The sequence below is a fragment of the Crocodylus siamensis genome, chromosome 4 (genome assembly GCF_052110815.1).
Source record: "Crocodylus siamensis isolate JL-2025a chromosome 4, ASM5211081v1, whole genome shotgun sequence".
Taxonomy (NCBI): Eukaryota; Metazoa; Chordata; order Crocodylia; family Crocodylidae; genus Crocodylus; species Crocodylus siamensis.
In genome coordinates this window covers 213,522,435-213,639,442 of record NC_143398.1, presented here as the reverse complement: position 1 = coordinate 213,639,442, position 117,008 = coordinate 213,522,435, and the positions used below count along the sequence as shown (strand labels likewise).

General features: G+C 43.1%; 1 protein-coding gene across 1 annotated transcript; it reads right to left on the bottom strand.

Moving 5' to 3' along the window:
• Window positions 1-29,005: 29,005 nt before the first annotated feature.
• On the bottom strand, window positions 29,006-116,534 carry PLA2R1 (phospholipase A2 receptor 1). Its single transcript, XM_090045631.1, has 30 exons — window positions 116,237-116,534; window positions 107,448-107,831; window positions 103,215-103,382; window positions 96,247-96,420; window positions 94,645-94,758; window positions 93,807-93,950; window positions 91,847-92,035; window positions 89,410-89,567; window positions 87,897-88,004; window positions 81,329-81,441; window positions 76,128-76,297; window positions 72,471-72,673; window positions 71,986-72,131; window positions 67,584-67,668; window positions 65,389-65,521; window positions 64,353-64,388; window positions 63,520-63,677; window positions 55,822-55,889; window positions 54,859-54,962; window positions 52,691-52,833; window positions 50,985-51,102; window positions 48,598-48,728; window positions 47,877-48,018; window positions 42,555-42,793; window positions 41,510-41,678; window positions 39,697-39,837; window positions 38,743-38,859; window positions 37,475-37,651; window positions 34,168-34,197; window positions 29,006-34,044 (listed from the first exon to the last, which is right to left on the bottom strand). Exons 1-30 carry the CDS (start codon window positions 116,349-116,351, stop codon window positions 33,836-33,838), a joined length of 4,386 nt encoding a protein of 1,461 aa, XP_089901757.1. The 5' UTR covers window positions 116,352-116,534; the 3' UTR covers window positions 29,006-33,835.
• Window positions 116,535-117,008: the final 474 nt, after the last annotated feature.

Sequence of the window (117,008 nt, the reverse complement as noted above, 5' to 3'; positions counted from 1 at the left end):
GTGTTACGTGGTTTAAGATCAAAGCAAAACCTGCTTTAAGATTAAAGCCATCTGACTGAAGTGGCATGTGCTGGATGGTATATTACCTTTAAAAAAAAAGACAATGCACAAGCAAGGCAAAAACATCAGGAGATACTGTTTCAGTAGTCCTGTAGCCATTATATCTCAGGGCATGTCTCATTCAAATTCATAATGCAAGATCTAGCTCTCAGGCCAGGCAGTAGGCAGCCAGGTCTGGGGGTCACCTCAGGATAGGGAGAAGTCACTAAGGTCCAGGGGGAGTATACTGAGTCAGAGCCTTAGGAAGCCAGAAACCAAGAGATCTGTCTGAGGAACCAGAGGGTCAGACAGAGCGCAAGGACAGGAGACTAACTGCATCAGGCATCCAGAAAACCAGAATCAGGTCAGGTATCCAAAGCATCGGGCAAAACTCAGGGTCTGTGGGCAAGGTATCCAGAGGTCAGGTATCCAGAGGGCACATCTACTGGTTGTTACCATGCAGTCATTCAGTACTTGCTGAAGCCTGTGCAGTAAAAATTGCATGTGTTGCTAAAGCAAGTGCTAAATGACTGTGTAGTAACCGCCAGTACAGTGCAGTCCTAGCACTGCACAGGTTGTTTCCAACCCTACTGTGTAGTAGCAATGAGTTACTGGGCAGTAGCTCCGGTGTCATGGTTTGTGAAGAACAAAGGGTAGCTTGTTTAATCAAGGCGGCTAAAAAGGAGAGAGGGTTGTTAATATTTGTGAAGTGGAGCAAGATTAGCAGGAATCAGGTAGTGTCATGAGGTCAACTGACCCCCTTAACATTGCCTGGGTAGAAATGCTACTGCCTCTCCCAGGCACTTGGTTTTAAAGTGTGGGTGCAGCAGGAGTCAAGGGGAGGGAGTACTCCCTGAATCTGCCCCTACCTAGGTCTGAGTCTTGTGCCCGGAGCCCAGCATGTTTACCAGATTTATGCCAATGCTGGGCCAAATTCTTTGCTGCCATAAATCTGTTTCACAGCATTTAAGGGCATGGAACTGTAGTAACTTCTGCAGGGGTACAGTAACTTCTGCTGCTGATGCACTTCATATACAAAGTGAATAACCAGTATGCAAGAACCACACAGAAAAGAGTCCTGTATGTGGGAGTGTAGACATCCAATGTGACAATCCCAAATTCTTAGCTGTTCTGCAACATACCTGTACTGCTTCTGTTTCATCAAGGCTCTTTGCATATGCTGGGAGGAAGCAGACTCAGTAGTATAAGGTTACTAATAAAGTAGACTGAAGAAGAAAGAATTCACAAAATGTGGTAGCCAGTACGCACAAGAATAGGCAGATTCCTTCCTTCCGCACAGTGGTGATGATGGAATTTTAGCTAATGAGAAAGATTACTTCATTAAAGGACTGCTCGAGGAGTTACTATTACAAGGTTATAAATATAGACCTAAAAAGGGGCGGATTCAGGAGGGATGCAGTGGTTTGGTTATACCTCCCTCCCCCCACATCTCACCTTGATTCCTACTCTACCCAGACTTTAAAACCAATGGCTGGGAGAAGTGGCATTTCCATTTAGGCAGTGCTGCGAAAGACAATGGTTTATAACCATCTCCCTGATTCCTGCTAATCTCTCTCTACTCCACAGATGTTGAAGTCCTTCTCTCCTTTTCAATGGTCTTGATGTTCCACTGTGCAAACTATCCTTTCTTCTGCAATTTTGCTGTCTGTTACCCATTCCTGGAAATGCCTCTCTTACTTCACAGCACTGAAGACTCTTTTTACTCTAGCTAAAAGCCTAACTCCAATGTCGGCACATTAACTCAGGTGTAGACATGACAAACAGTGAAGTATAAGATTCACTTTCAAGACACTCGAAGATAGATTTTGTTTTATGAATCTTCATAAGAGACATTCATTCAACAATAATGATTTCTGGAATAATGACATAACATCTTTTGTCTATTTTTACCTAGTGTGTTGTGTTTTTTTTAAACTTTATATAGAATCTAGCAAATCAGTGCACTGTCCAATAATTACATTTATTTTTGCTCTAATTTTAAATTGAATAATATAGTGTTAGCCTCCTAGCACATTAGTAATGCTTCTAGCTTTTCTTTAACTGAAGAAAAATGTGTGTTTTATGTGATGTGCCACACCATCTGCAGCTCCCTTCATAAAGTCCTAGATCTGCCCATGGGCATCTATCTGGTCTGTTTGGATTAGAAATGACTGCACCTAAGAACATTAAGAATATTAAGATATTGAATAAATAAATCACACATACAAAAAAGGACTTACTGGCTTTTCAAAAGAAGATGCTTGTAAAATAAAATGGAAAAGAACTGTTTATGGAGATCAAAATTTAACTCAGGAGCTCTAAATAGGTGAGGTCCCAGTTGGGAAAGAAAAGCCTTTCTTCAAAAATTTCAGAAAAAAAAAATCTGAGGAATATCCTTGAATTAAATGTTGAGGACAAACCTCAAAAATTAGAAAAAAAAATGCCAGCTTTTCACTAAGGGAGTGCAATTTGTTTTATGCATTTTTAATTCACCCATCAATGTCATAACCTGGACTCCAACCTGGGAATGGAAGCACACTGAATAGAACCCTGGCAGATCTGCGGGCTTTGGAGAGGAGCGGGATCCAAGCAAAAAAACTGCTGTAAGGTAGCAGAAATTCTGTTTTTTCTGAAGCAGTGAGACCTGAGCCCGGAAACAGATGTTTCCAGTAATCAAAAAACAGATTGAGACACAGGCAGCATTTACTACCTGCAAGTTTAAGCAAAGTTAAGACTACTTTACAAGGACAGGATGTTTATTTTCTGAGGTGATAAACCTCTAAACTACTAACACAAAGAACAGCAGAGCACCTGCTGGGTACTCTGAAAAAGAAGCAGAAGAATAAACGTACAACATATATTGGTTCATTCATATATTAATGAAATACCATAACAAGAATGCAGTTCAGACACCTGAACAAAGATTAATCTAACTGAGTGCAAGTTTTAAAGATGTTTTCCTCTGGTTTTATGAGTGGTTCTTTCTGGTTTGGGTGAGAAAGAAATAAAAAAATTAACTTCTAATTCAGTAGTGTGTAATGTATAGTCACTGCACTTGTGCCAACAGTTATAGATATATATATTAAATTAGGAAAAGTCTCATTAATGAAATCTAAAACCCTATACAAAGAATAACCCCCTAAAATTAACTTATAACTTGAGATTCCTTCTCATTATCTGTCTGCTTATTCAATATGCATGTCTGCACCAAATCATAGGCCTGATCCTGCATGTCTCAATATGCAAGAATACCTAAAGATGCTCAAGATAACTGTTTTTACAGCTGTTTGTTTTAACAATGGAGCTTGTTTTAACTTAGTATTCTGAACTCATTTAAGTGAGTTGCCTGCATCTGAGGTGCCTGCAGATTCATTGCTTGCAGCTGTTGAGTTGCTATTCAGACACATTTTATTCTGTTCCCCAATCCAAACAGCTGAAAACGTAAAGTCAGATGAAAATACTTAACTCACACCTGCTTTCAGTTACACAGTTAAACGGTTTTATTGCTCCATGTGTGAACCTGAGAGTTAGAGTATAGACATTTGTTTTCTTGGGGACAACTTATGCCGCTGCTACTTGTCCCTGGGGAATGCCTGTGCCACACACCCCCTGTAGGTGGAAGTTATCCCAGGTGGAGTAGGGGAGGCTGGGGTCAGTATTGGGCTGGTCCCAGCAACCTTACCAGGGGTCTCGGGGGCCTCTCCCCTACAGCAGAGGCAATCCTGCCGCGTGGAGCCTGGCCAGCTACAAGAACATGGCATCAGCTGTCCAGGCTCCAGTTTTGGGCGGCGAGTGCTGTCCCTGCATGCAGTGCCCTGCTTTTTTCTCTTTGAGCGGGTCAGAAAACCCCGCAGTGGTTCTACCTTGCAGCGCAGAAAACTCCTGAACATGCAGTATGTGGCACAGCAGACGTGTCTGCGGTGTGACATATCGCACAGCCACACTCATCTGGATGTGGTCAATGAGTCTATTCCACAGTAAAGCACATGGCCATGTGGCATCCACTATGGCCAGGTCCAGTGGTGACGTATAGAGGGTGCACAGGGGTGCAAGTGCACTCCCTGAGAGTGCCAGTGCACCCCCTGACAGGCTGCACTCCCCACTCAGGGGCAGGAGGTGGCAGGCAGAAGCACTGGTGTCCCCCCCTCTGAGCGCCGCAGCCACTTCCGGGAGCGCTGTGGCCGCTTCCCAGCTGTCATGATCATTCGCGGAAGGACCTCCTCCCCGCTGGCATGATCAGCTGTAGGGGAAGTGCCCCCTCCCCCCCCCCGTTGCTGACTGGTTGCTGGAGGGGCATGTGCCCCCCTGACTAAGGCAGCACCAGTCTCCCATGGCCATGTCGACACATACACTTAACTGCAGAGTAGACTAATTAACTGTGGAGTAAAGCATCGCCATCCTTATGTGCAATGCTATTAGGCTGCAGTAAACTAATTAATGCCCGCATAAGATAGGCCTGTTCTTACGGCAGAGTAATAAACTGCAATTAAATGTATGTGTACATGCTGACTGCAGGCATACATACAATATACCCAGTCAGTCCAGGCAGCAGGGGGCCTGGCTCCTGCCTGCTGCTTAGCCACACAGCTCTGCACTTTCAGCACCCTTGTGCCCCAGCCATCCTCTCCTCTGCCTGATGCCAGCATCTGGAGCCCAGGGTTGACCCCCATGCTCCTTGCCAGCCTGGGCCTGCTCTGCCTGGGCTGCTGTCCCAGACACAAGTGTAGATGCTGCACCTGGTAGTAGTTTACTCTGGTTCAAACTGGTCCTGGAGTTTATTGTTTTGAATTAATCGCACGTGTAGATACACCTAGTATGTTGCATCACTGTTTAAATGCTGGAGCACATTCAGGTTTTCCCTTTTTGTACTGGGAGTGTCCAAGAATCAGCAACTTGGTAGCTTACCTGATTTTTTGTTCCTGTTAACCCTACAAAAACCCTGCTTATTGCACTTATAGCTGTATTTATACTATGGTCTTGAACCTTCTAACACTGTAAGGCGAGACCAAGCTGCAGAAAGCCCTTATTCTCTGCAACTGCAATTAGATGTACAAAAACCATTGCCAAGGAAATGACAGTGCAGCCCACATTGTGCTCCACTAAAGCAAAGGACTTGAACCTGGCCTAAAAGAAGACACAGATCCTCTGACCCCATTTGGTGAGGTGCCCAAGCAAGAAAAGGCTGAGCAGGATTTTGGCATGAGAGGTCAGCCACACACTGTGGCAGACACAGGAAACTGAATAACAAAAGACAGCATGGCAGAAGAATCCTTCCAGTATATTGTGACCATCAGCCAAGGAGTCTAAACAGGAGCCTCTACAGCCTGGCTTGGACATCAGTCCCCTGACCTTGTTGCTAACTAGCCTGTCTACTACCCTTAGCAATACCCAACTCTCAACAGCACATCTGAGGAGAACAGAAAGGTACTTTCAGTTGCAAAAACTGTTAGTACATGCCAAGGCTTATACAAGTGGCATTTGTTTTTACTATAGGCACTGGGTGCTGCCATCATGGCTAGATGTGAGCAAATACCTTGTCTCCAAGTTTGGTTCTCCCTGCTTTTGAGTACCCCCTCTGCATACTTAAAATGGTGACTACTGACTGACTGGGGAAAATGTCACTCTTGGTCCTGTTAATTTTTCCTTTCTTTTTGACTGAGTTATTTCCTCCAGCTGTATCACAAGCACTGGAATCCCACTATTAGCTTTCTCCAGGGCTGCCCCTCCTGTGACACTTACTCTTTCAACCGATCATTAGGCTCTGGCCACACCAGATGTGCAAACTGATCCAAAATATTTCCTTAATGTAGGTATGTCCTTCCACCTCCTACCTCAACCAACAGCAGGTACAGTAGTCAGAAGATCTGCCAGCTCTGGTCTTGCAACCACAGAAGCACTCTACGTTACAGGGATCAAGCATTTACTAGTAGGAACCCCAATCTCAGAGGCTTCCTGGCTAACAGAACAGCTGTCTTTGCAGCTCCTTCAACTTCTCCAACCCACACACCAGCCTGTCGCTGTAGCACTCCAGATCCCAAGGCTCTTGCCCCATTACAAGGAGAAAAAAACTAATTACCACTGTGGCTTTATCCACAGACCTCTTGATTCTTTTAGAGTTAGGTTTACTTTCCAATTCAATCCCCACCCTCCCCATGGTTTGCACTGCTTTAGTCTGAGAGGTTGCACTTCAACAACACACAAGGTCTGGGTTTGTTTTGTTTGTAAGAAAGGTGTATTTTCTCCTGTCATCCAGGCAACTTTTGTTTGGAGAATGCATAACAGACCCCTCATATAGAAAATGCATGACAAGGAATTTACATTGAAAGTGATCTTTAGGATAAAAGTATCATATCTGAAATTAAAGCAAAAACTTAGGCAAGACAGCCCTATAAGCTGAAGGCACACCATGCTTAAAATTCATAGTATAACTGAAAACATGTACAGTAAAAAGAAGAATGAACTATTTAGGCCTCAGCATCTCCCTAACGGGTGAACTGAGAATTGAAATGACTGGAAGATAGCTAACGTGGTCCCCATCTTCAAAAAAGGGAAGAAGAGAGGACCCGGGCAACTATAGGCCCGTCAGTCTTACCTCTATCCTTGGGAAACTCTTTGAGAAGATCCTCAAGGAGCACATCTGCGATGGGCCGGCTTCAGGGATGATGCTCAAGGGCAACCAGCACTGTTTCATTAGGGGCAGGTCATGTCAGACCAACCTGATTGCCTTTTATGATCAGGTCACAAAGGCAATGGATGCAGGTGTCGCTGTGGACGCAGTCTTTCTAGAATTCAGCAAGGCCTTTGACACTGTCTCCCACCCATCCTCATTAAAAAACTAGGCGACTGTGGCATTGATGCCTACACAGTCAGATGGATTGCAGATTGGCTCAAGGGTCGTACTCAGAGGGTGGTGGTGGACGGGTCGTATTCGACGTGGGGGGAAGTGGGCAGCGGAGTCCCCCAGGGCTCGGTCCTGGGGCCTGTGTTGTTCAAGTTCTTCATCAGCAATTTGGACGACGGGGTGAAAAGCAACCTGTTTGAATTCACTGATGATACCAAAATTTGGGGTGAGGTGAGCACGCTAGTAGGGAGGGAAAGATTGCAGCTAGATCTGGATAGGTTACAAGAATGGGTTGACATAAACAGGATGCGTTTCAATACTGACAAGTGCAGGGTGCTGCACTTAGGCAGTAGAAACCAGCAGCACACTTATAGACTGAGAAACTCCCTTCTTGAGAGCACGGAGGCAGAAAGGGATCTTGGAGTCATTATTGACTCCAAGATGAACATGGGCCGACAATGCGAGGTCACGGTTGGCAAGGCTAACCGGACCTTGTCATGCACAGGTGCATCTCAAGTAGAGCCAGGGAGGTGATTCTCCCGCTCTGTGCGACGCTGGTCAGGCCACAGCTGGAGTACTGCGTCCAGTTCTGTGCGCCCCACTTCAGGAGGGATGTGGACAACACTGAAAGGGTCCAGAGGAGGGCCATCCGCATGATCCGGGGATAACAGGGCAGACCCTACACTGAAAGACTGCGGGACCTAAACCTGTTCAGCCTTCACAAGAGAAGGCTGAGGGGGGACCTGGTGACTGTCTATAAACTCACTAGGGGGGACCAGAAGGGTTTAGGGGAGACACTGTTTCCCCTAGCGCCCCCTGGCATGACAAGGAACAATGGACACAAATTATTAGAGAGTAGGTTTAGATTAGACATCCGCAAAAACTAGTTCACAGTTAGGGCGGCTAGGAGCTGGAACAAACTTCCAAGGGAAGTGGTGCTGGCTCCTACCCTGGGGGTCTTTAAGAGGAGGCTTGATGACTACCTGGCTGGACTCATTTGAGTCCAGTCTTTTCTCCCGCCCAGGCTGGGGGTCGGACTTGAAGATCTACAAGGTCCTTTCCGACCCTACTTCTATGATTCTATGAAATGTGCAATGTTTAAAATCTAGGAAACACACAAAGTCTGCAAAGCAAACTCCACAGGTCCATCACACACAATAGTAATTGTAATGCAGTATTCTACTGAAAAAGTTAATAAAGTGGAAAAAAAAACGGCCTGTGGCCAGGAACCCAAAAACACCATATCAAACCTTTAGGCCCTTTCCCCTGGAGCAGATACACAAGGCACCCCTGATTAGGTGTCTTTGATGGTTGTCATTAGGGACTGCATAGGTTCCTCAAAGCATCCTGACACTCAGTAAATGTCGGCCTCCCACCCTTTGGCACGGTTCTCTCCCGTTTTCACAGTTGTTCTGCAGGACCCTGCATGCCATTATAATGTGAGGCAGGCATAACTTGGCTGCCTCAAGCCTTCCACTAAACTTCCAGCATCTACCTTTCAGTCTCTCAGAGACCCACTTCACTCTTATCCTGGGGCTGCCCAGGCTGTGACTAAATTGTTTTTTTCCTGCAATTCAGATGTCCAAGGAAAGGCTTCATTAGTAGAAGGGTGTAAGGTCCCCAAAGATAAGAGGGATGCTTACACCATTCACAACAATGGTATTTGTCATTACAGCTAATCCCCACTTTTTTCATTAAGGGAAACAGGTTAAAGTTCCCCAAAATTCTAGCATCATGAACTTTTTCAAAGCAACCCACATTTTTTACAGGAACCTGGCAGAATAGTCATCTAGCCCCCTGAGCACAACAGAGAATTAATCCTTTCTGTTTATGAAGTCTGAGGCTTGGAACCGGCGGGGGTTGCCTGTATGCATTCTATTAATCACACCCATGCAACTAGGTATCCTTATGCATGCAAACCACCAGAAATCTCTTTAAATGTTATAACATGTGGTGACAGTACCATTTTTAAATGCCTGTGTATAATTAGGGGTAGAGGGTGAATTTCCAGGTGGGGACAGCCATGGACTTTTGAAGGAACAAGATAGTTTTCATACTGGAGTCCTGCCTCTACAACTCTGGTGGCATATTCCATTGACCTGCCTAGAAAGATCCCATTTGTTATCCTGAAGTTCACAGCTACTGCTGACAGTTTGCAGTTTGTGCTTGTTTCTCAGGCCTAGAAGCTGCACGACACAGAATGATGCTATCTTAAAACTTTCCTGTACCATTTTCTTGATCACGTGAACCACCTCTTCAGCATCAGTATTCTCATCTATTTTTTTCTGCTGCTTTGTTTCTTCGGGTGCTATCTGGGAAGGAAACCTGTAACAGAAACTGTAACTGCTGTGGCCTACCACAAAGTCCTAGAGAACTGCTTGTTAGTTCAGCAGTGGGCTTGCAAAGCAGCACTTAGCTGATAGCAGCATGCTGTACACATATGTATAAACCAGCGCATATTCAAAGGGAAGGAAAATGCTTGAAAATGGCACTAACTACCAGAAAAGAGGCAGCTCTTGTAATAGAGAAAGTAGAATGATGGGAATTTTAGCAACTGACTCAAGATTTGGAGTGCAGAGACTTCCAACTACTTTCTCGTACTAATTCCAGCACAACCCATAGGAACAATCCCACAGTGCATGGCAGAAGTACAGAAGATCATGGGATGTCTGCTGATAATGCTGCACGCTTACTTTTTAGAAACAGAAAGTAGGACCCATCTGTGTATTTAGACACATTTCCATGGAATCAATTACAGTGAAATTGTTGCTTCCATGCTGCTCCTTTTGAGTGAAATCTGTGTGTGTGTAGGTAAGACCCAGCAAAGATTTTGTGGTGCCAGAAACCACACGTGCCTGCACGTCTGGATCGAGCCTACAAATCCATACCAATTTGACCATTGGGTAAAATTCCTTACTGATCTCAAATATGACGACTGGTTTGACCTTTGGCAAGAACCTCTACCCAGGAACTAGCACACTACAGCGAAAATCCTCACACTGTGGTCCACGCTCAGTGCTTCTGAGAAAGACAACCCCTCTGCACCCAACCTGTAGCAACAGAAGGGGACAAAATTAATTCTCTGGCCCATGTGACAACCAGCAAAACATGGAAATATGGCAGGGCTAAACCAAACACCCATCACTGCTCTGCAACCTAGGAACAGCAAGCATGACTCCACATATCACACCCTCTAAGTGGAGAGCCAGAGCCCCCCTCTGTATTCCTTCTATAAACTTGTTTCAGCTGCTGTAATCTTCTTTCATAACCACGGGTCCTGGTTTCCCATGATAAAAAATTTGCAAATTCTCTGATACGCCCCCCCCCCCCCAAATCCATGATTAAAATTAAAGGCCCCTCACTGTGCTCCCCCACCTCCCCCAACCCCTGTTGGTGGCCCTCCCTCCCCACCCAAAGCTGCCTGGTGGCCCTGCAGGTTCCCCTCACTCCCCTCCCACAGCCCCATGGCCCCGCTCATGCCATTCACTCCCCCCACAGCCCTGCCAGAGGGGTCCTCAGCTGCCAGAGCTAAGGGGCAGGGACTCGGGAGCTCAGCCCCCCGGCCCTGGCAGGAGGCGCTGGCTGCTGCAGTGGACTGGAGCCTGGCTTCCCCACTGCCTGCCCACTGCAGGCTTGCGTGGGGGGCTGGCTCCCCGCAGCTGTGCCCTGGGGGGCAGGGGTGGCCTGTGTCCCCCCGATCTGTGCATGGAGCAGGGGAGGCTCCCATCCTGCTGCCCTCTCCCAGGGCCTCTACCGGGAGGCAGGCACCTGCTCTGGACTCTTTAGAAATGTTTGGATGCTTACCTTGCTGAGATCCTTTGACCCTAGCTGAGTGCCTGCCCCCGGGGGGGGGGGGGGGGGGGGGGGGGCTGGACTTGATGATCTTTGAGATCCCAGCCAGCCCTAATGTCTATGAAATCTATGAAACTAAGTCAGTTTGGTTGGCCATTTTTAACATGATCTAAACCCCCTGAATGTTTGTATGCAGCGTGTAAGAACTCTTTGGTCATATACGAACTATAACCTTAACTCTGGCATGAATACTGACGGTAATTTTAACCCTACCTTAAAACAGAGATCCTTTTAAGCTGCCTTGGCCTGCCTTCTGTCTGGATATAGGCAACATTTTACCACTAACTCCACCCACAAATGAGGTCCTTGTGAAACAATAAGCACTATTGTAAAAGAAACATTTATCTCTAACCTTTACTCCTACATGCTTTCTGGCCCTGAACACCATCAAGGTAGGGCATGACTCAACATTGTAGGGAAGAAATAAACTAGCATGAAGTCAAGAGTCCTGCTTGGCTTTAAAAGTCAAAGTGTGAACAGAACCTCAGAGTCATCAGAGTTTATTATATTCATTTGCCAGTAGAATGATACTGGTATAAAGTGAAACCACAGTCAGGACTTCTTTTTTGTTATTTGTTTTGGGCAGTGCCTACCAGGGTTTCAGTTACTAATTGCTTGTAAATTACCAAAACAGCAAAAGAAAGAAAGAAAGAAAATAAAAATCTGAAGCATCAGAAGACATTTCAAAATGCCCCGTCCTGTGGAGTTTGATGAGCATTCTAAGAGAATGAACAGAAGTGTAGAAAAAGTCACCGGTCTCCCAGCTTTCAGTTATCTGGCAGTGCCAACATTTCTTACTGTGTTGTTACTCCTGCAACAGGAAATCTAAAGACGTGGCCAAGCCCAAACACTGGATTTAAAAAGAAAGCTTGGAAGAAAAATATATTTAGTGTTAGAGATTAGTTTAAGTGGAAGTTACCTGTTCTCATAGCTTTTTATATAACATTATAGTTTCAGACAACTAGTTTCCTGCAACACTTATATTATATCCTTAACAAAGTTCTTGTAGGTAATGCTGTACCCTTTTAATGCAAAATATAAATGAAAAGGTTAATTATTTTATTCATATCTTTATAATGTAATTATCCCCTACACTGTTTTTAGCACAAAGTTGGCTACAGCCTACTTCAGGGTTCAGCAACCTCTGGCAAGTGTGCTGATTGCGGCATGTGAGGCCATTTTTCTTGGTACACCACTGCTGGCCTGGGCTCTAGGCAGCAGCTGCTGCTACCCAAAAAGCCTGTGCTGCTCCCAGCAGGTGGCTGAGCAGCTGGAAGCCCTGCTGCTAGCAGACTGGGCTCCATGGTTGGCAGCAGCTACCCAGAGCCTGAGCCAGTTGCAGCCAGGAGGCTGCAAACATCTGCTCTGGGCTCCAGCATCAGCTCCATAATGGTGGGTGCATGCATGCCTTGGAGTGGATGGTGGGGGGAGGGACCTGTGGCTTAGTTGTGTGTGGTAGGTGGGTGGGTGGTTGGACCGATGGGCAGGCTCCGGGCCAGGGCCTTGGCCAGCTGCGCTGTAGCCCAGGGGCTGGCTCCCCAGGGAGGCACAGCGGCTCTGGCAGGACCAGGGCATTGTTGGTTTGGACTTTGTCCAGTGGCCAATGAGCTTGGCTCCATGCACCTGCACATCTGGTTCTGTGTCTTTGTCTGCCTCTGTCTGGTTTTGTGTGTCTGTGTGCACACGTGTGTGTCTGGTTTTGTGTGCATGTGCCTGGCTCTCTCCTCTCCCTCTCCCTCTCCCGTTGCAACATGCTCAACAAAAAAGGAATACACAACAACAAAGGCAACATTTATGATTATTAAATATACTAATATGCAGTGTATCCTGCCATGTACCCATGTACACCCCCCCACCCCAGCCCTCATTTTGTTTTTCTGGCATGCCGGCATTCTAGCACCTTCCAAGGTAGACATTGTGTGTTTTTTGGCACTCCAGCCAAGAAACATTGTCTACCCCGGCCTACTTTTTGCAACTGAAGGATTAAAAACAGTCGGCCCTACAGTCTAAGAGAACTTCTATATTTTGTGGCACCTTCACCTACTCAATATAAGAGTTGGCCCCCTTCTTTGCATTCTTTCCCCTTCAGAAATGTGGGATCATGTTAGGAGATTCACATTATTCATCTCTGCCAGGTGTATTATGAACATTTACTATACCTTGTCTGTAATCCAACTTCTTGGCCCAACGAGGGATGGAGTCATTCCGGTGATGGCTCAGACTGTAATTGCTTTAGTTCATCATTACTAATAGCTGTCAGTATGCGCTACACATATGCACTATCAAGACAACTAGAAAGTTGTAAATAAATAGAGGAAGAGAAGAGTGGTAAGAAGTTACACCAATGTACATCCAAAGATTATTGTATTCATTACACAATAGTAGTTTTTCACTTTAAGCAGAATTATAATTCCATCTACATTTTTTAAACCAAAATATCCAACAGTCCGATATTAATTTCATGGTCAAGCAATTCAGTTTCAAAGAGTTTGCCAAACAGTAATGAGTTTTTGTCTAACAATCTGATACTTAAACTCACTAGGCCCTAAATTATGGGATTTAAAAAAATCAATTCAGCATCACAGGCAATTTATACATTTAAAACAATAGTTCATTCAGTTAAATCAGGGCTGGCACTTGCTAACAGCAGATATCTCTGTGTTGCAACTGATGTATCAAACAGCAAAATAACTAGCCTCTTAAGTAAATAATATAATCATTTATATATTCTGAATGTATTAATTTTCTATATCTTAAAATTAAATTATTTCATTCTTATGAACCCTTTTCCCGTAACCATTCTAGGTTTTAGTTATAGCTAAGCCTACCTTTTCTCCAAACACTGACATTTGCTACAAAGCCCATCTCTATACAATCCCTTCCATCCCCTATTTCTAAATATCACAAATAGGAGAATAAATAGCTGTATATTACACAAAGCCAACTACCTGGGCTGCAGGGGAAAGGTTAGGTCTTTTAGGTGGAGTGGAATGACAGTATGTCACTGGTCACTAGCAACAATTTTATAGATGCCCAACCTGGACTGAAAGTTGGCAGCTAATTCCCAGCTGCACTTTTGTAATCTTTTATTTATTTTTTTGTCAGGAGGTAGAGTATGTATAGAGGCATTCTTATCTATTTATTTTATATCATCATAATGAAACCATATACAGGCATACCTCGGAGATATTGCGGGTTCGGTTCCAGACCACCGCAATAAAGCGAATATCTCAATAAAGCGAGTCACATGAATTTTTTGGTTTCCCAGTGCATATAAAAGTTATGTTTACACTATACTGTAGTCTATTAAGTGTGCAATAGCCTTATGTCTAAAAAAACCAATGTACATACCTTAATTAAAAAATACTTTATTGCTAAAAAATGCTAACCTTCATCTGAGCCTTCAGCGAGTCATAATCTTTTTGCTGGTGGAGGGTCTTGCCTCGATGTTGATGGCTGCTGACTGATCAGGGTGGTGTTTGCTGAAGGTTGGGGTGGCTGTGGCAATTTCTTAAAATAAGACAGCAATGAAGTTGGCGCATCGATTGACTCTTCCTTTCACGAAAGATTTCTCTGTAGCATGTGATGCTGTTTGATAGCATTTTACCCACAGTAGAACTTCTTTCAAAATTGGAGTCAATCCTCTCAAAGATCACAGATCACCATAGCAAATATAATAATAATGAAAAAGTTTGAAATATTGCAAGAATTACCGAAATGTGACACAGAGACACAAAGTGAGCAAATGCTGTTGGAAAAATGGTGCCGATGGAAAAATGGCGCCAATAGACTTGCTTGACACAGGTTTGCCACAAACCTTCAATTTGTAAAAAACGCAATATCTGCGAAGCGCAATAAAGCGAAACGCAATAAAACGAGGTATGCCTGTAACTTCAATTCATTCCTTAGAACCCTCCAGGAACAACAGTCCTTGTTTCAGTTGTAAAACTGCTGAAGAGCACAACTAAATTTTGTGAAGAAAATGAATCTAAGACTGATTTTTCCCCCATGTTCATTCAGAGAACCGATTAACGCACACTGCATGTTTTTTCCTTACATTATCAAGGAATGTATAAACCCAAGTTTAAGTGTTACTTTTCAGAAGTAGCACTTCTGAAACTCAGTTTGAAATTTCAAATACTTTTGATGCCTTCCTGGGATGTTTTGTTTAAGCACTTCAAATTCAATGATTTCCACAAGTAACAAACTGGATCCCCCAACTGCCTTTAGTCTACATGCCGTCATCCTCCTGAATTCAATCAACATCTATCAGAACAAAGACGTTAAACATCAGATTACGCTACAGGATTCTTGTGTGAATTTCTGATCTGTCCTCAACAAATTCTTTTTTCTATGCAAGCTTTATTTTCCATTTTACATGCAGTAGTTTCACATGACTCAAGAATACCTTTACTTTCAAAGCTCAGTAATAAAATAAATGCTAATGCTAACACTTATATAACACTTTACATCATCAAAATACTTAAACATTAAATTATTAATTAACCATCATATTGACCCTTTCCTTTATCCTCAAGGTGGTTAATACCCGTGAGGCATTTACATCTGTACTCTGGGAGGCAGTGGGGGAGGGGGTGCTTTAATTAGAGCGGCTCCGAGAGCTGCTCTAATTAAAGTGTCCAGAGCATTGTGTGCATCAGGAACACTTTAATTAAGGTTCGTTGAATCAGCTTTAGTCAAAGCGCCACCCCCCACACCATTTTTCAGCATGGGGATGCTGACACATGTGATGCTGGAGTCTCCTAGAACACAGTAATTACAAAGCTCCAGCAGACTGAATTAACTGAGCCTGCTCCAATGCTCTGTAATTAAAGCATGCCAGAGCAGGGTCAATGCACATGTATAGGCATGTCATATTACATAGTTTTGGCCCTTGGTGGTTGCAGTTTTACCCTTTTTGAGATCTTTACAATTGTTTTAATTCCCATGGTACAGGTTGGATAATCGAGGCAGCAATATTGAAAGACATGCCTAAGTCACAGAAGGAATAGGTGTTAGGACTGGCGTTTGGGACTTTTTAGCCTGTTACTAGGGACTTGAAATATTGCTATGCTTGTTTCAACTTGAATGTTCTTTTAGTTGGGTATTCTCTTATGGTAAAGACATGTGGGAGGCCCTCACAGTCACCATCCAAGCCTGCCTAGTGAACAGAATGGGAGGCCTTTATTGGCTGGGAGGCCTTTAGATTAAGGAAAGATCCTGGGGAATCCATAGGTTTGGAAAAAAGACATTTGGATCCATCGGGACTCAGGGCTACCACATTTCAATGAAAGGGCGAACAACAACTGGACAGCCAAAAAGGAAAGAGGTTGGAATGGGAACTGTTCTCCCAAATGACCCCCCAATAACGATATTCTATATATGGAAAATTTAGAAATTTGTTATAATTATCCAGGTACAGAATCTAATTGTTGGAAGTTTGCCTTGAATTTTTCCATCTCCCCCTGCTACAGCAGGGAAAATAAAACTAGGGAGTCAGGTGGCTCCCTTGCCCTCTGCTCCCCCCCAAGCTTCTTCCCCCCTTTCCTTACTGTCAGACCCTGCTCTCCCTGAGCACATGAAAGTGAGAAACAAATCTGTAAACACTGACCTTGAAATAAATATATCTGTAGTAATTTGCATTTAGTACCCATAGAGTTAGTTAATCCAGAATTGATAGAGTTTATCTTTTTTCTGAAACTGCTGCAAGTTTTAGCACAGGTACTCAATAAACACTCTTTTAAACAACACTTTTGTACCTACTTATTATGTACAGTCTAAACTATGCACAATTAGTCCAAAGTCAAAAGGTGCATGATTTACTATATAGTTCACTGGGCTGGGTCTCAGTGGTGTCAACAGCATTTCAAGCCATGGTGACCTCATAGGTCAATACTACTCTCAGTATGTGTGTGTAACTCTAGATACACCCCCAAAAATGTGCTAATTTGCCCCCCACTCATGACTGGAACTAGGTGCTCTTGTCACTGAGTCCTGGGATCATCCAAAATTTATATGCAGATGAGGTGCAGGGCAACCTGGTATGGCTGCACCTTATGGAGGGCAGGGCCATGCTAATCATCATATACAACAGAATGAGACAGGAGGCAACAGAGGGATTCTGGATGAATTGTTTGGGCCCTGTTTGGTGATGTTTGCCAGCTATCTAAGACAGGTGAAGAAACAGAAATTGGAAATGGGAAAGAAAGGTGCAGCTCAGCAGTGAGAGCAAAGAGGAAGTTGAAATGTATTTAATGTAGTGACTCGCTATGACATGAAAGAGAACCACTCAGGCAGTGAGGAGCACAGCATGGAGAGCTACCTCCCGCTGGTCAGTCCATTGTGGTGGAAGGGGATGGGAGGGGCAGATCAATGTCCTCTGTGGTGAGGCAACGGCAGAGGCAGGTGCTACCTGGGCTGGGCAGTCATGGGGGAGGGGGGGCTTCTGCTGCTGCTTGCACTTCAGGAGGGCATGTTGCGGGGGGCATGTGCCTCCCAGATATGTGCGGGGCAGAGCAGGCTACAGTCGGGGCTGTGCAGGGCTCTTCTCGGTGGGGGCTGGCATTGGAATGGGTACCAGTAGTGCTTGGAGGATACTGCATCCACCCCAGATTTCGCCACCACTCTGCTCCCAGCTCCCTGGCACATCCCTGGCTCTTCCTAGCGCATGGGTGGAAGCGTGGCATTGAGCCGGAGCAGCACCAGGCAGCGGCAGCACTGGGAGTGGAGCAGTGGCAAAATTTGGGGTGGGTGCATGTAACAAGAAGTCTATGGGGCAACGAGAGGCAAAGCGCTGCTCGATCTGGTACTGGCTATGGGGGACGACCTAATCGGCGACCTAGTGATCGATGGGAAGCTGCGTGACAGCGACCACGAGCTGATCACCTTCACCATCTGCCGTAAAGCTGGCAAGTCAGTCAGCAACACAGAAGTCCTTGACTTCAGAAAAGCCAACTTTGACATGCTCAAGAGGCTTGTCGGTCAGGCCCTCAGGGACCATGACCCCAGGGAGAGGGGAGTTCAAGAAGAGTGGTTGCTTCTCAAGGAAGTAATCCTCAATGCACAAGCTAAATCTATTCCAACATGGAGGAAAGGCAGCAAGAAGGCACAGCAGCCCTCCTGGCTCTTCAGGGACCTAGCGGACCTCCTGCGGCTAAAAAGGAAAGCCTACAAAAGATGAAGGATGGGATTCACCTCCAAGGAGGATTATTCTGCACTAGTCCGGTCCTGCAGGGAGCAAACCAGGAAAGCCAAGGCTGCAACTCAACTCCAACTAGCTTCGTGCATCAAGGACAACAAAAAGTCCTTTTTCAGATATGTGGGGAGCCGGAGGAAAAGCAAGGGCAACGTTAGACCCCTGCTAAACCAGATGGGGCAACTGACAACTGACGCCCAGGAAAAAGCCAACCTATTAAATAGGTACTTTGCGTCAGTCTTTCATCAGTCCCATTGGACGCCCATGCCTGCTATGGGACAGGGAGATCCGGGTGATGGGGATCCCCTACCCTCCATCAATGCTGACCTCGTGAAGGAACATCTTGAGAAGCTGGATACCTTCAAGTCAGCCGGCCCTGACAATCTGCACCCCAGGGTACTCAAGGAGCTGGCGAGCGTCATAGCCCAGCCCCTGGCACGGATCTTTGAAAACTCCTGGTGCTCTGGTGTAGTGCCCAAAGACTGTAAGAAGGCCAATGTGGTGCCGATCTTCAAGAAAGGGAGGAGAGTGGATCCGGCTACCTACAGGCCCATTAGCCTGACTTCTGTCCTGGGGAAGATCTTAGAAAAGTTTATTAAGGAGGCCATCCTTGATGGACTGGCCCAGGCTGACATCCTAAGGGATAGCCAGCACGGGTTTGTTGTGGGTAGGTCTTGTTTGACCAATCTCATTTCCTTCTATGACCAGGTGACCTATCACCTGGACGAGAGAGAAGAGATTGATGTCATATATCTTGACTTCAAAAAAGCTTTTGATCTGGTATCCCATGATCACCTCTTGGCCAAACTGGCCGGTTGTGGCCTTGGCTCCAGCACGATCCGCTGGCTGGGAAACTGGCTCTGTGGTCAGACCCAGAGGGTTGTAATTGATGGCAGTCACTCATCGTGGTGCCCTGTGACCAGTGGGGTCCCTCAAGGCTCTGTCCTGGGACCCATACTGTTCTACATCTTCATTAATGATGTGGACATTGGAGTCAGGAGTGGACTGGCCAAGTTCGCCGATGACACCAAACTTTGGGGCAAAACATCCATGCCAGAAGATAGGCAGGTGATCCAGGCTGACCTGGACAAGCTGAGCAAATGGGCAGACGAGAACCTGATGGTGTTTAACACCAAAAAATGCAAGGTCCTCCACCTTGGGAGGAAAAACCTGCAGCACCCTTATAGGCTCGGCAGTGCTACGTTGGATAGCACTACAGAAGAAAGAGACTTGGGGGTCATCATTGACCAGAAGATGAACATGAGCCTGCAATGCAATGCTGTGGCTAGTAAAGTGACCAAAATGCTGGCTTGCATCCATAGATGCTTCTCGAGCAAATCCCGGGACGTCATTCTCCCCTTGTACTCGGCCTTGGTGAGGCTGCAGCTGGAGTACTGCGTCCAGTTTTGGGCTCCACAATTCAAAAAGGATGTGGAGAAGCTTGAGAGAGTCCAGAGGAGAGCCACGCGCATGATCAGAGGTCAGGAAAACAGATCTTACGATGACAGGCTGAGAGCCACGGGACTCTTTAGCCTGGAAAAGCGCAGGCTCAGGGGTGATCTGATGGCCACCTATAAGTTTATCAGGGGTGACCACCAGGATCTGGGGGAACATTTGTTCACCAGAGCACCCCAAGGAATGACTAGGTCGAACGGTCACAAACTCCTGCAAGACCGTTTCAGGCTGAACATAAGGAAGAATTTCTTTACTGTCTGAGCTCCCAAGGTCTGGAACAGTGTGCCAGCAGAGGTGGTTCAAGCACCTACATTGAACACCTTCAAGAGTAAATTGGATGCTTATCTTGCTGGGATCCTATGACCCCAGCTGACTTCCTGCCCTTTGGGCAGGGGGCTGGACTCGATGATCTCCTGAGGTCCCTTCCAGCCCTGATGTCTATGAAATCTATGAAACAGGACGGCCATCCTAGGGTTGCCGTGCTCTCCCCTAGTTACCCTCTGTACCGTGCCAAGCTGCCTAAAAGCACCCTCGAATCTCTCCTGCCATGTCTTGGTCATATATATACATATATATATATATATATATATATATATATATATATATATATATATATATATATATATATATATATATATATATATATATATATATTTTAAAGAGAGGCTGACTTTTGTCCTCATGGTCACGGTTCTCCTGCTATTACTTGTCCTGTCTCTGTACTGGGTGTTCCATGCACCCCAGCCTTATGATTGATGTGTGGCTACAGCCACCCCTGTACCACGCCCCAAGCCTCGCTGATGTACTGGACATTCTTCGGTCTCACTCGACACTTCTCTATCACTTGGGCTTCCCGCAGCCCCTGTCTCTCTCTGCCTTACTAGGCGCTTGGAGTTGGCATATGCCCGATACTGTGCCCTTTTGGCATTTGGGGATGACACACACCCTATGTTGCCTTTCCTCGATCCTTGCCCCCTTCCCTAGGGCTGGGATCTCCACGTTGCTGTGGGTCCTTTATGAGGCCTCCTCCAACCCCTAATAGCCTCACCCAAACCTCCAGTTTAACAGCAAACAAAACACAAGCCCCTAGGCTATAACCTAAGCTCCAACCACCTGGCCATAACCACATTCTTCCTGCCACACCAGGGTTGCTTCATCTTTCCCCAGTCATGGGCCGTACCTACAGTCTGGCCTCTCCTCTTTGCTCAGTCCAGCAGAGTTCTTTCCCCCTTGGCTTCCAGCAGGGAACTGCGTGCCTGGCCTCCACCTTGGGGTTTAAATTGGAGCCAGGCCTTGCCCCTTCCGGTCACCTGATCGCTAGCAGGTGTGGGCCACTTGCTCCCTCTAGTTGCCCCAGCAGCCGGCACCTGAGGGGTTATCTTAGCTCTCCAAGTAGCAGGCATCTTAGTGCCCTGCTACAATGCAGCATCCTCCCAGTGCCACCAGTGCCTGCTCCAAGCCCAGCCCCTGCCAATAAGAGCCCCACGCAACCCTGGCTCCAGCCTGCCCTGCACAGATCCAGGGGTCGTACCCCCCCCCATCTCAGGGTGCCCACAGCAGCAAGAGCTGCCTCCCCCCTGGGCAACACACAGGCCCCTCACCTTGGGGGCCATTGATCTGCCCCCTCCACACACCCCTTCCCTCCACTCTCTCCTTCCACCACACCAGACTTTCCAGCTGGAGGCAGCTGTATTGGAAATTGGATCAGTATTGGCTGATGTGCCTTCTTAAATATTGGCTGTTGGTATCAACCCCCAAAATCTTTATTGGTGCACCCCTAGTATTAATGATGTTTCCTTGTATGCAAAAGTAAGATGAGAGGCTTTTTTCTCCATGATGATTGAGGAAAAAAACCCTTGTGTATTTGAGTAAATATGGTAATTTGTGAACTGGGGAGGTAATGGTATAAGTGATCTGGCAGATAGAATGCTTAGCTTAATCTGCCTGTATCCTAAGTGGAGCACTGAGTATTTCAAAGCTATCCATCACAGCACTGGCTGGTACTGTGCCAATGACAGCCCACAAAACTGCTTTGAGATGCCACATTTCTGTTTATGCAATTACTAGGATGAGGGTGAAAGAGGACAGGCCAGAATGGTGCTTCCTCAGCTGGGTAGGAAGACTAAGAACATAATTTCTTTTAAAAATAAAGATTGCAATTCCGTTTACAGGATCAGCTGGAAAGGGCATCCAGTAGGGTTTCTAATCCATTCTTCTGCAGTGCTGGTGGATTTGATTATTGTTAAACCATGGTCATATAACCTAACAGTGCATCTTTCTACTGAAAGTAATTCTATGACCTAAATTGGTAGCTTGTCTTGCTGTTTGGCTGTTCCTATGGCTTTAAAATTTTCCCTGCTGCAGTTCCAGTCAATTACATCTTGTCCCAGTCTTCCTAATGAAAATAATTGATCCCTGTTGTCTTTGTAACATTGCTTTTGATAGTGATTATAGCTCCCCTTGATCTTTGCTTTTATAGTCTTGACATCTGTTACTTAGAAACTGGTAGCTGAAGACCCCATAAGGACAACACAAATCTATTCAACTTCTCTGTATATTGTTTATATCAGGCAAAAATAAAGCAACCTAGTAACTGACCATAGTGTAGTGTGACGAATGTCAAAGCTTGTGTGTAGAAAGCAACAGTTAATATCCAGACTATGAACTTGGTATACTTACTGGGCTTAGATTCTTTCAGCTCATGTGTGGATGAGGGCGGAGTGGGGAGAGGATACATGACATCTTGTAGGTTAGAGGCGGGCAATTATTTCAGCTGGAAAGCCATTTAACAACTTTTGGCAAGTTGTCGAGGGCCACAAGGGTAGTGACAGGTGCCCCACCCCCTGGTCACCATCTTAAGACTGGATGTCCTGCCCCCTAATCCCTGATCTTTCCCACCAGAAGTTCCTCCCCTCACCCTGGAAGTACTCCATTTGGGAAGCGGGGTTTCCCACCTTGGAACTGGAAAAAAAACTACTAAAAATCACCCTATCACAATAACATGGATGTTAAAAAATAACATTTAAAAAAAAATTGCCCTGATACGTGTGTGTTTGTGCCATGTATAAAGAAGTGATTGCATAATAGCTCAAAATGAAGTCTTACCCTTATATAGTGCAGGGGTGTTATGGGGTATGGGTGTGTACGTATGGGGCTTGTGGGGGGCTGTATTTGTGGAGGGTGTGTTTGTTGGGATGTGTGGATGGGTATGAGGTTTGTGGGGTGAGTGTGGGAAGTGTGGATGTGGTATCTGTGGGGAATGTGGGAGCATGTGGGTGGTACGGAAGGATCATTAACGGGGTCACAGCATGTGGTGCCGGATCGGCATGTGTGTGGTGGGGTGTGTGCACGTAGCAGTGGATGGGGCTCCCCCAGTGATGTGTGATGGTGTGTGGTGGGGTGCATGTGGGGAAGGGTGTGGAGTTTTTGGGGGGTGTAGGGGAGGGTGCAGGTGGGTATGGTGTTTGTGGGGTATGTGATTGTGTGTGTGGGAGGGTTTGTGGGTGTGGTGAGGTATGCATGGGAACCCCCTCACACGTGCCCCCCTCAGCTGGTCAGCACCGGCCCCTGCCCTACAACAGCCTGGAGCCCATGTGCCCTGTGGTGCCTCCCCGCCACCGCCACCAGCATGCAGCCCCAGCGTGCCCCGCGCCTGCTCTGGATTCACCCTGGTGGGAGCAGCAGCAGTGCCGGCTGGGCAGAAACTGTTGCTCAGCATGGGGGGAAAAGTGACTCTTCCCCCTCACTCCTGCCACTCCTTACTACAGCTGCCTGGAGCCTGTGCTGGGCTACCCTGTGACTTCTCTGTGCTGTCCCTGCTGTCCCATGGGACAGCCTGGAGGTGGCAATGACAGCAGCGGAGCTGCAGGGCAATTCAGATAGCCTGAAACCGCATCTTAATTACCCTGATTAAGCCATTAATCCACGCATTATTAAGCATGGATTAATGACTTCCCTGGACTTAATCAGGGTAATTAAGCTGTGGTTTCAGGCCATCCACAAGGGATGGCTTGCTGCAACCCCCTCCTCACAAAGCCCAAACAAATTTTATTGGTAAGCAGAGAAGCCCTGCAGTCTTGGAGCAGGGGGAGCCAGGAGGGGGGTGTGGGCCAAGACTGCTTGCGGCAGTGAGTGGGGCAAGCGGCCCCGCCCCAGGACCACAGACCATGTACAGAGCATTCACTATGTCTAAAACACATCAGTAGTGAACCTAGTAAAGTTATGAGCCATTGGCAGTAGGCATGTCATGCCTGACTTACTGTTCTCCTCCCCTTTCCTCCCCCCCCGGTGATAATGGCCTCTTGTCCTGTGGCAGGTTTGAGTCAACTATGTGCTGTGGGTTCACCATAGTGGACACTCTATATGTGGTCTGTGGCCACATGATGGGGCTGCTTCCCTTACTTGCTGCCTCCCCCCCCCTTGCCCCTTCTGCCCCTGCCCTCCCCACTTTGCCTTCCCCACAGGCTGCAGGGCTGCTCTGCTTGCTCGTAAGGTTTTTTTTTTTTTTTTTCAAAAAAGCAAGATAGTATTTTTTCACAGAGCCCACCTGAAATCATATTTTTTGCAAAAATTGCACAATTGTGATTTTGATAGGTCCCTATCTATAAGCATTGTATTTACCTCTATTCTTTACAGGCAGAAAGCTCCCAGAAGCCACTGCTGGATGTATTTCACCTCTACTCACTTCCAGCATCTCTGGCATTTACAGTCATAGTGTATTCCCCTGTGTAGACTCAACCCTTGAAAATACATTTGATTTTAACGCAAAGATTTGAGTTTTGGAAGCTTAGAAAATACAGGATGTTTTTATACATGCTCCAGGAGTGGAGGGCTCTTTAATCAGAGTAGCTCCAAGAGCCACTCTAATTAAAGCACCTGCAGCATCTCATGTAATTACATCCCTGTGCTTCAAAATGGTGGCGGGAGCACTTTAACTAAAGCTCACCATTTTGAAGCATGGGAACACTGATGCATGAGATGCAGAGGCTGGCTGGAGCTTAATTGAGTCTGCTCCAAAGAGCAGCCTCCCTGCATGTGTACAGGCACCCACAGTGATTGAGTACTTTGATTATAGTCTACAGATAAATACTAGGTTAAGTGCATTGGAGAGAGTGAGAGAACTTCCAGAAGAGGACAGTATAAACACTGCTAGTAGAGCAATGCATGAGAGTAATAGATGTGGGTTTGGGCCCCTAAGTTTTACAGTGTTCTTAGAACACAGATACTCTTTACAGGTACATTAACTAACAACCAATGAAGTCTAGCAGCTGTGGCTAAAATATATTGTGCAGGGCCAACAAAATAGACATCATCTTTAAAAAGTTTCTGTTTTCTGTCCAGTTTGCAGCATGCTTGATCAAGCCTTAAAGCATCAAGCCTTCCACTGCAGTACTGAAACTAGTATCATCAACTATCAACAAATATCAGTGAAGCCTTCCCTGCCTGAATCTGCTGACTAAATTGAGTCCACTTTTAGTTTATATCAGTCTTTCATTATGACATTATGTCATTATGTCAGCTTGTTTCCTGTGCATGTGCTGCCAAGAGGAAGCTATACTTGTGCTTCTCTCCTGCTTTTGAGTAGGTGAGGTAGGGAATCCCCCATGAAGTTCAGCAGAGATTCTAGCAACTACCAGCTCAAAGAGTGAACAGTACCATGCCCACTTTTACTTTAACCTTTCCAAGTTGCTCTGTTAGTGCTGTGGCCAGAATAAATTTGAAAATGGGAATTTCTATTAGTCATAAAAAATTCAACAGCAGATGTGTTTTTCAGTGTCATGCAGTAATTTTCCCCAAATCATCGGATTAATATATTTATATAAAAAGGAGCCAGATTACAGAAGAGAACTTTTTTTAAAGACAACTTCTATTTGGTTGGCATTGTATAATATATTTTAGTCACAGTTGCTAGACTTCATTGGATGTCCCCATCAGCATGGCTGAGTTTAAAGTGTGGCTGGACAAATTAATTGCATTCTGGCTTATCCTGCAGTTATTAGTTATAGCTTTACTGGGTTTGACTTTCTTCCATTTACACTGGTGTAAATCACTAAAGTTAAAGGAACTGAACTTGAACAAGAGTAAGAAGAATCAGATCTACACTGGTTCTTTATATGCTTACACTGAAACACTAGTGTAAATCCCAGAACCGTAGCTGTAATCTTTGGCACCATGGGATTAGTGCCAGGTGCATGAAAAGAAAAAGCCCTAGCTCCAGTCTGTCCATGCCATCCACCTAATTACACACACAGGTGGACGAGGGGAATATCATGTATACCTTTGCTCTTTTCCAGCATGCTCCAAACCAGGGACTATTTTCATGATTACCTGTAAGGTGGTCTGGAGAAGGGACTATATTCCTCCTCTCTTTCCTGTGTAACTGTGTTAAAGCAGAACTGAGTCTATTCATAAGTCATTTTAAGATTTGTAGCATGTCCAGTTCAGTTTTGTGCCAATAGGGATCTGTGTTGAAGCTTGTGTTTGCTAAAATTGTGTTGAAGCTTTTGTTTGCTTAAAAATAAAGAAAACAAGGCTTTATCCAGAGGAATACAGAAAAACAGTAGTGGGTCAATATTTATTTCTAACGGTATTGCCCTTGGATATGCATATAATATGTAAGATATATTGCAGAACACTAATACATTAACATATTATCACTTGTATTAGGCCAAGCTCCTGGCTTACTTCTTTTTCCTTAATCATTGTTGCTAATTGATCAAGAACATATAGAAAAGTTAAGGCATAATAAAACCCAAGAATATCAAAAGTGAACCTTCCCCTCTAGCTTAAAGTTATATAATGTTGTAGTGTTGTACAAAACCACTTAGTAAGAATTTAGGATCTGAATCTTAATTAATGTTAGTTTCTGTTTAAAATCAATGGAAACTGATGCAGTCATCTCCAAGGCTCAGCTCCTTACTGCAAAAGCCACAAGAAAGGGGAAAAAAATTGCTCTCACCAGCAAAACTGAGAACTGAAACTGAATAAAAAAAATCACTAGATTAACAAACTGCTTTTGTATTTTTCCACATACAGGTTTGCTAAATAAAATTATACTGAACACGTCAACAAATAAAGAGAAATATATAAGGTTTTTAAAGCAAATGTACATTCCACCTGTCCAGAGCAAGCTGAAATATTTATCATGAAATAACTTTTTCAAGGCCAAAGGATTCTGTGAGGAAAATATTTATTTGATGGAGTTTTTGTCAGGAAGGTTTCTGAAGGCCCAGGTGTATTCTTCAGTCACTTCCAGCGAAAACGGGACCTGAACTGCAAATGTGACTTCTTAAGTCCTAATCAGGCACTTCAACAACATTGTATTTTGTGAAAACATTAGAATGGTTCTGTTTCCATTCCAATACGGTATGCAAAGAAATTTTGAAACCACCAAACTTATTTTGAAACAAAATTGTTGGCTCTCCAGGCAGCTGCAATAATAAATTGCATTAGTAATGTGCAAGTAACATCCTCAGGGTTCAGTCCTGCAATCACTGAAGTTAGTAGCTTCAAAGGAAACAGGCAGGTTTTATAGGGTTCCTTCCCAAATTGTGTTTTATCAGTTTACTTCTCAGGGCAGTTAACTTTAAACAATGCATCAGCTGGGTGCTATCACTGCCATCTACTGGATAGAACAAGACCTATTTGGTATTGATCAAGGGCTTGACTCTAATTACAGGGGTATAGGTTGTAATCGTGCTGGTCTAAGGCAGGCTTGTCCAACATACGGCCTGCAGGCCGCCGTGTGGCCTGCCAAGCCATTTTCTGTGGCCTGCGGTGCTGTGACAGGAAACGGTGTTTACTTTTGTTCCCACCCCTTGTTCCTCCCCTAGCCGCTCAGCAGCTTCCTAATGGCTGCTGAAGGGCTGAAGAAGGGACAAGGTTCCCACATGCACTGCGTCAGCTTGACGTTGCCGACGTGGTGCGGCTCCTCCCCTCTTCCCTCATTTCACAGTGTCCCTTCTTCACCCCACCCCTCCCTTCCTCATTTGCATGCCAGCTCTTCCCCTCTCCCACATTGCAGGGTTTCTGTTCCTAGCCCCGCCCCTCCCTTCCTCATCTGTATACTAGCCCCGCTCTGTGCTGGTCCCCACTGGCTGTGTGGGCTGGAGTAGGTTGCAGTGCAGTGGGCAGGCAGGCGCAGGGGGCATGGATGCCGGCACGGAGGGATGCTGCAGCCGGGCCTGTGGGAGATGCTGCTGCCGCTGCTGCTGTGGCTGTCGGGGCGGGAAGCTGGTGCTGCTTCCACCTCCCCGCATCCCCCCACACCCACCATCATGCTGGGGGTGATGAGTCGTGGGCCCCAGGGAGGGAGGGACCCCTGCTTTTTGGGTTCAGGCTCCCCTGGGGGAGAGGGAGCAGAGGGGTGTCCCTGCCCATCTAGCACCCCCCTGTCGAGTCCCCACATGTCCCCCTGGCTGCTGAGCCTACGTGTGCAGGTGTGGGAACATCCTCGAAATTGCTCACGTGGCAGGGAGGACATGGCGGGTTCAGGCGGCACTCCTTGACCCCTGTGCCCCCAGGCTGCGGCTGGACTGGACAGGCCACACGAGTGCCTGCTCCTGCCATTCCACAGGGTGATAAAAATTTCATGATCCGGCCCCACATTCAAAAAGGCTGGACACCCCTGGTCTAAGGACATAGGTAGACAAGGTTCTTTGGGTAAATCTGTTATCTTTTATTGGACAAACTGAAATAGCTGGAAAGATTCTTCTTAGCAAGCTTTTGAGTATAAATACCCTTCATCAGGCTGAGGAAGCATTTACAGTTGGTGTGTGCTCTTCCTGGATGGAATTAGATAGAATTAGACACTTTTACAATAGTGTTATTCTAGAGAAATCTCTGCTGAGTTTATTGGTAGAAGAGAGGTCATAATTAAGAGGCACTGGAATACAAAGTTACACAATCTTTAATACCAATGACATCTAACTCAAGAAGAGGCTTGCACTACTCATGCAGAAGACTGATGGTCCTTTAAAACTTAGTTGTATGACGGGATAGATATAGATTTAATTATAAGGACTTTATTATAAAAGGCTAAGAATGCTTGTTGTTAGGCTAAGAGGAGGAAATGAAGAAGGAAGAACACCTTTAGACCTAAACTCAGCTAAGATTTGCACTGCTATTGCTTTAGAGGTGAAAATCCATGGGAAGGAAGTGAAATGCAAGTGATAATTAAACACGGCTGTTCCTCTGACTGGAGGCCAACTAAGGAACTGTACATCCTAAAACGAGGATGTAGCCCCAGCAGTGACACTGAGCAAAAGGTGCATGGAATCCAGGAGCACAAAGCAGCAAGCAATTCAACCTTCAAATCCCCAAAATGGGTGGGGGCACATAATCACTTGCCCTTGCTCCCTTTCTTCTTTGGGGTCAGTTTGCCAGAGGCTGGACTGGAAGAGAAAAAGTGCAGTATCTATTTTCCTTCTTCTCTAATGAATCCAGTCCTTAACCACAAAAAAACATTTCATTACTTGTATAAATGATGCAATTCCATCACAGGTAATGTTTTTCACTGTTTGTACTGTGGCAAATTTGTTAAACAAGTAATACAAAATATTAATTTAAAAACAAGGTTTAATAAATGGGTTAAGTGAAAGATTTAAAAAGCAAAACACAACACATAACATTATTTATTCTTTAATCTTCAAATTGAAATAACAAAGTAAAACAAATGGCCAAGATCATCAATACTACTTGTAAGAATCATAATAAAAATAAATTCATTAAAAATTCAGATTAGAAATAACACATTGTAATCTGGAAAGGCAAAACAGAAGATCAGTACAAAGTAGATCAGAAAACACACTCAATAATTACTGTTTTGAGTGAATGCTAGTTACGATCTTGAGGGTTAAGTAGTGAAAGACTAAAGCAGAGGTCAGCAACTTGGGTCCTGTGAGCTGGACCTGGCTGCCAAAGAAATCAGATCCGGCCTGTACAGATCCAATATACAAGATGCGGGACTGATTTCACAAAGCTGCACTGCACAGCCCCTTCACTCCACAGTGCTCCCATACGCCGAGGAGCCTGCTGGTGAGGAATCTGGGAGCCAGCCATTTGAAGCAGGGAAGGGGCAGAGGCTTCCAGGCCTCTTGGAAAGGCTACTGACACCTGCTTTAAAGGATGGTTTAAGAGCCTTACCCTTCACACCTCTAAAGAAAGAATGAAGAGAACACTCTCTGAATTTCCCTCTTATTTTGAGGTTATTCACATTAAAGTCAATATGCAGTCAACATGTGCAATTTTGAATGTAGCATGTTTATATGAAAATGTCCATTTCAAAGAAATATTATAAAAACATGTGCAAACTGTTTGAAAGAAAGTTACAAATACTTAGGCAAGTTTGGCAAAAAACACCTCTAAGAGTAATATGCAATTTTGAGGTATATCCTGTTACTTGACATCAGCTCTCCAGACTAGTAAATGCCGTTTCTTCAGAGCTTTTTTAACCCAAGGACAATTACTGTGTCTTGGAAGTGTTGCTTGAGTTAGATGGCTGGGTTCAGATTCCTCCAATGGATATCTGAATAGGAAGGATTTTAGGGGATCTCAAATAAAATTTACAACACATCCTGTAACTTACTGTAGCTTCACTGAGAAGTTATGTCAGCTGAAATTCTAGCTTCATATCTGCTAATATTTACTTGTGCATTTAGTCCCACAAACTTCAACAAGGTTACAGCAGGATTACTTACATGAGTTAGGCTTTAAAGGTCAGTTCAGATTGGAAAACTGTCCTCAGTGGAGCCATAGCAATTTATACCAGGTAAAGATGTGACTGCTGTATTCTGAATTCCCAATCTGCCAACACACGGGACTACACGCAAGCATAGCATTAATCACTCAAATCTTTTTGGACTAAGGTCCAACTTTGTAAACACTGCTGAGGACTAATGAAGAGAATCAAAAACCATTAATAAAATATGCAAATATTTAATTAACATTTCATCTAGGTAAGTATCTGGAATAGTTACGTCCACAGAAACTAATGAAAGTGACGGTTAAATGAAATTAGGGCCAGTGTTCTCCGTAACCACTTTGACTAATCCTTTTATCTCTGTAAATGCTATAAACTGTAAACAGGCACAAATAGTATATGGTAAGAGTGCCAAAGCCTAACTGTGCTCAATTTCTAATGATTTTTAAATACAACTGCTAAAAAATTTGGGTTGTGCGGATACATTGAAGTATGATTTCAAAACAAAGTAATCCTTTTCTGTATATATATATATATATATATATATATATATATATATATACTATAAAGCAAGTTCCAGCTGAGCTTGTCTGTCAGCTTGATTGTCACACACGCATCTTCATGTTTTGGCACTTGCAGAAGGGCTGATATGAGCATTTTTATTGATTTTCACATTTTTCAAAAATGAAGAGCTATTTACAAAGGTGGAGGTAGGTATTTGACGTACTTTGGGCATGTCCAGACGAGCGCAATTGTGTGGTATGTGGCACTGCAGACATGTTTGCAGCACCACATACCACACAGTCCAGTGTTCTCTGCACTGCAAGGACGTGCTACCCAAATGTGTGCTGCGCTGGGCAGGGCGTGCTGCTGAAAAGCGGAGCCAGGCCACCTGGAGCCACGCTGTGCTGCCAGCCAGGCTCTGTGAGGCAGAATTTCTAAGGCTGCAACCTTGGGAGGTCCCCAGGACCACAGGTAAGGCTCATGGGGCCAGTCCAGTGCTGGCTGCAGCCTCCTCTACCCAACCCAGGGCAATCTGCTGCATGCCAAAGCACGTGTGGCACAGGCCTTCCCTGGGGGACAAGTTGCTGCAGTGCAAGGTGGTGCGTCACTGCTAGTTGTCCCCAGGGAACCAAATGTCCACGCATGTCTGGACACCCTCTTTGACATCTCATTTGGTGCAGTCACACATACTAAAATAACTAGAGCTGACCAAAAGACAACCATTTCATTTTGTGGCAATCAACGAGGTTTGAAAATTTAGTTTTGTTCCATCTAGTTCCTGGTAGGTAAGGTCTTGGTTTGGGATGTAAAGATCTAGGTTCACGCCATGCTCTATGTGAAGCAGAGCAGATTTTCATTCCAAATCACTCTCACTGAGGAAAAACAGGAACTTGACCTCAGGTATTCTGCATCCCAAACCAGAGATGCACTACCAGGCTACAGCACATCTTCCCAATGAAATTTTGTGAGAAAACATGTAGTCTCAAGTCATTTTTTAATACATTTTTTCTGATTGGAAGACCACTTTGTTAGTACTTTACCATGAACAAGGGAAGTGAAGAACTTTAGTTCCACGTGACAGTCTATTAAATTGTTAATTTACCATTTGGGTAGAGACAACAATTACCTTTGAGACACAAATATATATTTGCTACATATCTTCCTTAACTTTTGAGGACATGGTCTCAAGAGTGTAAAAGTAAATCCTTATGTAAAAGAGAAGCAAAGCAACTTGTTATTAGAGCTTTAGCAACACTGATTATAATAGTTTTCTTAATATAGATATTGATTAAATATGCAATCAAAGAAAGAAGCCATTTTTGATGGTATGCCACCTCGCAGTTTTGTCCTTAACAGGACACTGCAAGCAACTCCAGTTATTCTGTCATTTTTAAAATGTCAAAGTAACAATTATAAATCTTAACTTTTAATTTTATTGCAATGAGGTAGGAAAAATAAACTAAATTGGTCAATTCTGACATCTCTACTTTTTCCCTTTAAATTTATTTTTGAAACTACAAAGTACTTTCTGATTTGGTTGGAATCTGGCAAAGATACTTACACAAACCAGACAACAAAGCACATCTAGAATGGCTACCTTTCTCCACATGTATGAAATCCATACAGGGGACACCGGTGTTAGCAATGATTTAGCTATTCTGGAAATTATGTGATTACTAGCCAATTGCCCGTCAAGAATGATGGGGGGGGGTTGGGACAGAGGCCTGCATCCCTTACCCCCACCCCACCTCGGGCCAGGGACATTCCCCTCTCCCCCCACTGCTTTGGGCCAGGGCTGGGACCTGGTCCATTCCCCGCCTCCCCCTGTCACTTCAGGCTGGGGCCAGGGCCTCTCCTTGCCTCCCCCCACTGCTTTGGGCTGGGGCCAGGGCCCATGACCACAGTGGTGTTCATGGTGGCAGTGGGGCACAGCCACCAGTAAGCCCCACTCCTTCCTGCTCTACTCCCTCCCCTGTTCCCCGCCACCTCCCCTCCCCTACCTGCTGGTTGTTGTTGGGGGGGGGTGCCAGCCTTTGGCTCCACGGAGAAGACCTGGAGGGGCGAAGCTGACCTTGCCCCCTGCTCCATCATGGTGGTACTGCAGTCCCCATTGTCCTTCTATGCCTCCAAGGAGCAGGGGAAGGGGGCAAGGCCAAGAGCTCTGCTGGCCTCGCCCTCCTCCCCTTTGGTTCCTCAGTCCCCACTGTCATGGCAGCACTCCATTGTCTGTCTCTGTCTGTGTAGGGCACTCTGAGACAGCCAATCAGAGTGCGAATAAAGCATTATGGACAGACAGACAGACAGACAGACTTAGGCTTTTATAATATCAGAATGTTTTAGGGTTCCTGAATTCAGGGCAAGAATTTAATATAAACTATGGACAAAGTCTACTTCTTGTGTAAATGGAAATAAAAAAAAAACCTATTGAAAACATAAAGTTCAGGGAAATAAAAACCTTTGCTGCCTTTGAGCCAGAGGGTTTATGCAGCATTGACTCCTGCAGCAGTTTCTGATGTCCTTTAATCTGTGGTGTTGTTATGATTTTTTAGACTTTTTTCCCCATAGGGGCTGCACTCCCTGATATTCTTAGAACTATTTACTTAACACCGCTGTATTGAGTCAAAATCAAATTAGAACAGGCCAGGCCAGGCCTGGTCCTGTGCCACTGATACTAATGGCAAATTCACTACTGACTTTAATCAGGACAGTATTGAACCCTTTATACTTGAAATCTGTAAAAAGATGTGGCAGCAAACATTTTATTTTTTGCAGCATCGCAGAGAATGATGACTTCTGAGCTACGAACTAGGGTAGTCTACCTTTTAAAAAAGCCCATTTTGACTAGACAAATCCACCATCCAAGCGGGTTTCCAGCAGTCAGGCACAACCCTCCCACCAGAGTCAATGCTGATGGGATGAATTTGCATAGAGTGGATGTTCTGAGGTTTCACAGCCTCTCTCCCATTCCTGTCCCATTTGCAGAAGTTCTTCTGCACAGAATTCACAACAAGAAGCTTCCATGGGGGCAGAAAAAGGATAACACGTTGCTGTTTTGGCTTCGGCTCCCCTCCTTTTGATTGCTGTTGGCAATTTAAGTGGAAATTTTCCACTCTTTAGCTTGTCCCTTGCAAAAAAGATGGAGAGGGTGATCTGGTCCTCAGTGGCAACCAGTTCATAAAATGAACTAAACTGTAGAGCTCCTTTGTATCATCAGCATTCAGTTCAATTGATATGTTCCTTCACATATCAATTAATAATCATTATTTTTCTCAAGATCAGAAATGAGGATGCTTTCTTCCAAAGTAGGACCTTCCGATATATTTTGGAAATAATAGGCATTTCTGGCCCACAATATTCTACTGAAGAGACTATTTTTCTTTTTGTACAATACAAATAGAACAGCGGCCACCATCACCAGTATCATTATTACGACGAGAGCTACAGTTCCACGGTATGATGCTGAAAGGAACAAAAAAAAGGAAATTTCTACAACAATGAAACAAAACAAAACCAAACAAACAGACAAACCACAAAACCCAGAACATGTTTAAATACAATAAAGTATCACGTGGTGCAACTTACGTTTCACAGTTTGCTCTGTTTCATCAACATCTGAAACAGAATCCAGAGTTAGTATGAATATTATTCAGAGAATTAATAAAAGCTAATGTATATACTTCATTGTAAAATTGTTTCTCAGGGAAGTACGTACTTGTTGCTAACAAAAATGGCCATCCCTTGTTTAAACTTTATTGATATCAGCAAGTTTACACCAATTACAGCTGAATGTGGATGATTATCTCATTTTAAACTCCTGAATTTATTGAACTGTACGTGGGGTAAACATTGTGAAAAGTTCAAATTCAGAAATGTTTACGTGGGGTGTGATCTGCTTTTACTACGATAACTGGTACTTTGCCATGGGTTTCAATGGAAGTGGCACTGGTAATTTACTGGGTAAGGCTGACCATCTCTTGCAATTTTTGCCTGTTCTATTCAAATAGTAGGAAGAGGGTTAAAGGGCCAGGATCCTATTCCCGGGTGATTTTGCACAAGTTACTTAATATCTCAGGGTATGTCTACACATGTATTTGATCTGGGAGCAGTTTACTTGCGAGTAAACATGCCTGGGAAGGCATCTACACATGCAGGGACTCCAGAGCAGATTTGCTGCTCATGGCAGCAATCTGCTCCTGCCCCTGCCAGCCTCACACTGGTCCCCTGTAGCAGCCAGATGGAGCTCTAGACTCCCCTAGGTGATAGGCTAGGGGCTGGCAGGGAGCATGCGGCCAGGAGACAACCGTCTTCTGGTGGGGGCTGGGACACTGCACCCTACCCCTGCAGGGCTGCCTGCTGCTGGGCTGGGCTCTGCCACCAAAGCCCAGGCGAGGACAATGTCCTCCTGCCCTGGCAGCAGGGAGCTCCTGGCCCTGGCTCCCCAAATGGGGGCAGGGGACTTGAAAACAGCTGCAGGGGCAGGGAAGGGCCCCTCCCCTCTCTATGAAATGGGAAACAGAACATTTCCAAATCTTAGGCAACCATAGCCCACAGGCCAGATCTAGGCTGGAAGATCTAACTGAGTATGTGACATCGGGCAGCATACAGCTGTGCCTTTCTCCATAGCCCTCCCTGTTGCTTTCTCATGCTGGAAGTTAACCTAACTGCAGAGGGGTCAGGTAGCCTGAGCTCTCCAAGGGGTGGAGATTTGTGGCTTACAGAAGCAAAAGGTTGCCAACCCCTGCCTTAGAGGATTTGTGTGGGTAAATCTTAATTTTTGTGAGACATACTACAGTGTGGAATGCCAAAAAAGTCTATGCATAAACACTAGGGAAAAACCTCCTGCCATGGATCAATACAAAAAGTATAGCTGTACATAGATTTTGTATTTCTAATATATATATTTGTCTTTAGGCAAGTTATTTCCTTTGTAAAACTCTTAGCAGAGGAGCTTACAGCTTTTCTTGAAATATATTTTATGAAATTAAAGTTGAGACACATTTTCTCTTCCTTTCTTTTTGGCAGGGGGGTGAAATTCTTTAAAAATTATCATAAAATATACCTTTCTCCCACAAAAATCTTCTCATTAATTCTTGGAGATGCCAAAAAAGGTACCATTTACTCACATTTAAAAAAGAAATGTTCACTCAAAGCAACTGCATAAAAAGAAGTGAGTAGGCCTGATTTGGGCCACTTTAAGGCTAAGTACAGACATTCAAAAAGCCTGAAGTGGAAGTGGGCCGACTAGCAGGGTGGGGGAAGCCCCCCCATACCCCTCCCCTCCAGCTGTCCTGGCTCAGGCCAAGCCTGGGCCCCCTCTTGCCAACAGACAGCACCACACCTCCTGCCTGTGCCTGGCTCCAGTCCTGCATGAGCTGACACAGCCCCAAGGAGCAGTACAGGAGCCCTTCTCCCACCCTCCACTGATTTCTGCAATTACACCGGGTGACTGCTGGCACCACTTGCAGTTTGCCAGGCTCTGATGGGCCCAATTCTTCTTTCTGCAAACCTCCTCAAGTAGGGATGTTGCATAAAGATAGAAACCTCCTGAGCTACAGGTGCTCCTTCCCCTTGCCCCCTTCCCCACCTGTGGCTGACAGCTAGGAGCAGCCAAGTGCAGCCGAGTTCCAGTGGGGGGGAGGAAGACGGGGACTGCAATGGTGCCTGCGATGTTAGTGGACTACAACCTAACTTGAGTTAGGAGGGGATCTGATACATGAGTTCAATAGACCTGTCTAAGCTACATTACTTAAAAGACTGATACTATGTCCATCCAGGTCTATCTTAGATGTAGTTCCGCCATTTTTAACCTGTTCTTTGTGTACTGAACTTCTGTACTGTTATGGGTTTAGACCAGTTTTCAGGCACCTACACTAGTTTATGTGCAATGTCTGTATCTGGCCCTAATGTTAGCATTTTGGAAGGTCTATAAAATATTTTTTTCAGTTCTCCAGTATTTTCAGTACAAACTGCAGCTCCTCATGATCATATAGTAATGTTATGCATGACATCTAAAGTGATACGGGGAAAGATTCACTGAGAAATCACTTAGGTTGCATCTATTCATTCAATTTAAAAAGGGGAAAGGAAGTCTCTTACTGTAAAAGTGAAAAGCAGAATCTATGCAAAGTGTTAAACATTATAAAGTGTTTCAAAGCATAATTCTTCAAGCAAGCTGTTGGAAGGTTGTGTGCAAGCTCTGGTGAATTTTAATACTTACATTGTAGCATTTTACAAGCTAAATGGCAGTGCATCTCTGGAAATTATTATATATGCATATTTTCTAATGGGAAGATGAAGCCAAAAAGGTTACGTGATTTGACTATCATCAGGATGAGATTCAGGGATAAACTCAGAACATGTTCTGCTTAGGCCATCATACCAAGTCCTCTCTCATGCTATTGAGTCAGATATCCTTGGAGTAAGGGACCAGATAGGCTGCTCAAAATAACATGACCAGGATTAAAGATTTTGTGGATTCTGATAGGCAAATCTTGATTAGCATTTGGTCTTCTGCAAAGTAATCCAAAATCTTTAGGAAAAAATAGAGTAATATAACTGAAACTTCTATTGTGGGCTGCTTCATTTCTTTATTTTTTTGAAGTTCTCTTGACTAATGAAAGGGAACAGAAAATCAGCTTAGAAATAAATAAATACCCTTTTTATTTATAGTTGCCAAGAATCAAGGAGGCTTCTGACTATAGGCATCATGGTGCTGAGCCTGTTTCTGAACAGGACTGGAAAAATATGAGGAAACTTACAATGGCACTGAGGGTGCAATGCCATTCAAGGCCTTTAACTGAACACTGTTGAAATGAAGGCTAAGTGAAGTAAAGAGTAAAGAAGGTACATATTAAAATGGTATAAGGATTTCTTCTAAATAAACACATACCTGTATCCATTTTACATACAAATCCCTTATTCTCTTTGCAGGAAGATAACTGCCATACTCCATCTCTGGTCCTCAAAGCAATGCAAAAATTCCCTTTGAGATGACTCAGTTCAGGCTCCCTGATGCCCCAGTTTGAATAATTTAGGGGAGAACCATCAAACCATGCAACCGTGTCATCTAAGGGCAAAAATAATCGATCAGTGTTAGCTCTATGTAATCTAAAAATGCACCGATTTTGAAACAAGAATTTAAGTCCAGTAAGACTCATGCCTGTAAAATATATTTTTACTTAAGGAACTTCAACAGTTGTGTCTATTAGATCAAGAGTTTACATTCTAACTCAAACAGGAAGGCCAGGATTTTTGTGATTGATATCTTTTACTGGACCAACTGCATGGCTGGAGTAGAATTTTGATCTAGATAGATTTTGACAAGCTTTTGATTTTGGTTTGGATAGGGATGATCCTGCCTAAGGCAAGGAGTTGAACTAGATGACCCCTGGAGGTACCTTCAGGCCCTACTTCTTTTCGCTCCATTAGTCTTATGTATATTCCTGCCAAAAAACTTGAGAGAGATTTACTTTTTCATCTTCAGACATGGATCTCTAAAAATAAATGGGGAGAAGAGCAGACGGGTTTTAGAGCAGGTTATCTCCGCATGGAGAACTGCATGGTGTTGTTGTACTATTTAATTTTATTAATCTAAATATGTTAAAAAGACAAAATTATTTGCATGTGGCCTTTGTAGATCTCAAGGGAGCTTTTGACTCCATAAACAGATTAAGATTATGGCAATAACATCCACAGATAAAGCTCTCTTACAACTAATTGTCACTTAGTATTCAAACCTAGCATCCAGAGTGCCTTACGAGATTGGTATTGCCTATCCAAATTATGTAGTTGGTCTAATAAAAGATATCACCCACAGAAATTCTTGCCTCTCGCATATTTCTTGGACCATCACAGCTACAACATCACTCCAACACTACAGAAAGGATATTTAAAAGCATATATTGGATTTTCCCTTACACTGGATACTTTTATTGCTTCTTAAGAAAAAAAATTAAAAAATATGTATGTATATGCATGCATAATCATTGTATATTTAAAAGTTACAGCTATAAAGCAATGTAGTTATATATGCCTCATCTTAAATTGACATTGTTTACAATACTAAGAATGCTCTGCTCAGCAGTTATCAGCACTAAACTAAGAAACATAATTACATTTTTATATTAATATATGCCATTTTCTTTCCCAGTCACTTACTGTCTTTTACAAAGAGAATGTTCAACCAAATCATTTGGACAGAAGAACCGTAAGCGTGCAGTTCCTCTAGAAGAAAGGCATTTTCTTCTTCATCTTTAATAGTTAAAAGGTTTGATCCTGTAAATGAAACACACATCAAGTTCCTTCACTCGTGACCATTTTCAGAACACAAGGCACATTTTTTGAATGCTAATCTCCTAGCCAGACTGGGAAATAACCTCCTCCTCCTGCATCCATAATCCTACAAGTAAACTATCTCAAATGAGCCTTAGGGAATTGGTTGCTTAACATGTCTTGCAATTTGGGAGAAGAGGAACAGCTAACTTCTTTAAAGCCCTCTCAGAATGCCAGCCCATATTTTTATACGAGATATTTGTTTTGCTTTTTTTTGCACACTATATGGAAGTAACATTTTTCCTTTTTGCAGTTTTACTGCAAAAGATAAGAAATACTGCATATATTTCATACTGAACTACAAAACTTTAATATTATCAGTTTACGTCTGAGATGCAGGAGTGGCAGAAACAGTGTGTTGCAGACCAAATCAAGAATCCAGTGCCACCCACCCCATATGGAAACACATGTCTGAGCTACAGTAGAGTCTGTAGATTCCAGATATGCCTAGCAGCCATCATTGGATGCCCAGATAAGACAATGATGCAAGACAATCATTCTCGACTGTGAGGGACTGCCAACGATTTGTAAGTATAGTTATAGTAAATGACTTTTAAATTCACAATAACATGTAAATCTGAAATCCTTTTTCTGCTTTACACCTGAAATCACATGATTTTTAATACAATTTGAAGAAAACACAATGGAATATGACAATATTTTTAAAACTAACATGGAAAGGGCATCTCTTATTACTTCATCTCAGATAATCCACTCTTGCCATTTAGGAAGAAGATTATGTTAAATTGTATAGTTAGAGAAAAACTAATTGCAAATTACCTTGCTTTTTACAGGATTCATATGCTGTATCAAAACTTGTACTCTTGAAAACCGTGGAAAAGCTGTAGCAATTGTTTTTAAATTTTAACCAGGGGACAGTTTTTTCTGAACAAAGGCCTTTGTGTTCAATTATTTTCTTTTCTATAAAACAAAAATAGTGTAGATTAAATAGTGTTTATTAATTCTATTGTTAAATATCCGCCAAATCATTTCTGAATAACACTACTAATAATTTCATAACATTGACATGCATGTAAGCAAGTAAATATTTCACTGTTATATACTGTATAATCCAAACCCTTGATTCACTAAATAGAATTCTAAAAGAATTGTATAAATCCTCAGTTTACAACTATTATTTAACTATTTATTTATTTTCTGGGAGTAAGCTAAATTGAACTAAGCCATGCAAGGAAGTGTGGACACACAAGCCAATTTAACTTGGTTAGTATTGTGTTAACTTTGTGAAGAAGGACTCAGAAGGGGAAAAAGCCTTAGAACCCTATCCACAAGGGACACAGTGCTTAGGACACTGATCCAATTGCCCTTTATTTTAAACTTGAGCAGGCCTGTCTTGTTCAAAAGTGAGCAAAGGGATCAGTATTTATTTTTTTAAATGGACCATTGATCTCAACATAGGCCCCTGGCAGAAATGTAAGTAAAGGCATGATAGGATCTGATGTACTATCCCCACAGTCATGCTTCCTGCCATGCCACACATGCACAGTAGGAGGCATGACTGTGGGAACAAACACCAAATCCCATTGCTACTTATTGCCAGTGCAGGGAGAGCTCAGGATCATGATCCTGGGCTCCCCCTGTACTGGCAAGTAGCAAGCTCTCATGGCTGGGAGCGCTGTCAGCTGATCTGGGCTCCCAGCCACATACCAGATATATTTTTATAACTGAATAAACAGTTAGAAAACTGGAACAACGTCTATTACAAAAAATCCCTTTAATAAATACTTTTTGTGTTGAAGGATTCCAAAGCAGTTTTCCCCAAATCTAGATACATTTATGATTTCCAGGCCTCATACTGCAGAAAAAGTATCAAATAGTTTCACTGAAGAAATGAGACCCCTGCTCATAAATCAGAATTAAATCTAGCAGTAACTATTTGCAGGACTAAAGTTTACCTCAGTTCAGAGTGATTGGAGAAGGCCCTGTATACCATTTAAATCCTACATTCTGGATTTATGTGAGGTTTAGGTGCATCATACCACCTTTAGGGACAACACATAATTTTGGGGGAAGAGAAGCAAATACTTTCTTTCTTATTAAAAAAAAGCTGTGATCTTTTTCTGACCAAACAATTTGGGGACTTTAACTTTTCATTTTTGCTCAAAAGCACACAGCAAACTACAGAGAACTCAGTGTATTTACTTCAGATGTAGGTTATCCATATGCAAATTTGAACCTGTGGTTTGCTTCCCAGAAATCTAGGCAGGGGTATAGTCATTTCAAATGGATGACTAAAGTTGTTAAGTCATCCTCTCTAGAGTCTTTGTAAAATATATTATACTTCATGCTCAATCCAAAAAATCTAACAAGCAAGCCTCTTTAATTCCTGGCAGAGATGTGCTCTTTCCACTCTCCCCTGAATCCAAAGAGCCAGTATTTTATTATTTTAAAATATTTCAGATAGGGGTGATGCAATAAAGGAAAAGTTTAATAGATATCTCTAGGTGTATATTAATTTATTATATAATTACCAGTCAAATCTAGGCCAGACAACTTCATTTCAAATACCTCCAATGTGTAAATGTAAATTTGTAGCTGCAACAATTTGATATAAAACATAATATTGACTTACTATTTGGCACATGACAAATGGCTCCTTGTAGACGTCTTTCACAGTTAGCACTTTCCCAGTGCCCATTAATATCAACAAAAACACAGCTGCCAAAAGACTGGGACTCCTCCTCCCTCCAGAAGGAAAACAAAGACTTAGTACCATCTGACCATTTAAAGTTAAGTCCACTCTGCAGAAAAAAAATAGGATTATTTCTCTGTGTGGTCCTGTTACATAAGAGATCTTTATTTCCCAAGGTTTGCTACCTCTGATTTTCCTCCTCCAAGCCAGGGTCCTAGCCAAAGTTACCAAAAGTTCCCTGCTATGTACTCAGCAGAAATCCTAACTTATCAATTGAGCCGTTACTCCAAATAAAATTATTCACCACATAAAAGTGCTAAAGCAGGGGTACTCCATCTTCTGGCTTTGTTGGCCAGATGAGCGGCGTGGGACTGGTCCATGAGCCAGATCAGGTTCTGTGCACCAAGATCAGGCGCCTAGCTGCCTCTACCCAGCACCACATGCCAGATAGGGCCCTGTGATGCTCCCCTGTGCCATCTGCCAAATTTTTAGACTCATGGGGAGCCCCATGGGCTGAACGATGTGGCACTGAGGGCTGGATTTGGCCTGCAGGTGGGGGGGGGGGAGGGTACCCCTGTATTACAGAACGAAGCTGAAGCCACTCGCCACTAAAAAGTTTTTTTCTCTGAGCATTTTTTAGCTCTCTTTTCAGTCCTGTCAGTGTTTGACCTGCAGTATGATTGCAGCATCCCATCAGGCAGTGCTGATACCAGACTCCCAGCAACTGACTTCAGTGAAGCTTGTATGCTGTGTTGCAAAGAGATGAGCCTAAGCTGAATAGTGGAATTCCATTTTAGATCCCAACTTTCCCAAAGTGTAGGGATATTTAGATTGGATTGTTCATATAAGCTCATCTTTGTTTACAAACTCAATCATGTCAAACAAACGCGAAGCATTTTTTTTGTCACAGTTTAATAAGTTTTACTAGTAAATGTCAAAAACTCATGCACAGTCTCATATCCATATGCATAGAATTCATACTTACATCTGAGGTAAATAGTCCAATCCAGTGGGGATAACCTAGTCGGTTTACAACGACACTGAGGAAGGCTTGGTGATAATGATCTGTAATGCTGACCAAATCAGCTCCTTTTGCCGTGCAAGATTTTAAAGCATCATACCAAGTCAAATTCTCATATATTAGTATGTATGTTTTGTTTCCATATTCTAAAGTGCCAGGTACTGGATACATCTCAGATCCATTTATAGAACGTCTGGATTTATCTGTGTTAGGTAGCACAAAACACCATCAGATGTTTTCCTTTAGCAGACAACAGTTAAATAACTTACCAGTTCTCAAAGCTGAGAAGTTTCCTGTGAAAACAATATAGACATTCAAAGCCTGCTGCTATCATGGTGTCTAGAGGTTATCACACCATTGTAACAAACATTTAAAAAAAAGAAACACTACAGCAAGAGGTACTCAGTTTGAAATTCTGATAAGGTTAGGGGCTGAAAAGATATACAGAATAAATGGATTTATTACTTTACAGCAGGGATGCTCAAATTGTGGCCTACAAGTCAAATGCAGCCTGCAGGATCATGGTGTCTGGCCTGTGAGGCTCCTCACAGGTTGGGAAATTTGGCTGCAGGGGAGCAGTGGCACTGCTACCTTGCCTCACTGCCAAATTCTCAAACCCCAAGTCACATGTGGTGGGTTGGAGTCAGGTTACACCCTCTCCCCCACCACAGCTGGATTGGGGCTTGACTACACCTCCTTCACTCCACAGCTGGGCCATGCTCCCTACCCCTTGCAACTGGATCAAGGCTGGGTCCCTCATGGCTGGATGGGGCCCTGCTACAACCTGTCCTGGGCACTGGATCGGGACCACCAGCCAGATATGGTCCACAAACCAATCTGGCCCACTGGCCAAAATGGTTGAGCACTGCTGCTCTACAGAGAGGACAATACTGAACTGAAGATTTTCCACTGACTCAATCTATAGAGGTTGGCAAGAATTGAAACAGGACCTCAGCATGTTCCAAACTTCTCAACCAGTGAACCTCAATCCTTCTGTAGGTAGCTGTAATGTGCTGTATATACAGTTCTATATATAGTGCCATGAGCTTAGTGATGTTATGTAAATTTTATGTTCCGAGTGTCATGTTTTAACTGTAGGGACTTGACATTGACAGGCAGTGTAGCAGGGAAGCTTACATGGCACTCCTAATACTGAAATTCTTCTGTGGGTGAAGACTTAAGTCTCTATGGCCCCTAGCAGCTGTCACACTTAAGATGTGATTAACAGTTTAGTCACATCTTAAATAATAACCTTGTCACAAGTTCAGGCAACTAATGGTGCCACAAAATGTGAAACCAGCCACAAAATTGTTCGACACATGTAAAAATACTATGGCTGTCTTCCATTGCATTTTAAAGTGAACATGTAGAAGGGTCCCCCTGATGCTGTTGCATAGAGGGCTTGGTTGACAGCTTCCTCAGCCCTGGAACTGCAGCATAGTCTCCAGATGGCTCTGGTGTGGTCCTAAGGTTGAGACCAACAATCAGCTGGTTGCCTGTTCTGGCCGTGGGACCCCAAAGGAGTCCTGAATTGGCTCCAGTGCAGCCCCAGGGCTGAGACTGACAATAAGCTGCTTGTGCATCCCAGAGACGGGACTACACTGGAACCATCTGGGGACTTCAGTGAGGTCCTGGGGCTGGAACCAACCATCAGATGATTGTCAGTCCCAGCCACAGGACCACACCAGTTCACCAGGAACCTGGCTTTCAAACTGCCAGTTCAGGGGAAGCCCAGGATCATGATGACACATAGAACTGGCATAACTGGGATCTAATTTCTGATCCTAAACCCATGCATTCTGACCATGCAAGTGTGGCATGGCAGGAGGTGCGATTGTTGGAATAGGGGAAGAGAATCATTACACCATTAAATGAATGTGTGCCAGGGGCCTATGGCTGTTAAGTTTAATCAAAAATGATCTCTGCCCACCACTTCTCTCATGTGTACCTAAGACTGAGATTCCAAGAGCATTCATAAGTAAATACCAAAAAGGGACTAAATAATGTTTTTTGGCAACTGCCACAGATGGAGCAGAAGCAAATTAGAGGCTTGTTTCTTGGCAGTAGTCTCATTTTCTCTATGGAGATTGTATAGACATGCCTTCTATGCTGTTGCTATATTCTTTATCCATAGGAGACAGCAGTTAGGTAGTTCCGCTAATGTATATGGAATTTTGATATGGTATATCCAAAAATAGCCCCTGTCAGTCTGTGTTACTAATTTGTCTCTGTAGACACTAGCACTAAAATGAAGCAAGTGCTTTGCTAAAACATATTTACTGTATTAAGTCAAAGCCATTTATGGACTCAGAGTACAAGGACTAAAACGGGTTTTAAAATAATAATGCATTTTTTATAATTCATGGCTTATTTTCCACTTAGTCATTTCTAGATATCTTGAATATTTGGATAAAGATATCTTTACCCCTCAGCTGACTTGAGCTTTTATGTATTAATTTGCAGACCCATGCACACTCGCTTTAGAACAAAGAAAACAGTGACAATGGATCTTAATATTGAAATGCTGACATAATCCTAGCTTCAGCAGCACCAACAGGGACATTTAAAGCATGGCTACGGCCCACTGCTGACATGTTCATTTCAGCCTCTCACATGAAATTTATCAGCAAGTTATGGACAGTGTCACTGTATCGAGAAGCACAGATGTACAAGTTTGAAGCACATGGAAGGCATCCAGGCCTCAGGCAGCAGTGCCAAGGGATTGCAGTTTCAGATTTTGGCTAGGGAAAATAGGCGGTATCCTTGTTTTTCTGACCAGGAAAACCTGAACAAACTTTTGTTAGTGGGAGAAGTAGACAAGGAATGGACCCTTCAATGAGTCTCCTGGATAACAACCACTGGGAAACTCTAGGTAGTCCACATTAATATGACATCTCATCTGCAATGCAACTTATTTTCACTTGTGGGGCTTTTGGCAAAGACTTTGCAACCTGTGGGCATGTCTTCCTGAGATATTTACTGCAAAGTACACTAATTAGTTCCACAGTAAACTAATTAGCTCCACATTAGCATTTGCAGGTATCAAATTTAGGCATGATTAGCAGCTAATGTTGCTATTTTAATGCACATTAAGAATTTATAACACTGACCTACACATGTAGATGCATGCCCATATTACTCATTAAATTAGGCTAATGACTTTTAATGCATCTTGTGTACACGCGCTCTATAAGTACTGTCCTGCTGTGGGGTTTTTTATGCACCACATGTGTAGACACTGACCCAGCTGGCTGGGGCATGAGGGTGCTACATTGTGTACCTTGCAATGGAGCCCTGCACTGGAGCACCCTCATGCCCCAGCCAGTCCCTCTGTAGCAAGTTGACCTGGGTGGGAGCAGCTCTGGGCTGGCAGACTGACTTCCAAGATCCCCTGGTAACCAGGACTGCTCCAACCTGGCTTAATGTGCTGTGATCCTGGGCACACCTTCAAACAGTGCAGTCATGAGCAATAAACTTTGGCACAATATGTGCCAGAATTTATTGCTTCATATTAATAGCACATGAAGATGCACCCTGTGTGAACCAGTTAAAAAGGCAGTGTTGTAATCAAAGAATCAAAATATAAATATTTGGTAGGAAACCAAATCTATTGCTTTTTTTTGTTTTCTGTTCCACAAGCAATGCCTATGGCTTTGCTTCATAACAAAATACCTGCTAGAAGTGTTCCGTGCTAGAAAAGCCTCATGAGTCCCTGAATGTGTGCAGTACCCATCATTAATTCATTTGGAACTTATGTCTCTGCTCACACTCATTCATTTATTTAGCTTACAATGAGGTAACTTTAGACATAGCCTTGAACAAGAGGGGTATGTTAGCTGAGCCACAGAGTAGGTACTAAGTACTTCACTTCAGAAACATCACATGGAAGCACAATTTCCTGTATTTTGCTTAATCTGGGACTAGTAATTTGCTGCTAGCCTGTAAAAGCAACAAACTTGTACTGATTTAATTGCACTGTCTGTGTAATGTGTACAGCCTTTTTCACTTGCTCCAGAAGTGCAACAGGTGCAGAGCTTAGATTGAGGCCTGAGCAGTCTTTGCAGGAACCCAATGGTGATTTTTACATGTCCCTAAAAGGATGTAAAATGAAGTATCACAATCTTATCTTTGGCCACTAACCATCTGGACTTGAGTGTAAGATTTGGATTTATAATGCTGACCCAACCTAGAGTGGCTCCTTCAATTCTACTATTAATGTCATTCACAGCATTCACCACCCTTTAAAGTGGGATGGTCTCATTACTCACCCCTTGTATAAGAGTCCTTCCTGGTCTCTTATTTGACTCAGAAGTGGTTAAAATTCCAAAGTTTATTATCTGATAACTATGTTCATAAAATTACTATATGGTTTTGCATCACACATGTAAAAAGGACATTTTGCATTAATGTAACATACATATAAAACCATGAGGCTTATCCTCTCAAGAGGAGGAAATTATACTGTCTCTCACAAGTCAAGGATGAGCTCACTGGTACATGTTCTAAGGCAGGGACAGTAGGGGTCAAAGGCTACTGTTAATTTAGTAGCAGCTATGAACAGGTTAAAATTAACTGTGACAGGCACTTTGTCCCTCCCTCTTAGGCTGGGAGAGAAGGACAACCTAGTATTAATTATAGCTCTTTATGCATCTGTTGCTCACAGAAAATCAGCTTCCCTGCTTTAACACCCACACGCCAATTTTGAAAGGCTAATTTTTTTGGGTAAAGGTACATGTGTATGCAAGTAAATATGATGATATCTTTCTGCTTTATGGCCATCAAGCATGATGGTAACAAAATCATAAAAGCGAGAAAGACGAATGAATTATTTAGATTGTCCAGTCTCTCTCTCTCTCTCTGTCTAGATTCTCACCTCTAGAATACTTTTCCTGGTGTAAATTTTACCTAGGTTTAAAAGTCTCATATGCTCAATATCATTTTCAGAAGATCTTAGGCATGGTTAGCCTAAATTCTGTCATTTCTAATTTCATTCTGCTACTCCACGTTATAAGCCACACTTTGCTCTCTCTGATTCAATGGCTGTATGACCAGAAACAAGGAAGAAGAATTAATTTATACAACTGCAGGTATTTTTGGTATCGTTCTTGTGCCGATTTGCCTGATACAGTGCCAATATTTTTTAGATTTTAGACTGCTGAAGTAAAACTATATAAGAGGTAATTCACATTCTGTGATTTATACAACTCTATACAACATTGCACAACGTGAGGTTGCTAATTAAAAAGGAAAGGCCAAGAGGAGAATGAAACAGGAACAAATTCTTACCTTGAGTCTTCTGACAGATAAAACCATTAGTTTTCTCACAACTGTCTAAGTACCATTTTCCCGTGAAATAAAAATTAGGGTTATTTGATACCAAAGTACACAATTCATCTTCTTGGATATTAGATATCTTAACATTATGGCCCTGTAAAAGATATGACTTAATTATACAAAAACTGTTCAATTATAACAACATTAAAATAAAATCTTTACTAGAGAAGGGATGCAGAATATTAACTAGTTGACATTCGTTGAAAAAGAACATGCATTAGGCAGAGCAATAATACTCCAATATATACCAGAATAATTAAAAATTGAAATAATATAGTACATTTGGCTACTTTAGGTGAAAAAATGTAAGACCAGGATTAACTAAAATCCTAAACAAAATATGTATTCCCCTAAGCATAAAGCAATATGCATTACAATAAATGTATTGATAATTTTGTTTTCCCAGTGTTTTTTGAGATGAGTTTTAAAAAACTGGCTTTGTCCCCAAATTTTGTAAACATAAGTGGCAATACATGAGCAGTGATAAATCACATAACTGTGGTTACACAGCAGCATTTTACCCATGTTTACTTTTGTTGGTGAAACTATTCCTACAGTTAACAAGAACAAGAACAAAATGAGAGTAGGCTGAGACCCTATTGTTTTGGAAATTATGATTTCTATTTACAGATAAACAACTACTCATGTCCACAAAACCCATATTGAGACTTACATGTATTACTTCAACTGGAGACCAATTGGAGTACGCTTCAGATTTTTGAGTCACCATTTTTGTATAATCATCACCCTGCAGACCTATCCAAACATTAGTCTTATGTCCAAATAGATTCATTGTTATAAAAGCTGGAAAAGGAGACAGGAATAAAATATTAAACAATTTACTGAAAACCATTTGGATGAATATGAAATCTCTTTGTGGTCATAATTCTCTCATTAAAATAAAGGAAAATCTTGATTACTAATCAGTACCATTTTATAATTATTTTTCCTATTTAAAAGTAATGGCATTAATTGCTTTTCATTTCTATGTACACTTAATTTCAACGTTATTGACTGATTTCACTGAGTTATGTTCAAGCCCATTGTCTAGCAAGTCTTGGAGAGATTATCACAGGATTTGGAACATTTTGGGGGGGTTTTTGATCACTAACATGTGTCATAGAAAATGTATTTCTCCACTGTAGTTAAAAATTAAACTGTGTAACAGAGCCAAAGGTTCCTGTTACTTGAAGGGTAAAGGAGCAGGAAGTAAAGCCTCAGGTGGGGAAAGCTGCCTCTTATGGGCTGCCAGGTACTGGGGGAAGCTGCCTGATGTCAGCACTTACCACCAAACTACTGTAGCTGTGTTGTGGTAGCAGCATGGACTAGAGCCTCGCATAGGAGCACAGCAGGGTCCAGAGCAGTAAGTCCCCCTGGGGCTAAAAGCCAGCAGGCTGAATCAGGAAACACCTGCAGCACCTTAGGGAGGCATGTGACAAGCAGGAGGCAGGGCCGGGGACAAGCAGGACAAGCAGGAGGGGCAATCTGGCCCTGGAGGCTGCTGAGCCAAGAGCTTCAGAGTAAGGGGAATACAGGAGCTCTGCTTGTTGGCACTGGGGCTGGCTTGAAGAAGGCAAACAGAATGCTGGTGCCTGGGTAAGAGGAAGCCTTGTTTATGTTTGGACCCAGGGGTGGTTTAGTTGTGTTTGCAAGAAGGCTTACTCCTGGGTTACAGTTTTAACCAGTGGTTTGGGAGGAGCTGGAAGGGGAGTGAGTGGAGGCCATGACAGTGTGCCTGAGGGGTGCCTGGGGGTTTAGCCCATACTGGAATGCCAGTGTTCAGAGCCCTGCTAGGGGCCTTGATTCAGGGCTCTGACTGGAGAAGGAAGATCCATGTTTAGAGAGAGAGAAAGAAAGGCTGAAGCCTAGCTTGGACAAGGGCCAGGAGGCCCAGTGCCCGGGGAGGCAGATCTGAGGCCAGGGGGGTTCAGTGCACAAGAGGGATGGAGATAGGGTCCCAACAAGGGTGTAAAGGCCTGAGGTAGCCTGGTATCAGATTGGGGCCAAGTGTCCATCAAGGCCATTATCTGATAATATCTGCAAGGCCTGGGTGTGGTGTAAGGAGCAGTTACAAACTACTTAAGGCAAAGTTGGGAGGCTAGATTTTAGACTAACAAAGCAACTCTACAAACACAATACATTTCCACGACTTGAATGAACAGAATATACCAAGCATACCATAAATATAGGAGTGTGATATACTGATCAGGAGCATTATAACTAGGGGTAGGCGAGTGAGGCATCAGCCCCAGGTACCAACTAAAATATTACACAAAATGGGGGGCCCCCTGGGAAATATGTGCCAGGGTGGTGGCAGCAGCAGCAGCTGGGTGCAGAGACACTGTCGTAGCCAGAGATGGGCAGACCCCTACTGCCACTTCTCTTGCCACCAAACTCCTTGCTGCCCATTGTTGTTGGTGAGGGGAAATGGCAGTATGGGCACCTCAGTCGTAAGAGCGGCAGCAATGACAGCTGTAATGGGGGATGCAAAAAAGTGCACAACTTTACCACAGCGGGGTGTAAATACGCTGGCTTTGGGAAACATTGGGCCAGGGCGCAAAACATAGTTACACCTCTGCTGATCAGTCCACACTGGAGTCAAAGAAAAGGCAACCAGTACAATGTACATCAGATGTGAAATCCTATATGTATGTAACCATGATAGTATTTTTCCATCTATCACCATTATTTTTAATAAGATGGGTATTGGGATATTATGTTATACTCATAATGTGAGAATTTTATAACCAAACTTTAATTATGTATCCATCTATCTTTTACACTTTCATTTATTCATCACTTCAGCATATTGGCAAGAAGTGCCGTTGAAACATCTAATCTGCAAAAGACATCTTGTGGTGGGCAAGGAAATAATATTTTCATGTTACAGTTGTGGAAATTTGAGAAAATCCTACATTTTTATTTCTTAAAGTCACAGGGAGAGTGGCAGAGGCAAGGCTAGGAATATACATATTCCTTATTCCTGATTATACTTTATATGTTAACACAAACAAATACAATCTCACACTGGATGTTTTTATAGTAGTTTCAAAACTGTACCTTGTTCCATTTCATTTTCAATAGAAGCGAGTGAGCCATCAGATTTACTGCAGAATTCTTGGGCAGAATACCAGCTTCTGAGCTGACTTGGATCCTTTGGAATTTGTATTAAAAAACACTATTCCCCAAAAATAGAAAATATTTATTTTTCACATTTTAGATGAGTTTGGTGATCATTAGAAATACCATACCAACAACCCTACATATCATGTTCTTCTGATTACTAATAGAATAAGTACAAGAAACACTAGCAGGCCACTGCCTATCTAAACCAGTGGTTCTCAACCATTTTAGACTTGAGGCACCCCATATTAGACTCAAGCCACTGCCTGGAAAATGCCAGCCCTTAGCTTTCACTCTTTTTTTTTATTTTAAACTACGGAAAAATGACACAGCAATTTTTCTGTTGCAAGAACTCAGAAAAACCACAATAGGGCAGAATATCTTTAATCCTATATATTCTTATTTGAAATTTTTAATTTTATCTTGTGTCATGTTTGCACACCTAACAGTGCTAACGTTGCATGGCATCCCACAGCACCCCAGGAAAGATCTCATGGTACCCCAGTTGAGAATTACTGGCTTAAATTGTAAGCAGGAGAATCAGTTATTTAAACAGGGAAAGGACATTGGGGCATACATGCTCTTTCAGTGTCTAGACATCTCTGCTAAAACTATCAGCACAAATGAGAATCAGAATAAGCTCGGTCACAAATACTGTGATGCAAGCATTTATATAGAACTAATTCACTGAAAAGCAAACCCTCATTTACTTTCAACTCTGCAACACATCACTTCTACATTCTGGGAGTTAATTTGCAGTCACTACTGGGTGCGTCTACATGTGCCCGTGACTGCACGTTGGTATTGCACAGTCACTCAGTGCTTGCTAATACTTAATAACTGTGCAGTATGAGCCGGTACTGTGCAGTCCCCATGGCACATGATTATTTTTAGAGGCTGTATTGACACAGCAATGAGCTATGGCAGTGTAGCTTGTCACTAAGGTAATGTAGCATAGACGTCACGGTTTGTGCCTGCCGACACTATGTCGCCATAGCGATGAGCTACTTCACCATAGCTCATTGCTATGGCGACAGTGTCTCGTAGCTGTGCCCACTGATCAGGACCAGGACCAAGTGTGTCCCAGAAGTCTATATAGTCTATATTTTGGAGAAATCTAACCATTCATTTGTCTATGCTAATGTTATAGAATGCATAGGTTTAGCTAAACATAATTAAAAATTTCCCTTTCAACTCTAGAGTGCAAATGCAGTAAGGTTTATTATTATCTTTAATGGAATTTATTGGTAAGAATGTGGTGGTCTAATTTGTGAAAGAAAGAAAAATACAGGGCATCATCAAATACAGTCTGGTATTAAAATCACATTTCTAAAAAGGCATCTTCGTGTATGTCTTTTTTGTGCCTGAGGGTATGGAACAGGCTAAGACCCCAAATCCCACAGACAAATACATGTGAATAATTTCCTGGGTATAAATATTCCTTTTTGCTCAACAAATATAAAGCTTCCTCTAAATTAATGGGATTATTAAACTGTGTAAAGTTTATTGATAAGCATAAGCACTTACATGGGCAGAGCCTATCTTTGTATGCCTAAAAGGCTTATTTACAAGAGGAAAAATTATATCTTTAAATGATCAGTAATATTTTTATATAGTTCAATAACAACAAAAATATATTTCACCTTGGTTCCAAAGTGCAGCCAACCTTTGGGACATGTTCCTTGCTGGTTCTGATCTTTTGGAATTTCTCTTTCTATTTTCCATATAGTTTTACGCTTACAAATACATGGAAGAGATACAGTACAGTTTTCATACCCCCAGAGTCCTATGGAAAATAATTTTTAGAAATGTTGGTTAGACATTCATATTAGAAAAACTGCTGTGTGGCACTGATTTGAGGACAGAAAATTATTTTCTCTTAGATGTCATTGTTAATATTACTATAATTTATTGGCTGAACAAAAGCCAAAATTTAAAAATTCCTGCAAATGACAATTAAAACATTCCTGCAAAATGACAATAAAAATTTGAATTTCAGACATAATATTCTGCTTTGATAGCTGTCTTCCAATTCCTGTTGCTTTGATTTTATATAAAAAACTAATATGTCATAGTAGATGAATGTATATGCATTAAATAAAATATTCTATATAAATCAAAACTAATAAACATTAAACTAATCAAAATTACATTTTCAAAACAAAACTCTGTCCTATAAACTACTGTTAAAATTGAGATGCCATTATTAAATACCTTGATAGATCTGTGATAGAACACAATTCTATCAAAATTCTTTGATCAGCTTAAATCTATATGTAATACACAAACTTTAAGAAGCTGAATATGATCAGTTCCAAAATTTCAGGAAAGTTCAAGGGATGAACCAGCAGAACTCCACCAATGCTGGTGAAAACCAGCAAAAAAATTATTTGTATTAAAAGTCAGACCTACAGAAGTGCTTCTAGCAGAAGCCGCTCTCTAGCACCCTCTATTGTTTTCTAGTATTATTACAGGCATCAACTTGTAAATCACACTCTTACCTACATGATTCCATATTCCAGCCAGAGTCTCAACCTGGCTCTTTAACCCCATAATTCAGCCAGCATCACCCCAAGGTGACTGCTCCCAGTCTAAGTAACCAATCCCAGATGGGTCCCTTGTTTCCACTTTAACCAGATTTCCCTCCACTCCCACATTTCCAATCTCTTACCTGAAGGCCAACCAGTCACCTCCATTTTGGACCTTTATCCCCTCCTGGCCAAGACCACTTCTGTATTGTCCCCTATTTCCCTTCTCCCCTATGCCCTGATGGTCCCCTAGACAGACCTTCACTCCATACGCCCTCATGATAACCTGTAACATTTTCATTGCTCCAGAAGACATCTTTTACAAGGTAACAACACAAAGCTACACAGTTCATATTTCTTATCTACCTACTCATAAAATTACTACAAAAAGCACATAGCCCTTTATTTAGAGCTGACCTGCCAAACTCAAGCTTTCACAAAATCATTAGTCAGCTCCGCCAAAATCAGGACATTAGTTAAAATCATACGATTACTAAACATAATAGATTTTAGATTTTTTTTATGCTAGTCATGAAGGCTAGAAACGTCTTTCACAGTAAAAACAGAGATTCTCATATGATTTCTGAATCTTGTGCTTTAAGAAAAACGTATTCCAAGATTCATGGTAAAATCATACGAGTTTGCAAAATTGTAAACTTATTTTATTTACAGTAGCAAAGCACAGATCCAAGTAATGAATGATGGAAAGCCTAACAAGGGGGATAAACAAAACACTCTATCCACAATGCCTATGCAAATTGGCTATAGGTCCAACATTTTGCTTATGTGCTAGGTTACTACATTCTTGTGTTGATGTAAAAACAGTGTACAAAAATATGAAAACCCAGTGCTAAATCCATCTGGATCATTTATATGGCTATGAACAACTGAGTATGAAAAATGACACACATACAACTGATATTCCAGATAAAAGACTTCTGACTTCTAGTGTGCACTAAAGATTCCTGGCATGATTGGACAATTTATAGTTTTGATATAAAAGCTGGAACTTCTAAGATGCATAGGCACTTTAAACTAATTTATACTATTTTTTCTATTACTTTTTTACACAATGGAATACTTATCTAGTGATAAACATGTATTAGGAGTGTCACTATCTAAATTCCACACATCAAAAAAATAGTTACATAGTAGATTATTTCTATTGTTTTAGTCAAATACAAAATCTTAGTCTAAGTCTGCAAAAAAGCCATCAGAACCCCCTCAGATCGACAGAATTATTAATTTATGATTAATGGAACAAAAGGAAACGTAAAATTGACCTGTTTGTGATGACATGAAGACACATCTTCCTTCTTGTGTATGCACAGATCCATCTCTCAATTTGTTCCAGTTCTGATATGTTACTGGTAACCCATCTTTCCAGCTGCATAGCAATGTTAAATAATTAACGACATGCTCTCACCTATTTCTGTACTCATATATTCACTTTTATTTATAAATGCAGCATACAGATGGAAGCTAAGAAATGTCCTTTAATTAACTTACATGAAAACTAGTCACATGTTTATGTTATATCTGTTATGTATTTCAGCAGAAATACTATAATATGTATAAAAACAACAGTAATTGATTCTAAATACATAAGAATGCACTGATCCTTGAGATTGCACTAAGCCTTCAAAACAATCTCAATGGCTAGGGACAGAAATTGCATATAAACTGGTATAAGTGTTTGGAAACTGGTTCAAATCTGTAACAATAGAAGTTCAGTGCACGTAAACCATTTTAAAACAGTTTTAGCCATTTTGAAGATACAGCTGGATGGACATAGTATCAAACCTAACTGGTTTAGGTTAAATCAGTTAACTAGAACCTGGAGCAGATGTGGCACAGATGTTCAACTATCTCACAGTCCCCCAGCATCCCAGGATGCTTTCCACCTCTCCCACAAGCCTCCCCCCACTTGCAGGGGGGGCGGGCTAGCCATGGCTTAAGCTGCCTGTTCCAGCCAAGTAGGGAGCCATGCTCTAGAGCCCCCTCTAACTTCTGGGCAACTGCATGCATGTGGCTGCATTTCCAGAGTCAAAAGTGAATGTCTGTTTACTTGCTTATCAGTTGGTATGCAGTTTAGATTAACCTGCAAAGATGGAAGCAATTCAGCCTCCGGCTTTTTGACTGTCTGTACTTTGCCAATGTAACAAATGGAAGGGCAACTTTGAAACAAGACCTATTAACAGGAGTACAAAGCAGTATATTACAAGTACACATCACTATATTCTTACCGAAATGTATCACTAGGAGTTTCTGAGCCTAGTCCAATCCACCAATGAGCATCATCACTACTTGACAGCTGTAGGAATATTTTTACCAGTGTTTAGTAACATGTTTGCTTTTCTGCTAAATAATTCACAGAACACGCACATACCCTAGTGCCTCTACAACCAGTGGCAGAGCTACTTAATTTCAGTTGGAGCAACATCAGGACCCAAATCCAACTTTCCTTAATTTATATGAGTAGTCCACTGACTTCAGACAGGTTTATTCTGGTAAAGAAAGTAAGGTTTGAACCTAAGCCTACATTTGATTCTACAATTGATTGCACAAAAGATAAATTGCCACTTGTATGAATTCAGAGCTTGTTTGTAAAACAATATTCTGGACTAAAAGTTGTTGTACAGGTGTCAAAACCTAAACTAAACTACCATAACACACAAATGAAAACATTCCTTTTTTACATTGAAATATTCACAAACATTCATTAATATTAAATTCGTTTAGTTATCCCAGTTTTTATTCTGGTGAAAGATGTCAGATTGCCAGTTCTAAGTAGTGTCATGCTCTGTCTAATGTACAGAACAGAAAAATGTGGACAGCGACCATATCATGCCAATATGCCTCCCCACTTGGACTGTGAATGGGAACTACTACCTCTGTGGTGCCATGCTTGCTCAGAAATAGTGAACAAGGGAAACTGTTGGGTTTTAAATGTACATGATCCTGAAACAGAGGTCCTGTCTATGGGAAATAGCTACTTTTCCATAAACACTTGAGTCATTATCATTACTGTTAAGAAAGCTGACTATAATTCCTATCAGTCAAATTCTTTTCTCAGGTATTGCTTTCACAAGGATTGCACCAACACAAATGAAAGCAGATTTTGGTCAATTAAAAAAAACCTCCTGAGTCACTCCTGCTATACTCAAGATTTATAGCAGTGTGGTCTGTCTTGCCATTGGTTTGTTAATACTGCAAAATCATTAATGGTAACGTTCAGCATGTGCAGTGCAGTGTCAAGGCTATATTGGGACGTGGACTTTTGATACTTTGTCACACCTAGAAATACCATAACGTAACATTTTTCAGGACTGATTATGATCTCAGGGAAAGGATCATATTCATTTTATTAATTTTTTTTCACAATAATTTTAATGATTGTCAGCTATGCTCCTGCTCCTTCTACCAGTCGTAGAGTATCCAGTGAGAAGTCCAACGTTTCATATATTGCCCCCATAACTCAAGGACACTTGGCTAAATTGGAGAAAATTAGAAAAAAATAACTCTAGAATTAGTTGGAGTTTCAGTGTAAACAAGATTCTGGTGGCTAGATTGGGTTTTACAACTCATATTTGACTAAGCCAATCAGAAGGATAATCTGCTGGAACCTTTTTTAAAAACAAACTGCATTTTATCAATTTTGGGATTTTAGGAAAATTCCCCCAGTGTAAGTAATGTCTGCAGGGCAAATTCTTCCAGTCAAAATAAATGACTTCTCTGAGGTGCTAAGATATCTTGACCCTCAAAGAAGTAAATATGAACTTATCATGCCACAGTATCATGCCTATATTCTGAGATATTTTCACTGAGGAAAACTGAGTTACTTTTGTATTTGTGTAACTGAAAGCAGAACTCAACCCTGTTTATTTTGTAAATGCAAGATATTCTCTTTTCCTAGATTATCAACAATGTTTATAGTTGGTATCTTGTCTTAAGCATTAGTATTTATTTAAAAATGCACCGACCTATAGACAGATTTTAAAGAATGATTTTAGCCAAAAAAGCAGAGTACTTAATTACTGCTTAAGATCATTTTGGTCTGGTGCTACTGCTGCATAATGCAATGTTACTTTGAGAAGATCAGCAGAATCAGTAATGTAAAGATCATGCTTTCAAAATTTTGTCTTCCTCTTTCTTTATTACTAAAGATACCTGAATGAAAACAGGTCTTTTGTTTCAGGAATTCATCTGTTTCTGCAACTATTTCCTTTTAAAGTCAAAATAATGCATTACATCATAGTGGTTGCTATAGAAATTTTGACTTCACACGTAAGTGAGAATTCTGAGAATTTAAAGCAAAACCCCTGTTTTCACATAAAAATTTTAGTAACGAAGTGCTCTGTAAAAGGGAACCAGAAGCCTCCTGTTACTTTAAAAGGACAGTAGAGCAGGCTAAGCTCAGGGAGGACTGGGAGCTGGGAAACAAGTTAGTTGCTAATAAAATGGCTGCCAGAAAACAAACTAGACTGAGAGGCACAGGTAGAGGCTAACCATGAGAAGGTAACTCAGCTTGGGGATGGAGGCAGAGCAGTAAAATGTGCCAAGGGCAGTCAGTGAAGCAGCCCAGAAATATGCTGCAGGCAGATGAGCTAAGTCCTAACAGAAGGAACAAGCAGGTTATCATCAAGGGGAAACTCCTGTTAGTGCCCGCAGGCACATGACCAGATGGGGCTGGGCTTAGGAGACTCTTAAAGCCAGTGCCTGAGTCCAGACAGGCAGCCTGACCCTGGTAGCTACAAAGAGAAGAGCTCCTACTCTGGAAAGCTGCAGTGAGAGGCTGTGCTGACTCCTGAAATACCTTGACAATGCTAGTAAGACACTGAATGCTTGCTGCAAAGGGGACAGGACCCAAGGCAAGCTTCCCAGCTTGTTAGATAGACAGTTGGCTTGGAGTTTATTAGAGCCAGAGTGCTTATACATTTTGCTTGAGTTTTAACCAGTGGCTTTGGTTTGGGACTAGTAGGGGTGACAGAAGGACCCAGGTGCCAAGGAGGCACATGAGGCTGTAGCTTGCCAGAGCAGGGTGCAAGCTGCAGTGTGGCCCAAGAAGGTGAGACTCAGGGCTGGGGGTCCACCACTAGAGACAGCTAAAGAGAAAGAGACAGAGACTGAGCCAGGAGCCCAGTGCCTGTGAGAGAACCTACAGCCCAAGAGCGGCAGAGACAGGCCTAGAAAGCCCCAGCCCAGAGAAGAGCTAAGCCTAAGGCCAGGGGCCCACAACCTGGGAAGGGCAACGTTAACAGCCAAAGAAGGTGAAACAAGAGCTGGAGCCCTAAAAGTCAGGTCCAGTGCAGTGAGTCTAGGCTAAAGGGACCAGCCACAGCAGGTGGCAGAGGCTTGGAAGGCTGAGGCCCCAACAAGGGAGTGGAGGCCTGAGGTGGCCTGGTGTTTGGGGCAAAGTGCCCATCTAAGTGGTGATTAAAGTTGCAGCAAGATAAGTTAGGGTTAGATATTAGGAAGAACTTTCTCACCAGGAGGGTAGTAAAGCACTGGAAGAGGTTACCTAGAGAGTTGGGGAAATTCCATCCTTGGAGGTTTTTAAGACCTGACTAGACAAACCTTCAGCTGGAATATTCTAGTTGGGGATGGTCTGGCTTTGAGCAGGGGGTTGGACTAGATGACATCCTGAGGTCTCTTCCAACCCTAATTTTCTACGATTCTATGATTGGGAACATCTGTGAAATATGGGCACAACTGTAGGGGAGGTCACAGGCCATGTGTAGCCCATAAGGTGATAGGTGCCCTAGAGCATGTGCGGATCAAGAGGACCTGGCCTACTTAATGAGAGACTGTTTGGGATTAGTGGGGTCTGAGAGATGGGGATCTGCTGGTGCGAACAGACCAGGGTTTGCTCTAAGACCAGTGGGCAGTCTCCCTTTCTACATCTATTAAGAATAATCAAGGCATGACAGGTGAAAAGCAAAGGGTGGGTAGCTTAGAGTAGTGCTTTTCAACCAGTGTGCTGTGAAGAACTCCCTGGTATACCGCGAGAATTTTGGAATAACAAGAAACTTCTCCAGCTGCCTCGCACTAACAAATAAGCCGTGTTGATGAGATATTTACAAAAGACTCATGCATGTGTTGGCTGTGGGGGACAGAGAGAACCAGTGGAACAGAAGGAAATTCATCTACTGCTTATGTGTTGGCTGTGGGGGATGTGCAGTTTGCAAGCCTCTGAACAGCCTATGCTGTGGAATTTTGCCACAGCAATGAGTTACAATGAGCTCATAAGTATGGGGATGAGGAATACCATCACAGGTGTTCCAAGGAAATTTTTTGTTGATGTAAGTGTGACTTAGGCTGTAAAAAGTTAAGAAACACTAGGGCTATGCGAAGTTTTGGTAGCTGACTTGATTCAGAGAAGATTCGGCCCAATTCAGGGACTGAATCTCTGAATCCAATTTGAATCGGGAAACCAAGTAAAAGCTCCAAATAGATTTGAAGCATCCAAATCGATTTGGAAAAGATTTGGAAAAGATTTGGCTAATTCAGAGATTCGGCCATAGACTAAACAGGCCGCTGACAGCTGCCTCCAGCTGGTAAGTCTGTTGGAGTTGGGGGAGGGAAGGGAAGTGGGGGAGGGAGGGATTAGGGCTGGGACAAGCTGCTCAGCCAGGGTGGGGGGGCGCCTTAATTGGGGAGGGGGGTGGGGAGACGCGGGATGCAGGCACGGCACAACTGGGAGCAGGGGCTCTGCCCTGCTGCTGCTTGCACAGCCGGGGGGTGGGGAAGGGGGGCTGGGATGTGGGCATGACTTGCTCCAGGTGGCTGCAGGGCATAGCCCCTGCTCCCAGCACTGCCATGTCTGCATCCCATGCCCCCTGCATCGGGTGGCAAGAGGCAGCAGGGCAGAGCCCCCACTCCCAGTGCTGATGCAGGCAGGGCAGCACTGGGAGTGGGGGCTATGCCCTGCTGCCACCTAGAGTGAGCCGCGCGCCCTCCATGCCAGCTGGGTAAGCGATAGCAGAGCAGAACCTCCATGGCTCCCCCCACTGGGGCAGAGGCAGGCACAGCCAGAGGAGCTGTGGGAGAAGCCCTCATGGCTGCCCTGCCTGGCCTCATCCCCTGCCTGGTCCAGCCTTCTGGCACTTAAAAAAACAAAAGCCCTGAACTCACTGGCTCTGGCAGTGGTGATTGGGGCCTCTGAGGGCTTGTGGCAGAGCTGCCCTGCACAGCATGGGGGTAGCAGGGATCGCACCCCCCAGGCACCCATGCAACAGCTGTCGTATCGTGCAGGTGCAGTGTTGCTCGGCAGGGCATTACGCACTGTCTGGAACCTGGGGCAGCTCCAGCAGTCACTTGGAGCCTGGTACCACTCAGCCCCAGTGGCCTCAGCTCCCAGACAGTGCGCAGCACCTTGCCAAACCATGCTGCACCTGCACCATGAAGCAGCTGCCGCACAGGTGCCAGGTGGGCGGGGGCAGTCCCTACTGCCATGTGCTGCACAGGTGGGCTGTGCCATGAGTGCCCAGAGAACTCAATCACTGCTCCTGCAAACAGTGAATACAGCGCTTTTTTTTTTTTTTAAAGTGCTGGGACTAGGCTGGGGCCGGGTGGGGGATGGGGTCAGGCAGGGTAGTCATGGGGGCTTCTCCCAAGGTGCTGGTCACCCTACCCAGTGGCGGCCCCATGGCAGTTTTAAGCTTTTAGTTTTTTACGCTTTTAGACAACCACCAACACCATCAACCGCCAGACGCCAATGAGTTACCCGATCCGAACTGTTTTAATTGATGTCTTCTGGTGCTGGTCGTCCCTTGCCTCAACAGCGAATGCAATGACGATGACAGCGACCAGTGGGACCCACCCGTTTGGGGGTATTTTAACCATCAGATCCCTCCCCGCACCCCACTGGGGTGTGGGGTCCACGTTTACCACCAGCCGCCATCCGCAGGCAGCCCACAGAGACTAGCGGCCCACGCCGCATAACCACGAGGACATCAAATAGTCCCACGGCTCTCCCGACCTGGGGAGAGGCAGGCACAGCCAGAGGAGCTGCCCAGCTGTGCCTGCTTCTCCCCGGCGAATTTGAATCACTGAATCTGTCCAAATCAGCACTGAATCTTCCGAAGCTGATTCAGCCGAATCAGTTCAGGACAGTGATCTAAATCTCTGAATTGAATCACTGTCTTCCAAATCCAAATTAAATACTTCCCTATTCGCACAGGCCTAGAAAACACTGCCTTAGAACTGAGTGGGGCAGGAATCGTATGGCCACCAGGGGGCATCACAGCTGCCCCGGGGGTGTGACCCTGTTAACATGCTCTAATTTGGAAGAAATCATATGTGAGTGTGGAAGCTGGGAGCAATGTCCTGGGTTGGCCTGTGCAAAGGAAAAGTTGACACGCTGCACAGAATCAGAAGCATATAGCTTGGTGACTAGGAGCTCTGGATGTCTGATTCTTGGTCAGCTCTGCTGAAGAGTAACTAAGCCCTTCAGGGTGTGTACACACATACCAACTTTCTGATAGTTTAACTAACTTAACTTTTATAAGATGACTTAACTGTCAGACCATACAGAGGTATGCGGAGCTTAAACGCAGTGCCAGGTAATACATCTCCAAGGTGTATTATTTTGAGTTGTATTAAGGTGCTTCTAAGCTGGTGGCCAGGGGCTACTGCTGGGGAAGGCTCCCAAGATGGCTGTCATCATGTTAAGGAGCTGTATGTGTGTATGCTCTGACATGGCTTAACTTAACTAAATTGACTTAAGGTGACTTAGTTAAGTTGCCTTATTTCAAGTCAACTTACACACACCTCCTGTTATCATTTTGGCGATATGTTTCAGAAGAGGACTTCATATGTTCAAGAAAGATTAGATCACTCCACATGAATGCACATAAGGATGATACACACAGTGGGTGCATCTACATGAGCTGCTATGTTGCCACAGTGATGAGCTATGGTGACATAGCTTGTTGCTACAGCAACATAGCATCAGCAGGCAGGAACCATGATGCCTCCGCTACTGTGCAGTAGCAATAAGCTACTGCACAGTACCTCATTGCTACAGCACAGTAGGATCGGAAAAAACCCATGCTGCACCAGGACTGCACAGTACTGATGGTTACAATTGTCAGTAACAACTCCATATGTAGGTGTGCCCAGTATGTTTTCAAGCTTATTACCCAAAGCCAGGTATAATTTACAGTATGAAAAGGGAAAATGTACTTGTAAAACTGTAACATTAAATTTGGCCTTATGCAGCTGATCATTTCAGAATCTGGAGCACCATTTATGAATTCTGAGTCCTTCTGTGAGAAGATCAGCCATCATGATACAAGCTACACTCCATAGAAGCCCACGTGGCTTGTATGGACACAGCTGAATGCATAGAACAAACAGGAAAAGGGTCATGAAAATAGGGGCACATGACTTATGAGGAGAGGCTGAGGGAACTGGGCTTATTTAGTTTCCAGAAGAGAAGACAGCAGGGCAGTTCCAAAGAGGAAAAGCTAAACTGCTCCTAGGTAGCAGATGACAGAACAAGGAACAATGGTCTCAAGTTGCAGCAAGGGAAGTTTAGGTTAGATATTAGGAAAAAAAAATTTCTCACTAGTAAGTTTGCACTAATAAGGTGAAGCAGTGGAACAGGTTACCTAGACAGGTGGTGGAATCCCCATCCTTGGAGGTTTTTAAGGCCTGGCTCAATAAAGCTCTGGTTGGAATGGTCCTGCTTTGAGCAGGGCTTGGACTAGATGATCTCTTGAGGTTCCTTCCAACCCTAATTTTCTATGACTCTATGAAAGAAGGAACAGTTCTTGCCTGAAGGGAGGAAGTCTATGATTTTCTATGATTCCAAGTCCTTTTTTATTTTTTATTTTTGAATTTTAGGTAAGTCAACAGAAAACCAGAGATTCCAAGACACAACAGATATTAACTAATTATTGTGTGAAAATATAATCTTACAAAAAGGCTTGTTTTCTTACCTTTTTAATTTTCTGATGAATAAAATCTTGTTCTTTAGAGGAATGTATTGACACTATTCCGCTACGAAGCCACCCACAGACGAACTGAAAAGTGGCCCATTCTGAGGGACTTTCGTGAAAAAGGTATTCTGCTCCTTGATAATAAAACCATGATGGTTCTAGAAATTAAGCAAAGGATTCACAGCTGTCATGGAAGACAGAAGACAGCATCTAGATTCTTTTGTGAGAAATTCTTTGTGATTAAAAAAATGTTTCACAGGACCAAGATTCCATAGTAAAACACTAATTATCTTTAGTCTCAAATATGAGACAAACCCATTCAGGGACTGAATTCTCTCTTACCTGGAATTATACCATGTGACAAAGACACTAAGGAATCTGACACACTAATTCTAATGCACTTGAGAGGATAGCAAATTCCTGTGAAATATATTAGTGGTCAAATTCTGATACCTTTACTGAAGGTATATCTTGATACCTCTACTTCCTGACTAAGAGCAGCAGGTTTGGGCCTCAAAGGGCACATCCAGATGAACATGATGTTTGGTTCTCTGGGGACAAACAGCAGTGGCAGCACATGCTCAGGCAGTGCACCTCTGCAGTGTGGAGAACACCGGAACGAGCGGTATGTGGCACTGTTTCCTACGAGTTTGCAGTGCCGCATACCGCACGACCATGCTCATCTGGATATGCTCATAGAAGCCCACAGGGAGTTAAGCAGTTCCTAAAAAATTATTTAGTGGTAGATTTAACTTAAAATCTTTTAATAATTACTTTTACTCATCACTTAGATATATCTTAAAATGTTCCAAGATATGAAAGAACATACATACCATGTATGTACCACTCTGGACTCTTTGGTTTAATGCCTGTAAAAAAGGTATTTCAAATTAAAAGAGGTATTTCAATTGAAAATTTAAGAAGCGATATTTCATGCAAAATGCCCCCAACTGTATTGTAGAATTTAATAACTGCAATTTATTCTACTCCTTTCACTGGTCAGGTGAAAAATTAAAGATGGAATAAAACAGTGATGACAGCTTTTCAACAAACTGAACATTTTTTTAGCAACCAAAAAGGCACTTGGTTCTAGACTTTTAGAACATTCATTAGTCTAGACCAAGGCTGCCCAACTGCTGAGTGGTGAGGGGCTACACACCATGTGGGACACATGCAAGCCCCATCTCTCCCCGAGTTCACAGGCAACCCAGTCCCCTGCTACATATAGCACATGTAGCTTGGCTTCCTTCACTGGAGCAAGACAGGCAAACAGCCTGTCCTTTCCCAGCTTCCCATCCTGCAACTGCACGTGCAGCCTGGTTCCTCCCACTGCATGTATTGTGCAGTCACAGCAGGCAGTTTGCCCTTCATCACGCTGCTGTCACGTGTAGTGCAGGCAGCCCGGTCCTACTCCTTGGGGTCTCATGTGCCCTTTGCCCCAGAGAGAGGAAGCAAAAACCAAGGGAGCTAGGAGAAGCCCAGAGACCCTGATAACTGTACCAGTAGCAGGATTGCTGGGGGAGCTGATAGCTGGGCAGGAACCTGCAGGCTGCCTGTTAACCCCTCATGGGCTGCCTGCAACCTGTGGGCCGCCAGATGGACAGCCCTGATTTAGGCCATTCTAAACTATTGAGCACATTGGTATTGTTGCTACATTTGCTAAATGACCACCAAACCCTAAGGGAATCATTCAGTGCTGCCTTATTCAATACAGTGGAATTCCCATCAACAATGAGGAGGAGTCCTGGCCTGGAATAAAAGCCAATTATAGCCTCTGAACATCTTCCTTGCTTCTCTCCCATTATAAAATGATTATCATAATTATAGTTACAGTATATGAATTAAATTTTAGCTTATTAACTCTTTTACCTTTTGGTATTTTGCATATCCATTCACGCTGTTCATTGCAATTTATTGGCAAAACTGTTTTATTTGCTTTGTATGCAGCACAATTTCTTGAATCATCCTCAAAATATTTGTTCTCCAAAAATGCAGATACAACCTGCAAGTAAATAATGCTTTCATTAACCCTCTTTGAGATTTGCAGATGGGATGGTTTAATACAACATTAATAGAAGGGATTTTGAAACGTACATATGCATGTATCATCATTAGTCCATTATAAATAATTTACAGAGTAGGAAAAGCACAGGTACTCAAAATATGGTAAAAACTTAAAATAAGGCCCATGAGTACCCTCTCCTAAGGCCCTAACTCAGTACTCCTTAGGCCCTGGCAGACATGATTTTTGTTATACTACAGGTACTGAGGAGTTTTGTTGCACAATGAAAATGTGCATGGCTTGACATTCAAGTGGCTGTCTGAAGGTGATAAAATCAGCACAGGAGCTAGCCCTGCCAGTCCTCACTAGCTAGGAGAGTTGGAGAGGTGCTACCAGGCCACCTCCAGCCTCCTTCTGTTGTTTTGAATGCCACCTGTTCACCTGACTGGCTAGAGGGGACATTCCCTCTTGCCTTGATTCATCCCAGGATAGTTCCCAGGTCCATCTGTTTGCCACCCCTTGCATAGAACCAAGTCACCCCAGTTCTGTGAAAGAGCAGACTCCACCATGCAGGCAATCCCAGGAATGCTGGGAATTTCTTGAACCATGGGGGAATGCCCCTCACCCTTTATAAAGGACTAACTCAGGGCAGGGGACATTCCCCACACAGCTCTAGCCATCCCTAGCACCCCAAGGAGAGCTTGAACAGCTTTCCCCCATTCCTTGCATAGGTGTCACCTTGGTTCTGTGCAAAGGACAGGAAGCATTCCTCTTACACAAAACTAGGGTGAGGGATCAGTCATGGACCCAGTGCAGCAGCTGGGACTATGAGTATAGACATGGTTCCCCACAGGGATGAGAGGGCAGACCCCATTGCCCATGCCTCTGGTTACGGACTGTGTTTTACAGCCCTGTTGCTGTTCTGGGACTGGTCAGAGGCCCTGTACAGCACCTGGGGCTGCCCGCAGAGTGTAGTGCATCCTGGGATGCTGGAGATCTAGTCAAGTCCTATCACTCAATGTGTAACATGCAGCAAAAATTAAAGCAAGATACAAACCAGCCACAAAGATGCTTTGCATTTAAGGAGAAACAACTTTAAGGCTGGTTTGTCATTTTTATTGTGTGAAAGATAATTAGGGTTACCATATGTCCAGTATCAAAAAAGAGGACATCTGTGGGGGGGGAAAGGGGGAGCAGGGTGGGGAGGAGAGGGGGGAGGGATATATGACTGTGGTGGGGGACAGTGATATGCCTGTGCCCTGCCTCTGCCCCTCACTCCTAAGCTCCACCCCCAGCCCTGCCAGTGCCCCATACTCCTGACCCACAGCACCCTACCCCTCCAGCCCTGTTGCCCACGCAGTTCCTGCTTGCACACACACACTCTGTGTCTCTTACCTGGGAGCAGCTTGCCAGGGCCCATGTTAAGAGCATGTGACCCCTCCAACAGCGAATCACCTTGCCCGCTAGTCCCAGCCCCAAGCAGACAAGCTGCTAGTGCCCAGGAAAGCACAGGGAAAGCAAAAACCCAGACACTTGCTTGCATTTTAAAAACTTGCCGGGACACAAGGACCAAAAAAGAGGACGTGTCCAGGAAAACCCAGACGTGTGGTAACCCTAGAATTGCTTGAATGTGTGGCATGTTACAACCTACATGATTAACACATTCGTCTTAACATTCTGGAAGAACACGAGGTAAAACAAACTAACTTAGCTCTGCTTTAAAAAATTTTTTTTTAAATCATTAAGTTTTATCTTGTAGTTTCCACTTCTTGGATTCAACTGTAATGATTAAACTTTTTACTTGGAGTCTCTTCACGAACTCAACATTTTGCAGTTCTTTGGAATGTCATTATTTAAAATATCATACATTTACCTGTACACAGAACAAAGTCTGAACTTGTCAATAATTAAGAGGTAGCACAAAATACATATTAAATCTGATTAAACAGATTACTATCAGCATAATGTGTGGCCAAATTTGTTGGTCATTTGTAAAGTTTTTGTGTTTTTATGCTCAGCTATAACTTGATAGGTTCTTATAGTATATAGCCTGAATATTTACAGGAGTTCCATCAGACCACTGCCATGATCCTCCAGACATCGGATTTCTTTTATTAAATCCAATCCAGAACTGTCTTTCTTCAGCCCTATGATGGGAAAAAAATCCAAATAAAACACTGATATTTAAAGCCTTCTTTTTAAAATATTATGTATACTAATAGCCAAGTCTGGTAATGTAATTAGGTCAAACCATAATAAACTTATTAGAGCTTTTAGCAACACCCTGCAGTGATACTAGGTTCTGCGAAACAAATACTATTTTTTCTGATAAAAATGAACAAATCACCAATTTCAAGATGGTAATGTTTTAAGTATTGGGTAGGATTGCGAAGCCTTTACTCCTACTGGCTAGCGTTTGCTCAAATGAAGGTTTACACTGACCTTAATGAATTATTATTCAATGTAAGGGATATCAGGATCTGGCCCACTATAGCAGGCTGAAAAAAATATAAGTAAGTTTAGCTGCAAACTGCAAGACTGAAGTCAGGATCTTTCCTATACAAAATGTTCAGGCCCTTACCACTTAAGACAGAAAAATAAATGATTTATTTTAAGTAACACACTGCTGTAGTAGCTGAGAACTACTGAAAAATGATCATATGAATGAAGATGGTTAAAAATACTCTCTAAGAAAAATATGCTCTGGGCTTTCAATGTTCAATAAGATGCTGTCTTGATCTTTTACACTTTTTTTCTGATTTGTTTTATTATTGAATGATTTCAATGTTCTTGTTCCCCTCAAATCCAATGGCCAAACTCCCATCAATTTCAATGGGGGCAGGAACAGAACAGACCACAGTGTACACTTCAGGGAGAGACAACTCCTGGGAAGGGACGGCATCCACCACATGCCGAGGGGTAATTCCCTGTTCTTGGCCAGGATGGCCGATCTTCTAGATAGGGCTTTAAACTAAGATCACCGGGGGATGGGGAAACACTGACTGGAGCATGACCGGAGACTAGAATGCTCTGAAGTTGGGGACTCTAGGAGAGCCACTCTTGCAAGACTTGAGGGAATGGTTCTCCCTCAACATCACAGGAAGTTGAGGTTCACAACTGGAAGACCCAGGTGCCTGTACTCTAATGCCAGGAGGACAGGGAACAAGCAAGAGGAGCTAGCCCTCCTACTCTTCACCGGGCATTACAATTTAGTAGGGATTACGGAGACCTGGTGGGACTCCTCACATGACTGGAATGTAATCATAGAGGGCTATACCCTGCACAGAAGAGATAGAGTAGGAAAGAAAGGTGGAGATGTAGCTCTCTATGTGAGAGAGCAGTACACCTCCTTGGAGGTTGACATCAATTCCAAAGAAGAGCAGCTTGAAACCCTCTGGGTCAAACTACAGGGGGACCGTGGTGAGAGAGACCTAACTGTGGGTGTATACTACAGACAATCAAACCAGGGGGTGGAGCTTGATCTGGAGTTCTCTTGAGAACTGGCAGAGGTCATGTGTGCACAAGACATGGTCATCATGGGTGACTTCAATTACCCAGACATCTCTTGGGAGGAACACTCGGCTAAGTTGAATCAGTTGCGTTGCTTCCTGACCTGTACTGAAGAGCTCTACCTGACTCAAGAAGTGCACGGGCCAACCAGAGGTCTCCTAGACTTGGTCTTGGCCAAAGGAGATGATCTGGTGAGCGACTTGAATACAGAGGGTAGCCTGGGCAACAGCAATCATGAAACCATCATGTTCACTGTCCATCACAAGGCAAGCAAATCAGCTAGCAGGGTTGAAGTTCTGGACTTCAAAAAGGTGAATTTCAATAGGGTCAGGGTAATAGTAGAGGAAGCAATGCGGGATCAGGGACTGAAGGTGAAGGAGTGTATGAAGAGTGGTCATTCTTCAAGGACATGATCCTCAAAGCACAAAAGAAGTCCTTTTCCATACAGAGGAAAGGTAGCAGAAGGGCTGGTAAGCCCTCTTGGTTTAATAGGGATATCATGGTCCTCTTGAGAAAGAAGAAGAAGGCATGCAAACAATGGAAGCTTGGGACAGTCCCCAGGGAGGACTATACAACAACGGCCCCCACTTGTAGGGAACAGATTAGAAAGACTAAGGTGGAGACTGAATTTAAACTAGCGACAGAAATCAAGGGCAATAAGAAGTCCTTCTTTAGGTGTATAGGGAACAGGAGAAAAACAAATGGAAGCGTGAGGCCATTGCTTAACAACTCATGACAGCTGGTTACCAACACTAAGGAGAAAACTGAACTCCTGAATTACAACTTTAATTCGGTATGTCACCAGACTAAGAGGAAAATCATATTAGATAAGGTTCAGAATGGGCATGGTGGGAATGACTGCCTTCCTACTGTTGACATTGAGCTGGTGCATGATCAGTTAGAAAAGTTAGACATTTATAACTCAGCAGGGCCGGATGAACTTAATCTGAGAGTGCTGAAGGAGCTGGTCGAAGTCATTGCAGAACCTCTGGTGAAACTCTTCCAAAACTTGTGGCGCTTGGGGGAGGTCCCTGAAGACTGGAAGAGGGCCAATGTGCCCATCTTCAAGAAGGGGAGGAGAGAGGACCTGGGCAACTATAGGCCAATTAGCTTAACTTCTATCCCAGGGAAAATCCTGGAAAAAATTCAGCAAGGAGTCTATGTATGATATGCCTGCAGAAGGTAGGATTCTGAATGACAGCCAGCATCACTTCATTGCAGGTAGGTCTTGTCTTACCAATCTCATCTCCTTTTACGACCAGGTAGTTTGCCACCTGAATGAGAGAGAGGAGGTCGACACTGTATACCTAGACTTCTAAAAGGCCTTTGATCTGGTATCCCATGATGTTCTCATGGGAAAATTGGAAGATTGTGGACTTAACTGTTTGACAGTTAGGTGGGTAGGAAACTGGCTGTGGGGTTGGACCCAGAGAATTCTAAAGAACGGATCTGTGTCATCCTGGCGAGAAGTGGCTAGTGGTATCCCTCAGGGGTCCATGCTTGGTCCAGTGCTTTTCAACATCTTTATCAATGATTTGGATGTGGGAGTGAAGAGTTCACTGGCTAAGTTCGCAGACAACACCAAGTTATGGGGGAGCATGGTCAAACTTGAAAATAGGCTGCAGAGGCAGGCGAACCTCAACAGGCTGGCAAGTTGGGCAGATCAGAACCAGATGAAGTTCAACACAGAGAAGTGTAAAGTGCTCCATCTGGGGACAAACAATCCCCAACATACTTATAGGCTCGGTGGTGCCATACTGCCTGGCACCATGACTGAAAGGGACCTAGGGGTAATAACAGACCATAGTATGAACGTGAGCCGTCATTGCAATTCTGTAGCCAGGAGGGCAAACAATACTTTGGCAAGCATCAACCAATGCATCTCAAGCAAAACCAAGGAAGTGATTCTTCTGCTTTACTCAGCATTGGTAAGACTGCAGCTGGAGTACTGCATCCAGTTCTGGACACTGTACTTCAACAAGCATGTGGAAAAGTGAGGGAGTCTAGAGAAGAGTCACCCGTATGATCACAGACTTGCAAGGCAAGCCATATGAGGAAAGGCTGAGGGACTTGGGCCTCTTCAGCCTAAAAAAGAGAAGGCTGAGAGGGGACTTGGTAGCAGCTTACCACTGTATCGGGGAATATATTAAGGGTTTGGCAAACAACTGTTCACCAGGACAACCTTGGAGAAAACCAGGAATAATGGCAACAAACTCCTGGAAGACTGTATCAGGCTTAACAGTAGAAAAAACTTCTTCACAGTTAGGGTGTCCAGATTGTGGAATAAACTCCCTCCAGAGGTGGTGCAATCACCTACCCTGGAAATCTTCAAGAGGAAACTGGACAGCCACCTTGCTGGAGTAACCTGAACCCAGTTATCTTTCCTGCCTAGTGCAGGGGGGCTGGACCTGATGATCTTGCAAGGTCCCTTCCAGCCCCTTACAATCAATATATCTATGGAAAGTAAGGTGGTGGGAAGGGCAAACAAGGTGTCAGTTTTCAAATATTTGGAGGAGTGCCGAAGGAAGATGGAAAAAATAATGTTCTCCCTTGTCACAGAAGCAGGACATAAAGCAGTGAGTTTAGATTACAGCGAAGTAGATCAGTGTCCTGTAAGACTTACTATGAGACGAGTACGTTTAGGAACTTGCAGAATCTCCTTCACTGGAGATGAAGAAATAGCAGACCCATTATTTGTGTAGGAAGTTGGAGCAGATAACCCTTGAAATCCATTCTTAACTTATGATTCTATCTTTCAAAGGAATTGTATTAGAATTCACTGTTGTGTTGCTTCTGGACTAATATATTTATCTCAAGTTCATCAGTCAATGAGGGAAATTAATGTCAGCTATTGGCCATCATCGGTGAGATCAAAGGGGCATGAATAGCACTCTTTTCTTTCATTTACTAAAATTAAAAAGGCTTTGTTAATGCTAAATTATATACATATTTACCGATCAAATATCATGCTTAAAAAATTATTCAAAAATTCCTCTTCGTAGATATGGGTAAAGCTGGCAAGGTGTGCTCCAAAATCTTGGCATAATGCTTCTGCTTCACCCCATGTTCTTTTCTTCAGGACTTTTTCACTGTGAAATATCTGCATAGTAAAATACATTTTTTAAAAACAATCATTTTTTTTTTTACTAGTGATTCAGAAATCTCTGGAGATGAAAAAAAGTTTAGGCAGTGCTGTTTGCCTTTGCAATAAAAATATACACTTTGCTAGGTATGTATTCCTGGCAGTATAATTATTTAGGCAATAGCTTATTTGGAAACACATTATAAATGGGGCCAATGACTTTTCAATCCAGTCCATTTCAAGAGGGAAAAGATCAAGTGAAATAAAGACTTTTTCATTCAAATAGTAATATTAAGAACAGTAGATAAAAATACACAAATCAAGAGATTTAGGTAAGCCTTTTTTGTTGTTTTATACCTTGTAGCAGTTGAGCAGATTAGAATTTGATTCCCATCCAAAGTAACAAGAAGTGACAGGCCTTCCATACTTAGGCTCAGTTTCTTCATATGATTTGATTTTCTGCTTACACAATGCCATAGCTTTGAAGCTTTTGCAACTTTTCACATCCCAAAATCCAAGAGACTGCCCTCCTCGAATAACAACACACTGTCCAGAATGACCTAAAACAGAAGAAGGGCACTTAATATCAGAATAAAATATCTTGCAGCTCCATCAATTAAGACTGGACATTTTTTACAAGCCTGTCAGATTCACTGAAATAGATTTACATCTTTTTTCTAATATGGTTTTGTGTTAGTTAAGTGGTCATATACAGTATGCTTTTACTCACTGATCAACATTATGATAAAATTGTGAACTCAGTCTAAAATGATTAATTTATTAATTTATTGCTCCCGGGCAAAGGCATGGAGAGTATTAAGTAGTGAATTTCCTGTTCCACTAATCAATTTATTAGCCTGTTCTGGCTAATTCAGCTTGTAAAACAAGAGGCCATAACAAAGAATCCTGTTAGGAAAGGTGGGAAAGAAAATGTAGTAGTATTTTTGCAAGCTGCAGTCTAAAGGGTCCAAGATATTCAGAAGCGACTAATGATCAGGGATCCAGGTTTTCCATTTCCCACGGGAAAATTGAAAAAAAATGCAGATTTCCCCCTTTACCTGAGGAAAATACAGATTTCTAATTTTAACAGAGAAACCCATAGATTTTGCTGTTTTGCAAAGAGCTCTCTGCAGGCTGGCAGAGTCCCAGCTGGTAAGGGGCTGGGGGGGAGCAGGAGGAAGGTGGTCAGGCAGGGGGCACCATGTGCATGTAAGTGTGGGGGACATCACTGAGGCCTCCGTAGGGAAGAAGGGAGTTGGGCAGGGCTGTCTGAGGCTGCTGGTCAGCTGGGTTGTGTGTGGGGCTTGGGGCTGCAATGCGTGGCCAACAGGCCGTGGTGGGGAGTGGGATGGAGCTGTGGGTGGGGCTGGCTCCCTGGTGCTGTGAGCATTCTCAGGGGGGTAGGGGAGTATGCCCCAGATCTGTGCGTGGGGCAGAGCGGGCTGTACACTACAGGCTCAGGCTCCCTGCACTGATGCCCTCCCCCAGGGCCTCTACAGCCTAGTGGGTTGGTGCTGCAGGGAACAGCAAGGCCGCATCGGGAAGTTCTGCTGAGAGCTCCATGCTGCCCTGGCAAGATGCTCCCTGCCCGCCTGGCAGCAGTGAGGGGCACAATCTTGTGCTGCTGCCCCTGCTGCAACTGCGTGAGCAGAGGATGCCTCGCCAGGGCAGTGCGGAGCTTGCAAAAACAACAAACATCCCAGTGCAGCCCCGCTGTTCCCCGCAGCACTGGCTCACACCCATTGAGCTGCAGAGGCCCCAGGGAAGGGCAGCACTGTGGGGAGCCTGAGCCCACAGCGGGCAGCCTGCCCCACCCCATCTGAGTCCACAGCAGACAGGCAGCAGGCACATGGGCGGGAGGTGGGGGAAGCTGGGCTCCATGCTCTGCTTCACTGCAGCAGCTGCTGCCTCTTGCGTGGGGCAGGGGGCTGTGGCCTTGGGTCCGTGGCCCCGTAGACTTGGCAGCTGGGGGGCCTCTTTAGCAGGGCTGGGGGGGCATGGGAATAAGGGGCATCAGTAGGGCTGGGGGGATTGTGGGGAGGAGTAAGGGGCACCAGCAGGCCAGGGGGAACTATGTGGGGAGTGGGGCATGGCAGAGCTGTGGCTTGGTAGTAAGGGGCTGGACATGAATCCTGGTGAGCTAAGCGGATGGGGAGCTCTGATTTTTCAATAAAAATCCCAAAATCAAATAACAAAATGTATAGGTATTTAGAATTTATTTTATTATGGTGATTTAGACACCGGTAGGCTTCCAAACTGGTTTAAAATTGTAAATATATCAAGAAAACATTGTGTTCAACTGATACATATATATGTATATACATTTTTCATTTTAAGAATGGATTTGGAGGGTTTTATCACAGAATTTGTGATCTTTTATCAGGGAAAACCAGGATCCCTGCTAATGATCCCGAGTGCCTCAGTTTTTGGGTGTGTACTTTGAAGAGGCCCCAGTTTCAGCCTGTTCTAAACATCAAGCTCCTCTGAGGCATCTCAGAGTGGGTATCTAAAACATGTGACACTCAAATCTGAAGATCTATTGCCTTTAAAAAAGTTTACATTTCTATCTTATTGAAAGAAACCCTGCTTTTGTATCAATTACTATCAGACCTAAATTGAACAGAAGAACACAATAATTACTCAGGGATAGGAAATAAAAATACTGCCACTTGGTTACAGTTTTGTTGTCGGGTCCACAAATATATCCCGACTACCTTGTCCTTCTTGATCAGTGTTTAAAATGTATAAATTTATGAACTATGAATATTAATGACCTAAATTAATTATTAATAGGGGTAGGGAGAATGCTCAGATCCCTGGCACTATCTCCAGGGCTTACTGGTGGAAGACATTAGGATCCTCTCTGTAAACTAGCTATTTTTCATTCACAGCATAGGTGCTCAACCTCCAGCCCGCAGGACAAATACAGTCTCTGTGACCATTGTATCCAGTCTGTGGGGTTCTCCACAGGCTGCGAAATTTGACTGCAGGGGAGTAGTGGCACTGCTACCCCTTCAACCCCGCCAAATTCCCAAACCTCAAACCCCAAGCCCCAAGCAGAAGGTTGGGGCTGAGCCACAACCCCTCCCCCACCAGCCAGATCCAGGCTGGGCCATGCCCCCTATCCTGCCACAGGTGGATTGGGGCCAAGCCAAGCCCCCTTCTCCACATAGCTGGACTGGCGCTGGGCTATACCCCCTTTCCCCTGTGGTTGGATTGGGGCTGGGCCACACTGCTCTCCCCTGCAGGGCTGGGCTGTACCCCCGCCCTCCACACAGCTGAATAGGACCCTGCTACAACTGTCCTGGGCACTGGACAGGGAGCACCGACTGGATCTGGCTAGAAGGCTGACTGAGCACTGGCCATCTCTCCTGCCAGTGAAAAAGTTGAGCACCACTGATTCACAGTACTTCCAGACCTCCCAAACTGAGGATAAATGAGAAAACAGAGCTGGAAATGGAATCTAGGTTTGAAACTATTGTGCAATTACTCTTGACATTTCACAGATTAGCTGCCAATGGTAATAAAAGGATAGGTTGCCACATCTTTACCCTGCCACACAGGAGAGGGAAACAGCAGCTACTTGTCTGGTATTCCCACATAGAACAAATGGACAGGGAGAGGGCAGAGAGGAATAAGGCATGTAAGAGGCCCTGGGTGCATCCCCGAGCCTTCCCAGAGGGTAAGGTTTCCTGGCTGGGTACATGTTGTAGAGTAAGTTGTCCTGTAGAAAAGAGTATACTAACTCACTTTCCCGATCCTGGACAAGAGTGGAGAACAGGAGGAATTCTCAGTTCATTCTCTGTGCTGCCCCTGCAGAGTTGCACTTATACAGTCTCTAAGCAGTCTGTAAAGTTACTCCAGTCTGAAATGAACATAACCATGTAGGCCTCTTGGACGGAGAGGATAAACAAGGAAAAATGATGTTGGCAATTCAGGAAGGGTAGTGGGATTAATGGTAAACTTTAGACTTTGATCCAAAAGTTACATTTATTATTATAACAAATTACTCACGTGGCTGATACTTGTTCCAGTTTGTATAGCTCACAGGCTGATACTTTCCATCTGTCATTAGCCAAGAGTATTCTCCAGTATTGTTAAGGTCTTGTAGTCCTATCCAAAAATAAGTTTCCTCAGTTTTCACCATTCCATAGATTATACTGTTGATAAAAGCTTGTTCAAACCTTTAAAAATGATCAGGATAAAAATCTTGTTATAGTAAGATATCCTAATCCATATCTAAGTTACAGATTAATTAAAAAAGATGAGAAAAATACTCAGGAGCTTATATGTATTAAGAAACATCTATAGTTGCTGCTAGTCATATATGGATGATATTAGAAGAAACTCCCCATTCCTGAGAAGTTCAAAGGATCAGAGAGACAGCACAGGGGAAAAAAAGAAATATTGGCACAGAAATATTTATTCTTTGGACACTGAATAGTTAGTATTGAATAGTTAATACTGAATGACCTACTGTACCAGCAGTTCTGATATCTGCAAAAGGAAAGTGATTTTCCTCATTTTAGCATTTTGAATATATTCCACAGAACATTTAAATATTTAAACTATATACCACTGTAAAAGTTATAGATAGCCCTGGTTTTGCTATGTAAATACTATTCATTCAGTTATTATTGGTACTACATTATACAAATACATGCATTAACTTAGAAATGTAATTAATTAGCTTCCTTTGAAATTATATCCAGGACACTGAGGACTCAGTTCCACAAAGACTTAACGCAAACTTAACTTCACACACTGCAGACAGAAATACTAACTTCTATCTAAATGATCATAATGTGTAAAGTTAAACACATGGGTATCTTTTCAGGATTAGGACCTACATATCTAATTCACCTACATTTTTTTGTCCATCTAATATCTAATTTCTTTTTTAAAATATAATTTTACACTTGTATAATTTTAATTTTACACCTGTTCTGCCTATCTTCCCATACACCAGTCCTCTTTCTTACAAACAAGTTCTTTAACACTATTTAATTATTTAATTTATAATAATTTTTGGCATCTTCTAAGCATGATTTATTCTGAAGAAAAGCACTTGTACTTGTCAAAGAAGGACAAAGACCCTAAACAGGGAAATGCCATGTTAACAACCACTTTCTCAGAAAGTGCAATATGTCAACTGTAAACAAATAACTAAAACAATGATAAATGATGTATCATGAGGAATAATACTACCCTTGTGCCTTCTGTGAGGTACAAAGTGCCCACAACCTGGATGATGGCAATAAGAGTTGTAGATGCTCACTGGGTGCATCTATATAAGACACTTTACTGTGCATTAGATTAACCTAATGCACAGTAAAGCGTCACTGTTTTCATGTGCATTAGACTTATCAAGCATCAGTCTAATGCGCAGTTTGCTAGTGCCAACACATACAGAAACTAGGTAAACAGCATATTAGGTAATGTGCAGTAGCACAGTTTTGCTCCGAGGCAGCAGGTGGCCACTGCTGCCTGCCTAAGCCCCAATGCTGGGAGAGATGTGCTAGCTGCAGAGGCAGCTGTCTCCTGGCCCTGTGCACATCTGGACCTGGGTCCCTGCAGCTGGCACAGCTCTCCTGGGCCGGTGTGCATTGAGGTGGGTCCTGATATGCACCAGGCCAGGAGACAGCTGCACCTGCAGCTGGCAATACTCTCCTGGTTTCATGCACATTGGAACCAGCCCCCATACTCCCTGCCAGCCCCCAGGCTGGCATCCAGTGGAGCCTGGTGATCCCCCTAGCCATTGCAAGGTGGGCAGAGTAGGGCAGGAGCAGCCTTGGACTGCGCTGCTCCCATTGGGTGTGTATCTGCGCCCAATAGAGCGCACGTGTAGATGCATTCCCAGCCACATCTTACTGTGTCTTATTTGACTGAGAAGTAACCTTACTGCAAATTAATTGCATGTGTAGATGCAACCACTGACTGTTGAAACTTAACCTGTCTCCTTATAATGTGAATTACACTTTTACTAAGATATCCATTGCATATTCATAGGGTGACAGTAAGAGACCTGCAAGCTAAATTCCTATGAACTTAAAACTTTGATTTTAAAATCAGTGCTTTAGACAACTATGTTCTTATTCTTGTTTAGGATTAGCAAGGATCACCTGAAAGGATTTTGTTTTTTCATCCCACAAATAATGTAGGAATCTGTCCTTTCCACAAAACTAGTTATCATACAACTGGCTTCTAAATGTAACTGGCCATGTCCACATGAGATACTTACTGCACAGTAGCTTGTTACTACCGCACAGTAGCATTGCTGGGCACAAAGCTACTGTGCAGTTGTAACAAGCTACTGTGCAGTAAGCATCACTAGGCAACTGTCCCGGGATGCTACTGTGTAGGTTACTGCAGTCATTTAGTACTTGGTTATGCAAGTACTAAATGACTGTGCAGTAACAATAGTGGAGTGGGCGTTTCGTGTAGATGTGCCCACTGTGTTATACCTGGCTGTTTCCCCCATTCAAAAGTTTTCTTTACACTGTAATCTCTTCCATAGTCTCCTTTCCACAATGGAACAGCTAGGTGGTTCTGTAAATTCTATTTATTTTATTCCATAACACTATTATCTCAGGACATTCGCAACATGTATGCAGAAAGGTCACTACTCCTTCACAACCAAGTTCAAATTGATTTATGGTTTCTAGATACAATATCTGGACTATGACCAAAGTAAATCCACTACAGTTTGACCAAAGGCAAACAGGTCTTTTGACCATAACAAATACAGTATATGAATAAATTCATTAATATTTGGTTAGAAAGTTCATATATTTAAATATTTTATCACATATGATAAAATAATATGCAAAAGACAATTGTTACACATTTTCTGTATTTGAGCAGTACTCATATAGAGGTTCATCTAGAAAGCAGCATCACACTCCAATCCTAATTCAACAAAATGTTGAAGCATGTACTTAACTTTAAGGATAAGAGTAATTATACTGAAGTCGAGAATATATTGCTGCTCATTCCTAGCATGAAACCAGAGTGCTAAGCACCTTGTCAGGTAAAGGTCTGAGGGTCTCCATCTTTCAAAATACTCTCAACTCCCATTGATAAAGGTATCCATCCATATTTAAGACAACAGAAAGGTAGCAAGTACACTAGGGCTAGATATAGACATTTAAAAATCCAGAAGTGGAATCAATCAAACCTACGAAGGTTTCTCTGAGAGATTTCTCTGCAGAGATTAGATCCGGAGCAAACAGAACACACATTAACCCTTTGGTTGGATGGGGCATGCATATGACTGCACTGGCAGAAACCAGAAGGCAGGGGGCACTCCTGCATGCCTTCCAGAGTAGCTTCTCTTCCCACCCCTGCCCTGTCCAGCAGTGGCTGTCAGCAGCAGTGCAGGGAGGGTCATCCCCCACCCCAGCTGTGCTTGCTTGGGTCTAGGTGTGCCTGGCCTGGCCTCTGCCCCCCTCCCTGTGTTGCTGCAGCATGGCTCTCAGTCCTGGCTCCTGCTGTCTCTGTGACAACCCAGGGTTGGGGCTGGCCCAGCACTCAGCTGGAGCAGACAAGTGTGGGCCAATGTTAGCCTGCCCACCCTGTGAGGGCAAGTTAGTGGTGACCCACAAAACAGCCTGGGATGCTGAGGGATTGTGATCTAACTTGAGTTGGGAGGGGATCTGGGACAGAAGTTCGACAGACCAGTCTAAACTAAACTGATTAAATCTGACACTACATGCATCCAGGTTAGATTGGGTTCTGCCATTTTTAAATTAGTCTGTGAGTGCTGAACTTCTGTTCTGTTACAGGTTTAGACTGGTTTCCAATCACTTATACTGATTTATGTGTAAAGTCTGTACCTAGCCAAAGAGGCAGAAAAGGACACAAAAACAGTGATCAGAATATTGATGTCTTACATTTACAGGAATAATACACACCAATTTAGAGGCCAGCTACTATCTTTTTTCATCCTAGTTAACTTTTACAATCAATTTTCAAAGAGAGTAAGAAGCCAGATTACAGGCCTGCCATTGTCACATTTGTCCTCTGACTCCAAGCTACGTTTTTACAACAAAGGGAGACCTGTTAGCATTGGACTTTTCACACAACTAATTATGATGGAGAGAATAAAGATATTATATTTGTAGTAAAATAACAAGCCTACAACCCCACTTATTTTATTTGTATCCATGAGCCGTTAACTAGTAGTATATCCACAACAGCATACTTTGTTAATGATTTAATTGATTGGTGAATACCAACTTATTTTTCTTATCTTCCCTCACTGGCTGTATAGAAACTATGGGTGGTTGAAACTTTTCCATTAAAATATTTTTCAGTGGAAAATTGGCTCCAAAATTAAAAAAATAAATTTTCAGACAAAATTGAACCGTTTCCTAGGAGTTGTCATCTAACCAGAGAGCATGGCCCTGAAAGGGAACTGTAGCCTAAGGAAGCCACACAACAGTTGCCATGAAACATAATACTTCCAGAATTAACATAGTTTAGCATTTATTTTTTCATGAAAACCTTGGGATTTGCCATAGGGAAACAAATCTTATCAGCTGTAATAGATACTGAGAATTTCTTCCCAATAGTCATTATAGTGACACAGGTAAAAAAATGCGCACATGAATCCTTAATTTGGGAAATCAATACATCTCTCAGATTTGAATAGAAGCACACTTTATGGACTGCAGTATAGATCCAGGCAGTAGCTCAGGCAGAAATATGCTCAGAGAAAACGTCAGGTATTTGAACATCTGCAATGATGAAAGCCTGCTATTGACATTGAACACTAAGTAAACAGAAACAAGGAAGAGATGATAGAGAACTGAAGTCACAAAATTACATTAAACACCAATTTGTAAAGTTTAAATATGAAAATCTAAATTTATTAACAACATTACTAGGTAAACCTTTAAAGATTCATAGGCCGGAGACTGTGTAAATCTGTATAGGAAGCATTCAAGTTTCTGGACTCCTGCACACTTGAATTAAAGTGCCAGTTAGACAGACAGACAGCAAGTTAGTAACTGCTGTCTATTAAACTTCATCCTGACTCAGGAAGTAAACATAATGACAAAATGAACATTTGTTTTTTGTGAACATTAGTAATTAATTCCAGTTTTAAAGCAAGCTTGCTTATAAATGATAATCTTTTTCTTTACACAGAACTTTTTATAGGTAGAAGAGCTTTTGCTAGCAGTACTTTGCACTAATAAAAATGAATTAAGTACCTGTTTTTTACTGTTAGAAGTGTAGGCGGGCAGTAATAACCACTGGAAGCTTGTTCAAAACTTCGTGGGGTATTGTCGATTTTATAACAAAATCCACCATGTCTTTCCCATCCCTTAAAAATAAACATTATTTTTATGCATTATTGTGTACAGTATAAATATAAATATATATACAATTAGGCTGGCTGTCAAGAAACTGACAGCCTTCCAGTACTTTTACATTTTATCCCAATTCATGTAGTTATCTTCCATTTCTCCTTCTGCTTTGGTGAGGTCCTTGTCACTATAACTGGATGACAGTCTGATGATCTGGGTTTCAGCAGCCCTATCGTTCATAGCATTGCTATGAAACTATTCAAGTCATAATTTGGAGGCGTGTTTGTACAGATTTTAAATAGATCAAAATATACATAAAAGAAAAAGAGCTTGAACAGAGATGAAACATGACGAATATCACAGCTCACTTTGTAAAAATGAGAAATTTATGTAAGTTAGTTAAATATGTGTGTGCACGTACACTTATGTTTTGGGAAAGTTCAATCAGAATCCCAAATTGAATCCAGACTTCAGAATTGGAGTCTAATGGGCCCAACCTGAAATACCAAGAGTGAAATTTAAGCCTGAATGAAGTCAGCAAGATTTCTGCCATTGATTCCAGCAAACCAGTATTTCACTTTAGTCTTAAAATACATAAACTTTGAGGAAGGCAATGACTTTGCATACATCAAATTCTTAACAGCCATCATTGACTTTATTCTCTTCCTTCCTCCAGAAAGCCTCCTTACACACCAGGTCACCAGAAGTTTGCTTGTCACTATTCTGGTAGTAAAAGAGAGGAAACAAATACCACTGAAGAGAAAATATTTTCTGCAGTTGTCTGAGGGGCACAATTGTTGCTACCCATAAGGATTCAGAGACAGCCCCTGAGATGTATGAAAGGATGTGGTAACACCTTTCCTGACTAGCAGCAGCTTAACATAAAGGCTGTGAAAAGGCTGATTCCAGTCTTCAGATAAACAGCAACCAAAAAGCAGGGGCCTGAGAGAGCTCATGCTGTAGAAGCTGGCTGCACAGGCCCGAGAATGGTGGAATCAAACCTCCAGGCACATCTAATACAAAGCGCTAGGACTAGGGCATAGTTATTTGCATTAACTCTAATTCTCTTCCCACCATAGCCTAAATATAGGAAACATTAAGTGCTGGGTAGTTCACATAAGCCAGGGTTTTGAAAGCTGTGCTCTGATATTTGTTCTTCTGATTTCATGCCAAATAAGGTTACTTTTCTTTTAGCTGAAGTTTTTATTTCTTCAAAGGCAAATGCTACATCTCTACTTTTGTAGAATAGTTTCCCTTACAAGGAAGTGTAGGAGAAAACTGCTTTTGTTGAAATTTGTTTCGAGTCAGGTCCAAAATTAACTCTATATGTTATAAGCATGAAAAAAATCATTTAAATGGGAACAGAAAGAAAATATTAGCAGGTAATAAAAAGTTAAATTTTTTAAGAGTAAATTTAGCTGGATTTGATATTCCTACTTGTACAGAGTGCAATCATGGAACAAAATCATGTCTGTTGCACTCCAGAGAAAATGGCTTATTTTTGTACATTGTAGTTCACATATGTAATCATATGTTTTTTTCTAATAACCTGAAATGTTAACAACAGCTAAAATCTTACAGTAATTTTTTTTTCTGTTTTTAATCAATACAAATGGACAATGCCATTATTTTAGAGGTGGGGAAGTTTGTTAAGTTACAGAAAGACCACAGAAAGACCCTTTATTTTCTCTCTCTCTCTCACAGACTCACTGAAAAATGGTTCAGGATGGTTTACAAACAAATATTTCAATTGAGGCAGCTAAAATACTTGAAACATGAATAGCTTGTGCAGGAAGCATGTGCTTGTTTTTATTACTGCTACTTTATTGTGATGCACATAGGAACAAGATTAATAATTTATGTTCTGTTATCTGCTTAACTTGCTCTTGGAATATCAATTTACTGACTCGGTCTTAGGGATGCATGCCAGGACATTTAGATACCTGTCTCTTTTGGCACAAATGTTTCATAATTCTTGTTGGCTTATAGCTGTGGTAGCTCATTAATGATAACTTATATCAAAACTGTAGAATACACATTGCCTGTCAAACTCAACAACATTGGTATTAAAAGGTTGCAGCTGTTTCAAACTGAAGGCAGAATGTTTTTTCAACACTACCAACAATCCCAGCACTGACCTTTTACATGGCAAAACAAACAATTTGCGATCTACCTCTTATCATTATTTCCATTTCCTCTTTTTAAATACAGTATCTTCTCATTTCCTTGGATGTTTTAAAGAAAAAAATACTCCAATAGTGAAGGAAAAAATAAATGAAAGACAGTCTCACTATTACACAGTTATGTTTACAGCTGACCAAGTGATACATCCTGACCCTGGGGCGGGGGCTGGACTCGATAATTTTCTGAGGTCTCTTTCAGCCCTAATGTCTATGAAATCTATGAATCCTCATTATCTGCCACTCCTCCAATCTTTTTCATTGGCAAACTTGGTACCAAAAAGTCTGATATGGTTTTTTCTGTATTAATCATGTGCCACAAAGCAGTATTTAAATTCTTAAAACAAGTATAATAACTACACTACCTGGATCTAAATGATCAAACACAAAGAAACAAATATAATCTCTCCTCTGTACATTTTAGTGCTACATATATGGAAAGCAGAGCTATTTCCATAGCCCTCAGCATTTCCATAGGATAAACACTACTTCTGCAAAATGTTTGGAAAATGAAGCAAAGCAATACAGTTTTAAAAATCTACAAACACAATTTAATGATGATTAAAGAAAAACAAAGTGGAGGAGGAAGGGAGAAACTGACAAAAATTTCTGAAGGAGTGATGCATTTGATCAACGGTGGCAATTATTATCAAGAGCTTTTCTTCTGTCCAACTTCAAGGCTTATTTCAGGAAGCACTAAGACTATTCAGTCATTTTTAGTCTAATTCAAGACAACAAAAATAATGACTGAATGATAAAGCATGCGTTTATGTCCTATTGACATCAACATGACATGCACCTAAGCTTAAAGTATGTGCATAACTGACATCGTGAATGGGGTTGGCATCCAGAAAGACAGAGAAGATGACTAGCACAAGGTTCTGCTTGCTTTTCTATTTCTTTTATTATTTTATTCCTTTATTTACTTATTTTCCTAGATTACTTCCTTTAGCACTTTGAATATTATCATTCCTGTGCCTTTTTTACTCCTTCTGGCTGGCATCCAGCTACAGTAGGAAACAGAATTATATTAGTGTCATTTTATCTCAGTCATGGAAGTTGGGAAAGCAGCTGTATAGGAAGAGTCAAATTCTGTCCTAGAGAAAAAATGTATAAATATTTTTGATGAAATTACAGGAAATGGGATTGACCTTGACTATACAAAAGCTAGAGTTGGACATGACAATACCATAGTGACATACTAGGCATGTCTACAAAAGATGCTTTACTGCGCAGTAGAGCAAATGCAAGTAGCAAATTAACTGCTGAGTAATTACTGTGCAGTAAGGCACTGTAGACAGCTGGCCAGGAGTAAATTTGCTCCTGGTCAGCCAGGCAGCAGGTGGTAGGAGATTGTTCTCTGCCCCCCTGGGATCTTTCTGCTGCCAGGGTGGGCTGCATCACCAGAGCCCAGGCAGGGACAATGTCCTCCTACCCCAGCAACAGGGAGCTCCCAGTCCCTGCTCCACAATTGTGGAGAGAGTTCCTGCATAGAGAAAGTTCCCTGGCTAGCCTGGAGCTGGCAGAGACTTGCTTCAAACTGGGACAGTTCCCAGCCAGGCTCAGGCTACACAGGGAAGTCTGCACATGCAGCCTAGAACTGGCTGGGGACTGTCCCATGTCACGCTTCCCTGTGACATGGGACAGTCCCCAGCCAGTTCTAGGCTGCATGTGCAGACTTCCCTGTGTAGCCCAGGGCTAACCAGGAACTGTCCCTGTCAAGGGCAGGCTGCAACCCTGCAGCTTTTTCACAGCCCTGTGCCCCAATTGAAAGAGCTGTGGGGAAAGGGCAGGTCACAGCCTCCTGTCTTGATCTGCTAGTGGGGCGGATAGCAGTGAGCCCCCAGAATCCCTGCCCAACCAGAGGCTCACTGCTAGCTGCCCCACGGACAGACTGGGATAGGGGGCTGGGACCTGCCCCTCCCCTGAAGCTCCTTCCCAGCCCCCTGCACCCAAGCAGGGAGCTGGGACTGGGAGCTCCTTACTGCTGGGCCAGGGGGACATTGTCCCTGCCCGAGCTCCACCACTGCACTTAACTTTCTTGTTTTAGCATACAGAAAGTTTGCATAAGGAAGCTGACCTTTGTTACAAAAAGATTTGCTCCCTGTTAACAGTTTAGTGATTAGAAAAACTAATAGTGGAGTTAGCAAAAAAATCACATAGCACATAGTGAATCTCAGGAAGAGAGAGGAAAAAGACATCCACTTCTGCAACTGCTGGCTAAGAATGCCCTGTAAGAACCACAATCAGTTGATGAGAAGTATAGAAGATTTTACATGCCAATCAGTCTGAAAAATAACCCAAACATCAGTAGAAGAGAAAAAAACTGGTAAGATTAGAAAGCTTTATAGAGACAAAATAACCATGCCAGAGGCTTAGACTCAGTTACTGGGGCTAAACTATGGTTGGCCATCATCCTCCTCTTTTCAGCATGTATGCTTAGTTATATACAAACAGAGCCACACTGCACAGGGAGAGGGTTTGCACACTGTGTCTAAATGCCATAAATACTACATAGGTGCACCTACACATGCAATTAGTGTGGATTAGGGTTACTGCACAGTACCTTAAGGCACATTAACACGTGACCAGGAACGCATCTACATGTGCTCCTAGCAAAAGCAAATTTGCTCCTGACAGGAACAATTTAGTGCAGAGCTGCTCTGCCCCTGCTTTGCCCCCGTGCAGCAGTCAGGGGGAGCTCCAGGCTCCCCTGGGAGGCTGACAGGAGGCACATGGGTCAGGCCTGGGCACATGGGTCAGGTGGGGGAGGGGAGGAGCTGTCCCACTTCTGGTCAGCTCCCTCCATATTTGCTACTGTGCAGTAGCTACTGTGTAGTTGATCTAGTATCTATATTCCTTGGTACTAGGCAACTGCGTATTAGCCTAATTTATCATGCAGTAAATGCTGCACATGTATAGATGCTGATGCTTTACTGAGTGGTAGATTAGTCTACTGTGCAGTAAAGGGTCTTGTGTAGATGCACCCCTTATGTGCCTAGGTAACTGCCATTTGGACAGGTGAACTGAATCGGATTCTGCCCCTATTCACTTCTCTCTGGTTTAATTTACTCCACAGCTAACCCATCATCAGACATTTGAATGTTTTAGAGTATATTTATGTGAAATTTCCTGTCTTATTTTTTCCCCTATGTCACTGTTTTCAGCTGAAATTCTCCACAAATAAGTACTACAGAATTTGGAGCAAGTTATTTGTTATTGAATAAAATAAGAAGGAAAAGCTGACTACTTGTAACTTTAGTGAGATTCATACTGTTTTGGTAGTAGCTATTAGACAGAACATGCATGTATTCTTTACATTTTGTGAACTGTAAGGTTTTTAGTAACATGTTTGTCTGTTCTCCGGCAAAACTGAGAGACAAGTGGATGTCACATGCCTTTGAAAGACAGTACCTGTTGCAAGTCTATGTCAATTTAATGATTCTGCATAATTAATTGCTGGTAATTGGTTATCTTCATAACTCCCTTTTCTACTTTTTAAACATAAAAAGGGAATGGATTCTGATTAGATTACTAAACTCCACTTGAGTCATACTTCTGTATAACACTAAACACTTTAGAACCAGATGGTAAATTTTTAGTTGATACATTTTAGATTAGAGATTAGCTTAACTGCAAGGCTGATACACACACATCCCAATGTTGAGGACTCTGGATCTTAATTTCACAGTAAGCCTCTACTCAGTAACAGTCAACACATTAATCCCAATTCAGAAAGTCCCTGAATTTTAACTGGATATAACAAAATATCAAGTCATTTTGTAACTCAGAGTTTAAAAAGGATTGAACACTTATTTATCCTCCTAGATAAGTTATGCCCTCGCCATTTTTGTTTTATGAAAATGAAGGGAATGCTTCCCTATAAGTGTAGAAGTTAATTCTTCATATCAAAGAAACTGTGTGTTTTTCGCCCTGACATTCCACTCAAAACTATGAAAAACATGTGTAAGATAAAGCATCATGTAACAATCATTGTTTGTACAGATGGCCTCCAAAAGTATTGCGACTTTTGCTCTAGAAAGACATAGGAATTTGGATTACAACTGCCAACAAGGCAATGATCCATAAAAGGAACCTACCGAAACTTTTAATCTTACATTAATCTTTTGTTTATGTATTTTAAAGCAAACAATAGATGTGAGACTCTTCCTAGGAAACCTGAAGTATATTTTTTTAATGTGAAAAACTAAACATCTCAATTCTATACCAATATTTATAGATTTCCTATCACATTTCTTGAAGCTAAAAAAAAAAAGACTAAGTAAATGTACCTCTAGACACCCCGATTCCTTCTCAGAAGTGACATTTTCAAACTTGCCGGCTTTTTGACATAAGTAAAATAATTTGTCTTCACAATTTTTAATTTTCCAGTGTCCATCCTAGTAAAAAAATGTGCATTATATTTGTGTTAAACAATTTATTTTCCTGTTTGAGACACTAGTATATACAAAACTGACAGCTACATTTTCCTCACATTTGTTCATCTGGGGAGTCTTCTCATTTACTTCTGTAACTATGTTCAATGGCCCATGATTAAGACAAAGAATTTGCCATAGAGGTGCACTGATACCTCGGTCTGATATTGAATCAGTACCAATATAAAGAAAATTTGCCTATGGGCCTGATCTGGTCAACGGACAGGTCTTGCACCACTCATTCAGTCTGTGGGTCCAGATGATTTTAACTCATTTGTTTTAAAGGTTTTTGAAAACTGAGTCAGAATTTCCAATACTTTGCACTGTTTGTCATCATTTACATCTAAGCAAAACAGAATAAAAATGTCCCTAAGCATCTTACCTCTAATTTTATTTTAAAAATGTATTCACCTTCCAGATATTGGACCTGATCTTCACTGTAAACCCGAGTAGGCCTTTATTTCTGTGGAGCTGCTCCCATGGATAAAAATTAATGGTATGACTGTTTTCACAGGATTACACCCATTATTACCAACACTATATAGAAACTCTAAGAATTATACAGATCAGTGAATCTTCTGACAAAAGATACTACTGATATAGTGTCATTAATGCACTTAAAAATAGTCTATGCTAATAAATTTATGCAGCATACAATTATTTTGAATTAGAAAACTGACAAGCATTTCTGCCAGCCTTGTTTGAATGCTATGAATTGTATTCTACCTGTATTGATTTTTCTTTTTTAGTACATATGCAGGTATCTATCACCCTTAATCTCACATTTTCAGACATAGCTTCAACTTGGGCTTGCTTCTTCTAAAATCAATGGCAAAATTACCATTGACTTCAAGTAGAAGTGGGACTGAACCATTTATGCAGCTCCTTGGTATCAGTTTTTACAAGGTGCTGCATAAACTCCTAAAACACTGAGAACCGAGTAACAAGAAACTGGTTCACTGTTTCAAAATATTTCCATGAAGCTTTCATGTCAAGAAACTGAACATCATAAATTAGAATGTACTCTACATAGATTTAACATTATTTTCTCTTTGTTGTAAGGAAACTTGCTTCACACTGATTGTTGTCCTCTTCCATTTGGCAAGCACTGCACTTGTTCCCATTTCTTTAAGGGTCTTATCCCATTGCTTCTGTTTAGTTTGGGCATCCGTCACAGCCTTAAAAGGGCAGTTCATAGGGCTCTCTCATATTTACCAAGACTATGAGACATTGTGCATCAACAGCCAATGTCATTACAGAGTTTAAGACTTGGAAAATATATGCAAATGGAAAAAAAAACATAATCATGACCAAAAATTGTTCACACAAGGTTTTCTTCCCTTAAAAGACAATCTAAAAGAAAACTTACAATTTCTTGTGCTGAAACACAAAATGGAGCTGTTCTTTGAAAAATATTAGGTTCTTGTTGGTGCCATGTAGTAAAGGTTACCAAGGAGCCATCAGACCATTCAAAAACAATTGGGGTTTTGTTGCTGCTCAGGCCAATCCATACTTCAGTTACATTTTCTGTAAAAAAGGGGGTTTAGATTTTGATGAAACAAAAATGATGGAAGATGTTTCCATAGAATTAATAGCATAGTTTAAAAATTATTTACACTTTCAATCAATATTACGTTTTTCAGAAAAAATGGAATTACATGGACTTTTAAAAAAATGTACACCTTAGATATGCTGCTTCTTTTATTAAATTGAGAATCAAATGGTCTGCAAATTCCCACAAAAATTACCAGTATATTTATCTACTCATGGAATGCAAGGGGTAGAAAACATGGTATGGATATGAAAGGTGCCTGTGGAATAGCCTTCCTCTACACTTGACCATTCTACAGTTGACATTAGGCCCTGGCAGCTACAGAGGGCACATCACATGCCTCACGGTCTACTCAGGATAACTGAGCTTGTAAAGCAAACAGTATCATAAATTATCTCTGCTTTAAGTACTGATAGGGATTATTGAACAGTTTGGGAGCAGTTAGCCACAGGTAACAGGAGAATGACAAGAGCCAGAATTTACAGGGTTTATCAGGAACTCAGAATACCATATATACCCCAATCTAGGACAACCCTGAATTTAAGACAGCCCCCCCAATAATTAGATTATAAACATGGAACGTTGATAAGTTGTTATAATTTTCCATGTATAAAATCTAATTATTGGAGGATGATCTTAAATTCATCCTTACAACCACTGCAGTGAGGAAAGCACTGGTAGGGGAGGAGGTAGTGGGGTGGCAGATAGTAGGGCAGGTGGTAGTCGGGGGGACAGGCAGTGGGGGAGGCAGTAGAGGTAGGGAGTGGGGGAGAGGCAGTGGCAGGGACAGGTAGATTTCTCCCTACTGCCTGTCCCACCTTACCTTTCCTTTGTTCCTGCCCCCCACAGGCCCTTCTCTGCCTACTCCCTGTTTCTCCCTTCAACAGCCTCTGGTCCCCCCAACAACTTACCCTTGTTCCAGCACTGATAGACTCTGCCCCTGCTGCAGCCTGGGGCATGGAGCATGGCCCCAATTCAGTCACACAGCAGCAGTGCAGCCAGCACCACTGCTACAGAGCCAGGCTTGGGCCACCCTCTGTGCCCCATGCTGGAGCAGAGGTGGGGGGAACAAAGGAGATGGGAGTGGACAGCCTGGGGGAAGGAGGGCAGGAGCCCAAGGCTGTGGAGAAGCAGAAGTAGAAATGGGAGTGGGGAGATGGGAGGGAGGAAAGGGATGTGGGGAGGCAGGGTTGAGATGATGGGAGAAAAGGGGTGCAGAGGAGGTGGGGGGAGGGGCAGGCAGTAGCTGCAGCTCCAGTCCCTACCCAGAACCAGAGCTGGAGCAGGTGCCTGCCCCCCACTACCTCATGTTAAATGGGGAAATAAAACCTTGGAATCAAGTAAAAATGGTATGCCAAGGTCTATGGTAAATAACCCTGTTTTTTCATATTACTGAGTATACTACTTGGCCAACAGGCTCTGATGATCATCCTATCTTCTGGGCCAATGGTCATCAACATTTTGGCCACACAGACCAGATGAGAGGCATGGGGCCAGTTCATGGGCTGGATCAAACCTCACATACCAGGATTGGGCTCCAGGGCACCATAGCACCCCTTGCTCAGTCCCTTGTTCTGGGATCGGGGTCCTTGTGCCACCTCTGCCCAGTGCCACATATAGGGATTCGGGTGGGGACCCCCCACTACCCTTACCCACTCCTGCATGATGGACCTATGCTCCAAGAGCTGTGTGCTACTTCCACCTCATCCCACAAGTGGGAATCAGGCTCCAGGGTCCTCATGCCAAACGTGCCCAGTCTTGCATGCAGGGATCAGGCTCTGGAGGCCCTGTGTTACCGCCACACACCAGGGTTGGGGCCTGTGCCACCCTGTACACCTGACCTAGTGCACAGGGCCATGGCCTGTGGAACCACGGGGAGGCCTGCAGACTGGATGGCACAGCACCAAGGGCTGGATCTAGCCCACGGGCTGGGGTTGAGCACCTCAGTACTAAGCAGCAGACCTTACAAAAAAAAGGGGTGAAACTGCATTGACTAGTTCTCAACTTGTACACAAGTCCTTCATCATCTTCATACCCCTGGGGTAGCTAATAAGAAACACTTTAGGATGCTAGAAGGAGTCAGCCTCAAATTATTGTTCTCTTATGAATCAGTGGAACCCAAATATACTGGCTATATAACAAACAGCATTCAACATTTACATGGAAACCCACAATCTGAACACTTTGTTCATACAGAAGAATATCACTGAAAGAAAACCACAATACAGAACGTAAACTAACTTGCAGGACTTACCAACTTCAAGAAGGTTAACAAGTAACTCAGCTTCTGCCAAGGAAGTTATTCTAATGAGCTTGCTATTATCATTTTGGCAAGAGAGTACTGCATCACTCCAATTCTTTTCCTCTTTATGAAGTTTATAGCAGTTGCGGTTATAAGGATACCAATCAGTGTCACAGCGGGTAGGATAATACTTCCATGAATCTTTTAATTAAAACATACAAGATAGAACACATTACATAAATTTAGTTGTAAGATTAGGCTAAAGTGTTTTCATATGGCATTAATACCTATTTTCTTATTTACAAGAATTGGAAATCTAAAGGCATTCAAAACAATTCAATAATGGAAAAGTAGCATGTGTACACAGTGACACACCTGCAGACAAAATAAAATTCCCAAAATTTATTTGCAGTAGCATAACTATGGAGGGTAACCAGAGCACCAGCCCTGGGTGCTGATTTGGGGAGGGAGGTGCAGAAAAAGCAGCTCCCATGCTACTAGACTATCACTGCCAACAGCCCAAGTGCAGCTGTCATCCCTGTGTGCCACTAACTCCCTGTGCACTAAAACACCTAGCTATGCCTCTGTTTAAAGGTATGGTCATTTGAGCTACAAATAAGTCCCTGGGAGGCTTGCTGAAGGCATTTTATTTTTAAAATTTAGCTATACTGTAACTACAAGAAGAAAACGAAAAGAGATAAACATTGCAATTGGAATGGTTACATACCAAACTATTAGCCTACCTTACCCTATCACATTTTGGATCTAATCCAAACCCCACTAAATTCTTTCCATTAACTGCAAAGGGTCAGGTCTTGTTTAGAGTTCAAAACAAGAAAAATACTTTGTTTACGAGGAAAAAAAAAAAGTGACTATAGTTGTCATAATAAGCAAGTCTGACTCCTAAGGAGAATTCTGAGCCTTTCAATAAAAGAGTTCCATTTTTTTTCTATTTCTGGTCTCACGTAACGTTTTTTTGTGAGGTTAATGTATAAGAAGATGCGAGTTCCGTGATAAGAACATAATTGTAAAGCCTGGGTTTCCCTTTGTATCAAATGCTCTTTTCCTTGGGCATTTGGTTAATTCTGTTGAATTGTCAAAGTGTTCTGAACCTAAATGTACAAAGGGTAATGTTGCCTAACCCAAATAGATTCAGCATGACCATTTTGTACATTTTTTTGATGATATGAAGACCCACGTAAGTGCTATATTATCAGCCTTATGTTTACTAAAATGGTTTAGCAACAACTTCTGCAAGTTCTCCAACAATCTGAGGAAAGCTTGAAAGAAGCAAGGATGTTTAGTTTGGAAGAAAGGAGTTTAAGAACAGATGCGATAGCAATTTCCAAATATTTTAAAGGCCTCCATAAAGAAGTGGGAGGACAAATGTTCTGCCACACTACAAAGGGCAGGGCACAAAAGTAACGAATAGCAGATGAATAAAACAGATTTAGATTAAAACGCAGAGAAAACTTCTTACTGACACAAATTTAGGACAATGGGACATATAGGGAAGTTGTAGGGAGCTAATTGGACATTTTCAAGAGGCTAAATAAGTGCTTGATAAGTCTGATTTAGGAAAACCGCACCCTGAATTTGTGCAGGGAGTTGGTATAGACCTGTAAGGTCCCTTCTAATCCTGATTCTATGTACTTTAACTGAAGGCTCATAAAAAGTTACATTAGAACAGAAACAAAAGATTAGATCCTTAGCTGGCTTAAACAGCCAGAAATACAATGGATTAGTTTAGTCCAGGAGATGATCTGGCCCAGAGGCTTTACATGTAAATGGCTTTATCTTACATTCCTTGCACACCCCAAAATCCTTCTGTAGTCTTCAAAGCACAGTATATTTTGTAATAAATTGCAAAAGGAAACAACAGATTAAAAATATATGCCAAATATAAGCAATGGACAGAACACCATCATAAGAGAGAGGGTGAAATAAAATATACTATTTTAGTGAGACTTACCAAATGTTTTATGCTCTGTACTATTTAAATATTTTTTGCATATAAAAGGAAATACAGATTCACATATTTTACTTTGCCAGCTATACTGCATCTGTGGATTAAGCACCACACAGTGATTTTCTTTAAGTGAATCCTTAGCAGAGCCTGCAAATAGAATTTTGAAAAATGTAAAATAAAGTAAAAATCACACTTATTTGTAAAACTGACTCATAGTTCTCTATAAATGTTACTGTATTGATATACAAACAAAAGCCTCTATCAAGTTAAGCCACCTTCTCTATCAACACTAAGTTACACAAAGGACCTGTTTGAATTCACAGGAACTGGATAACTGAACATCAGTCACAACATATATTTATTTGCACATCTTCACTTGCCAATGCTGTGACATGAGATATCTGAGAAGTTCCAAGGTCTCCATCTTCTGTTCCAATAAATAGACCTCAAAGATGGAACAAATCATGTCACAGAGTTTCCCATACTAATGTAAAACTAGTCAATCAAAAATTCTTTTCCCCAGAAAACACAGAATCCATATTTTAAAAATATATTTAACAAACCACTGTCAATCACGATCATGAAAATTCCTCCAAAAGCAAAAGGGCAAGATTCCTAGTTGCTGTAAATTCATATAGTGAATTTCAGCACTATCATTGTCCAGCTTATGTGCTTGGTCATCAGTGTGAAAAAACCTGCCCACAAAAATAGTACATCATTTCATGTAGTTCATTTTTCAGATAAGAAGCAGTTGCAGGAACAGTACTCTTATACTTTAACTTCAGTTACAGACAGCATATAATTACAGTGCTATAACATATCCAAGAAGAACATCAAGTACTTGGTCTCCAGTTCACAAATGCCAATGGTGCTCCATCTGACCACTGCCAGCCAGCAGCTGCATCCAGTTGATTCAGGCCTGTCCACAGCATAATTTCAGTAATGTTTAACTTCTCTGAAATATATGAAGGAGAAAAACAGACATTTCTTTCCTGCTTTAGAATACCTGTGGATGGAGACAGGCTGCTATCAAATTGCATGACAAAAAACAGTCAAAATTAAAAAAAAGTCATTAATAAGTGCTTATGAATACCACTGCAGCCAACAACCCTAAAAATACCACTGGCATTTACCCTCACTTCTTGATTAGGTTCAATTTAATTAGTAATTAATATAATACTGAAAAAACAACAAATGTAGCTAGGGGTGCCACAATTTACACATAAATGTGCAGACATTCAGTAACTGCACAGTATGCAAATCTTTGCAACACAATTCTCTGCTACTTTTAAAATTCACAACATCCATCTGTCTCGTCAACACAACTTTCACATCAAACCCTGTTTCAGCTCTTCTAGACCAATATATGACAAACATGATTTTAAGGCAAATTATTTATAAAAGTCTTTAGTTCCTTCACTTAAAAAGCTTATGCATTCCATACACTAGTGAAAAATGAATGTCAGACTTTCCTGTTTGCTATATCCTGTTATTGCAAGTAACAATAATAGGAAGCAAGTTGTTATCTGCAAAGAGAGGAAGTAATGAGATTTGGAAATATAGGTCTTTAGACCCCAATTCTGTAACCCTCTACCTTCACTGATATCTTCAACTCACATTAACAATATTACTGAGTTCCTAAGTATCAGAATCAAACAGGGCTAATTAAAGAGTTTTTCTGCACACAGGAAAACAAAAAGCATACCAAAGAAGCACTTTATACTTATGAAGAAAGCACATCATTTCCCCATCAGGATATTTACTGCAACCCCCCTGAACATTTAGTGGTCATCCTAACCCAGTTAGTCTAGGAGCTATTAATTGTGACACTAAGAATGAGGCATAGCCTTCATTTAAATGGATTTTTGTACATGATTTGCATAATTCTCCAAAGAAAATGAACATTTCTGTAGCCATAGGTACAAGAACAGGATAACAAGTGTAATGGCAAATCATTCAGAAGGGTAAAGGATTAGTAAAAGATAACTGCAGTAGCACATATAAAACCTTTGAACTTGAGTAGTAAACCTACAGCTTATTTAACCTATAGTTTATTTAAACCTTTACTGGAGCTTTACTGGAGCACATGATGTGGAAAGACCTTGAAGACAGCAGTGGAAAATGGTGAATACTATTATTGGTGTGTACTGAGTAATCTCTCTTTGCAAACCTATGGAAGTCCTTCTACCTGAACAAACTATGGGTGTGATTCTGCAGCTCTGAAGGTTAAGAGACCTGATCTAGTTATGAACTTCCCTAAAGTTTAGGGCTGTTTGGGTGTAAGTTTTGCTTTGAGCTGGTCCCCATAAAACACTATAATCAACGCTTTTGTTGAAATCCTAGCCCTCAAATTCTCATTGACTTTAAATTCAATTCAAATTTTCATCGCTTGTGCCATGCAGCCAAGCAAGCTAAGCATGTAATGTGTAAAAGACATACTCACCACTTTGGTCACTTATGTACTCCTGTTCTTCCATGTCTGTGATGCTTAGCAAATCTCCTCCTTGTGTCTGACATGCAACACGTGCCTCATTCCAAGGAAGAATAGAAAAAATATTGAACTGGTAACAAATGTGTGTGTCACGGTTCTTCTGCCAAAAAGTGTCACAGCCAGTCTCTGCATGAGATGTCAGTTAAGAACAGAATATTACAAACCAATTGGATAGAAAGTACTATAATATAACAATTTAGCTGAACACCAAGAGGGCATGCAATGGAAGCATGGTTATGAACTCATTTTCAGTGCTCTGATGTCACAAGTATAGAAGGAAGTTGGAGGCTATTTGAAATTAAAACAATTTATATGCATAATGACCTAGTTGGCTTTTCATAATGTTAGTAAATATGAGGAGGCCAAACTCAGCTGATTCAATTTGTCAGAGGTCTAATTAAGTCAACAAGAATACTGGCAATTTATACCAGCTGATGATCTGCCTCTAGGAACGTAAAGGTGAAACTGAATCACTAACTTTCTAGGAGCAGGGTGAACCATGCCCATGCTACTGCTGAAGAGAGAAGGAAGATTAATTTCACCTTATCAGAGTATACTCAGGGAATGAAATATTATACATGCTTGTTATAGCCATAATTGGCAATACTGAAGTTATCTATGTTGTGCGACTGACTGCCTTGGGCAGAATTTATCTGGGAAAATTTTAGCCCAAGTAGTTCAGCTGATTCCTAGAAACAAGGGAAAATTATGTTTTCTCCCATTTAAAAATGAACCGTTGGATCCAGAGATTGGACTCAGAAGGGTATTAATATGGTGTCACACAATGGAATTTTTTTTAGATTGCTTTGTAAAAATGTAGGAACCTCTCTCCCTTTGGTTGGTTTTTTTTACTGGGGTTCTTTGACATCCTGCCTCTCCCCACTGCTTTGCTGCTTATCCCAGAGCAAACTAACATTTGCCCCCGGGTTAACTTCTTACCCAGTAGACCTTAGTTCCAACTGTTCCAGTCTGAGCCTTGTACTTCCAGCAGAGGAAGTTTTGCCAGTTTATGAGTAATATTTCTAGGGCTTATATAAAATTATAGGTCCCCTCTCCCATAAAAGAGAGAATCCTGAGGCCACCAGCAGCTCAGAAAATCACCTTTACCACAGGCAATCAATACAATAAATAGAATAGCAAAGTCATTACACAAACAAGAAAAATCACATATAGAAGCAACTGTGGGTTGTGGGGACAGAATACAAGAAAATAACTATAACAATTAAAGAAGGATCTTGCCCTGCATTTCTTATTAAAATACAACACCACTCTCTGCCCAGAGAGTTGTCCTGCTCTTTCCCGACAAAGCTTTCCTGAAAGCAGCTTCTCATCTTGCAGTCCTATCTTCCATCAACTTGGGAACAAAACTGTCTAAAGCCTAGAAATCTCTAGACCCTTTTGCCTTATCCTGCACATCTATGCACTGTCACCTCATCTACTAATCTATATTTTTCTATTCAATGAGAATTGAAGCTTATGCATACTATGCAGATAACTTCCTCCCCACAGATATGCAGCTGTCTGCCATGCTAGATGACATTCCTGACCTACAATTACATGTTTTCTTGAATATGACATACCTTTTTATGATGCGCCACTGAAAAAACAAAACCCCTGCTGCTGGAAACCAGAGTGCAGATTATACGTTAGGAAATACGGCAAGAGCCATTTCTGCTGCTTACTGGATAAAAGTGAAAGTAAAATCTGCATGTAATCCACAGACGGTGCATCTACACATGCTATTACAGGGGCGGGCAAGTATTTAAACTGGAGGGCCACTTAACCAATTTTGGTGAGCTGCCAAGAGCCATAAGGGTAGCCCTGCCCCTCAACAGGTGCCTTGCCCCCTTGTCACCATCTTGGGACCAGAAGTCCCACCCCTAACCCCTGACCTTTGCTACTGGAAGTCCCTCCCCTTGCCCTGGGAGGAGGGGGGGTGTTACCATCTTCCAATCACAAAAAAACTAAATTGTATACTAAAAATCACATATTGACAATAACATATTCTATTTTGAAAAATATTTTTGTCCTGATTTGTGTGAGTGCTTTTTGCATATATAGAGGTAATTGTATAATAGCTCAAAATGAAGTCTTACTCTTGTACACTGGGGGGAGGTATAAGGGCATCGAGGGTTTGGGGGGTATGGGTGGGTGGGTATGGGTTTTTTGGGTTGCTGAGGATATATGTGTGTGGGTGTGGGTGTATGTGTGGTGTGGGTGGGTATGTGGTTTGTGGGGGGCTCCGTGTGTGTGTGTCTGTATGTGTAGATATGGGGTATGAGGAGGGTCACCATATGGTTCCTGGCTGCAAGGTGGGGCTCACAGGACTTTGGCTCTGTGCCTCCATGTGCGGCTCCCAGCTAGAGTGCCAGGAACCCCAGGAGCCAGCACAGCCTGATGGCCTGGGACTCCCCACAGTTCCTGGCACTAGTGCACCATCAGGCTGTGTTGGCTCTGTACAGGTCCCAGGGTTACAGCTGGGAATCATGTGCCACAAGGCCAGTCTGGCTGCCTCCATGCCATGCTGCATGGGTCCTGGAGTTTCATGCTGTGCTGCATGGGTCCTGGGATGGGCTGGGTCAACTCAGTGCCATGCTGCTGGGAACCAGGTGGTGCCAGGAGATGCCCATTTGGCTCTGTGCCATGCAGTGTGGCACAGAACTACAATGCCAAGACCCACACAGAGCCAGCCTGGCCCATCTCATCCTGGCCCAATGGTGTGAAAATCGAGTGCTGCTGGACCCAGCTCACTGGCTCTGTGCTGCACTGCACAGGTCCTGGCATTGTGGTTGGGAACCGCACAGCATGGCACAGAGCCAGCTGGCTGAGCCGGGCACTTCCCACCAGCACATGCTTCCTGGATGCAATGCTGGCACCACAGACCACAGCAGGAGCTAGCCTGGCCTCTGTGGCTCCCAGCTGGATCCTAATGCCACCAGCTCCAGCCCTAGAGCCCTGCACTCCTGCCCGCTGCTACTTCCTCTACCCTGCCTGCCACCACTGCCTTTCTCTTGCCGCTTCCCTTTCTTCTCCACCTGCCACCACTATCTCCCGCACCCGCCCACTGCTTCAGCAGCATGTGGTTCCCAGCTGCAGGGCTAGGACCACATGGTGTAGCAGGAGCCAGCTGGGAGACACATGGTGTTACCTGAGCCAGGCTGGCTCCTGCTGCACCAGCAATCTTTACCCCCCCAGCCTGTTCTTATCTGAGTTCCCCTCTTGGGCAAGGGGAGTCAGGGAACAGCTCCAGGTTCGCCAGGCCAGAAGCCTCTGCCAAGCAGTTGGGAGCTGGGAGTGGGGTGGGGATGGATGGGTCTTGCTGCTGCTGTCAGCTCCTCCTGGGTCCTGCTGCTGCTGGTGCCTTGTCATCTTTGACAGGCAGCCACAGGAAGATAGTCCTGTGAATTGTCTAAGGTTTTAGGGGGCCTGCGGGCTGGATAGCATGGCCTGGTGGGCCTGATCCAGCCTGTGTGCTGTATTTTGCCTGCCTTTGTGCTGTTAGCACAGAGCAATAAACTCTGGTGCATATTGCACTGGAGTTAATTGCTCCTGGGTGCTGTGTTAAAATGTAAGCTTGGGACTGTAGTATGTTGAGCTGGGTCAAAGTAGCCCTGGTTGACAGGGGACCTGGGGGGTCAGCCTGCCAGCCTTGGGGAGGGTCAGCCTGCCAGCCAGGAGCTGCTCCAATTTGGCTCAACATGCTGTGGAGGGACTGGTTGGGGCACAAAGGTGTTGCAATGCAGGGCTAGCTAGCAGGCAGTCCCTGTACTGAAGCATTTCCGAGCCCTGGTCAGCCCTATCAGTGTCTACATGTATGCTGCTGTACACTAAAGAACTCCGCCATAACATAGTACTTGTATTTACAAGTACTAACCTGCAGTGGAGTTTCAGTTTTCTGCGGCCTAAAAGGGCAACACATGTAGACACTGACACTTTATTTTGGAGCTAATTAGGCAGCCCCAAAGTAAATGTCTCATGTAGATGCACCCAGCAAGTAGAACGATAAGCAGGCTCAGATCTCTAGTTGCTGCTACTCAGCAAAAAGATAATTTTTCTTGATTCTGCCCTTTAAAAACAAGGTGTGTTTCTTATCTTGGGGCAACCTGTGTGTGACAAAATACAATATATTTAAGGCAAATGGAATATTTACACCCTTTCAATCCAATTTCCTTAACTATCAATTATTCAAGAGAGATATAAGTTCTCTCTTATTCAATTTAAAGGTAAAAAATAGCAAACTCTATATGAGAGTCCTTCCAGGTATTTTTCTCCCGAAAAAGGATTTCCCTTATTGAGGGTTTTGCCCTTTGAAATGTAAGCCACAACAGTTTGGGATTGACACCTCTTTCCAAATACACATTGCAAATTACATCTGCTTTCTGGATAATCAACATGCATATCCATTCCAAATGCAAACTATCAACTTATGTTCTGGAAATCAGAGTTTCCCTCAGCTGCAAAAAACCTTTGTTTGGTTTAGACATTCCTAACACCTAATTTAGAGATCACCCCTATTACTAGTAAAAGTCACAATTTTCAACTATTGTACAGAAATACGTTCATATTAAATCCCATGGTTCATATTAGTATAAAAATGATAAAACCGAACAGCTCTTAACTTTAGCTATAGAAAAACCAAACTCTGTATTAGTAAATCCAAGTCATGAAAATATCTATGCATGACACACTAGTAACTCCCAAACCAATTCTGATTATCAGTAGGTTTGTGACACTATGCTAAAAACATTTGCAAAGTGCTCAAACTAAAGAAAAGTAGGACTGGAAGGGACCTCACAGGATTATCTAGTTCAGCATTTCTCAATCTGTGGGTCATGACCCAAACGTGAGTCACAAGAATATATGAAAGGGTCACAGACAAACTGTAAAAATGGATCAACAAACTGTAAAACTGACTTCTCTTTTAAAGGAGAAAAATGTGGAAAACCGTAGCTTTTCCCTCGAAGGCTGTCAGTTCCAGCCTGAAAGGGGCTGCTTGGGGCCCTCCAGGTCTCTCCCTTTCCCCACATACCCACCCTCTGCCCCACACAGTGAGAGGCTGAGGCCTGGGGGTGGGAGGCAGCAGGTTGGGAGCGAGGGGCACTGGCTTGGGACTGGCCATCTATGTTTACAAATGGTCCTTGTACAAAAAAGGGTGAGAACCACTGATGGTCTAGCCATCTGCTCAAGACAGGATCATCCCTGACTAAATCCCAGCCAAGTATCTTTCCAATATGCTACTGAAAATTTCCAGGGATGAATAGTCTACAACTTCTCTAGGTACCCTGTTCCAAATGCCTGACCACTCTCATTGTCAGAAAGTTCTTCCTAATCTCCAATCTAGATTTCCTCTGTTGCAGCTTGACTTCATTGCTCCTAGTCCTGTCCCCTATGGCCACAGATAAAAGCTCATCTCTATCCTCTCTGTAAACTCCCTTCAAGTACCTGAAGATTGTTATCAAATGCTACCTCAGTCTGCTCTTCTCCAGACTAAATAACCCTAGCTCTTTCAGCCTTTCCTCACAGTCTTGCTTTCCAAGCCTCACAATCTTGCTTTCTGCTGGACTCATTCCATCTGTCCATGTACTTCTTGAAGTGAGGGTTCAAAACTGGACTCCTACAACTACACCTGTACTACAGGTGAGGCCCCATCAGTGCTGAATAGAGTGAAAGAACTGCTTCCCTTGATTTGCAACTGACACTCCTGTTAATACAATCCAGTATGCTGTTGGCAGACAAGGTTCTTTGGGTGAATCTGATATCTTTATTAGACCGCGCAAATAGTTGGAAAAATTCTTAGCAAGCTTTCGGGTTTAAACACCCTTTGTCAGGCTGAGGAAGCATCTGCACTCCAGAGTGGTGTGCACTCTTCCTGGATGGAATGAATAGTAAAGAAGCCAGAGGCTGGTCTGCATGCAAGAAAGCCAGTCAGTGAAGATGGAAATTGAGGAGTCAGTGGTTGAAAGAGGCTGGGGGTGAGGGAGGGGGAGGAGAATTAATGTAACTAGTAAATAGTGGAGAGATACCTTGATAGTCAGATGTTAGGCAGGTTATAAGGTCTATTATAAATCCAATGTCTATATCTAGTTTATGATATAGACACATGCCTTAAATACACCTTAAATTGGGCTAAAGTGCCTTAAATCAGCATGTGTAGATGTGCCCAATTTGATATTAATTTGAGAAGCAAAGATCCCACATGAAGGAGCATCAGACTAGATGCCAGACAGTGGCTAAAGTGGCTCAAGAAACTCTGCTGGCTCTTCTCTATTGCTCCTACATGTTGAGACTGAGCAGCCTTCTGTCACTGCCTTCTGCCACTCCCCAAATTTTCTACAGAGGCTGCCTGACCTCCTCGCAGGTCAAAACAGTCAGCATGTGGGTATTTTATACTTTACCAACTGGCATTTATAGTATTTCATGGGAATTGGACATCCAAATGCTTACACAGGTTCAAAAACAATTGCCTGTAATTCATTGTTGTTTCTCCATAGTTTAGGTTTAATCCTGAGGCTATTTAAAGATACAGCGTGAACTAAAAGCAGTTTACAAGCTATGCTTCAGTCAAAAGTAGTAGTGTCTCTGTTCAGAAGCTAACCTCCTCTGCCTGCATGCTGTGGAGATGATCTCTGGAGAGTTGAGAAACAGGCTGGTAGGAGTATGGTCTATTATGTGCAAACTGTACGTCAGCATTTTATTGTTTGTTTGTTCTTAGGGCCAGACTTTGAGTATCAAAGGGGCAAGAATGAAGAACTATGATAAAGTGTACAGTTGTCTGAAGAATGTCCACACCAGCAGAATGAGAGGGATCTTGTAATCAGTACACAGTTACCTTCACCCCCCTCAACTAGGATAAAGATCAGACAATACCTTTTTCCCCATTTTTGTTGTTATAAAACAAAGAGAACAAATGTGGCACATACCAAAATTTGCGCAAAACCCCCATTTTTCATCTCGTTCATACCGACTTGTGGTGGCACACCAGTGAAATTCCCTTCCATCCCTGGTACATTCATAATACCACTTCTTGTTGTACTGAAATGGAAAAATGCAAGGAAGACCAAGAGAATTTCCCATCAGGGTATATGTTTCTGTAATATAACACAGGGGATAATAGTAGAAATTACCATATTAATAATGGTAGAAATAAATGTTGTCAGTCAAATATTAGTTATGCACTTATATTTGATATCACAGCAATACTAAAATTATGGTTAGGGTACTATGTATTAAATTATTATTTAAAATGTCTAGTTAGCTAAACTGTGGGTGCATCTACACGTGTGCTTTACTGTGGAGTTGAATAATTAGCTCCTCAGTAAAGCATCACCATGTACATGTATGCCAGTATTACAGTGCAGTAAATTAACTCCACCATAAGACAGTACTGTTGGAGATATTACAATCTTACGACGGAGTCATTTACTGTGCAGAAACGTACATGTAGACAGTGACTGGGAACACAGCAGTTTGAGCTGGTGCAGAGCAGCCCCAGGCTGGCAGCAGACTTGGGTGGTCAGTTACATGGATACACAGTTTTGTGCCCCAACTAGATGCTCCACTGTTCAACACCACCACCCAGAGCCTGGGGCTGAACCCCCAAGCCTGCTCCCAGCCAGAGCTGCTCTGCCCTGGCTCAAGCTGCTGTGGTCCTGGCTGCATGTGCAGGGGCTATGCCCAGGAACAGTGGACTCCAGTGCAAACTATGCTGGAGTTTACCACATTGCCTTAATGGCACATGTAGATGCACCCCGTTTAATTTTTCAAAACTTAAGGCTTTAATTTACTACAAAAATTCACTCACGTGAGGTAATATGCATAAAAATGTGCAGTAATTACACATAAAATAGGTACGTTTTAATTATTCAGTTGCATGTACAAATGCAGCTCTTGCTCAGCCAAATGTCTTCATGTGTGTAAGTACTGTCAGACTGTCAGGTTTTAATTAGCATATTGTTATTTGCATCTATTCAATAGCAAACAAGCAATATAACATAACCCTCAACAATTTTTATGACTTTTTGATCTTTTGTATTCTTTCCTCTGCTATTTCTCTTTTATACTTCTTCCTACTAGAATTGTAATGCATAATGTAAAACTAAAATGTTTTATACATTTTGACTTGGGGGAAAAAGTAACCTGTGTTATTTGATTTCACTATCATCACAATTAATGTTTTTACAAAACAGCCAAGATATTTTTCCAAATATATTTAGCATAACAAACAAGGCTAAGTAGATCTGAAAGCTGGAAAGATTTTTTACTTTACTTCAATAGATCAATCAATTTAATTTCTAGCACCTAAACCAGTAAAGGAGAATCTTCTTTCTAAAGCATCACAGTCATGCTTCGAGTAAAACTAATGGGTGCCTATACACGTGTTTGGGGGTAGTTGCGGGGTGGGGGTGTTAATTAGAGTGGTTCCTGGAGAGCTGCTCTAATTAAAACACCACAGCATCATGTGTGTTAAGTCCTTGCACATTTAAACATAGCCACAGGATGCTTTAACTAAAGCTCATCTGACAAGATTTAGTTAAGGTGCCCCAGCAGCTATTTTTAAACCTGTGGGGGCTTATACATGTGATGCTGCGGTGATGCAGTTCTAAGTAGAATGAGGAGCAGACTCAATTAATTGTGTATAGGCACCCAATGTTTGTTAAAAAAGATCCTCCATCTACAAAATAGGCACACCATGCACAGTGTTCTCCAGATTTTCCCATTGCTAATGTCCCAATAATAGTAAAAGAAATTAATTAACTATACGTCTCTTTTAAAGCCTGCTGAAACTAACGGGCAGCATGAAAAATATGGAAGATACTGATATTTGTTAGTGTTATATGCTCCTTTGTCTATTTAATTATGCAGTTTGCTATGTAAGTGCAAATAATTAATTTAGCCCTAAACATTTTTTAGCACATCTGCTGGGACCAAGAATCAATGGCTGCAGATATCTTAGTCATCAAGACCTAAACAGAACAGGTTGGAATGTTTATCCACTGTTTTCTGATCAACAGTTGCTGGATAGCACAGAGGGTAGGGGACAATCCAGTGAAACAAAGAACTTAAGAGAAGTTAAAGGACAAGCCCTGAAAACAGTTGACAGTCACAAGAAGGCGGTAGTTGCTGGGCTGACACTAACTGTCTTTTAAAAAATGTCAGGGTATCAGGCATCATAGGATCATAGAAAATAGGGTTAGAAAGGACTTCTGGAAGTCATGTTATCCAAAACCCTGCCTGAAGCAGGATCATCTGTATACAAACCAATCCCATACAAATCCTTGTGTAAAGGATAATTTGGACCTATTAAAATCTTGAGAAGAATATTAAACTTAAGCAAGATAAATGTGTATAGGTCTTTGTTTGTTTTTTAAACCTTTTTCCATCTGATGGCTGTTTCAATGGATAAAGAAATATATCCTGAACAAGCGGTCCTTGGTCACAGTATTTCACACTAATTAATATCTCCCAAAAGTAAGACTATGGCAATGGTCAGGCCCAATAGGCCTGCTTAGAAAACATCATTGTTAAGCTGCAGTTCTGGAAGTTGGGTTCTAGTCAAAACACTGGGTGAATCAGGGAGTTCCACTGAGAGCAACAACAAACACTGGCCAGTCACTTGAGTGTTCAAAGAAACTGAGCAAGGGGGTCAAAGGTAGTTTACTATGAACTGCGACAGACAGTTTTATCTCTTTGCCCTGAAGGTCTTTGTAAAAACATTGTTAAGATATCTGGATGTCTGAAGGGGCTCTGGCATATATTACACCTGAACTGCAGAGGTGTTTGAAATCTGGGCCTGGGTCCTGAAATTTGCTCTTAGCTCTTATTTTCACAATAGGCTGAACCTAAATTCTGGTCTCCATGATCCAAAGTTCCCAGTGCTCAGAATCCACTTCCCACTGTTGTCAATACATGATTTATGGATGATTTTAGAGACTACTGACATACTTCAAAACAAACGAATTGATTGTGAATTTGTCTCTCTTGTCTACAGTTCTTTCTTTGACTGCTTTACTCGTGCAGAGCAGATAGTAGTTCCCATGTGCCCTTGCACTTTGAGCAGGCACAGCATAGTGGGGCCACCTTATAGCTTACAACACAGCAACAGTGGTTTTACCCTTCCTGCCACTGCAGTGGAGTAAGTCTAGTAAGGAAGGGTGATTAAAGCAGCTGTAGTTTCTGGGGGACTGTACAGGCTGTGGCAGCTTGCCAGGCCTAGCCTGGGGAGAAAGGAGCTGCTATACCCTGCTAGGACACCAGAAAGTACCACTGGAACTGCTTACATTTTAAATAATTAAAGAAAACTTTAAGTAGATAAAAGAAAACAAGGAGAAATATGGAACCTGTGCCTGATGGAAGGCAGAGAAGCTACTCTTCAGTATATGCACACATGCATTTTGTTTTTGCTTGAGGCTGGCTTTATATTCTAGCTTTTGGCCCTGAAGCCAGATGAGTGATGTGGGGCCCATCTGGGGGCTAGATAGGCTCTGTGGCCCAGCATAGTCCCTTCCCACTCCCCACACATTGGGATTGAGTCCCAAGAATCAAGCGCCATTCCCTTCTGCCCCCCCCCCCCCACACACACACTGTGCCTGGGCCCTGGGGCCCAGCACTCTCCCATCTGGTCCTGTGTGCTGGGATTTGGTGCCCAATCCAAAATACAGGGCCCAGAGATCCCCATGGATCCAGAGTTTTAGCAGCAGGGGAGCACTCCCCTACTGCCAAATTTCCAGACCTGTGGGGAGCCCTGTGGACCAGATGACAGCCCTGCAGGACAGATCTATCTGGCCTGCAGGTTGAGCACCCTTGTTCTGCACCACCTGTGCACATACTTATGAGGGGAAGATGGGTTATGTGAATAATTTTGCAAACAGCACTAAATCAGAGCACACAGTTTGCTTTAAAATCCACTAATTTTTAATCAGATCTTATGGGGTGTTTGTAGTTCTTCTGGCAATTCTTCAGAGTGTAGAATTGGCAGTACTGGTATCCAGCTTCAGCTTTTACCGCTATATAATACTATAGATAAAAATACCTGCACCATGGCATTGCCATACCAATCAGTTACAAATGATCATGTATTAATAAATTATATGTCTCAGAGAAACCCTACAAAATTCTAATGAGAAGGTGAATAGGAGTTCAGTTTTATTTTTTACCTTCAAACGGGCGCTCACAGATATCTTCATCATTGGACATGTACTGCTTCCACTTATGGTTAGACATTCTTTTTGCCACAATATGATTGCCATTTTCAGCAGATAAATGGTACTGTGATGCACCAACCACCAACTTTCCATTACAGTTCCACCATAACGAATGCTGAGTAGAATCACATTCAAACATACTTAATGGTTGCTCTTGCTTACTAATGTTGAGTCCTAGGCAAGTGCTTGTGCCTATGTTGTAAAGATGACGATTAGAGACCCATTTCCACAACATATAGTTGGAACGTTGATTGCAGTCTTCAAGAACAAGTCTGGATGTATCTGCTTTAATGCAAAGGTTGTAGTCTTCACTTTGGATAATAAATATTCCTTTATCTGGGGGAGGGGAAAAAAGTTCCATGTAAATTTTGCAGAGCCATGGCCTTAAGTTGGGCCAACTGAATTAAAACTATTAACTGCAAAATTAACCTTCAAAATAGTATTAAAATCACTGGCAATTCAGAGACAACACTGTTCTAAATTTGTGGAGGTATATTTATAAAAAATGCTTAGCCATGCTTCATAACCAAATACAAAAAACGCCCTACACGTGACATTTCTGAACTCTTTTGCCAAAACATCCCAAAGTAGAATTCTTATATAAAATAAAATTTTAAATATACAGGCCAAGACTTTCAAAAAAGCAATGAGTGATTTCTGGTGACCAAGAAAGATGCTTTAAAACAGGATTTTTTAGAAGAAGGCCCCTTTCATGTATTCTCAAGTGGATACCAACTGAGGCACCCAAGATTATTATTTGAAAATCCTGGTCACAGTGAAACATTAAATATAGAAGCAAGATTTAAAATGTTACAGTAAGGGTATGTTGAAAGGAATGTTATATGCTAAAAGAGAATTCTTGTATGGAAAGAACAGGAGAAGTTAAGATTAAAAGAAAAATGTGGGTGAAGGTATCAGTCTCACATATAAGTATTCTTCCTTCTCTGCTGTCATCCAAGAGGAAAACATGTCCAGTTTTATAAATGGGATGTAAAATGCTGATATTTCAGTTATTGGGGCTGATGCTCATGAATTGCATTACCCTTAAACTGCTGAATGCATAATTATCAACTATGTCTGAACTTGTGGATATTCCAGACTTCATAGGTTTTTAAGACTGTGATCACATAGAAATTCATTTTACCATTTTAGAACCAAATGTTTATCTCAGAACATTACTTGCATAATCAAGCTCTACATAGGGAGTTAACTGAGAAGTTGCAAAACACGGAGAAATAGAATAGCTGAGCTATTATCTTCTACACTGCAGTTACTAGAGTTAAATTGAACCAGGGAGTTCCTGCAATAATAAAATTGAGTTCTTTAACACTTTTTATTTATTCCCTATCAAGAAGTTAATCTGTATAATTTAACATTTAAAACAAAATGGAGATAAGGATCTGATGATGTTGTATGCACACGTGTTCACATACTGTCACTTATAGATTTCATAGATTTCATAGACATTAGGGCTGGAAGGGACCTCGGGAGATCATCGAGTCCAGCCCCCTGCCCAAAGGGCAGGAAGTCAGCTGGGGTCGTAGGATCCCAGCAAGATAAGCATCCAATTTACTCTTGAAGGTGTTCAATGTAGGTGCTTGAACCACCTCCGCTGGCAGACTGTTCCAGACCTTGGGGGCTCGGACAGTAAAGAAATTCTTCCTTATGTCCAGCCTGAAACGGTCTTGCAGGAGTTTGTGACCATTCGACCTCGTCATCCCTTGGGGTGCTCTGGTGAACAGACGTTCCCCCAGATCCTGGTGTTCACCCCTGATAAACTTATAGGTGGCCATCAGATCACCCCTGAGCCTGCGCTTTTCCAGGCTAAAGAGTCCCGTGGCTCTCAGCCTGTCATCGTAAGATCTGTTTTCCTGACCTCTGATCATGCGTGTGGCTCTCCTCTGGACTCTCTCAAGCTTCTCCACATCCTTTTTGAATTGTGGAGCCCAAAACTGGACGCAGTACTCCAGCTGCGGCCTCACCAAGGCCGAGTACAAGGGGAGAATGATGTCCCGGGATTTGCTCGAGAAGCATCTATGGATGCACGCCAGCATTTTGGTCGCTTTACTAGCCGCAGCATTGCATTGCAGGCTCATGTTCATCTTGTGGTCAATGATGACCCCCAAGTCTCTTTCTTCTGTAGTGCTAACCAACGTAGCACTGCCAAGCCTATAAGGGTGCTGCAGGTTTTTCCTCCCAAGGTGGAGAACCTTGCATTTATTGGTGTTAAACACCATGAGGTTCTCGTCTGCCCATTTGCTGAGCTTGTCTAGGTCAGCCTGGATCACCCGCCTGTCTTCTGGCGTGGATGCTTTGCCCCAAAGTTTGGTGTCATCGGCGAACTTGGCCAGTCCACTCCTGACTCCAATGTCCACATCGTTAATGAAGATGTTGAACAGTATGGGTCCAAGGACAGAGCCTTGAGGGACCCCACTGGTCACAGGGCACCATGATGAGTGACTGCCATCACTCACAACCCTCTGGGTCTGACCACGAAGCCAATTTCCCAGCCAGCGGATCATGGTGGAGCCAAGGCCACAACTGGGCAGTTTGGCCAAGAGGTGATCATGGGATACCAGATCAAAGGCTTTTTGAAGTCAAGATATATGACATCAATCTCTTCTCCCTTGTCCAGGTGATAGGTCACCTGGTCATAGAAGGAAATGAGATTGGTCAAACAAGACCTACCCGCAACAAACCCGTGCTGGCTATCCCTTAGAATGTTAGCCTGGGCCAGTCCCTCAAGGATGGCCTCCTTAATAAACTTTTCTAGGATCTTCCCCAGGATAGAAGTCAGGCTAATGGGCCTGTAGTTAGCCAGATCCACTCTCCTCCCTTTCTTGAAGATCGGCACCACATTGGCCGTCTTCCAGTCTTCGGGCATTACACCAGAGCGCCAGGAGTTTTCAAAGATCCGTGCCAGGGGCTGGACTATGACACTCGCCAGCTCCTTGAGTACCCTGGGGTGCAGATTGTCAGGGCCAGCTGACTTGAAGGTATCTAGCTTCTCAAGGTGTTCCTTGACGAGGTTAGCATTGATGGAGGGTAGGGGATCCCCCTCACCCAGATTTCCCTGTCCCATAGCAGGCATGGGCATCCCGTGTGACTGATGAACGACTGACGCAAAGTACCTATTTAATAGGTTGGCTTTTTCCTGGGCGTCAGTTGTCAGTTGCCCCATCTGGTTTAGCAGGGGTCCAACACTGCCCTTGCTTTTCCTCCGGCTCCCCTCATATCTGAAAAAGGACTTTTTGTTGTCCTTGATGCCTGAAGCTAGTTGGAGTTCAGTTGCAGCCTTGGCTTTCCTGGTTTGGTCCCTGCAGGACCGGACCAGCGCGGAGTAATCCTCCTTGGAGGTGAATCCCGTCCTCCATCCTTTGTAGGCTTTCCTTACAGCAGTGAGTATAAACCAGTATAAGCCAGGGGAATGCTAGAGAAGGGCTGAAAGGGACCTCTACAGGTCATATAGTCCAACTCCCTGCCTGAGGTAGAATCATCCCTATCCAGACCATCCTATACAAATCAATCATCAATGGGTGGCTATTAGCAAACTGTCTGATCATAACTGATGCTAAGTTCTCAGGGCTAGAGGCTTTGGAAAGAGTGCATCAGCCAGGCTGGACATAAGACCACGCTCTGGCAGTTAAATACCGTATAACCCATAGGAAGACACAAGAAACAGCACAAATCTTGAGTAAGTTGTGTTTGCAGTACTCTTCTTCACTATCTATCTACCTGCTAGCTATCTGTTACCCCTGGCTTATAATCAATTGTGAAGAGTCCTAAAGTGATAATATTTTCAAACAGACATGCAACTTATACATAAAAAGTACTTCTTCCACCACTAACACAAAACTATACAACAATTTTGGGCAAGTAAACCTGCATAACTGTTTTTATCCAACTACAGGGAAAATGGAGGTACTGTCATTTTCCAGCACCCTAAACATTTTCTCAAATAGATGTTACCCTTTTCCTAAAGGCTATCGGTATACATGTCAAGGGTGCAGAATGGGCATGTGCTTCATATATGTATAGTGTAGAACATACTTCTACTTGAATTACATGAAGGACACCTGTAATGTAAGAATTTTATATTAGTACATAGGTTCAGTGAGTAAACATTTTACTATTTGTGCTGGAGAAGAGAGGGGAGGGAAGCCTGCTAGACTCTTGCCATACTAATATAAACCAGTGGTACCTGACCCTTCTGGGCTGTAGGCTCAGAGGAGAGGAGTGGGCATGGGTCAGACGCTGTGCACAAGCCAGATCCTATGCAAGGAAGCCAACTTCCCCCACCCTGGCCCCATGTGTGCGCCAGCCCCAACCCCAGCCCTGTAAGCACTGGATTGAATCCACCACCTTAGCCCCGGCCCTGTGCGTCAGATCAGGCTCACTGCCCCAGGCCTATGCTCCAACCCCATCTGGTGCACACAGCCATTATCATCTTGCCCAGGGTTCTTGAAAACATGAAGGCAGGGTACCAGTAGCAGTGTTAATTGCTACTGCTCACTGCTGCCAAATATCCAGACCTATGGGGAGTCCTCAGTCTAAATAACAGGCTCCGCAGGCCACATTTAGTTCAGAGGCTGGAGGCTGAGTACCACCAATGTGAGATGTTCCTACTAATAGGGCCAGGGCAAAGAAGCAAGGAAAATACAACCAGATTCCTTTTTTGCAGGCTGTCCTTCCCACTGGAGAAAAGAAGATTCAATTTACCTAAGCAGAGAATACACTGAGCAAAATTATCACGGAATGCTAGAGAAGGGCTGAAAGGGACCTCTACAGGTCATATAGTCCAACTCCCTGCCTGAGGCAGAATCATCCCTATCCAGACCATCCTACACAAATCAATCATCAATGGGTGGCTATTAGCAAACTGTCTGATCATAACTGATGCTAAGTTCTCAGGGCTAGAGGCTTTGGAAAGAGTGCATCAGCCAGGCTGGACATAAGACCACGCTCTGGCAGTTAAATACCGTATAACCCATAGGAAGACACAAGAAACAGCACAAATCTTGAGTAAGTTGTGTTTGCAGTACTCTTCTTCGCTATCTATCTACCTGCTAGCTATCTGTTACCCCTGGCTTATACTGGTTTAGGTCAACCCTCTTGGGCAACAGGCATATTTGAAACTGCTGTTATGCAGTTGCTCTCAGATAAGATATTTCATCCTGCATTATCCAATTGGCTGTCAACTACCACATATCTGTCACCTTCAGCGTAGCCTCAGACCAAGGCTCTTATCCTGACCACGCCCCTCTACCTACTCCTGAAATAATTTGTCCTAGTCCTGCACTTTTCTGGGCTAATCTAGAGAATCAGACATGTTATTCAGGTTCCTCCATTCACCCTTGCTCTCAGGTCTAGCCAACTTGCATAATGAAGTTAGTTTAAGATTAGGTGCTGGCCTGGTTCTTCTTACAAAATCCAAAACTGTGGGCCATATCACCAGAATGGCCTCTGCCTTTAGGCCTTGTAATCTGGGATATGCTGTCCTTGGCATCACTTTATTGCAATACAGCTACAGTTGGGACTAACTTAAGTCCCACGTCAGTCTATACACAGCATTAATGTTCTTTAACACTGCTCATGTAGATGCCGGCCTATTCCTGCTTATTGCACAGTAACTTGCTGCACAGTAAATTTAAGTCAGCATAAATGCATGTGTAAACACACCCTGCATGTGACTCCCATCCTGCAAAGTGCAAAAGCAACTTTGACCAAAATGGTGGAGCATTTTATGAACATAGTAAAGCCACGCTAGGGGGCGAAAAAGATTATTGAGCTTTAAAACAGGGAATTCTTTTGACTCAGAAAAAGGTCCCAGTAGGCAAGTCCCAAACTGCTTCCAAAACTATCCACAGTCCATAGTGACTCCCATGTAGCCACCTTCTAAAAGAAGTAGGCGTGCACCGATAAAGATATTCTTGACTGATACCAATTATTAACCAGCCATACCAGCTGATACCAATCTGATAGCCGAATTACAGGAGTGTAGCCCAGCAGCTTGGAGAGCAGTGTCCAGCCAGTAAGTCTGTGGAGTGAAGAAACATGGTGGGGAGTGAAGAAACATGGTGGGGAGGAAGGGGGGGACAGAATGAGGCCCCTCATGGTGAGAGAGGGAGGGAGTGGGGCAGGGGCAGGGGCAGGTGCTGCCAACCAGGGCAGTGAATGCAACCCCACCAGGAGCAGGATGGAGCTGCAGAGGGCTTGTCCACAGGACGCAGAGGGTGGGGAGGAGGGATGGCTCCCTGCCGCTGAGCACACCCCTGGGAGACGCATGGGGGTATGTGCCCACCCCAGATTTGGGTACAGAGCAAGGGCAAGCTGCCCACTGCAGGCCAGGGGCTGCACCAGTCTCTTCTTGGCAAGGAGGCCGGGATTAGGAGTGTGCTTGGGTTAAGTGGTGGCAGCGCTGGGAGCTATACGATGGGCTATGGCCAACCCAAAATTCATCGTAGGCTCCTCTCCATAGCAAACTCTCCCAGCACTGGTACCCCACCCTGCCCCTGCCTGCCCCAAGCGCAGACCCAGCCCACCCTCCACCCCACCAGCAAGAGGCCAGCACAGCCCCTGCCCCCAAGCCCACAGAAGGCAGCTCACCCTCACCCAATGCACAAATCTGGGGGGTTACATGCTGCCAATACCTCCCCTGGGGGTGCACACAGTGGCGGGGAGCTGCCCCCCCACCCATCCCTCCTGTGCCCCCTGAATGTGCCACCTGCAGCTCTGGCCTACTCCCTCCCTCACTGTGGGTGCCTTGATCTGTCCTCCCCATGCCCCTACTGCCCCACAGACTTACTGGCTGGACACTGGTCTCTAAGCTGCCAGGCTGCATTCGTGGCCATGTGCATGCTGTGGCTGCATGCGTGTATACAGCATTTATTGGTGACATTATCGGCTATACTGGTCAAAAAAGCTGGCTGCCAATAATGTCAATTTTCCTTTTATTGGTGCCGATCTTATATGCCACTATATCAGTGCACCTCTAAAAAGAAGTCTTTTTTCAGAGAATTGTAGAACATTTCAACTTTCTTTACCATTAAGACTGTTACTTAAGAATCATCGTAGATAGTTACTAAAAACGGGCAAGTTACCTTACCTGAAGTACATATTTACAGAATCACATTTGGCTCCATCCAAAATTTCTAGGAAGATATTTAGGAATGATACCAATAGCAATACTGTTCCCTTCATCATCATGGACATGGATCTATGCTATCACTGGGATAAAAAACTACCTGCATAGGGTGAACTGGAAAAGGTATCATCATCAAATGTAGAACTGCAATTTCTTCACTCAGACTAAGTGATGGGAACGAGCCAGTACAGAAGTATCTCATGGTGGATAAAACTAATGATGTCTTTTACAAGGAAAACTGAGGCAAAAAAAAACTGCATAAGGAAGGAATCTCAATTTGGGCAGCTTGAAGAAACTACTGTTCAGGCCAGCTGTTCAGCCAGCACTCAAAGTTCCTCTTCATAATATTCAGCACTATTAATAATATTATAAGATGTGTGGTAAGACACAAAAAAGGTATTTTAGTTCCCTAAAACTTTTCATTAGAAAACTATTCCTGCTGGTAATAAGGGAGTTTCAGTCTCATCAACAGCTGATTGAAAATTAGCCAGGAACTGCTGGGTATAAGGAGAACTTCACTTTTCTTTCACAAGTGGGAAAGAGAGCAGTGGCCTACAGTCTCCTTCCAGAATAGGAGGAAACTGGCAGAAAACAGCCAGCGAGGTGGTGGTGGCAGCAGAGAATTTATCTTCGCTGTGCTGTCTTCACTACAAGTTAACATAAACACTTACCCAGCTATTATCTCTAACCACCTACACACACAAAAACTGCTGACCCAAGTACTACTGGGGCTGCCCAACCCTAGAGGCCAAGCTAAACTCTGAATGAGGCTTTCACCCCTGCTCATGTCCTACCCGTTTTGCAGGAAGGGCAGAGTTAAGTAACTCAAGTGCCAATAATTCCCACAATTCCCTTGTAAGCCCAGAAGACAGAGAAGTTTTTCCAGGTCACTGGAAAGGTACCTAAAGGCATGTCTGCCTAGCAAACTCACTGTGCGAGGCAGAAGTACCCACCCTGACAGGCTACCTCCCGGATCAGAAGTGGGGTTCAAGCAGCACCACCGCCTGCTGCCAAATGAACACCGTCATTCAGCAGAGTTTGCCCCCAGCATAGAGGGGACGTGGTTTCGCTCCTCCCAGTCCGGGAAGTCGCCCGTGAGGAGCAGCCCAGGCTGCTGGGGGAGGGAGGGCACTGTCTGACCTGGTGCCAGAGGTGCTGAGTACGCGAGGGCCCTGGTCCCCTCGGGAAGGCGGCTGTCACCTGAAATGTGTAAAGCTTTCCACATGTCTATCACCTCCCCCTCCCCCCCAGTAAAAGGGAAGAGGGGCCCCCTCCCGCTCGCACCAGGAGCCCGCGGCACCCCTGCAGCGGGCGGAGGCACGAACCCCAGAGCGCTCCCGCCTCTCTCCGCCGGCAGAGGAGGTTGGCGGGCTGCAAACAGGAGCCTGTAGCTGCCTTCCCAAAGGCAGAAGAGACGGGGAGAGGCCTTTCCCCGTCCCCAAAGGCCTGGAGGGACAGGGAAAGTTTGCCCGGGCTGCCAGCCCCGCCGCAGGCAGAGCAGAGGGGCCCGGGCCGGGGAGCGGTTCCCCGGGCGGCCCGGAGAAGCGCGGGGCTGGCGGCTCCGCCCCGTCGCGCCGCGCCTCATTGCTTCACTTACTCTGCAAGGAGGGCGCAGGGTCCCGGCTCAGAGCCGCGCCGGCCTCGGCCGCAGCGCAGCGAAGCAGCAGCGCGGAGCAAGCCAGGAGCGCGAGCGGGAGCGGCCCGCGCAGCATGTCTGCTCGTGACAGCCTCGTCCGCGGAGGCGAAGGGGCCGGGCCGGGGCGAGGCTGGCAGCGCAGCTGTCCCCCCTGCCGCCCGGACGGAGCGCCCCCCCGGCCACGGCCACCTCCACCCGCTCCCGCCGCAGGGAGGGGACTGGAGCCGCCGCGCCCTGGTAGTTTGCTCTCGCCTAGAGGAGGGGCATGCGGCACCCACCCAGCCGGCCCCTGCCAGATAAGAGGGAGGAGATGGGAAATCCCCCCAAGCCCGTCGTCTGCAGCTTGGGAGGGTCAAGAGGAGCCTGCTGGGGGGCAGAAGGCTGAAACTCCTCACCGCACACTCGCTGCGGCAGCTCCGCGGCCCCACCACGTGCCTTGCGCTTGGGAGTAAAGTTAGATATCTGTCCACACAGCGCTTTGCCCGAGGTGTCTCCAGCCTGGGCAGAAGTGTTAGGACCGAGGGAGGTCATATGGGGCCGCTCTGTGGAGAATGGGGAAAGAGGCTCTGTTTAAGGAAGGTAACCTGAAAGGGGAAGTGGGCATTTAAAGGGAACTATTTAGAGCAGGGGCGGGCGACTATTTTGGGCAGAGGGTCGCTTCCTGAGTTTTGGCAAGCCATTAAGGGCCGCATGACAGGCAGCCTAGGGCAGATAAATATTAATTTTCTAAACT

Coding starts and splice junctions, on each gene's coding strand:
- PLA2R1 (XM_090045631.1), bottom strand. CDS start 116,351: ATGCTGCGCGGGCCGCTCCCGCTCGCGCTCCTGGCTTGCTCCGCGCTG. Junction 52,834..54,858: donor CTTCATGTCATCACAAACAG/GTCAATTTTACG, acceptor TATTTTCCATAG/GACTCTGGGGGTATGAAAAC. Junction 38,860..39,696: donor TGAATCCTGTAAAAAGCAAG/GTAATTTGCAAT, acceptor TTTCATTTACAG/GATCAAACCTTTTAACTATT.